Here is a 114,039-nt window from a genome sequence, read left to right on the forward strand (position 1 = left end):
GGATTTTGCAATGTCTTTGTTAACATCCCATCTTCCTGTATCCTGGCCCTTATCCCTGGCTCTGCTACAGTGAGCCTGTGGTCATGAATGAACAATGTTAAAAAAGCAAATGTTTACATCAGCAGCTTTTATTTTGCACTTATATGACTTCAGTGAGGGTAGATTTGTTTTAATTATGTCTTGCATTTTAGTAGTACACATGTTCTCATCAGACACTTTCGTCATCCATGATCAGAGTCTATGCTCTACATGAGTACACGTCCTCTTTGTACTCAGACTGAACAAGGATGAACGCAATATAAAACCCTACACAGAGCAGGAAGTTCAAAGATTATTTAATCCTACCATGACTCAACCACAGAGAAGCTGGCTGGTTTTATTCTCCTGTACCACCCAGTTCTGTCCAGATTCAGGACCAAAGGCTAAAACAGTCAGATTTGCATTCTTGTCAGCTAACACTGCAAAGTACTGACAGAGGCCCTAGAAGACTCTCAATGTCACGGCCCTCAAAACTTCTTTACCCACTGCATTATCACTCTTCTTGCCAGTCAGGAATTCAGAAATTATGCTTTACTTCCTTTGCATCTAATTTACATCTCAGACTGGCCTGTCATTCTAACACAAAAAAGAACAGCAAGGAAAAAAAAAGAATGGCTGCAAGAACACCACCAATAAACTATATACTGCTATTAAGATAGCTAGTTTTAAATACAGATAAATTCTTCTAAGTCTAGGACGAATCCCCCTCACAAAAACCACCTCCAAAAACAACCTTATGACCCTGTGCTGATTGTAGGAAGGATGACAACCCATCAGGAAACAACTCCGCAATGTGAAATTCAGTGTGTAATGAGGGATGCAGTTTCCTTCACCCTGTGCATACTTTGGTCAAGCTCATCACATGGCCCTGCTATGTCTAAAGTACCATTACCATTTTGGCAGTAATGAACACCTCTGTTCACAGAAGCCACAAGAAAGTGAAGAATACTTTGACAACATAGAATTCAGAATTGTGCTGCCATTTAACAATTTTTACATCTTATGATGATGGGGTAGAAATCTCTTATGTACTTTTCCATTTGCTATTCTTTGGTACCTTAAAAGACCTATGCAGCTGCAGTTTTTCCTCTCTTCCTTCCATGTCAAACTCTCCCCTGAAGCACACTGTAGCAGCACACCAGACCAGTGAATTCCATTCTTCCTCTTTAACTTCCCCATTGTTGTTTAAAACCAGAACAAGTACTGGCTTTGGCAATTGCCAGGGAAGGATTCCACAATGTCTTTAGACCAAATGAGATGATTTGGGTGTGCCTATAACTATTTGAAGACTGGAATTATATCAGGAAAATACACACAGGTAGATCGTAGCTCAGGAGGCAAGACACTAATTTTTTTGTGCAGCACATGAGATGTTAGGTCACAAACCATGTTCAGGGAGTCAAATTCTCATTTGGCAAGAATGGACTTCTAAGGCTGAACAGATTTATGTCAGTCAGGGATGATGTTCATTTCCAATTGCTCTAGCTTTGTATAATTCAGGACTCGATTCATTAATATTCAAGGCACTTTGCAAAGGCCATCTTTTCTGTGAGCGTTTGTGGCAGAGATAGATAGATACGTCCCAGTGGGTTTGTGATTCAGAGTTGTAAGGTGGGTTTGTTTTGGTATTAGCATAGTCAATGATTAAATGAATTGCATTTATTATATAAATTCTCTATCAAGTGTTACATTGTAAATAATGCGAGGTGGCTAGAACCTGCATAAGTGACAGAAAACAATCAAAATCTATGTCAAATATTAAGAAAGCTACATAGAATGCATATTCCTTCTTTCACTGACATTGGTGATTCTATTCTTTTTCTATCTCTTGACACTTTTTTCACTTTCATTTGGGTTCTAACTTATTTCATAATGGTACAGATGTTTAAAGTCATACAATATACAATGGGTCAATTTATTACAGTCACTTGTTCACAAGATATAATCTAGTGAAGAATAATGTTCTTTCACTAGAGTGCCTTTAAAGTCAGATTGTGTCATGCATTCATGGGTTAAGAAAAGCATTTAAAAGTTTATAATTTTAGAGTAAGGTTAGTAGGCAGCGAAGTCTATTAATAGTGTTAATGAATTCCCATCTCAGCAAGAAAGGAACTAACCACTCTTTCATTTCAGATTATGATTAGCCTGGGCTTCAGGCAACCACTTTGGTCATGGAAACAAATACCTATTTTCAAAAGCATTTAGAATTTAGAATAAGATCGCATTTAACTGTGTATCTTTTTGGTTCTTGATCAATTTAACTTTAAGAAAGAAAAAGAACAAAGGCAGATTCTGTTGACTTAAATTTGTTTTATCATGTAATTTGAAGAAAATAAAAACTATTGTCCATAGTTACAGATGAAAAACAGGGCAAAAGATTGCAATATCATGAATACATATCTACTAAAGGACAGTGTGATGCTGATTCAGCAACCTCCATCCTCCAGTCTCTTCCAAAATCAAAATAATGTCTACCATTTCCCTACCAGGCCTAGTCACAAAGTCTCCTATAAACTGTCCTGAATAAAGTGAAGGTACCACATCAATTGACCATGCCATTATGTGACCAAATGTGGTAGGTAGCTCATGTTGTCAGAATATGAGCAAGCACCGCGTCTCTCCATAGCTGAAGGTACATGGGCTTTCCAGTCATATTACCAACATATGAGTGCATCCATGCCATGAAAACCTTGATTTCAGTTGCCTTATGGAAGAGGATTGCAGGACTAGAGGATACTGGGAAGCAGGTCATGGGATGGATGAAACAGTAAGGTTTAATTCAGTCAATACATCATCAGGTGGCCAATCCTGAATTAAAAATGTTTCAATACATACAATACATCCCTGGATACTTACATGGTTGTCTACCTGAAGGAAATGGGAGATTTATATGATTTAAAATACATCAAGTTTCTTACACAATAAAACTCACAGTTAGTGACTTACAGGTCACACATTAAAGCTAAGAATATCTTTAATATTCTGTTACAGGCTATAGACTTATTCACCCTAGGCTCCCTTCAAAGTCAATAGAAATCTAGTTAAAAGTCAATGGACTCCAGTAATTCATTTCATCCTAAAGCAAACATTTAGAGTAGATCAGATGAATCATTCCTTCAATGCATATCTAAACACAGAAACTAACCTCACAGCCCCAGAGTCATAGGATTTACCTGGAATGTGGAGACCTGGGTTAAAGATTTTTAACCAAGGCAGAAATAACATGGTTTGATCCCAGAGCCTTTATATTAGTATCCTACCTGGAAAGCTACTGACTAGTCTGCCCTGTGGTCTACCATTTCCCTCTGCTTTTCATCAAAACCTGCACTGTGGATAAGAAAACCTTCTAAAAAAAGTTACATTCTTACTAAGAACCTCAGTTTGAAATAAACAGCATTTCCTAATAAGATTTTTGAAACATAAAAAATTAATCATCTAAAGATCAAGGTAGAGATCTGTTGTTACAGGATATTTCTTGAGCCACAGGCAGGGAAGTCTTATTTTAGCAGTCCCAGTGTTCTTATCAGTTGAAAACAACAGATATGTAAAGTTCAAGTATATTGTCACAGCATTCATTTTGCTGAACAAAAGCTGGCTTAAAAAAAAGAAAACTGTATTTACTGAAATGCAAAACAACCAACACCATACGCATTTACTTCCACTTTTCTAGTCCTTTGCCCAAAATAAACAATAGCACGCACACAAAAGAAAGGAAAAACCTGACAGCTTTTAAACCTCTTTTTGTTTTGAACAGAAAGGATTAACAATACATTTGCTCTTAAATTTTTGCCCAAAGTCATAAGATTTAGAAGTATTGGATATAATATAATTTGAACTCACTTTTCATCAAAATATTTAGCAATTTTTTAAGGCATTTCTAGCTTCAAATACAAAAATGACTGCTCTTCTGTCATACGCCCCCCTCAATGTATACTGTAAAGACAACACTCAAGTATTGTATTAGGAAAAATGTCAGAAGAGATCAAATAAGAAGTAGAAAAAGACAGTGAAGAAGCAGAAACCCAAAAGTAAGTTAATAGAATCCCATTATGTTGTTTAGGAAAAAAAAACCCAAAACTTTTTTTCCCCCACATTTTCCAACAGTCTTCTGACACCAAAATCCTGGACTTGCAGGTGATATATTGCCATTGATCACCATGAGATTTTATCCCATCTAAGCATGTAAGCTCTTCTTGGTAAATATCAGCCTCATTTTACGAGTTGCCTGGTACATGCATGGATACGTCATAAATAAATAATATTTTTATTAATAAATTATTATGGCAATAAATAAGTAATGTTTCAAATGATCCACTAGCAAAGCATAGTTACTGATTAACTTATTTTAAATTCAGACTTTTTAATTCACTCCTTGTTCCATGCTGCCACAATAATACTATACAGTTCCTATCTGCTATTTTCCAAAATGTAAAATTTATGTTAACTTTAACTGCCTCTCAAATTGCCTAGATTATGAAGTAATTTATGGAATGGACAACAAAAAAAACACCACAGAAAGAACAAGAAAAAAACCCAAACAACACCCACAGACAAATTTGTTGAAATTGAAACTGAAATTTTAAACAATATGTACAAAAAGTCAGTGGCTATATACATCTCACATCAGATATTATCCACACAATGCTAGAAATGAAACATTTCTGAATTAGAAGCAGGGATATATCATACGACACAAAAAATGGGAAAAATCATATGGAAAGTTTTAAATTATTACAAGGAACACTGTTTTGTCAACTAGGTCATTTGCTACATATTCCTGTTAATGCATTATTATGATAGACCCCCACTTACAGGTCACTTTTAATGCTCTAGAATGGACTAAGAATCCTCAGAGGTCTGTCTTTCTGAAAAGTACAGAAGCAGGCATTCATGCTAAAGCCAGCAATGAGCCCGCAAAAACCAATCTACACTTCTGTTTCAACGGATAATCCTCTTTTTGCTGAACACTGAGATAGTAATTCCTCTTAATATCAATATTCGTGGCACACATTGAGTCATCTCACTTGTAAAACAGCATTTTCCTGGAATCAGCCTGACTCTCTGGAGGTGGAAACATTTGGCCAAACTGAATGTTACATCATGGAATAGGTGGATGTTAGACTAAAGAAGAGTGAAGATGACTTTAAATGTCATCTAAATTGTGAAATTGTTCTCTAGAAGGATTTGTATCAAACCCAAAGTGGCTTGAGTTAGGATTTTGTACAGCTGCCTAAATCTGTACAGCGGCCCAGAATTGCTGAACTAGAATCAGACACATTACCCTCTTTCTCTCTTTCATCCTCAGCTTCACACAAAGTTGTTATTGAGAAATACTGACTCATCTCCTAGTCTTCCTGGCACAGGGAGAAAGGTAGGGAGCTCTGGAGCTATTAACAACTTATCCTGAAATGTTTTATGGGAAAAAAGAAAAGCATCATATAAAAGCAGAATATACCATTAACACTCATCAAAACTATTGTAACCATAAATAAGTTCCTCTTTGAGGAAAAGCAACCTCAAGGGAAGTAATGCCTCGGGAGGCAAAACTCGCTTATCTGCAAGAAAAAAAATGCTTAAGGGGCATGCTTATCCAGTCAAAATGATCTGATAGGCTGTGGGGATGAAGTGACCCAGGGGACAATCATCACAGGAAGTTTACTGTGGAAATATGCAGCTTAGTGTTTTTAATGCGATATAGTTATGCATATTGATCAATATGCAAATCACAGGCATGGTTTTCGCAATCTCTCTGAATTTTCAGACCTTCATCCTTAATAACCATGATGAAGTCTAACGTCACAATCCAGTAGCAACAGTTATATCTACTAAGAATGAGAAATGTTGCTCAGTGAGTCTGCTCCCATGCTGAAAGTCAAGCTTAAATGGAAGCCGCTGTTGGTTCAGCAACTAAAACCACATGTATTCTTCCCTCAAGTGACAGGCTGCTTAACAGTGAAGCAGTGCAAGGAAACAAGCACAGAGTACAAACAGGACTACGTAGCTGTATTGTCAGGTAGCAAGCACAGAACTTACCGAAAGAAATATTTCTTCACACAACACATAACTGCACTGCGAAAAATTGCATCTGTGCCGCAGGTGTTGCAAAGGCTAAAGTATAATTGTCTTCAAAAAGGTTTAGACAAATTCCTGAAGGATAGGTCTATCATTGGGTATTTGATATAATAGTTAGGGTATAACTTTTGACTTAGAAGTCCTTAAACTATTGATTGCCACAAGTTGCAAGAATATAAAATGACCCTTTCCTCAAAAGGTTCTTTCTATACTTTTTCTGTAAAAATCTGCTGCTGGACTAGATAGATCTTTGGTCTGACCTAGTGAAGTTTTTCTCATCTTACCCGTCTTCTGTGGGTAACACTAGAACATTACTGGGAGTCTTTGATCTGCCATCTGCCACAATAACTAATTTTTTTTAAGTACAATTGATGAGTGCACTTATGAAGTCACAAGGTATACGCGTGCTCATTTACAGTACAGAAGTAGCAGCTTTAAATTCCAATAAATAAATAATTTTTGATGAAATAACTTACTGAACAATGCAACTGTTTTACTGAATTGCTTACAGGCATACTATGCATAGACTGTTCTTGCTCAGAATCACAGAATCCTTTAGGTTGGAAAAGACCTTTAAGATCATCCAGTCCAACCATTAACCTAACATTACCAAGTCCACCACTAAACCAGTTAAGGGTAGAGTAGCAATTTTGTATTTCCTGGCTTGGTGGCTGGATTATTTTTTACTTCTATATTTTGATTTTTTTTATCCTAACATGCAAATTATATTTTTAATGCAACTTGCTTAATCCTGTAGAAAAGTATATTCATTGCATATTCACAGTTAGATTTTTTCAGGAGCTCATACACGACCTTTTATTGTTGCACATGACAATTTTTGATAATTTCCTTTAATAAAAAAAGACACAAAAACTATAGGTCTAGTTGGTATGAATCTTAACAAACATCATAGGGACCCAAAGAAAACTTATAGGAACAAATTGGATGGCATAAAAGTTAACCTGCTCCCAAATATGTCTAGACATAAAACATGTTGTTGACTGACATTCAGAAATTAACTATAGACAAAGTTCTGCACATTGTTCTGAAACATGTTTGCACATATCATTGCTTAATAACAAAGTTAACTACGTGAGGACACAAAAGAGAAAGCTGTCCTACACAATCAACTTGCTAGATGTGGAACTAAGTGAATAACACAGAGCTGCTTACAAATTTGTGAATTTTCTTCGGGTGGGGACTCAGAAAAGATTAATTCAGGGTGAGACTGCAGATTCTTGTTGTGGAGTTTTCACAGACCCAGATGCAGAGGTATTATGAGTCTAGCTGGCTCAGATCAACTTCATTAGCCAGGCAGGCTCACTTACAAAAGTTAAGGAATATTCTCAACTCTCAAAGAAAACAGTAAGAGTTGAGGGCATGTGAGCTTCCTACAAACTTTATTATGTGCATTTAAAAATTAAAAACACTGCACATCTAGCAAAATCTCATCTAGCAAAACATATTTGTATGTTCTGGCCAAGCACTAGATTTTGTAGTGAATGTGAATATAATATTATATAATATTACATTGCACAAATATTATATTTGCAATTCAAGTTAAAATAGAAATATACAATGAATATTTTCATATATTCTGGTAAAGGATATTTGATTTTTTTTTTTTTTAAGCATTGTGTCTTCAAGTTTTTCTTCTTCTTTATGTTTTTGTTAAAGATAAGAGTTCCTCCAGCTATGACTGGATATTTCCCCAAGTCAGGAAAATAATAATTTCAACAGTACTGTGTCCATACAAAGATTAAGAATTCAAATGTAATTTTCAAACCATGAAGCTATGACACTGGGGCTAGGTGCAGTATAATCCTGACAATGGTTAATGTGAAGGAAATCCATAACCCTGAATTCCCAGTTCTGGACTGAACAGACGTATCTATTGCTCTACTGACTGACACTGGACAGAGCAGTCCCAAAAGAGACCACACTAGGGTACCACACTCTTTACCACATTGACTTGTTATATCTAAATTATGCAAATCAAAAATTAAATGAGAAGTGCCATCTTATTTAGAATGTCATCAATTTGACTATGCAAGTTAATAAATGAGAAATACTATTTCTGCCTTCCTTTCATACCAGCATTAAATATTAACAAGAAAAGAGATTCTTCACTGAAAAACAGTTCAATGCTAAGAAACACACTGGCATAAATCACATCAGGAAAAACAACTATAAATGTATAAATGTTTTGCATTGGCAAAATCCTAGTTTACTTATGAAACTGCAGGAAAACAGTTTTGGGATTAATCTGGCCAAGGTTGCCGAAGCAGAACAGAGTCTGTATTTCTGGGGACTTTGGTTCCATAAAAAAAACCCCAAAACATGTAACTATTTCTCTCACCATGTCCTCCTTTAAGTACCACAAGACCTTGTATATCTAGAATTTGTAAGGAAATGTCCCTTCCTCATGAAATTTTGACTTTTCAGCAAAATATCTATTCATCTCCAGTACTGAGCATTGGAAAAATATTTATTAGAGCATCACCATCAGTGTATTACAGGTACTGTGAGCATGCCTAACCAAATATGAACGGGCACCTCCAGATAGATTCTACCTCCCACAATACACCACTTTGCCTTCTAATAAAGGGAATCAATGACTGGGTCTCTGATCATACTGAATCCTAAAAAAATAAAATCTACCGTGGATGTAAAAAAAAAAAAAACAAACCCAACCTACAATTTCAATATGTTAGAGCAGCAGTCAGACAAAATCCAAATGGAGTTCAGGTTTCATTATAAGCAAAATTTAAAAAGCCTCTACATTTTGAAAGTTTACTTCCAGCACATAGTGAAATTTACCTAAAAATACAAAATAATAAAACCCCATTCTTCCATTAAGACCAATTTAAAAGGAAATCTTCCAAATACTCCAAACTTCTTCCTTATTAGCAACATTAAAGCATCTAACACAAAAATATATGGCAACAATCTGCCAGTGAAATACTAGTCAAGTCATTCCAATGTCTTTCATATATATATATATATATATATATATATATATATATAAGGGAAGACAAAGGCTGAAATAAAATTCCACTTCTGACTTAGATGTGTGGCTGTACCATGCATAACAATCTTTATCCACCTCTACTTTCTGAGCTGCTGAAGTCATCATACACCACTGCAAAAATTGATTGCTACCTTTTGCATCCAGTTCCTTCAATGTGAATGTCGCTGTACATTCAAAGACTTGATTTAGAGTACAAAGGTTTTAGTCTTGTGTAATCCTGTTAGGAAAAAGTTTTCAGCTAGCCCTTTAAGTGAGCTTCCCATTGTACACAGATGTACTTGAGGACAGAAAGCAAAACAGAAAGACATCTATTTTGACAGGGAAAATATTGCACTTATACCATGTAGACACAGTGGAGTTAGTATAGCATTATGAAAAAAAGTGCTAAATTAATTTCCTATTTATTTTGTATTCTGAAAACTGGTAGCAAAATATTAGAATCTGGAAATGAAATTTTAGTTCTTAAGCACAATGACTTGATATTATTTCTATTACACAGGTGATAACTGGGAATGGGGCTGGGGGGCAAAGTAGCCCTTTATTTCAAATGAGCATAAATACAGTATAAGAGGAATCTTTGTATCCTACATATATAACCCTGGTCTCCTTATTTGAACAGTATTAATGTAAGATAAGCTGTCTGCAAATAACATGTAGACATCACACATGTGATATAGCTTAACTGCCTTCTCAAAACCTCTGGCCTTGACACTTCAAATGCAAGGAACTGACATGAAATGAATACTGTCAGTATCTTTCCATTTTGTTTTGTTTTGGGTTTTTTTCCTGCATGTTTTGGGCTTTCTGATTTATATTTACTACAAGCTTAACTGGGCAAACATTTCAGGAGTCAACACTGGCTTAGTACACTGCATAGCTATTTCCATAGCTGGTGTCTGATCTCAGACAAAGATACCCTTCCACTGATCAAGCTTATTAAAGTGTTTGTTGATTGCCTGGATCTGCCAGATATATGAATGCTTCATGTGGGAGCCTAATACAAAGCAATCACTAGGTAGCAATGAATCAGATATGTTAAATGTAAATGAAGTAAATCAGAAAAATACAGCACCAATTAAGGATATTTGAACAAAATATTTTTCTTAACCAATCTATTTTGAGCCAATGGGCTGTGCTCCCAGGACTTTTAGGGCACAAGCATGGCACTAACCCCCTAAAGCATCATCTGCAGTGCTAACACCATCCAGATGCTAAAATAGCAGAAGCAGACTCAACAATGAATGTGACTAATAATACGGGAATTGCACTGAGCATAGATAACGCCCCTCTGTAGTACCCACCTACAGACCTTGCACAAAACAGGCATAATAGCTAAGCACCACTCTTCAGCTTTAAACACTCCTTACCCTGGGGCTCTTCTTAGTGTTTCTTTTCTCCACTATCAATAAACATTATAGAAATAGCATGCTGAACAAGAACAGAGCTCCATTTTTGCATGCTAAAACACCAGTTGAAAGCATAAATACATTTTGTTAAGAACATGTATCCAAGGATTCCTTACATGGTTTATAGGTTAGTATAGAAAAAACAATGACATCAGCAGAGGAATGTAAAATTTGACCTTCAGCTAGACAGTGATTGGCATTGACTGTAGTTCTTCATGAGATTTCACATAATCAACATGCTGATGCATGTGGGGAGAGTACATAATCAGTTGCTCTTGATCAGAGACCACTTTGCATGAGAAAACAATCCAGCATTGTCATTCAGAAGTGTAAGGTCTGTGAGAATTGTAACTGGAAACTGACATTATGGGAAAAATATCAAATGGATGTTCGAAAATTATTTTATTTGAATTTGAATAAAATAATACAATCACACAAGTTTTACACACTTCAGACTGAGAAGGGATTATTGATTTCATCAGCTGGTTTAGTCTATGTTAGTTGCAAATTCACTGATTAGATTTTTTTTATCTTTGACTTCTACCACCATCTCAGACAGATGCATATATACAAGGTTGTCTCTTCCTTAATGACTGTCTTTGTTTTATTCAGCAGTTATTGGGGACCCTACAAATATGATGTAAGAGCTAAAGACAGACATCTGTTCCAGATGGTACAAGTCAGACTGGGAAGCAGACCAGCACAGTTCCTTCTACATCAGCCATTTAAAAAAAGTATATCCCAATTAAGAAGATATCTACTTACTAACCCTCTTTGAGAAGGATTTTACATCCTTGTAATTATATAATCGGTTATTCTGCATTAGAAGCGTATACTCTTTGCTATGATGCATATCACCAACAAAAGTTAGCTACATTACCAAAACTTGAGTATTACCTAACTGTACAATTGCACATTTAAATTCAGTGATTGCACATAAGCAGTCAATAATTGACTTAGAACAGGTGATTTTCTGATATTCATGTGCACTCGCAATTGCACAGGCAAACACAGGTACACAAAATAGAATGAAACCTGGGCCTCATTAAAAATATGGCAGTCATTACAATTAAATAGAAGTTTTAGGACCAAAGAACAAGAAGTGTCTCCAGATTGAGTCAATTCCCACTACAAACAACAATGCCTTGTACCTTTTCTCTGAACTAACAAAGTTCCAGTGTTGACAGATAAGGGGAAACAGTTGGTATTTTTTTTTTCAGTGCTGATCAGTTACAATTAGACTTTCCCCTTCAATAGGTCAGAGTTTCAGGACTTTCTAGAAGGAAAAGTAATAATGCCTCAGCAAAGGAAAAAAGCCTGTGGTTCTTCAAGTTGTATAAACAAACTTCCACCTTAGTAGCTCTCAATTTCAAGAAGACTAAAGATGTTATGCCACACACTTCAATACCCACAGGTGCAAGCTCAGGATCAGAAATATGAAAGCTTTGCAATGATATACTAAAGTTTGTGACTACATTAAATATAGAAGTCAGCTGAGCCCAAGGTTCAATACAAATTGTTGACAAACCCCACCTCAGAAGTTGTATAAATCAAAGTAACACTCCTCAGTAACAATATATTCTTTAGGAAATGTTTGATATGAAAAAAAGAAAAGATTAAAATGCCTTCCTCACCACACCTGCAACGTGCATGGGGTTTGTAAAACAGTTAATCAGGTCATCAAAAAACATGAAGAGTAGTTCTTTACACAGCAGTTAAACCATAAAGGAAGGCAACTGTCAATTCAAATTCAAATGGATTTTATCTTTATCTGGTCAACAAACAGGAGTTGTCAATCAATACGCTGTTGTGCTCATAACAGCTTCAACGTCTATACAACTTATACACTACTCTGATCATGCATGTGCATATGTGCATTTTAATAAAAACCCCATTCGGTTTCCCTGTTTCCCCTCTAGTATAAAAGAAATATAACTTGCCTCATGTTAAAAGGACTCCTAACCAAATAAACTTTCTCAAAGAAAAAAAGTATAAAATTCAACAGGAACTTCCACCTTATCAGCTCCCAGTTTATAATTCAGTATAAACTTACAGTGAACCCTTTTCCAGCCCTGAGCCATAATACCCTCATGTTCCCCAAGTGGAACTCCAAAAAGATGATTGGAAAGGAGACATATCTCTTCAGTTGATTTGCAGACCAAATACAGTGACAGTGTTCTGGTCCTGGCTCTCCCCATACAGAGTAGCATTCACAGCAGGCGCATTTGTACAAGTCCCTAAATATGCATTCTGGGCTTATAGCTAAAATATAGATATACCTATATGAATATAACAGTTTGGATAAGAATTTCTGTGCTGAATATGTAAACAGAAGCAACTTAGAAAATATTGTGGAATTGTGCACCTTTGCAAGGAAAAATAACATTCTATCTTTCTTGGTTATATGCACACACGTGTATAAATACCGCGAAGAAGGTCATTTCAGCTGGCCTCTTTTTAAATTATTCATTGTTGCACACGTAGATTTTTAGTACTATAAAAGGTCAGTCCTATTCTGATTCTGCAACAGTTTCTTGTGGAGTAGAGAAGTGTCCCATGAATATGCAGACGCACATCCCCGTAACACTTCAGTCACTGTGCATTAATGTGTGTTCTCTGTATATTTCAAAGTCAAACAAATAATACCTGTCATGAACATGAATTTCTAATATCTTCTATATTTCATTTTAAATGAAATGTCAAAATGATGGAAAATATTTTCCAGAAAGTTTGCAAAGGGCAGTGTCTAGTAAAAAGCTGCAATATGTAATTCTGCACTGGTGCAAAACATCATTAAAGGGACACTGCCACAGCTTAAATCATATTTTTAAAATCATTATTTTACTTACCTTTGTCAATCCTTACACAGTGTAAACTGAGAACAGAAATCTGTTTGTAATCCTGATTTGTCTCTCTCCAATTACAATAGCCAGTGAGATTTCCCTGCAGCTGAGAAAATGGATGCCAGTATATTCTTTTTCCTTTGTTATGCAGTATCATGTTGACATAATATTTACAAAACACACTGAGCTGGAAGCCAAGTTTGGATGGGTGGTGTTTGCAAAAGACTGATTTTCCCGGTTCTGTCACCTGGCATATATAAAAGTGCTTTTATACATTCACCAACACTGGTTCAACTTATTAAGCACCAAGGAAGTCTTAATCATTTTATGTGAGTATTCCAGTCACTCATATTCAAAACATAAGCTGCCTTTTACATCAACAAGCCAGGCCCAGCAGCTCTCCTCAGCTCCTTGACTTGACATCTGTCTCCTGTCCTTAGCAATCCTCCCTTCCTCATAGCACCCAGGTTGTATTTCTTTGTAGTCACTCAACAACCTGCTTTTGTTTTTCTTCCCTGTCACATAGTTAGCAGCTTCTGATGCTCGAGGAGGCCATTGTTTGGCTATCCTGTATGCCCAAGTCCTTACCGAACATGCCAGAAGCTGTTCTTACCCATTCCTCTCTCAGGCCACACGCAGTTCTGTGTTCCCATCCTCTACTTCTCTCTCCCCAAACTGTCCAGCCTCATCTCCCTACCAACAGGAACATCAGTACTTAAGTCCACTCAGCTCCACCCTGGATTTCTTATCTGTCACTTCCCACAAACCCAGGTTACAGTCAGTCTACCTTCCCCTCAGAAGCAGAGCTTCTCAGGACTCACCCCTAGATGTGTCATGATGAGAGACTGCACACACGATTCTTTCTGGCCAATATGAAAATGTTTAGCCTGAACAACCACCAAAAAGGTAGACAGTGCTACAGTGCTTTTCTAATTCTCTTTATAGTAATGCAACAGTCAGTAAGTAGTTATGCCTGCCTTTAATATGCTGCAGGTACAAGTTATTTCTCTTACTCAGCCCTTCAAGGCCAAGTACAGGTACAGTCTCTCCATTTTAACTGATAGAGTCTCTCCGCCCTCGAAGGAGTAGTTCCCGCTTGAAAACTTTACTTGGACTTTCAGGTCCAACTGGACTTGAACTTTAGCAGGTAAAATTTACAGCAACACCACTAATTCAAAAGACCTATGTTGATTTATGCCTGCAAAGGTTGTTAACAAATCCCTAGCTAATAAATACTGCCATACCTGATTAGAAGCATCAAAATCATTCCTTTTTGGAATGAATTTGGTAGAGTGAGTCAGATTTCCTTCTCTTTATTTTTATAAACATTTTGCCTTAACTACCAAAGCCTTCTTCATGCAACCCTTTTGATCTTCAAGCATTTATGAAAGGTTCGGGTCTCAAAGATTGCTTCAACTAGAATTATATGATCAGCTGTTGGATGTTGCTCCTGTTTACTAAAAGAGTGTAAACAGATTTTGTGTTCCTGAACACACTATGAACCAAACAGCAATATAATTTCTTTAGTCATTGTTTTAGCATTCACACCCATATGGTTCCTCTTTCAGCTCACGCACTGTGTGTTTGGTTTGCGTGCTGTGCTGATGAATCTTTGTTAACCCAATAAATTCATCTTTCACTCGATTAGCTATGTTCATAAAAAGAAAGTAAGTTATTAAGGCAAGTGATATAATTTTATCATTAGCTAAGGAATACAGGAGAGTGGGGTTTGGTGGGTTGGGGGTGGTGGTGTTGGGTTTTTTTGATGTTGGCACAGTCTCAATTTCTTTCAACATTAATATTTCAGGACTTGTGATCCATCCAAACATAGTTCAAACAGATGAAAAGATGAATCTTACCAAAAAGAGAAAGCATTGATTTTCAGGCAGCAAATGAATCTCTAATGTCCATACTACCTGCACTGTGATCTCTAGCAGATAAATTATTAATGCAAGTATATGAACATCATTTTGTTGTGATTAGATTTCACTTAAATTTTAATTTAAAAAAAGTCACAGGGGATCGAAGAAGCAGTCACATAAGATAAGCAAGTCAGTCAAAGTTTTATTTTTCATGTTTGTGTGCTGGGATTATCTGGAATCTTATCATTCATGCAGCAAATTACCAAGAACTACATTAAAAATGTGTATAGCCATTTTCATTTTTGAAAGATTCAAGACTATAAATAATTAAATGGGCGAGACATCTGTTATTTATGAGCTGAAATGACAGTTATAATTTAGTTCTTCGTTTAGCTGAGCCTGACGTATTGAGACTAAGTAAAAGAAAACATAGGAAATATTTTAAAATGACATCCACAGAGCTTAGACCTTCCAAGGGTGCAAATCAAACACTGGGGGTTTTTTGTTTGGTTTGTTTTCCTTCAAGACCCATCAGAAAACACTCTTCATTCATGACCTAGTATTATATGTCCATGTGGATTCTAATGACAAGGTAGAGCAACCACAGTGGCTTCACAAAATGAATCAGCCATATTACTTCTTTACAGACATTCCAAAGAGAAATATTGTTTATTTAGCATATGGATACTAGTCAGACATGTTGCCCAAACCACAGTGCTATTATGAAGCAGATATTTCCCATCCTTTTCCCATTTCTTTTCTCTCTACAACTGTACTCCTGCACTTCTCTAAAACATTACACCAACCTTTTTCAGTGAACGTGTGAAATTCATCAACTTACTTTCTCCAAGGGCAAACAGAAACTTGGTTTATTAACACATAAAAGGGAACATATGCAATGATACATATACCAGTCCTGATGCAAGTCGTATTGTTGTGAAAGGAAATATTCCCTGTGAGAAAATAAGGGACTCCAAAACCTATGTAACAAGGTTTTCATAGAGCTGGCTGAGTCAAATAAAAATGAAAGGTGCCCATCTTCACCTTGCCAACTTGCATGCTGAAACTTGTGCTTTGGTTTGAGGAGGAGAGGTTGGCTTTTTCTAAAATTATTGCTTTTCCCTCCCTCTCTCTCTCTCTCTTTTTTTTTTAAAAAGAAAAAGTCTATGTGCCATAAAATGATCCCTTAGGAACAGGCCTTTAAAGCTTCTCCTTCATCATTGATTGTTGAAACTACTTAATATCTCATATGTCTGCTAACTTCGAAGGAAAAGGGATTGTGCCTAGATTACAGATTTACTAATCAAAGGACTTTTGCAGACTTCAGTAAATAAAAAAAAAAGTGACTAGAATGTAAAAACAATTTTTTGAAGTAAAAAAAAAAAAATTGTGATCCCAGTTATTTGTGTATATATCCCAGCTTCAAAAAGCATATGGCCTTCAAAGCCTGAGGACCCAGAAGTCAGAACTCCTCAACAAAAAAAAAAAAGATGCAATTATTTGTATAAATCTATTATTACAATTCATTTCAGATCAAGTTTACCTTGCAATTGACTGTCCCCATTCTCTATTTGAGAAAGCCAGATTCATAGCTTGAGGGCACCACAGGTGGCATGCAGCAGAGGGTGGGGGTGTCCTCTAAGATGGAAGCTTTCCAATGGAGAGGAATGTCATAATTCTCACTGAGGAGAATCAGGTCTGGACTCCCAAGTGATCAGTCTGGGACAGAACTGCTTTTCAGAGGTGATGGGCTTTCACTGAAATCAATGGTAGTCATCATTGCTCTTTCTCTTGAAAACACTGCTGTGAGAGAAACGGTTGATGAGATGTTGAATCCAGTGATAAAAGAGGGTGGCAGGAAAAAAGACTGGAAAAAGGCCTAAGTCCAGAGACGTAAGCTTTGTAGTAAAAAGCTATCTTTTATTAGATCAGTTATAAGAGGCAGACAGAAAAGGAAAATATTCTAGCTGGTCTCATAAAAGACTTTATCTGTCCCTAGGAACACTGCATTTCTTAAATCCTAGGCCATCATTGACACAACAACATTACTACCATGTCTAGAACCTGCAGAAACTTTCTTTCGATATCTTCTATTTTCACAGAGAACCAACTACATATTCAGAATCTCTGCGTAGTATAACCCTCCCAATGTTACACAACTGTAATGTTTATTTTTGCTGAAGCATGGAAGAATACCAATGTCTCAGGTTTTTGTTTCTTCACCCACTGCAATACAAGGAAAAAGGCATTTCAAAAACCTGTATGTTTTACATCTTTTCTCTTAAAGAAGAAAAGGCAACACAAGTAATACTGACATTGCCTTCCTGCAGAAGAAAGTAAGAGTCTTTCTCCTCATTTTTCATTGGTCATTACCCATTTATTTGATAGTTGACAGTTGGGGTTTTTTTCACCTCTACACAGGAAAAAAAAAACCAACAGTGAAAATGAGAAAAAAAAATAGAATCTATTCTTTTTATCTATTCTTTTTTTCACTGGAAGATTAGCTTGACTAAAAGAAAAAAAAAATCACAACAACTTTTCACATAATATGTAAACAACTACCTTTCTCCTGCCCCAAATGTAGCAGTTGAGATACCTATTAAAAGGGAATCTAGAAGAAGGCAGCAGGTGGTGAGGAGCATTCAGGCCAAAGACACCTGCTGTAGATGTCAAGAATACCGAAAAAGATTAGGGACTTACTAGAGGACAAACACAGGTGAAAGTTAGAAAAGTAACAGGGTGTCAGGAGAAAAATTAAACAGTACTAATCACACACATGAAATTAAAAGTTTGTAGATAAGCAGTGCTGAGATGCCCACTCCGCGAGTATAATCATTTGTAGCCACAGAACTAAGCTTCCGAAGTTGTAGCCAGATGTAAATTTGGTCACGTACATCCTATAACTTTACGAACGTGCATGAGCTCATTTCAAATCCATCACTTTATTTTCTTTTTGTCAGAGGAAACTAATATATGTCCTGAAAATAGCTAATAAGAGATAAGAACATGAGCAGGAATGCACAAAATAGACTGTTATAAGGTAGTATTTTAGAGCATCTGGAAATCAGATGTCAACCGGGTGGCTTTGAGTGAAGAGAGAAACACCTGCTCCAGTCCCAGCATGTGGGAGCTATTTCAGCAGTGGAGCTGTGGACTGCCTGATCTACAGAAATATACTGCATCTGGAAAACATTCTGTTTAGCTCTACTTGAAATGCAGATTCATTTGAAGGTCATAGATCATTAAGACATATTTTTAAATGTATTAATGAAGTACAATTTTATTTTTGCGAGTCAAATTTCATTAGGAAATGCTAGAAGATGTATAGAGCAGAAATTACGTATGAAACTACCAACAGCATTGCTTCTCATAGTCCTGAAGCAAAAGAAGAAACACATGCAAAAGCTCTGAGCCAACAGAAGTAATTATTATTTATATGAGCTGAAGCTCAAAGACTAGCAGTGAGAAGGTATTAGCGCTCTTTTAAATGAAAAGGAGGCCAACTCTATGCATTTGTTTTCTGGACATGGCTCAGTGCTTTTCTGTAACAGGCAGAGAAACATTTCACAGGTTGATGGACACCTTGAGAAAGTTTGCCTTGCCAGTTAACAACACAGTGGCCTTTGGTTCACTCAGGGCTGCCGCAGCACTGAGGGAGGCAGAACAGTGCTACCTCAAGCCTCACAGCTATGAATCTACACATGGTTAATACTGACTGCTTTTGCCACTTGGCAGATTTCTTCGGCAAGTCACGGAAAAGCACTGCTGGCACCAATTAAAAGACAGATAGGTAATATTTGCTGTCACTTAACAGCCCAAGAACAGCAACTGATTAAAACAGTTTTCATACTGAGTCTACGGCACTGAAAATTTAATATAAAACCATGGTCAGATTAGTAAAAAAATGTTGCCATTACAGAAGATACAGATTGACCATGACATAAAGCAAAGAAAAAGGCAGCGAGGTCCTGAAATGGGGAAAGATCTGCTCTGTAAACAGGTTTAGCATTCAGTGTCTGAAGAAGGTACTCTCAGCTTATCACTATACTCTAGTTGATGTGATTTCATGACAAAAAATACATTCAATTGGCAATGGAATACTGCTTCAAATGAAATTCAAACATAAGTGCTTTTTTGTATCCACTGATAAAGTATCCTCAAGAGTTAAAATCATAAATAGATATAGTCTGTTGGGTAAACAGCTGAGTGCCTTTTAATCCACCCATACAACAGAAAGAACAAACCATTCGCCATCCTATAACAATGCTTCTAAAATGTGGGAGAAATAAGTTGATAGCATTTTAGGTTAGTTTAGTTTTTAATTATTACGATAGGAAGAAAGAAAATCCAACTCTAAGCTTTGAAAGGATGAACAGCTCTGCATGTGCAAATCGTGTTTCACCACAGTTTAAATACATATGTAACTATTTTCAAGCTATTATGTGCAAAACAAAAGTAATGGAAGTTCTGTATTCTCCTCCCACTTGCATAATAGCTGACTGCATTTAATTGAAACCTCCCTCAAAACTTTTGAGCTGAGACTAATGATGGCAGTTTTGAGACAGCAGAATTTTACAAAAATGTAGTTGGTGGGGATAAAAAGAGGGCTATAATGAAAGTCTGTTTGCAACATTAACTAGAGTGTTTACTGGTGCAGAAATACCAGAAATTATCAACATACATCTTTGCTCAGGTAGGTTGCAGATAAAACTTGTATGGCAAAAAGGGGAATTCTTCACTGCATTTCCACAAGTACAAGGTATATTATCCCAAAAGCTTAGTGTGAAAGAGAAAAAATACTAACTTTGATTTCTACAAGCCCCTTGCTTGAGTTCCCCAAAGCAGAGAAAACTGCTTGTAGATGTACAACAAAAAGTCAAGGGCAAATCTTGAACAAGTAAGAACTATGTTAGCATTTCTCATGTGAGTTGCCCCAGTCATTGTTCAGACATGAAATAAAGGTTTTGTTGATCAGAGTAACAAGCAGTGATACTTCAGTATAGTGTACCAGGAACAAAAATTTCTATACCACTGATCAGTTTACACAGATATTTACAGTCATATCTGGGAAAAAAATAGATATTTGCTGTAAAGATGACCTATCTCTGAAATAATTGAGTAGTCTCTAAGCTAACGTAAAAGGTACTGAAATTTAAGAAATTGTAGCATGTCCCAGTGCATATAAATTTACTGCTTATAGGAGATGGAGGGCTAGATGTTGTAAAGAACACAAGCTCAGAAGCCAGATTTTGACTTAGTATATGACGCTATAATAGCCTAACAGCCTTCCTGTTTTACTTAATGTCTTCTATGCCAATGTCAGGACATGTGGGACACCCAGATGCTTGCCTCCTGCCTAGAATCCTTCTGAAACACAGAAATGAAGCATCCCTCTGTCTTAGGGAGCCACCAAATGAACAATTTTTAAAAGTTAGGGCTCTGTTTCTATGAAGGTTTAATGATGCATTTTTGACAGAAGCATGATCTGAGTGTACATGTTATCCAGCTGTACATACAGCACAGGCTAGTACTTGCAAACTTAAATGTTGCATTCCTGGGTGGGTTCTCAGATAGACCCAAGAAAAGCTAGATCATGAGCTCTGTTGCCTGGTGTAAAAAACAGAGCCAACAGACAGAAGAGGATGAACAACTTTAATGCAAAACCAGTACTAGCCAGCATGCTGCAGGGGATGATGTAGGTCTCGGAAACATAAAAGGTGGCACCAAAGGAAAACAGGCATTTTCCCCACTTTCCCTACACCCAGCTCCTTACACTGATTCTGTTCCATCTTAAATAAGTCTTCCTGACTGTAACATCTAAAGGTGGATAACAATGAATAAAAATAGCCAGGCTTTCCTTAGCTATTTAAGAAAAAAACCAAGAACAACAAAAAACCCAAACAAGAAAACAACCCCCAAAAACCCCAACCAACCTTTCATTGTCTACAAATAAAACACACACAGAAATATTTGTTATTGTCAAGCTCCTTCCCTTGGATTTCTTGCACTGAGAATCCAACTCAGAGGTATATTTCTGTAGTGCAATGATGCTTCATTCACCTATTAAGTTAATCAGTGGTATTTATTCCCTCTGGATATGTTTTCAAAAAATTCTTTTAATCCAAACTTTCTTTTCAGGATGGCAGTCAAGACTGGAGGCAAAACAAAATTAACTCTGTACCAAGCTGCATGACTCAGCACTACAGACACTAAAAATTCAGCTGTGGAAAGGCACAAAGTGCTCACAAATACCTGACAAGGCCTGCTTTTCTTACTTGCCAAGCTGAGTGTCTGAGAAACTTCTTAATGGACTTGTAGCAGTGAGGAACAGGAAGCTAAGGATATGTTTGTATGGGACGGACAGCCATTCTTGAGCTTATCCAAGCAGTACTTCTACATAGCATAGCGCAGTGCCGCTCTGCAAGAGAATATTAGTGCAGTACTGCACTCAAGCTAACAGGTCCTGCCGAGCTCTGCAAGTTTGCATCACCTGCACAGCTTCCCACTGCAAAAGGAGCCTGCTTGACATAGCTCAGGGATATCTATCTAGCTTAGTTAAAGAGTGTAAAAAAGACAGCCAAAATTGTTGGCCCCTGGCATAATGGGATATGGTAAAATACGGCACCATCCAGAATTTCTATCACAATACCTCCTTCCACTTTCAGGCACACCTGGCCACACAGGACTTAGCCTGGTTCCTTAGATGTATCCTCAGAACAGCACAGAGAAAACTGTAACTGCAGTAGCCTGCCATAGCTATATAGTGGGCACATTGATTATACGCAGCTGGCAACAGACTGGGTTATGTCATTTAGGGGAAGAGCACCTACAATGTCAACGTGTAATTCTATCCAGTTAGTAAACTCTTTAAAGCTAATCAGTTGAGTTTTGCTTTGTGTTTATACAAAATTTCGCACATTGGATCCCTGATATTCATTTAAGCCTTGCAGTGCTACTGTAGTAAGGACCAGTAATAACAGTTAAAGACACATCAGCTTTAAAGTGTCTAAACAAATGCTGTCTTGAGGATGTTTAACCTTTCCTGCCTTTCATGAAAAAAGAAGGAAAAAAAACCAGCCTAAGACTGTTGATCTCACACCGTGTGACTAGCAAGGGAAGAAGCATGCAAAGGACATGGAAGTGTGGAAAGGATGTGTGTGCTGCGATTCTTTAAAAAAACCGAAGTCATAGCTTCGATCCAGGTCACAAACCTGCCTAGGCAGAGGTGGGGATGTACTGCATGCACTCTGATAACTCCAAGAAGTAGCTTCCCACATTTAAAATCTTCCAGTAACATGGACATGTATCACAACTGAGTTTCTGGAGCAGTATTCCCCTACAGGTCTGTGCAGCTATGACATGTGAGAAGAAACAGCAAAGTGTTTCCACGGAGAGGCCAAACTCCGTGCTGCATAGGTCAGCCTGCTCTAGTCCCAAGATCCATGACCTTACACAGCTTCTGTGGTATGCAAGGCTGCAAATCATTACAGCTTAATAGAGCTCTAACAGAAGGACCAGCTCTCTGCTTTGCTCTATGCATCTCTGGAGAGAGTGAACTGACATCCAATAGAATGGTAATCAATACATACCTGACAAAAGTGATGTACATAAATTATAGATGAAGGATCATTTAAATACATTCAAACAGCACAGTTAGCCCTTCAGATGCACTTGAAATGTAGATCTTGTTATATGAAAATTGGTTTGTGGTACATAATTGTATCGGGAACATTTTTCAACAGTAGCAGGTCATTTTACAAACTCTGGTGTAGGCAAAAGACCAGCTGCTTCAGAGAGACAATACCATCAGACTAAGAACACAGTAAACTGCCAGGCATTTCCTGCTTTCCCAAGGTCCAGCTCCTTTATATTAACTGTAATTTACCTTAAGGTAGTGATTGCCTTCACCAAAGTGTTTTTTGCTTAGTGATTCTACCCCATTCATTGCCTGCTTCTTACTTCCACTTTTCTGCTTTTTTGATCACTTTGATTGTCCTTCAAGCCAAGGAGTGCTGAAGGCACTACTAACAACATTATTAGTCTGTTGGCCATCCCTTTGCTCAAGGACCTGAGCTAAATAAAGGCACACATTATCATTTTCATCTTGCTTACACCACACTTGCACCAGAATAATTCCTCCTGGAGCAGTTCCTCAGCCAGGTCTCCTGTCTTCAGCAGCACTATACTGATTTACACTAGTTAAGCATCCAGCCTAGGTACTCTACACAAGCACAAGAGAAAATTCAAGGCCACAGGAGACCTGTTCTTTCTGTGGTGCTAGTGAGAAATGATCTGAAGCACTGACATAACTAGTCCATGCATTTGTCATGAGCAAACTTCTCATTTTTCATCTTCTTTATTCATCTCTCTCTCGCAGTTTTACCTCCACTTATCACTTGTTTCTCCTCTATTCTTTAAGCACTGAGGAACATGAGAAAGAGCAATCCAATTCGACTCAGAGATATTCCCCCCTCAGCTAAACAAGGAGTGGGCACCCTCAAAAATAGGAAACTATAGAAGTCTATTTTGCAATAATGTCCAGGGAGTAAGTTATTACTGCAGAGACAATTCTACCCAAATCACAATAGCTGGCTACTTCAAAGGTACATTAGATTAGTCTATCTTTATCTTGTCATATGCAAGGTGTGGACAATTTGGCATGGTAATTAGTGCATTAGACAACTGATTAGATCTAATTTGCTAACTAATCAAAAGTGTTAGGTCAGTGACGGAAACACCAAAAAACCACCCCAGTTTCTCTTAATGTTAAATTTATCTGAAATCTCCTTCCTTCTATCTCATGTATGATATACTCACAGCTTCTGAGCCTAGTATGAAGAAACTGTAGAAACAGACTATGTGCGGAGGTAATCCAGCACAAACAAGAAGAGAAAACTTGCAAGAGTAACTGATACAGAAAGTTTTGCACCAGCAAACACATTTTTATCACTGAGATCATGCCTAGCTTTTCTCTTCATTAACTTAATTCTTTTCTTGAGGTATACAACTTAGCCTGTTGCTAACATAGCTCTTACAGTCAAAATTACTTTGTTCATTGATACTGGCGTTATCATCTCCTGAGAATCCCCAATATAAGGGACAAATTTTCTCAATATGGCACTCACAAGAATCATAGAATGCTTTGGGTTGGACTGTAATACCTCCCAGATTTTAATATCTATTCAGCTATATGCAAGAGTGAAACATCCCATTAAAATTTTGACCAAGCAATTCTATTGAAAAACTTACCTTTACCTTACTGCAAAATCTTTTTCTAGTTTGAATTTAAACTAAGGAAAGTTGCTCTGCTCACAGCAGCAACAAAAGCCCATGAGCACAAGATTCAGTTTGGTTCCAAGAGTTTTACCCTACACAAGATGGCAAAAAGCTGCTACACATGTGCTCAACCCCCTCAACCCTGAGCATTCCTGTAGCACAGAGGAAATCCCTGGCTGGCATAGAGCTAATTTTACAGCCAGCACAAGTAATAACCTGGTAGATACCTACAGCTCAGTTTCTGCAACAGTCAAGTGCCTGAGTACAAGTGTAGAATTGGTGCAAGAAAATGGACTAATAAACTGGTTAAATAGCATGTAGCCTGCCTTGAGCTCTGTACTGCCACATATTTAATTAATACAAGTTGCAGTCACCACAGCTGTATGCATACCAAAATAGATTACTTTGATTCCAAGTACCCACAAATGCCTAAAATCAGACCAGAAGCTGTTTATTATAGATCCAGATTAGCATATGGCATAAGTCCTTTCCAGCCCATATGCAGTGCTGCCTAGAATCACTTGGCACACAAGAGCAGAGGATGACGTCTGAATAAAATAACATGGACTTCACGAGGTCCTCTAGCCCAGCATGACCTTACTGCTTTCACCCAGGCCATGCTCCCAGAGGGAGCAGGGGAGTATCTGTTCTAGCCAAGGGCAGTCCACAAAATGCCTTCTCTTACACCCAACTGCCAGCCTAGGGTGCTGGTGTGGCAGCCCCTTCTGTCCAGCCACATCAGCCACAGGAACCATTTGTATTTCCCCATTCTGCAGCCCTCCGCTTCACTTTCCCACTGGGAGAGCAGGAATGAGAGATTAGTAGAGGGAAAAACTGTTGCTGGGATTATGAACAGAATTACTACATAATGTGTGTTTTTAAAAGGAGGTGCCTGTGGGTGCATTTCATTGCTGTAGTATGTGAAATCATTTACATAACAGTTACTCAAATAGAAGGGAAGGCACAAAGCATTAATAAAGCACATTGAAGTTCACTTGAATTGAGGTGATAGGATTGCACTGCCAATTGGCAGTCGGGCAGTCCAGCAATGTCAGAGATCTTTGTGTCTCCTGATAAGAGAGAAAGCAAGGGCTAAATCTAACCTATTTGGAGTGGTATGTGATGTGAATGGTGGACATTTGGTTAAGTGTTCATTATGCCTTTTTAGGCAAGACTTCAAAACGCAAATGCCAGGTACCGTAACTCACAGCAGATCAAGGTGGAAAGTATCTCTCTCCATGTATTAAACAGCCAAAAAACCTAAGAATATTCTAGGTCAAACTACAATACAGATTTAGATGTACAGACAAAGTACACAAAATCTGACATCACATATAGATACAAACTAGAAAAAAACTGCCAGAGTTTAATTGGTCAATGGTCAGTTTGACTCTAGGCAGAAATACCTGCAAATTGTACTATATTGTGCAAGAAACAAAAGCAGCAAAACCAAAGGTACAAAAGCAGACTTGCAAAATGAAAGTACAGCAACATTCCCAGCTGCAACTGTAAATCTGGTTACAGTAATTTATTAGTAACACTAGAGAAATTAACTAAATGGTAATAATTGTAATAACAGCAGTTATGACAGTGGACTGGAAGTTCAGAAGAAACCAGGTAATGCCTGACAAAGAATATCAAAACCTTACCATGACCTCAGTATTTTTCACTCCCACAGGACACTAGGGTAAGAAAATGGCAATGCTATCACACCTTTACACAGAACTACTTCCTGTCATGCATGCCACCATATCCAGTACAGCCAGATGAAGCAGGATTTTATTTTAGGTTTAAGGAAGCTGTGCTGTAGTGGAAAAGAGGGAGAGAGAACATGAGATCAAATTATGAGCTCAGCAAGCCCTGGCAGGAGTAACTGGGCTTAAATAAAAGCTTAGAGGTCAGAGAAGAAAAGAAAAGAAAGAGTTCAGAAAGACAGGCCTATCTATCTTTTTTGAGTATTACCAAGGTATTCAGGCTACTTCCACTTCCTGGCAATGCTACCAAATATTTAAGGCAGCAAGTAAGCATGCTAAAAAGTACTGAATGCACATAGCATCTCCCCTTTACTTCCTGCCTTTCCTGCTGTTTTTTTTTCCTAGAATGATTGCATTTGACTCTTTTCTCCTTTTATTTCACTTTCCCTTTCAATTTACAGTAGTGCGGACTGGTCCTAAAGGGAACTGCCTTGCCAAAGACGCATTTAGGCCAAGCTTAACTCTGCATGAGTCTACCCTCTTGCTGAACAGGCTGAGTGAAATCAGAAAAAAAAAAAAAAAAACCAAAACCTCACTGCACAAAAGAAGAAAGTCACTGGTTAACCCAGGTTCAAGTCAATCCAAACTGTTCATGAATGGAGCAAATATTTTTGGCCAAAAGAGGAAAAAAAATTCTGCATGGCCTAAGAATGAAAATACTATGTCAAATATTTAAATTGATCTAGAATTTTAAGCAGGGTTCCAAAGGTTAATTAAATGAAACAAAACATTGTTGTTGACTAAAGCAATTTTGTATCTTTCATTTTTGTACTCGCCCACTAACAAAAACTCTACTACTCACAATTGAGCATTGGAAACCAATGTTGCAGCACAGAACACAGAACCCAAAAAGCTGTACAACTTTTTTTATGGATAATATGAACTGCCCACATATTGAGGATGATACTGTCATTATAATTCAGTCAGCTAGTTCACTACATAAAACAAGATAGTTCTTTCTGAAATAAGTTGGTAAATACTACCAAAAATTCAAAGAGAAAGGGATTTTGCTATTGTACACATCCTCTAGCTGACCTTTTGATGTTTCTGGTCTGGTGCTACACTAAAATAAATTCTTATGTTTCCCCATCTTTTCCTCATCTTATTACAAGTTGGATTTACACATAATTTCTACCTAAATATTGTTTCTATTGTTGAGACTAATAACCAATATTTCCTACAATTACCTCAGTAACATCTATTTAGACATGTTACTTCAATGGTTGAAGATCTGGGTCTGGCCAACAGAATCTACAAGCTAATATCTAACTACTTCCAGTGAAAAGAAATGCAGCCCAAAGAACTACATGCCTCTACTTATACCTACACATAGTCTTAACGTTGCTCCTGTTTGACAAAGGGTGTCACAGCAGCTTTCCCTGCATGAAGAGTTGAGTGATCCATGCATGACAGGTGTTGTGGTTTAACCTGGTAGGCAGCTAAACACTACACAGCCATTTGCTCACTCCCTTCCCTCCCCAGTGGGATGGGGGAGAGAATCAGGGAGGAAAAAAAAAATTAAAATTTGTGCATTGAGATAAAGACAGTTTAATAGGACAGAAAAGGAAGGGAATATAATAATAATAATAAAAGAATATACAAAATAAGTGATGCATAATGCAGTTGCTCACCACCTGCCGACCGATGCCCAGCCAGTCCCCGAGCAGCGGTTCTCTGCGCTCTGGCCAACTCCCCCCAGTTTCTATACTGAGCATGACGCCATATGGTATGGAATAGCCATGGTCAGTTTGGGTCAGCTGTCCTGGCTGTGCCCCCTCCCAGCTTCTTGTGCACCTGGCAGAGCATGGGAAGCTGAAAAGTCCTTGACTGGTATAAGCAGTACTTAGCAGCAACTAAAACATCAGCCTGTTATCAACATTATTCTTATGCTAAATCCAAAACACAGCCCTATACCACCTACTAGGAAGAAAATTAACTCTATCCCAGCCAAAACAAGGACAACAGGACAATGCAAAGAGGACTTGAGCATAACAAGCAATGTCCAACAGGACAACACAAGCTAAAACGAAGCATAATGAGCTATGGTAGGATTTCTGGGTTAACAAGTGAAAGGAGAATACCTGAAATTGCTGGAATGTTGTACCATTGATACTAGCATGGGCTAATTTGATCAGCAGCCTGTACCAACACCTGGATATTAAAAAAAAAAAAAGGTAGAAGGAAGGGTACAGAGCTGGTATGCATACATCTGTCACGATGTAGAAGCAGAGCATGCAAGGTAAAACCATTATAGATTGGCACTGAGCCACCACAACCTTACACTGAGATGAGTCAGAGCAAGTGTCCAGTCCCGCAGGCTTGACAGCACCTACTTGCTGGAGTGATAATTAGGGCAGGTCTCAGTTAACTCTGTGCATGCATGCTTAAATCTTCTTAAAGCTTCTTAAAGACATAGTCTATCCCTCATTTGTTCCACTTACTAAATAGAGCTCAACAGTGTCATGTTGTTTAGTGTGCCTTTTCCCATGGGGAAAGCAGAAGGCCAAAGGACTCTCCACACTGAGATAGGTGGTTTAGCCAAGGCATCCTGCTGCTGCCTCATCGGCATTGCTGACAGCTCTCCAAAGGAGTAAACTGTCAACCTCATTGCTGCTGAATGAGGACCACTGTGAACTACACAACTCAGCAGAGACACTTGGCTGGTAGATGCTCTTGCATTTTTGCTCATAAGACTACCAAGAAATCAAAGTGGAGAAACACTTTAATATTCTTAGACTGCTAAAACACAAGCACTTAAAACTTCACAGACAGCTTTCAGCAAATAATCTTACATTTGCAAATGCCACTGCAGATGTCACAGTGATGAATTCACCAATGTAAAAACACACTATTTGTCAACCCATTTGCTAACCACTGAACCAAACCAGCTCATCATGAAATATTCATAATAAAGCAAGAAATCAGGCAAGTTGGCCCATTTTTACATTTTGCAATAAGCTTACGACTCGGGTCATGGTAGGCTAAGTCTTCTCATGCTTCAGGTCTGTTGTGAAATGAACCACAGCAGAATTACAGCTTTGTAGTACCATCACAAGCAAGAGGCCATTTCACATGATTTCAGTGGAGCACATGTGAAGAGCTGGTTACGAGTTTCACTCAATTCTGGCTATAGAGGTAGATGTGTGAGCAGGTAAAATCAATTAAACTAAATGTTGCTAAAGCAAATCCATGCTCATTACTGCGGAAACCAGCCTTTAAAAGGGGGGGGGGGCGGGAAGAGAGAATGCTTGGTCTCTAAAAAGCAAGCACATCACTTTACAGCCATCTAAATCACTGAGAAAGCCACTCCATCCCAAACTCCACAAGACTTCTAAGGAAAAAAGCCTTCGTAAACACTGCTCAAATATTTCAGAAAAACTCCAGAAACTTGCCAATAAAGACTTAAATTCACAATATTCAATGATACATCTTCTTCTTTGAGAAAGGAACAGACAACCGGTACTTCTGCAAATTAAAAAGCTGCCTAGGCATACACAGACATCTCGGTCTTCATACTGCCCAAAGTTTCATCATATTGCAGATACTAACAGCCTAAATTTCTGCCTTCTGAAAATCAGGATTATTGTTGAAGTCTCACATTATAGTTTCTTCCTAGTTTGTTTGTGTGTAGCAAATGCCAACTCACTAGGGAAACTATTATCCAGGAAAATATTTCTGAGACACTTAGAAGCATGATCTGCTAGGTGTATTCTGAGAATCTATCTTGAGATAAGCCTCAAAAGGCCCAGATGATGGAATGCCACCAGGCTCAGAAGTTAGGCACCAGACTGCTTTGCTTTATCAAGAACGCTGAACCAAAAACATGACCAAGGGTGCCTAAGAAACATTAATGAGAAAAATTGAATTCCTCTGGGCTTCTGTGCTTCAAGCTTGGAAAGCAAATGAGGTTTTTTTTAAGGACTGCAATTTTTGACCAGGCTCTTAAATCCTTTTATGTATCCAGCTTTTTATCTTACTTTGCTCAGTCCCTGTCCCCAATACCATTTGGTTATGAAAGTTTTCAGTCTGTCCTTTCACAGAGATCCAATACCTGCTCAGTGCTACTATACCCAGTGTCAGCTAATGCAGGCTATATCCCTGCAAAGGCTTAGAATTATCACTGTCCTTTTCTATACATCATTGCTTCTACTAACAGAGCTGCAGTAAATTCTTATTGCAATAAATTAAATTTCCAATTCTTGCTCTGTGAGTTAAAGAATTACCTAAACAACTGTTATATGCAAATTCTGTGTAGAAGGGAGGCAGCAGGATATATTGCCATCTCATATGAACAAGCAAGTTCATCTCATATAAACAAGAGCCTTACTGTAGAGCTACAGTCCCCCTCCCCCAGATCCTAAAAGCAAAATACCTGCCATATTCATAAATCCCAGATAGCCTGTGAAGTCCCAAGAGCTACTCTGAAATGAGTTTCCATCTTCACAGGAACTACATTATTCAAAGGACCTTGCACTTCTAATTTGTCATTGTAATGTGTTCTTCAATACCTTGCACTGACATTGTGTAATTTGACAGTGTTACACGAATTGGTCTCTGAGGACACGTTATCCAGTAATATTCCCAGTGCCATTAGTTTCACTGCTGAACATAGCCACTTTCACAAGAAGGACAGAGGATGTTGTTATTGCAGAATAATTATTTCCATATTGGTTAATTTTGTTACAGAGTAAAAGTGGCCTCACTAAAGCTTACACAACCTCCACCACCCTCTCTCCCTCTGACAGTCTCTTAAAACAAAGCTGAAACTGCTGAGACAGCAGTGATCAAAATTTTTCATGTTCTGCAACAAAAAGTTCTATTGCTTAAGTCTTTGGGGATGACACTGCTCTGTTTCGTAAAATAGCACCTAAAAGACTTTGTACAGTAGCTTCACAGACTAAAATACATACTTCAAACCATGCACTGCCAACAAATCTCTAACCATCAGCAGCACTCAGCACATGGCTAAAGTGTTTTACTGAGCAAGGGGCAAGGAAGAGAACAGATTTGGGGCCAGTAAAGGAAGAACAGTGATGACAAAACATATATACCAAGTTTGGCACATCAAGGGATTCGCTCTTTATCCAGAGCATACTGTCCTCTTCATTCACATTTCTCTTCAAATAACACACTGTTCTAACAAAGAGTATTCTCTCTTTTTTCTTTTTTTTTTTTTTACAGCTGTTATCCATAGATTACTCTGATAATGACTAGACAAACAATGTTATCACACATATGTCCCTTAAAGCATATTTTACCATAGTTTAATTAAGAATTAAGGAAGAGCTATCACTGCAATCAGTGAAAAGTGCAATTCATTAGACCAGACTATTATGGACATGGAAAAACACCCCTATAAAACAGGCACTTAGCTATTTGATTATGTTTTAAAAATACCAAAACAATGATTATATAAAAATTACTGGCAACAAATTTGGCAGAAAGTTATATTCACATTTCAAAAGACATCAGTCAGAGCAAATAAGTATGTCTTCTAAGCAAAGTAATAGGAATTTTCAGCTTTGCATATAGCTTTGCTAAACTAGGGGTTGCAAAATCATAGCTCAGTTCCCAATAATTCAGTATATTTCTCCCTCTGCTGGAAAATCCATCCTACTACACAATCAAAAAATGCATAAAGATTAAGTATAATTATAACATACTTCTCTGACTCCTCCTGCTGGGAGAGGTCAAGACTTTAACCTAAATACAGCTCAGTGCTTTTATAATGAATGCTGCATTGCCTCAATAATTTATTAAATTTCACTTTGGGTAGCAGTTTCATTTTTGTGAGCGACTTGCAATCTGAAGTCATGGGATTATAACATTTACTAGTTAAACTCCTAGTTGGTGACAACTTTGAAAATAATCATGCTTGAATTTTCATGATTAATGTACACATTGTCTCGTTCCAGGCACTTTTTTCAGAAGGAGGGAAGGAATGATGTATTTGAACAAAATTCTAGAAGTGCATTGTTTCTGAAAGTGGAGGAAAAATGAGTCAGTATGCATTTATTTTATAAGAACTTCCACACATAGGTATATACAAAATAAACTAATTTTAGCTTCTAGAGATGCTGAAATTAATGTTTAGGTGCAAACTGATGGTTGGAACCAGTGACAGTGTAGAAAGTAACCAAGCTACTTTGGAGAAAACTGTTCAGTAAGATGAAGAACTGGTAGAATTAGTCACTCTGTAGAAATATTTCACAACTAGCATAACTCATGCCACTGTAACATTGCAAAGAGGTTTCCCTAACATATTGGAGTATGGAGGTTCTGGGGTAAGCATGTGCAAGCAAACCTCTATACAGAGGAAATACATATGCAGACGTTAATTTTTTGAGACACATCCATGCTGCTGGAAGTATCTGCTGCCCAAATACACTTGACAGACAGTGATGAATTTGGGTTGGATACCAATCCAGATGCAAACCACTCCAATGTTTCCAAGAACCAATTACCAAAATTCCACTCAAGCTGTCAGAAGAATAATCAGAAAAGGAACAAACACATCAAGAAGCAATTTCTTAAATGTGGCATTTATTTTGTTTAATAGCTACATTATACACTTTAGGATTACAGTCTTCACCTTAGTTATCTAAATTGCATCACGATTGAACCCATTTTCTGAAAAGAACAAACTGTAATGAGTTTTGCAAAACAGTAGCCTACTTGCAAGTCAAAAAAATAAGATCTTATTAAATGGAAAAGTAGTACCCCATGAAATCCTGAGAATTGCTTTCAATCATCAAGGCCTGATTCAGACACCCTCCTGTGTTGTGTCTCCTTTTGTGAAAAGAATTATGTATTATCCTTCCAGCTCTACAGCACGTTAAATTCTTTGGTTTGCACCCATGTGTAGCCGGTATGCAGCCAGCTGAGATAAAGGGCACCATCTGTCAGATTTGTTGCTGGGAGGTTAAAAGGGCAGAAAGACATTGCTACAACTCTTTTGTTCTTAAGAGACAAACACTTCCAAGTATGATGCAAAAATTTTTATCTTTCCCTAGTCTCAATATTGTCTACTTCTCACCAAAAAAAAAAAAAAAAAAAAAAAAAAAAGCCAGACACAAATTCAAGCTGGATTAACATAACTCTTGTGACAATCCCAAGTCTCTGGACTGGGGATACACCTGAAAAGCTTTTGGTGCATTTGGATGGTCAGATGCAAAATTGTCCCATGTCTGTTGACATCAAAACCACCTCATCCATTAGCAGAATTAGAATGCAAAAGGATTTTGCACAGTTGTCCATTTAGGATAAGGTTTCATCTAGAGATGATCTATATATATATATTCATCTATTGCTTTACAATATTATTGTAATGCAACCATTTATAATACCAGCAAAACTGTCATACTTTGGATTGTATCTTTCTGTGTCCCTCAGCTATTATTCAGTCTATAAGACTAGTCTATAAGACTAGCATATAAAAAGGCCTGTACTCTTCAGCATGGCACAGCCTGCATTCATACAGCCAAGCTTTATCAGTGGTGCCTATTGGGAATAGCACCTACCTGTGCTATCCCTGTGAACACAGGGTGAGTGCCAGCTGGCATGAACCATGGCAGCAAGCATGCTAACAGCTAAACAGCATGGACTATCTCATGTCAATGTGTCAGCCCATGTTGACACATTGACAGTTTTCTATTACAGACTACTATGACCCTTCAGATGAATGCCAACCAGTATTTAGCATAGCAATCCTGTTCAATGGAAACTAGCTAAAATACTTCACCTCTGCACCAGAAGGCTTAAAAGGAAAAAGCAATAACCATTAAACACTACAAAATTACTTTTTAAAACCTGTCTGAATCACCAGTTTTCCCTTGCGAGTGGCTGATCCACACAAGGCACACACGGTAAGCAGTGCTGAAGACTACCTTCTGACAAACAAGTTCCACACAGAACTTATAAGCAATAGCAGAAGTCATCCCTGTGAACATTGAAGACTGTTAGGATCTTTGGAATTATTACTTTTTCAGTCCGGGCAAAGGTTCTTAAGAATGAGTTTCAAACTGATGAATTTTGGACATACGATGAGTGACTGGAAACAAGAAAAAACAACAAATGAAAAGGTATTCACAGACTCATTCAACTTAGAAGAAACAGGTAGGGGAACATAAAAAATAATGCAGAAGATCTGAAAGTTGAGATAACATCATCAGAAATATGTAAAGAAAACCAAACCAGAGAGGAACAGGAAACAAATTACCCTGCACGTTTCACACACAGCTGCACAATCAATGATACAAACCTCTGAGTAGGGGATACTTCTGCAGAGCTGTTTCAGAGCGAATCCCAGCTGGCTAATTTCTCTGCAGCACTTTGGGGGTTAGAATTTTACAGTTTTAATTTAAAGAATACAAGAGAATCCAGTATTTTCTGCCACTTTAAAATGTGATCACGATGTATTGCTATAGCTGCTCTTCAGGGCAGTCTCCTTTTTCAAATGAAATCACCACAGTTTTGTTCAAGTAAGGTATTGGACTGGGAATCAAAACTCATTAAAGTTTTAAGTGCTTTGGCAGCATGCATTAAACTGCCATACATCTTTTACCAAAATGCAAATAAACCCAAGAACAAAAAGGATACTTATAACAGTACCTGGGAAACACAACTGGTCTAATCATTGCCTACATTTCCCAATAAGTCACTACGCTGACTACATCTGTCAGCTACACTGACCTAACAATTTTCACAAGGGGGGGCGGGGGGCAGGGAAGTAACCTCTTCAAATGAACAGGACTGATAACTGCCATTTCTTTGTCATTCCTCAGCAAGGAAATGATCACCTAAATGTCTGAAGACAGAGTGCAGGCATTGGTGAGGAGGGGAATGGAAAAGGAGCATCAAGAATGACTGGGATCCTGTACCATCCAGATCTTTTGGGTTATGCTGGACTGGAAGTAACAATCCAGCAGCTTTCATATTTGTCCTACCCTATGTCGCAAGCTTCTCTTGAGATTGTCAAAAATGTTAAGAACCTATTCGTTGCTGTGCTGTCTTACTACAGCAAGAACCGAACACAAAAGAACTTTCATCGACCTTTTTCTTCACGGGATATCTACTGAGCCTACCAATGATGTACAACACTGTAAAAAAGGGTAAAATAAAATAAAAATCAAGTCAATGCTCCCTTACTTCAGATTTCCTTTTTCCAATAATTTGCTCCCAATGTATTGCTCCAAAGTTTCGCCATTTAAAAAAAAATAAAAATCAATTTTCTGTATCTTTTCCTTCAAACTAATTTTTTTCAGATTGCATAAATAGCACAGATCTACTCCCAAGTAATCTGAACATTTTCTGTAGATGACCTATTCTTAAAGGGTTTTACCTTAAAGCAAAGCCAGGGGACCACCAAATGAAAAGAGATAATCCCCTTTGACTTGGGCTCTTTTTTCCAAGGATTCATTTTTTGAGGACATAAAATAGCCATCAGTTATCAGCTGTTTAATCCATTTAGCAAACCATATAAGCATTCTATTTATTACAAGTATGTTCTTTTCAAGGGAATGTTATAGTGGCAGCCCTTCCATTCAAATAAGTAATACTTAATTCAAATACTGTATTTCAGTTACAGCTTTCGTAAAACAGTATTTTTAGAGCTTTTAATAATTTCTGGGGTGACACCAGAAATTAAAGTCTAAAAGACACAGTCCTATCAAATGACTAATCAATCTTTTTTTATTTAAATAGGCTTTAGACCAAGCTCCAATATAAAAAAAGTTGCTGAGCTTTTTCCTAATACCATTGTAAAATATATTAGAATGTGCCATAAAATATGTCACATTAATGGATTTTGTCCTATCAATAAGTGCTTTTCAACAGTTTCGGTAAATATTTTAAAATACTATAGAAATAAGACAGATTGTTTGCTGAATCTATGTTATTTAACAGCAGAATATTTATAAATGTTACCTTTATTGCAAGTGCCATCATTTTGCTTCCTATGCTGTGTTTTCAAACTTGGAAATATTTTTCTCCATAAAAGTACCTGTGCACTCAGTTCCCACTCCCATGCTGGGTAAATCTCTGACTATGCACCTATCTAAATCTCAGGAGGGGTGAGGTTCATATCACGCACAGAAGAAACTCAGAACCAGCAGCAGGGCTCATTGTATAATTATTCACTCCAGCAGGAGATTGTGTATGCATGAACAGTTTTGGAATTTTTTGGTTTTGTTTTTTTAAGGACTACTTCGCCTCTAAATTCTGAGGTTGACTTTTATTTTTAATTTTATCACAGGCATATTTAGTTTGAATTTACTGTTGTATTTTGTAAATGCTAATATTTCTTTAAAAATATATATAAACCTGTAATTTTGCAACTTATCATGCTGATTCATTTTGAGAAATATGTATTAAATGTAAAGAAATACTTCAGCAGTCTCTGGCAACAACTGTTATGTTTGGAAACAGTTTCTATTCATGTGAAATTAGAGCTACTACTATTTGTAATAAATAAATACTTTGTTAAATTTAGCCCATTCTTCTTTTCCTGAATTTTTCATGTTGAATATTATTAATTTGAGCAACTATGAACTGTGAATGATAAATGTATATTTGCATGAATACATGTGAGCCAACAGGTTGATCAAAAATCGTGCGCTTTCATTCTTCCCCTTTTACTATGGTGTAATTGTTAACTAACTTGCCCATTGATAGTATGATTTACTCTTCTGAATTCAGAGGGATAATAAGAAAAATAGTTTCAAATAAAAGGTAACCAATCCACATTCCATGCACATATGTGTTTCTTCTTCTTACAATAAGGACTGGGAAATCCTGTGTCCAAAGGTAGAAATAACAAATGTAAATGTCCTATTCAAGACAAACCAAACAGCTGTTTAGAATTCAAGTGAACTTGAAAATCGTGTGTTGTATTGGCTCCAACCCATCAAAATGACTCCCTCCATCCCATTTACATACCACATTTCTCATACACATAATTTTTTGAAACATATACCCTGGGACTGAAATTTTTCAGGCATTCTCTCTACCCAAAAAAAAAGAGTTTGGAGGGGGAAAAAAAAAAAACCAACCCACATCACACTGCCTCAGCCATGTCCCTTATCTGTCTGTAAACACTCCGGAACAGAAAGATACAACTGCTTGAAAATTGGATCCTTGGTACCAACTTCATCATCTCTGATGGCTGGTGCATACGTCCGATTTGTACACCAAAAAAATAACAAGACTCAAAAACTACATTCTGAGTGTTCGTTAGTTAAGACTTAAAATTTTGGTAGAGTCTAAAAAATTCTTGAAATAACCCACAACCTCCTTATAAAAAGTTATTCAGACCATGCTACTCAGATGTGTTTCTGTTTTAAAGAGAAAGTGGCTGTTGCAGAGGTGCTGTTGAAGATGCCTACTACTCCTAGTAGTTCTTCCTCTTCACACTGTTGTTCTTGTATTTCTTACCATTGGCTTCTGTGAGTGCAGATTCAGTCTTCTGAAGTCTGTTATCCACTTTCCATTCTTCCAAATAGCTGAACCCAGCCAAGAATTTTAAGTACATCTCCTCAGCTGCAGGTTTTTTATGCAAAAGCAGAAGAAATTCCCTTGCCAGTTTATTGAAATTTTTATCAGTCATGATTTGAGAAAAGAAATGCTCTTATTTGGAGAGATTAAAATCCGATTTAAACTTACAAAGTACACACACAATCAGCCAGAGCAAACCATGTCATTTCATTAATGGTGATAACTCTATGCTACCTGAACTGATAGCTGTGCTCCAGTCCAAACTCTGCCTTGCATCTATACTCTCTTGGTACAAACCTGTACTCAATCACTGGATAAGGCAAAACCATTTAAGCCCACAAAACTGGTGGGCCTCCACATATCCATATGCTCTTCTGGTGATGTCAAGTGAACAACAGTAGGCAGATACTTCATTTAGAAAGTCCTTCCTTGAAAGACCTGTCACTAAACCAGATGGGATTTGTAGACAACCAGAACACAGACTGTCTTTGTAACACTGAGAAATGTTACGCTGAGCAACAAAAGTCATATAGCTATCACCATGAAGCATCGCTGCTTCATCTTGCTGAGGTGTGCAGGCATATTGTTACACTTCTTCTCTCACTTGATCATCTTCCATTCACTTATCTCTTGCCTTTAAACAGGCTCCCACACAGCACCATCTTGTCCACTAAAATTCCTGTTGTGTATAGGAGTCCTCACGTTTATAAGCTAAAGGCTAGTAGCCTAAAGCCATGCCTATGTGAAAGAAATATGCCTCATCACAACTATGTTAACATTGTCACACTGGAACACATATACACCATACACATGCTGCAGCTTCACAAGTTCAGCTGATACCAGCTTGACTTTATCTGGCAGCAAAACAAAATACATTGTGCAACTACACCAGGAAGAACTGCTAAAACACAGAATAGGCTTAAGATAATGAGTTTTTAGAGATTCAAAGCTGACTGCCTGTGACTGTCTATCAAGCTTCATAGCCTAACTGAATACATGCTCAGTACTTTAAATGTAAAAGGGAGTTAAATAACTCAGTGTCCCTCAGAATATTCTTAATTCCAGTCTCCTCAACAAGGCTGCCTCCCAGTATTGATAACATGATGAGACATATCAGACATCACAAAGAACTATGTTATAATTTTAATTTTGTATTGCTAAGTTTAGTTAATAAGAACAGATGCTGTTGCTTCCCTCTGTACATATTTCCCTTTGTGTTGTTTAGAAAGTACAGGCTCTGTTTACCGCTTTTTAAGTAACTATGAATCTGACACCTTTTTTCCCAGCATTATTTTTCTTATTCCATCTTGACTGCCACTGTCAGAGCACAGCAATCTGCAGAGCAATCTCCATGCTCATGATTAAATAGCTCCTCATGGTATTATTCATTTCTCTGGGAGATATGATAAATATATTCTGTAGTTAAAGGCATGCATCTGAAAAAAACCCATGATATTTGAATATTTCAGCTCAAGTCCTGATGAAGTAAGACAGATATAAGAAAATCAGCCCCACATTGGTCTCATTTCGATTTCATGGATTCTTCTCTGCAATCATAAAGCAGAGTACCAGCCAATCTGAATGGAAATATTACCTGTTCTAAATTGATCAATATCACACAGAAATGGACAGTAAGGGCTATAGAGACCACATGCTCAAGAGAGAAACTTTGAGGGCTGAGTAACTATTTTCAGGTTTATGGTCAGTTCATTTTGCTGCTCATTCCAAGACTCTACATCAGCCCCTTTAAAACAGCAGCATCTCTTTTTGAAACAGATGCTGAAAAAGTGTAGCCGTGCCCCCTCAGATTACCCTTAGCATCTTCTGAAATGGGACTAGCACACTGTCAGGCAAGAAACATGCAGATGTTTCACTTGAATAAACAAAGACAATAAAAGTTTGGAACAAATTAATACAAAGGCAATGACACTGAAATAACGTCGTAAGTCATCCTAGCTAAGCTTTCCTTCTAAAATGGAGATAAAAGAAACTGCTGGGTTTTCCATGAATGATGCCTGCATTTGAAGGAAGTCTTACAGTCTTCCCTAACAGCAGTAGGATTTTATCCTGATTAAAATCAATGCCAACAGGCTTCCTCCTCCACAAAGCCTTTTTTTTTTTTTTTTTCCTTCTCCTTTCTATCAGTGAAAGATTCATTTTCCTTTCTCAGTGAGAGAGAGAAGCTACAGTTTAGGTCCACTAATTCAAGCACCTGCTTACTGGACTGGCCTGGCTCCCATAATAAAATACTGTCAATAGACTTTAGTATATTTATTCTCAAAAACAGGGAAACACTGATATCACCATTTTACAGATGAAGACCAGACATATTAAGAACTATACAACTTGCCCAAGTATGTGTACAAGTAAGGAATTGAACCCAAATCTTCTTCATGAAGCTTAAAGTTTATATCATCTCCTAGCTGTACTGAGATAGGTTCATAAGCTAAGTTTCTACATGCATTATCATAGAATCATAGAATGCTTTGGGCAACCTGTTCCAGTGCTTCACATTACGTTAGATTACCTTCCCACCACCCTCCTTCTCAACTCAACTTTTCCTTTCTTCCTCCAACTTTCTAAAGCCCAGAAGGGTACTATACTAGTAAGAGCATATCACATTTGTGTCACTGAGGTATGAAGTCTTGCTGTCAGGCCCTTTCATATCCTCTGCTGGAATCACTACTCTTGGGACCATCCGTATTTAGGAGATTTATTTCCAAGTCTGAGTTTTTAGACAAATGCTCAGACATCTTGCTTCAGGTTGAACAAAAAAAATTAATCCTAAGTAACTTAGTAGGACAAAACTCTCACTGACTTCAGCAGCAGGTTTTGCTTGCGACTAAGGCAACAGTTGACACAGTAAAAAGATAAATAGTTTATGATGCATAATTTCAAAACACCTTGCAACATTAATCAATTATTAAATGTATTTGCAAAACAACAAATCAAGTCCTAGCAAAACAAGCTAGGTACAAAAAGGGAATGACAGTAGTGTAAAATAGTAAACCCAGCTTTCTGTACAGAATTACCTAAGCCATCGCAGAAGAGAAGAATAAATCACATTAATACAGTGTACTATTTTAAAATGTGAAATAAAGAGGGGAGGTAGAGAAGAGAAAGAAAGAAGAAGGAAAAGGAGTGCATTCCTTACAGCACAAGAAAAGCACTTTCCCCACTGTTATTAAGCCTGTCATGAAGTGAGAACCATTTCAAAACAAGTTTGAAGTGCTTTTTTTCTTCATTCCCTTTACTTAAGCTTATTCAAATTTGTGAGCCTAAATTACAGGCAGAATATATACCTGACAAAGGCACATGGACTTCACTTTTTCCATGGGTTCTCTGAGCTCCACTTCTTATGAGGAAAAAAGGCTTAGAATAAATTTTGTAATATGTATTAGTCCATAACCGAATATAACCACTGGGTGTCGCTAATGTTCTATTAAAAAAAAGGCACCAAGTTACTGCATTTTACGTGTATTTTCAGGTGGAAATATTTCAGTATGCTTTGGCAAACCCCAAGTCTTCATAAAATACCCACATATTTAGGACCACCATTAAATTTAAACAGATGAATAAATGGGAGTACAGAAGCTCAGGAGCTCTGTGTGTTTTTCCAGGAATCAATACTATCTCTGCCTCAACTCTAACTGAATAGGATTCAATTTAGCAAGCAACAAAATCCTGCCATAGAATAACAATACATGAAAGCAACTGTCTCTACACAGTCGTTCTGAGAACAGACCAACCTAATTACTTGGTGTCAAATAGAACAAAAGCACCAATACACTCTTACAGTAAAAATCAACAGATCCTTTCTTACCATTTTTTATCAGCTGATACTAAAATCCAGGACTGACAAGAACTTTTCAGTGTGCTTTGTATGTCTGTGTGGTTGATGTGTAAGTGAGGTTTAGAGGTGAGATTCTATAAACTAGTCCTTTTTTTTCTGCCAGTAGATTAACTTTCCACAAGCAATGCTCTATTTCACCCTGAATAAAGCATATGAATTAAAAGGATTTTCTTTCATCAGGTTTAGGGAAGGGGTTTGTCAAGTGTCACGCTGTCAGCCTTCTAATCACTTGTCAACAAAAGATGTACAAAAAATAAATCATTGAAGACAAAAGCTACCTTTTAAAAGTGTTTTCACTATAAAATAAGATACAGTTTCTGCCAGAGTAGAACAATATTCAATATTCAGTTTTCTAAGTACAATATCCAAATAGTTCTTTTGATTTTGTATTGGAAGAATCAGCTGTGAAAACATCACTTTAAATCTAAAACTACTGAGATCAAGTTTATCCTTGCAGTTTAAGCACTTTCTTTTCTTATTAGTAATTCTAATTTTTATTCTCTTTGATATTTTAGTCATTAAAAAGCAGAGCATTACCCATTCCCTTGATTCTTGAAAATTGATTATAATTCAAAAAGAATAAATTTTCTACTTAGTTTTCACAATCTTGCTAGAATACATGAAGTGTAAGGAATACAGAAATGTTATGCTGGTAACAGTACGCCTCCATATAAAGTTTATACCATCACCAATTGTTCCATTTCTTTCATACATCATTCCAAACTCATCATGTCCTTCCTACTTAATAAAAGCTTCCCCCCTTTGTGAAAACTGCATGCTGACTGACAGAGGATAGAATGATTGTTTCCCTTTCCTCCACTATTCTGTGATTTAATTTTAACATCAGATATCATCTAACATGAAACTCTATAGGGTCATATGTAGGTAATACATATGTAATGTATATGTACACAATATATGTATGTTACTCCTTCCCTTGCCTCAGTGCTATGCAACTTCAACATTCAGCATGTATCACTCACTCCAAGAAACCTGGCAAGGTGACATAAACAGAAGCAGTCTGGTCAACATAAAGCACGGAAAAGCTAGCAAAGTTATCTTGCAATTTTTCTCCATACTTTTATTTTTTTCATTAGATATTAAAATATGTATTTTATGTTTTTATTAAGGAAGAGAGATATATGTAAGGGGGAGGGGTAGATTTGGATGACATTTTAATGAGATGGAGGATGATCCTGAAATTATATAAGCAGATAAAGGTCTGTTAAAGACAGCAAAGCAGTGCTGCCTTACATTAACTAAGGTCCAAAATATCTCTTTGGCACAGGCTCTTTCTAAATACACTTTTCTTGACTACAGTATCAAGAAAGATATTCTGGGATCAGAAAAATTATTTCATAACTGAAGGTTCTCTGGTGTCTGTCAATTCCACAATAGCAAAACCCACACACTTCTGGAAAAAAACAGAGCTAAAAGCCTGACTTGAACCAATAGAGAAATCTGAGGATCTTGTCTCTCTCTTGAGACCGAGGAAGGCAGAATTCTTCCATAATCAATTCTTGACATAGGAAACCCTATTCCTAAATAGGTGATTCTGACCATGTAAATTGCAGTAGCCTTGGATATTCCATGGTTTTTGTACTCGTTCAGTTTTACAAGTGGGAGCTGGTTTGCAACCATCTATGTCCCTAGAGATATTTTCTTTAACTTATAAAAGCTTATAAAAAGTCTGAAAGGCTTCTGTTGTGTCTCTCTAGACATCCATTCTGTCAATATATGTCCTTCCTGGAACATAACATGTTAATGTGATGTTGCCTCTGAGGATGCTTAGTCATTTTTCCAAGGCAGCTACCAGAGTATTCCTTGGGAAATTATTCTGATCTATTTCACATATTGCTACTTACTAATTACTAGAAAAGAGGGACTGATTTGAACTTTGGGACACTAAATTAGAAACTGAATAGTAAATGTTTGAGAACAGCACAACGGAGAACAAAGCTAAACAAAGGTATATTTGTTTGGCTAGCATAGATCATCGGAACACCACCTTGCAGATACTATCCCCAAAGAGTTATTTGAAGAAAAGAATCCAGCATTGTCCCAGCCTCCCCTCACCCCTTCTTTTTGGTTCTTCTACTAGATTTCCCATTCCTGGGCTAATCTGCTTACTGCTTGTTCCAAAATGGGGATGAGAGAATTTAATGAAAGTGAAAACTCATTTCTCCTTTATCAGTTAGGGTAAGCACAAGGTAAAGGAACATTTAGCAAATAATTTTCATATTTTTGAGTAGATATTTCACGTTTTTGAAATAGCGAATTTCAGGTCTGCTGAACCCCGAGAAGGATCTACAAGCAAAACCAATTTACAACTGTATCTCATTGGGCAAAGCAACCAGGCTGAAAAGTACTGTCATGAGAAGATTCCTTTACATCCAGCATCACATCTGGTGAGACCAATGGTGGTTTCTACCATTGACTGGACCAATGAGTCTGAAGCTCCTCAGTTGCCATGACAAACATTTTACCAAATGAATCACAGAACTTTCTCACAGCTAACACCACCTGGCAGAGTTCTGAAACACTGGTGGTCATATTACCTTAGGGATGCAACCCTTTCTAAATATAGCAGCACAGACTATTTCCCTTCCCACTACCTCCATGTAGCAACTGAAGAATTTTTTGACACATGGACAAACAACACTCAAAACATACTTGTATATTTTTGCTGCCTTTTCCACAGTAAGTGCACTGTTGTGCCCCCCCCCCCCCCCCCAAAAAAACCCAAAACCCAAAACTGAAACAAAACAAACCCCCCAAAACACAACAAATTAATCACACTGTCTGTGCTGGCTTGTCATTTTTTTCTCCTACTCCCATCTGTTCAGTTTCTCTCAGCTGGAAACAAGAGAAGAAGCCAGCAACATTCAACCACTCTCTAAGTTGGAGCAGTCAAGAGATGAAAGTTTAGAAATGGACCCATACTGTAGACATGTTTTTTTCAAATGCATTGGCAATTTATGTATATTGTATATATGTCTTATCTGCATATATGTGCAGATAACAGGGTAATTCCCTTAGGCCTTTGGGCTCTATATAGCAAAACACATAAACCCTCTCACCTCTTTTCCCCATTAAAAAAATTATTAGAGTCTCTTTCAGTCTCTGTAGTTGGAACTGGAAAGGATTCCTGGTGCTTTTACAGCATCAGCTCCCAGGTTTCCCAAGTTATCCACCTTAGGTGGTGGTGGTAAGGAAATCACGCTTCAAGCAGCTCAGTGTCTGATACTCCCAAATACTTGAAAGAATTATTACTTCAACATTTCTTTATTTGAGTTTTTTAATTCCTGCTTCATAGTTGTTCTGGTTTATATTTTTTGGGTAAAATGTTTCAGAGTTTTCTACAGAACAGGGATTCTGGTCAACAGCCAGCTCCATAAATTAGATCTGAGTTCTTTACTTCATTAGGACAACTGGACACTTAAAACTGGTGCTAGAGGTCTAAGCACCCAAGCATCAAATTAAGCTGTATAAACCATAATAAATTACTATATAGCTAGATCACAAAGTAGCTGATTTGTATCTACTACATTTCTTGGTCATGGCAGGACCAAATAATCCAGTCATTTGCAATGCTGAAACATCTCTCCTTTTCAATGTTTTATTTATTTATGTATTTATTTAGGGCCATGACAATAATTAATCTTTGTGCTGGCACTGAGCCCATTTTGAGAACCAAATGGAGAGCACTTGGCTGCTCTTGAGCCTGCCATCATTACTTTGGCTCTTCGATACAAAGCAGGCCAAATTCAAGACTGACCCAAGTCACTACCTGCAGCAACAGCCGAGGTGTACTCTGGTGCTACTGGTAAAAAGCAGCTGGAAAACACAGAAGTTCAGCCTGGATGTCTCCTCCTCCAGGGTTCTCCAGAGAGGAGAGGCAGAAGGTAAGAGGTAGCAACTACTGTTCTCATCACCAGCAAAACACTGACAGATTCTTTAGCTAAGTGAAAGCTGATGACTCCAGAACAGGTTAATGAGGCACAAAGACATGTGGGGATAGAGAAAACGAGACCATTTGAAAATCAGAATATACTGCTTACAGATCCCATATGCTGTACATCAGATCTTTTAGTACAGTTCAGTAATACAGCACAGCTGGTGTCCAAACAGCTGTTTGCAGATGGGAAAATAGTCAAAGATGCTGAAAGGTCCTATTCATACTTGCTATTATACAGCTGGCCCTCTTAATAAAAACTTGTATTTAAGACCAGCTGACATTACCTTTACAATATAGTATCTGATACTAAAGGCTGGTAGTCTGAGACCCTATACAAACAGAACACCCCACAACCTTGGTTGGGCTGCACAGTCAGTACTAAAAATAAAACTGTTTTAAATAGGTTATTTGGCCAAGAATAATGGGAAACATCCATCAGGAACAAATGTGGCAGCAATTGTGATTTTTTCTATTTGATCTGCTTAACTCTAAAAATCAAAATATAGACTGATAAGTATGAATACAAGGTCATTGTGAAATGATCCCTTTTGGGTACATTATCAATAAGATATAAAAAAATGCCATATAAGCCAAATAACAGACTGCTTGTCTTGCTACCTTAATTACTGGGTTTACATATTTGCTGGAATAGCAAAGTAAAACAAAAAAACAAACAAACAAAAAAATCAATGCTGATCAGATACATAAGAAAATATTATTTACGTAACTAAGGCTCCTTTACTTAAATTTATAACATCTGTGGAAATTTCAGAATATTAAGAATAAAGAGACTTGACCCAAATTCAGAGAAAAGAAATATCCAGAGAAAAAAAAAACAAAAGCAAGTTTTTCCACAAGCTTTAGCATAAGGAAAATTATACAATTTTCTGCTCCTCTCAATGCAGCAAACCTTTGTGAACAGATGGTAGCAGATCCATGTGATGCAGTGGGCAGCATTTCCATATCACGCTGCTGGCAAATATCACTCATTTACTCCTGTGCACACCCTCAGAACACACGTACGCATTGCTGACCTGTCAGAGGTGTTCGGCACATACCACTCACTCAAACTCAATGGTAACGAGTGCTCGATACTAGCTTCTCCTTATATTGTACACAATGAACATCTAGTTTTTTCATTACTCCTTCAACAACTGCAAAAGTAACATTTCCCTCTGTTTCTCAGGCAAAAGCAGATAACCCCAATTCACCCATTCCAATTTAGCCAAAAGAAACTGAAGCCAAGCCAGGTCAAGAAACCAGCTGCCACATGTATTTGGCTGGTAGCACTAAAGGACCCCTTTTTTGTGAGATGAGTTGTTACACGAGCAGTGGATCAAATGAAGCCTGCCTGTGGGCTGCCACCTCCTCAGTCCCCTTCTTACTGCCCTGCCATGTCCCTTGAGACATCAACATGCTCTTTAACACCATCATGTCCTTCCTCTAACCAAAGGTACCGCCATCCATTTTCCTCCTGTGCCAATCAAGACAGAACTGTCGGCCTCTCACTGCAGCTTTTCCATCAGTGGGGGCCTAATTAAAGCCTCCTTCCTTTACCCTGTCAAGAATTTCCATAATATGTACAAGGGACTTCATCATTTGATTAAACCAAGTTAGGGAATTCAAGAGTTTGGGGAGATGGAGGGGGGAAAAAAAATGACAGGAAAAGGAAAACAGAGGATGGGGGGGGGGGGGGGGGGGAAGATGAACACAAGCTAAGAAAGCATAAAAACACTCCCAAGAAATACACACAAATTAAAGAAAACCTGAAACACTCTTCCCACCAACCAAGTCACTGGAAAAAACTATTAATTTATTTAGGCCCAAATTTCACCTTTTATCTTGATTTAATTTAAGGTATATGACTGGATAGCCAGAGTGCACTTTCAGTGAATTTGTTGCATAGCATAATTAATCATGGCTAGCATTCAGTTCATTTCTAATATCCTGTTTGTAGTTATCGGAACCAAGAGGATGTTTTTCATAAGCATACATCTTTCTTACAATCTCAGAATTGTCTGCAAGATCAGAACACACAGTTCACATCCCAAAATAATCCTAGAAATTCTCAATGCTATGTAATATAAGAAATGAAGCAAATTTCACTTTAACACATACTGCAGCTAAAATCCACATGTTCCTCACCAATATGTTGACTCAACATGAATCAACAATCCTTAACTGTCTGCACTGAGAATCGCCATAGTTAGAAACCCGTACAGACCTCTCACATTCTTTGGAGAGAAGGTACAAAGAATTTGGTTATTCTTTGTACCTTCTGGTACCTTCGTATAATCTTCTGGGAAATATATTTAGTTTATTATCAACAGTAACTGGCTTTTTACTATTATGAGTAATACAAATCCCACAAAAGACCAAGTCAGTCACCAGTTCAAAACTATGAAGTCCATAGAGCTTCACAGATCACGTGTCATCCTTAAACCTACTGCTAACTCTGAGAAACCTTACATGATGCATGATTTATTTTAGCAACTGAATACAAAGATAGCACTTTCCTCTTGAAATTTGTTCCTTAGATGCCACTTCCAGAATTTACACATATATAGTACATATACCTTAAATATTAATGCTCTTTATGTATTACTGCAAGAAATTTTCAAAGGCTTTTCTGTAGACACAAATTATGAGCAGGTGTTAAACCAAGAAATCTCTGCTGAATTTCAGTGAACTCCATGGCAGTTATGGCTCACTAAATCCCCCAAGAAAAGATGAGAAACTTCTGCCTTCATGGAAAATAAATTAGGATAGCAACAGTTCTAGATAAAATACCCTATGACTAAACGGGTTCAGTGAGAAAGGGTATCTGGAGGTCTCAGTTGCAGGGCTTTTTAGTACTTTGAAAAAATAAACAAACCATAGAAACAATATAAATCAAGACATCAACTTCAATTACAAGTTCCCCAGGACATATATTAAAGATCTTACATGTTCACTGTCAAAAGAGCAGAGACAAGTAAAATCCCAGACTATTTTTCCTGACTAAGTCTCTAGGTGCTCCAAGTAAACTGCCCACTTGCCACTTCAGCTGCTAGCATTTATACAGAAGTAGCATCTAGAAGTCCCATTCATCAAAAGTCATTGAGTAAAACATCAAACAAATATATCAGTCCCTTTCCTAATCAGGTAATTCACAACTGACACTGAACATAGGACTCAATGCCTCAAAAATGTTTTTTTAATCTAAAAAAATACTAAAAATCATAGTTTGACATTTATTTCATTAAGAAAATGCCAGTAACTCAAAGCTAACTCACTGAGAGACTGCTCATTGGTGTTACTGTTGCTTACTACCTCCTAAAGTTTACTTCACTAAGACTGTTTTAAAATGGATAAAAAACAGCTGAATAATATTCAGTGGAACTGATTCCAATTAATTTAGTTTTCAGCCAGAGAAGCATATCAGTTCTTTGCTTCCTAGGGCTGCAAGACAGCCAAATTGGAGGTATTTGGGAAAAAAAAAAAAAATTAGAAAATCCTTAAAAATAATTGTTTGTTTGGTTGTTTTTTTTAATTTTCCCTTTCACAGGAGATTTTGTACTTTCAACTTTTTACTCTGATTGATGGGGCGGGGGGGAGGGAGAATATCAGACTCTCATGCAGTCCCACTTATTACTAAATATGTGCTCTGTTCTATATCCCCAGCTTTTTAAAAGACAATTAGACATGAGAACCTCCCTCAAGTTTTAAAAATAAATTTCATCACTAAGCAGAGTTGGTGAGAGATGCCTCAGAGTTATGTTAGTAAGAAGGAATATTGATAACTATTTTACTTAATTTCAGATTATTCGTATCTGTCCTGAGAGGCTCACTGGAAATGTATAAAGCAAATTAAATACTCATGGTCCCAAAATTACTCACACTAAACATATTCGTACTGCCTAAGCCACAGCCCATATAGATACATTGCACTGTTATTCTCAATACTAGAAAATGCCATTGGGTTAAGTAGCAATGGTTCAGCTCGAGTGTCAACAAGGCCATGAAGTTTACGCTATAGACATTAGTACTTCAGAGTTAATGATTAGATGCTCAAAAAATTTCTAAACCAAATTAAACCCCAGCAATTGGCATATAGTACATCAATTACACTGAACTGTGACATGTTTCACAAGAGGCAAATTCAGAGTCTTATTTTACACACCTCTTTCCATAATGTATCCCTGTATAGTAAGAAACTAGTAAGATGTTCCAGAGGGCAGTCTGAAACACCTAGCTAGGTACTCTACATGAGCTGTTGCTCACATATGTTCTTCAGACGCTCTGCTGAGCATATACAGAACAAAAATTAAACAGCACAGATACAGTTTTCACACCTCTTCCTCACCCAATGCAAGTATACCTTTAGATTGAAACGTAGTGTTTACTGGTTTTTAATATTGCAAACAGAAGAAAGTAAGACTTTCATAGTGACTTTCAACAGCTAAATCCATAAACGATTGCATATTTTATTTGAATCTGCAGTTCAAAGGAAGCAAAAGTAACAGCTATAATGTTAGGAGCTTGGTTGGTTTTACTTACAACTTAAAAACCCATACTACAATCTTTTGAAGCACAGATAATATTGCAACACGCTAGTTAATGTCTTGCCAAAAGCCAGTGAGTCTTAAGAGTATGTTGGGTTAGGATACATTCAAGTACCTGTAGAAAATAAGTTAGGCAAAATGGCACAGCATGTAACATGCAGATGCACGTGTTGTTTTAAAAACTCTACATAAGTGCCAGTAAAATTCAAGAAGGGTACCACGTGGAAGCAAAATGAAAATAACACAACAGGGAAAATTATTCCCTTACAGATTCTCTTTCTTATTAGAAGAATAATAGCTATCTTAGAAAGTTAGGATGTATTAGTGACAAAGCACCTTGAAGAAATACACAGTACAAGGTCTACTGAGAAAGCAACACAAACCTAAACTGATGACAACCTTTTCAAATGTCAGTCCAAAATATTTTGGCTTAAGTTCCCCGGAAGGGCTTTTAATTCAAGTCTTCCTCAGCTTTCACTGCAGAATTGTTCCTGTGGTGCTTATAAAACAGTTGGTGTTGAAGATCTGGTCTGCGCCTGAAAACTCTGTCATCAGAAGTTCATAACAGGAATCTTGTTCTGGTGTCCTCCAGTTCCTGGATATGAGCATGTGCTATAAATAATCCCATGCAACACCTTTCATTACCTCCTTAAGGACAGAAATGTCTGCCTTTCAGAGATGCAGAATTGAAATCTTTGCTGCAGCACAATATGACTCAGTATGCATCTGAGATTTGGTTTGTTTTTTTCTCAATAGAAGATGACTGGGGGAAATTGTCAGAACACCCTTCATATATGCCTAGTGCCATCAGAACACTCAGTGTGATACAGAATGCTTCTTGTTCCTCACAGTCCAGGAGGAAGCAGTTAACGACCTGCTACACCACCTGGACACTCACAACTCTATCGGGCTGGACGGGATCCACCCGAGAGTATTGAGGGAGCTGGCAAAGGAGCTTGCCAAGCCACTTTCCATCATCTATCAGCAGTCCTGGTTAACAGGGGAGGTCCCTGATGACTGGAGGCTTGCCAATGTGACGCCCATCACAAGAAGGGCCGGAAGGAGGACCCGGGGAACTACAAGCCTGTCAGCCTGACCTCGGTGCCAGGGAAGATTATGGAGAGGTTCATACTGAGTGAACTCAACAAGCATGTGCAGGTCAACCAGGGGATCAGGCCCAGCCAGCATGGGTTCATGAAAGGCAGGTCCTGCTTGACCAACCTGATCTCCTTCTATGGCCTGGTAACCTGCCTAGTGGATGAAGGAAACACTGTGGGTGTCATCTACCTGGACTTCAGCAAAGCCTTTGACACAGTCTCCCATAGCATTCTCCTAAGGAAGCTGGCAGCTCATGGCTTGGACGGGCGTACTCTTCACTGGGTAAAAAACTGGTTGGGTGGCCAAGCCCAGAGAATAGTGGTGAATCAAGTTAAGTCCAGTTGGCGGCTGGTCACGAGCCACGTTCCCCAGGGCTCCGTTTTGGGGCCAGCCTTGTTTAATATCCTTATCAATGATCTGGATGATGAAGGGATTGAGCGCACCCTCAGTAAGTCTGCAGATGACACCAAGTTGGGTGGGAGTGTCGATCTGCTGGAGGGTAGGATGGCACTGCAGAGGGACCTGGACAGGCTGGACTGAGGGGCCAAGGCCAACTGTGTGAGGTTTAACAAGGCCAAGTGTCGAGTCCTGCACTTCAGTCACAACAACCCCATGCAACGCTACAGGCTTGGGGAAGAGTGGCTGGAAAGCTGCCTGGCTGAAAAGGACCTGGGGGTGCTGGTTGACAGCCAGCTGAACATGAGCCAGCAGTGTGCCCAGGTGGCCAAGAAGGCCAACAGCATCCTGGCTTGTGTAAGGAATAGTGTGGCCAGCAGGAGCAGGGAGGTGACTGTCCCACTGTAGTCAGCACTGGTGAGGCCACACCTGGAATACTGTGTCCAGTTTTGGGCCCCTCAATACAAGAGAGACATTGAGGTGCTGCAGCATGTTCAGAGAAGGGCAACGAAGTTGGGGAAGGGTCTGGAGCACAAGCCCTATGAGGAGCGGCTGAGAGAACTGGGGTTGTTTAGTCTGGAGAAGAGGAGGCTGAGGGGAGACCTTATCACTGTCTACAACTACCTGAAAGGAGGGTGTAGTGAGGCAGGTGTTGGTCTCTTCTCCCAAGTAGTTAGCAATAGGACAAGAGGAAATGGGCTCAAGCTGTGCCAGGGGAGGTTTAGATTGGATATTAGGAAAAATTTCTTCACGGAAAGGGTAGTCAAGCATTGGAACAGGCTGCCCAGAGAGGTGGTGGAGTCACCATCCCTGGAAGCATTCAAAAAACAGGTAGACGTGGCACTTTGGGACATAGTTTAGTGGGCATGGTGGTGTTGGGTTGATGATTGGACTGATGAGGTCCTTTCCAACCTTAATGATTCCTAGTTTTTACTTTCATTAAAAATAACCGAGCCACCAAGCCAGGAAACATGAAATTGCTACTCTAGTCTTAATTGGTTTAGTGGTGGACTTGGTCATGTTAGGTTAATGGTTGGACTGGATGATCTTAAAGGTCTGTTCCAACCTAAACGATTCTATGATTCTATTGTTCTGTCAGGAAAGTTATCCGTATGCAATTGACAACAAAAATCATCTGTCATTCTACTAAATCTTCATTTAGAGTGAAGTTAAAGATCATGTACTTAGAATTAATTGCACATGGTCATTTGTGACTTCACAGGAACAATTCCATTTTCCAGATGCTTGAAAGACACATAGAAAGGCAAGATACACAGATGATCAGACCTGCAGGAGCACAAAGTATTAATTCTTCCATGTGAACAAAAATACTTCTACTGAAACAACAGTGCCTCCTACTGTATATTAGGATCCAGAGACTAAGAAAATTTAGTGAACAAACATGATTAGAATAGAGACTCACTAAATTTCTGTATAGCATAAGTATTTAGCAGAGAGCACACACAATAAATTCAGCCAATGAAACTAGTTAATACTTAATACTAAGTCATTGAAGTCCAATGTCATACCACATACCACTACTAGGAGTGTCTCTGCTTTCTTAGCATCTAAGTACTTATAACTGAGCAATCATGAAACAACTCAGTCATTCCTTAAAAAGAAATCCTATCCTACTCCCCCAGAAAACTCTACCAGTGTGGAACTGCCATCGTGATTAGACAGACTGGCAAGAAAACAAAAGCCTTAAAGCTTCTGAAGAGAATTAAGAGACAGCACTCCTAGACATAGCCTTCTCCTTAGCCATGGAAAAAGTCAGCACCTTCAAATAGGTGCCTCAACTCCTCTGTGCTGTTTAAACCATTGGTCCTTTTCCCTACCCCACCATTTAATGGATTAGCATTTTAATCATTAATTCTCTCCTCCACAAGTACCCGATTGTGGTTTAAAAGAATTCTTGAAAGTTTCATTTTCATTGCAATTTTTAATGATATTGGGTTTTATTTTTTTATTCTTTAAAATTGGAAGTGTAGGTGATTACTCTACAGGACAGTAAGGGTCCAGACAGGGGGAGATGTTTAGACACCTATGCACTGCGAAAATTGTTCAGGATTTAGATACCCCTGGGGAAACAAGACTGTCAGTTTCCATGAACATGATCTTTTAAAAATATCCAAGCAAATATTGTGCTGTAGCAAGATCTTTTCAGGAGTACAGAAGAACCGACCATCTTTCACAGGTGAATGCTTTTAAGGTCTTCTAGAGGAATACACAATGAAGAACAGTTTACAAATTAAGATCCTTATGGGGGCAATCTTGTTCTATCAGTAATAACAAAGGTAGAACAAAAGAAAACCCACATTACAGTTCAGAAATTAATAGCAGAACACAGATGTTACATCTTATGGATTGAAGCACATGATTTTCTCCAAGCTAAGTAACAGCTGAATTTGAGATCTAGAGAAAAACAGGCAAGTAGCTTTTCTTCACAGAAAAATACAATTTATTCAAGAACGCAGTCAAAATTTGAGACAATTATCATGAATCACGAGGAAAGTATTCACAGAATTATAAAAGCGTTTGCGCTCAGCAGCTCTCTGTTTCTTGTGGAAAGGTAAAGGCCTTCAGGAGCACAGAAAACTGACAGAGTGGTCAAGACAGGGTGTGTTCTTCAGGTTTCAAGATACCAAGGCTGAAGTGCAACATTTCACCTCTGAAATAAAAGGCAGTCCAGCATAGGTATTTAGCTTGCATGATGCCTCTTAAGAGTCTTGCTTTCTTTCCCTAGGCTGTTTGCAGCACATTTCTTTTGCACGTGCTTTAGGATTTCTTCCCTATGCAAATTTCATGGTATAGTCTTTTGAATTTTCTCCCCTCCCATAAAATACTCCACCTTTTGCCAAAAGGCAAAAATTCTCCTGTCTTTTACCGCTACACAAAACCAGAAAAAAATTAGTTAGAATTTTGTATTTAATCATGGTTTTCATATCAAAACATGGTAACCCCTTCTGATTATTTTATATAATACCACCTCCTTTTGCGAAGTGAAAGTACTTCTTCCTACAGCAAATGGAACCAAGTTATTTCTCCATAGCACCTGCATAGTTCAGTGCCTGTTTTCATTTGGACCTCTTTCCTTTGCCTCCATCTCTTTTTGGAAGGAGCAGCAAAGAAGATGAAAGTCTCAACCTTTTAATACCTATAGATTATTCTTTTATCCTTTCCCTGTAGCTGGAGAAGCAGAAGGCACACCCGTACAGTCATCCTCACACATGATGCAGACAAGGTCTTGAGATGTCATCTAATCCATCCTGCTAGACTGAGCCAAGAGCAAACTACCCTCAGCATTCCCAACACATTCTTAAAACTCCACCTAAGGCAGCTCCAACTGCAGCTTATTAGCATAAATTAAATAGACCTTTTGGTTCTATACAGCAGCCACTCTCCTGAGGTAATAGGACTTTCCCTCCCACAACACCAACTAACTTCAAGCCATAACAGGGAATTCCTGGGCAACCAGACTCCAGCAGAGGTACTGCAAGTACTTTTTCTTAGTGTTAAAAAGAAAGGGAAGTAATTGAACAAAGCAACAAGATAGCCAGGAATGAAAGGAAAAAGTGAAGTGAATTAAGGCCCCTTAGATTTTTTTTTTTATATATTATGAGACAGAGATTGCTTCATGCTCTTGGGCATAGAAATCACTGTTACATGAACAGAAAATTACTTATGTGAGGTATTTAAGTCACTAATAAGGAAGAATCAATTAAGGTAAACAAAACAATCTGTCAACAAAACTCAGGTGAAAATACTCATTTTCAGGAATAATGTGAAGGCCTTACATGCAGATACTTGCAGAATGAGTCTTCCTCAAAGCACTATGCACGAGCTGACCCGCATCTATAGGTTTCCATAGCCACAAATAGAGGATTTTACTATTAAGCCTGTAATTTGGCACTATCTTTACTTTAGAGGAACTTTACCTGCTTCAGGATAACATGTATTCTCTGTCTCACAGCAAAGTCTCAGTGGAATTAGAGCACCATACAAGTCAAACAGCATGAAAAGTTTCTTACCAACCCAAGCGATACGATGGAAGTCTTTCTCGCAGTTGGCATGCCCAAGAGTTACTGGCAGTCTTACTCTGATTAGGTAAAAGGAAACAGGGCTGAAAACAAAAACTCTCCCTCATCATGTCTGTTACCCAGGAAGATCCTGCAGGTACTCTGCTTTCTCTCAAGACTTTTCGCCAAAGCCAGATAGCTTTACCAGACCCAAGAAAGGATAATGCTTTCCTTTAGATCATACTGTTCTCCTATCACCATACTTAAAATTATGACTACCTGTGCCAATTCAAGAGCCAGCTGTCTTTTCAGACATTAGTTGGACTTTGTTCCACTGATTTTTTAAAATAAAAAAACCACACACACCACAAAACAACAAACAAAAACACACACTGCTTTTGCCACTAAGTCTTGTTGCATAGATTTAAAAAAGAAATCACATCCAAAATAAAAATCAGTTGTAAGTTAGCACACATTTTATGTGGAAGAGCCTTCAATCAGAAAAGTTACGGAATAGTAAATATCAGTGGAAGCATATGAACATTACATAGTGATTTCATATGTAACCAGGTCAACTGAAGATCAAAATGTTTTTTTCCCCTTTCACCCCAGCTAGACATACTGTTCCCTTTAAAGGGAGATTGCCTTTAACAAGCATGGGAGTAGATAAAATCTTAAGCATTATGATAACAATGTTTTTTCCATTCAAAGGTAACTTGATTACATCTTCATTTACTTCTACATTCTGAGTAAACTCGTTTATTCAGTAACAGATGTACACTTTCAAGAAGCAGTATAAGGCAAGATAAGTTTTGCAGTCCTGACTCAGGTAAAACCACCATAAACTTTAAAGGAGATTGAGCTTTGCAGCTTCAATCATTATCACCAGTAGTACAACTGCAAGACTACTGTATTGACCTAGTACAAGAAAATGGAGAAGTTTCCTTGTGTCATCACACACTGTATACAGAGTATTTTTTTTCCCTTCAGAGTTTAGAATCCCTTCCAACCAATTTTCAGGATCCAGCCTTCTTCACACCTCTGAGACAGAAAAGAATAAGCATATTTAAAGGCTTTCGTTTTCAACAGCATTTGGCAGTTATTACAAATAAAGTGGCAAAAGCCTCACCATATTTTCTGTGAGGTCACACAATGTGCATAAAATGAAACCAAACACCTTCATGAAACAAGGCGTCCCCCACCTCCTGATATTGTTCTTTTAGTATCAAGTATTGGTAATTTTCTCACTAATGTCCTGTAAATGGATATTTACAACGACCCTGAAACATCGTCTCTTTCTCACTGACACAAAGCAGTTCTGACTTGTGATGTCGGCCCCATTCTTGAGTCAATAACTAGGTATAACCACTCAAGGATCAAATATGCACTGCACAGCCAGCACACTGGTCAGCAGCTGCTGGTAGGCTTCGTGTACCCGCTGTAGGTAGTATCACCGGCAGCTGGAGGGACGCTCACGGATTCCCAAGAGCTTCATAAGCTCTTTGAGATATGACCAAACGTGAGGATCCTTAATAAAAAATAAACAGATAAAAAAACCCAAACAAACAAACACACACAAACCATCCTCAGAAGCACTGTCTATAACTAGCAAAAGGCCGAAGAGCGAGACCGGCAGCACGCTGCCCGCACCTGCGGCGCACCGAGCACCTGGCCAGCTGAGGACACCGCCTCGCAGCCCACTGTGCTGCCGCGGCTCGGCGGTGCAGCTGCGGACTTCCAGCCAGCGAGGTACTGCCCAGCCTCCCCTCTGACGGGAGCCACTTCCCCCTCAGCAGACTTACCGCTCCTGATTCGGGGGACACGCCTCCCCAGCCCGCCTCACGGCCGGAACGCTGCGGCAGCACATAAACGCCCCCCCCGCCCGCTCCTCTTTCTCCTCCCTCTCGCCCCCGTGAGGCGCCCAGCCACCGTCTCACCTCGAGGCGTCAGCCAAGCGCACCGCATCCCCGGCTCCTTAGCCGTCCCTCCCTTTTCTCTTTTAAACCTAGCGCTCTCCTCTTCCCCCGCTACGCCGCCCGCCCCAGGCTGCCCGCCGCGGGGAGCTGCCGGCTCGACCCCCTGACGGCGGGCCTGGCTCCGCCGGGCTGGGCTCTGCCCCCCTCCCCCGGCCCCCGCCTCCTTTAACAGCCTCGCGGGCGCGCGCACAACGGCCGCTGCTCGCGCAGAGGCCGTGCCTGCCCGCGCCTCACCTGACTCAGGCGCCGCCCGGCGCATGCGCCGCTCCCCCTCCCCCCTCCCGCCGCGGTTCCTTCTCTGGAGCGCGCTCGCGGCGGCAGCGGGCAGAGCCTGGGCCCGCGAGGCGGGCGGGAGCGCGGAGCCATCCGGGTCTCGTCCGCTCGTTGCCGGCGGAGGTGGCGGCCGCGCCGCTGCCGTCCCCAGGAGAGCGGGGCGGGGGGCCCGCGATGCATCTCCACCAGGTGCTCACCGGTGCCGTCAACCCCGGCGACAACTGCTACTCGGTGGGCAGCGTCGAGGACATCCCCTTCACGGTAATGGTGGCGATGCGAGGGGAGAGGCGGCGGCGCGCGGGCTGAGGCGGGTGGGGGAAGGGGGAGGGCGCTTTGCAGGCCCGAGGAGAGCGGTGGGAGGGGCTGGAGGGGATTAACCTGCCGGGGCGGGGGGCACGGGCACGGTGATTTGCGGGCCCTTGCAGCGGCGTGAGGAGTAGCGGGGTGGTTACGGCGGGGATTACGAGCGGGAGCCGCGGTGCGGTGGAGGCGCGTGGGTGGGAGCCGGGACGTTTCTGGGGGGGGGCGGGCATCGGGGCGCTCCCGGCCAGCACGGGCCGGGCGAAGACGGGCGTGACCCCGCCGCCGAGCGTCGCCGCCTTCTGCGCCCTGCGGGAGGGGTCTCGCTGCTCGCTCTTCCCGGGGTGCAGCTGCAGATGGAGGCTGGGATCCGCGGGTGCACCCGTCACCTCAGCATCGGCTGAATTCGAGTAGGGAGCTAGGGAAACCCCCAGATTGTGCGCCCCCACATTTTGCTGGGTGCTTTTTGTGTGCGTGTGTGTGGTCCTCCTGCAAAGAGAAAATGGTCTGTTGCACTAGGCTTCTTAAGAAGCCTGTCCACTATTGATGAGCGTTTGGCTTCCGTTGCCGCGGTTAATAAAACACAAATTTGTCAAATGCACCTTCTAAAATAAAGAAGAAGAGAAATGGAAAGAGAAGCACTAAGTATGTTTCAAAAGCCCATATAATACAATCTGTTTATCATCCACAGGCTATTTTTGTCAATTCTAATGTCAATTTCCACTTTTTTAGCTTATGATATGCTTTTCTGATTTTAATGAGTGATCAGCTTCTGCAGTGTTTTGCATACTGTCATCTAATCAGTATGTTATTATTTGGGAATAAATTGTCTCATTCGATTTTGTATTAATGTTTACAAGATTATATTCCAGGCACAAACCAATTCCAAGCTAATTGATACAGAGCATCATTTTTAGTCTAAGATAACTGTCAGCAGACTGGTCAAACAGTTAAAGCTTACTTTACATTATCACAGATGCCTAATTTCAATAATGACTTCTTGAAAGTCATAAGAAATAAAAGGTGCCATGTCTGTCTGTATTTTCCTTGTCCTGCTGCTATGCAGCCATACTGCTATTAAAGGGACCTCTGTTACTATTGGTATTTATGTAAGAAGTCATTTACTCATATCCATATTCTAATGTGTTTCTTTTTACTGTGACAGTTTGAAAAGCCAATCAACTGGTATTATGAAAGACAACTTTATGCTAATTCTCATAATAGTTTTGATAATCTCAAAAATTAATAATAATATATATTATGATTTATACAAGAATTTTCTAAGAACAAAAGTCACATTTTACAAAACATGTAGAAGCATTTGGTAGCAAGTTAATTATGGAACCACATATAACAGACCTCACTGTCTTCTCTGGCTGCTGCATTCAATTTTTTATAATACAGTAAAGAAGGAATTGAAAGGATAAGTATGTCTTAATAAATGTATCTTCTGGACTTCCACAGCTGTAGCTTTCTTCTTCCCTTTTTCTCTTTTCTTGGTATTTGTTGTATTATTTCCTGCTGTTCAAGGCCTTGATCCTGTAGTAAACTGTATGGTTAAAAACATCCACTTGCAAATCGTTTGGGGTCTTATATCCAGATTCTTAGGAAATTAGTCACCTGTGTGACTCCCAGTAGCATCATAGCCTACCATCCACTGCAGGTGTCACTTTCGTTAGTGCCTAACCTTAAATTCCTGATGTTGGTCAACATCAGTAATGCTGCATTGATATAGCTTTGTCCCCCCAAACCATTAAGCTGTTTGGAGTCATAACTTTAACTCAGATCCTGAAGCAGGATTTGCAGTTTAGGCAAGAGATCATCTGTATTGGTGACAGAGCCTGACTCTACAGACACGCTCTTAAGACCCAATACCTGTCAGCCTCTAGAACACAGCAGCAGCAGAGCAGTAAAAGGCAAGAGGTTAAGGGAGATCTACACAGTATGTGCTGTAGTATATGAATCCATATGAAGTTAGGCTGTGGCAGAGGAGCCACTGTTTGTGTGCACATGTGCTTGCTTATGTTTTGGTTGATATTAGGGCATTTGTTTAAAACGTGTGAGAGTTAGTTCAAAATTGCTACAACTGATTCATCACAGGGACTTGAAAATACAGGGGGGTTTTTGTGCAGAAATAAATCGCTCATGTTAAAGTTACTCCGCTTAACAGTAGAATAAAGGCTTGGGTACATGTATATATAGTTAATAGTTTTGGAGCTATTACCTTTTTTTTTTTTGAGGAGGAGGAGAAATGTCCTCTTAAGATGAACTTGCTTTAGATGCCTAATTGGAGTAATCTTAGGATTCTGAGAGAAGGAATACATTTTCTTCTGACCTGATTAGGGACACTGCAATTCTCAGGTTCTTCTTCATCCTTCCTTTCCTCTATGCTTTGCTTTTGGCTTGTTTACTAGATTCCTTGCTGGGGATAAAGGTAAGCTTTTAATTTCCAAGTCAGTGTAGCTAGAGCTAAGATGATGACATGCTCTGCCTTAACTTTTTTAACCTCATAGTCTAACTGGCAGCTAGTAAGTTTTTAAAGGTAGTAAACTGCATTTTTTCAAACCATGGTTGATTTCACTTAGCTTTTCGTGTTAAACAGCCATTTTACATTGAGCAAATTTCAGTCACTGACCCTAACTCTGAGTAGGATGTATGTTACCAACCTGACTTTCTGTGATGTGGAGTAAGGTGGTTTCAGATAAAGAAGACGAGCTGTTCTGATTCTGTTTATGTGACTTCTGCCCTCTGTCCAAGCTCTGGGTTGTTTTTTTCCCTCTGAAACTCTGAACAGATTGTAGCTGTTCCTAAGGTCAGTTTAGGCTTAAAAAAAAAAAAAAAAATCCATAGGTAGGTCAGTTACCTAAGGGCTAGGTTCTATAAGTATAAAAATTCCAAGCTCTGCCTAGTGTCCCACGAACAGAAGATAATGAATATTTATTAACTTGTAAGAGGAACCACTAAATGCACAAAATACAGAACTCTGACCATTATGAATGAAAAATCAGAATATCAAATTTTAGGGGTATCTGTACATGAGACCTTTTCTGATAAAGTGAAAAAAAATTATTTTATTATTTGTCATTTTTGAAAAGGACAAGCTTCTTGGCATCTTTGATGCCAGTACTGACACTTGGCCTGGAACTGTGTGTAGTGAATTTCAGAAGCTGTTGCAGATGAAAGTCTCCCACACCCATGTAAACTTTTTTACCTTATTGAAAACAGCAAAATCTTCATCCACTCCATTATGTCCACAGGATACAGCAACTGAGAATAGGTTTTCTCTGCTGTGTAGGGTTCTCCTCTACTTCATCCTTCTTGAAAAATTACTTATTAAAACCTTTATTAGCAAATCCCTCTCATTTATTACTACTTACATATATCTGTATGCTCTCCACTGTGCCATGTTTATGTGAACTGGGTTACAGACACTTAACATCTGAATCCTTACTACGTTCTTTTTTCTCTGAAGCTCTGTGTGTGAGCATATTGTAAAGTATTTAATGATGAATTTGTCTCAAATGTCAATTTAGGAAAGCCTGTTCTACAGGCCACAGGCTAGTAGTGGCTTGGGAGTTTTTTTCAGTTATTTTGCTAGTTTGCTTTAAGTGTATGTAAGTTTACTAGTACTTAGCCAGGGGTGGGGGGGAGTATAAATGTTGTGTCCATTGACGACAGTTTGGAAATGTTTCAGAATTCAGGTGTCTTCATTGCTAATAGGAAGGTGGAGGAATTTCATTTCATATAAACATTTATATGTTTACTATCCATAGCCAGAAACTTAAGGATAAGTGTTGTTACACTGGAGGAGTACTATAAGGCCAACAGACACTTTAATTCAGGTTTTAATACAGATTTTTATTAATTTATGTAATTTCAGATGTTTATGAAGTTCTTTTTTTTTAATACTACTGTGGGCTGATTCTGTTTCTTCCACATCATTTACCACCTTGAAATCATAGAATCATAGAATTGTTTAGGTTGGAAAAGACCTTTAAGATTATCCAGTCCAACCATTAACCTAACATTACCAAGTCCATCACTAAAACAATTAAGGGTAGAGTAGACTAAACCATGTCCCAAAGTGCCACATCTACATGTTTTTTGAACACCTCCAGGGATGGTGACTCCTCCACCTCTCTGGGCAGCCTGTTCCAATGCTTGACTACCCTTTCCGTGAAGAAATTTTTCCTAATATCCAATCTAAACCTCCCCTGGTGCAGCTTGAGCCCATTTCCTCTCATCCTATTGCTAGCTAACTTGGGAGAAGAGACCAACACCCACCTCACTACACCCTCCTTTCAGGGAGTTGTAGAGAGTGATAAGGTCTCCCCTCAGCCTCCTCTTCTCCAGACTAAACAACCCCAGTTCCCTCAGCCGCTCCTCATAAGGCCTGTGCTCCAGACCCTTCACCAGCTTCATTGCCCTTCTCTGGACACGCTCCAGCACCTCAATGTCTTTCTTGTATTGAGGGGCCCAAAACTGGACACAGTATTCCAGGTGCGGCCTCACCAGTGCTGACTACAGTGGGACGATCACCTTCCTGCTCCTGCTGGCCACAAGCCAGGATGCTGTTGGCCTTCTTGGCCACCTGGGCACACTGCTGGCTCATGTTCAGCTGGCTGTCAACCAGCACCCCCAGGTCCTTTTCTGCCAGGCAGCTTTCCAGCCACTGTTCCCCAAGCCTGTAGCATTGCATGGGGTTGTTGTGACCCAAGTGCAGGACCCGGCACTTGGCCTTGTTGAACCTCATACAGTTGGCCTCGGCCCATGCCTCTGTACCTAATAGTACACACTGGAGCTTGAGGACTTATTTCACTTACACCAAATTTGTAAAGAGTTGCAGGTTACAGAAGGAGAAGAATCTTTTTTTTTTATAGAGAGAAAAATATTTATATGAAGAAAAAACAAGATGAGAATGTGAAGGAGTAATTGTTTCCCTGTCTGTTAGTTCCAGCGTTCAACATTAAAATTGGAGAACCAAACCAGAAAACACGGGCCACTGAAAGAGAGATACACATGCTGCTTTTGTATTGTTGAGGATATAGCATAAACTCTTACAGTAGGACACACTGTCCTACTTCTGTCCGGTGCTCCTGCGTTCCATTAGAGCTTTGTCATTGTTCATTTCAGTGGTCCCAGATCTTGACATTCAGAGCAGACGTTGGCAAACTATAGCTTATTAGTTGCTTATGGATCCTGCAAGTCATCCTTGCGTTCTGGTTTTGCAACTCCATTTAATTTTCTCTTTGAAGTTATCAGTGACGTTAGAAATGGAGGTTGGCAGATACTCCATGTGGGTGGTTTTTACTGCACTTGTTTCATTCAGTGACTGCTTATAATTCTGTTTATCTAAGACCTCTGTGCTGCTCTCATCCATTACAGTATCTCAGCATCTTATTTTCCATCTTTCCTTTTTATATGGCTTACCAGTTTTCCATTCCTTTTATCAGGTGATGCAGATTGTTAGTCTGTTGCCACAAATATTGTGGCCACTGTTATTCTGGCAGGAGACACCTATGGTGGCATGAATGATCTCCCTGAAGATGTTGTCAGCTGAACCCTTAGGAAGGAACTACTGATGTTAAATATTACGCCACTTCCCTATTCTTTGCCAACATAGGGTGCTCCTACTGCGTTACCAGCTGAAGGAGTGAAAGGACAAAATGGAAAGAGGATTTAATAGAAATGTGTTCTGTTCAAGAATAAACATGCTAATACATTGAGTATATTAGAAGAGCCTTATAAAATTAATCAAATGTAAAACCTGTATTTAGATGTATAATGTGAAATATGGAAATATCTTTCAGTACAGGGAAGTATATTGTCCTTTTCTGTTTTGAGAAATTTGGAGACTATAAACGTGAGAAAGTGAACACATTTTAAAATGAGGGGACACCTTTTCTCAAAGGTGGGGTTATAATAAATGTACTTCTTAAAGAAAATTTAAGATTTATAGTAAATATACTTTAATATGCTTTCAAGAAATGAGAGACATTCTCAGAATAAATATCTACACTGAGAAAATTACCCCAGAACCAAGAGACAGGACTTGCTCAAATTGCCTAGAGCTGAAGGCTGATACCCTTGCTGTTGGGAATGTGTTCCGACTAAGGTCTCTAATGGACCAGATCCTCTCTGTTGGCATAGGACACTTAGGTGTGCTGAGTCACTTGTTGGTGCAGTGCCAAACACAGGCAAAGAGTAGGAACAATATGAGTGACAGTAATAAGATTTCACTTAGGAAAGAGATCTCTACATCTTCATGATTCTTTAAGAAAGAAAAAAAATTGCACTGTAAACGACAGTTTTAATTCACAACCACCTTTTTACTTAAATTTGTAAAAAATATGCTAAATAGTATAATTAGCCAGAAAAATACTGCTTTGTTGCTATAATAAGAAGTGCAGATAGGGGCCAGGAGAGAAGAGAAACTAAAACATTTAAAAGGAAGATACGAAATCCTTTTGCTTCGCAGAGTCAACAGACATACCCAAGTATAAAATATTTTCTGTTTCATGCGTTATCGGCTATACATGCACATACAAACATGCATGTTTAAGAACAATAAGCATAAATAAATTAAAGTTGAGAAGTCTTTTGCTTTCCCTATATCATTTCTGAGACACACATCCATATCTCCTGCTAACAGGATTGCAACTAGTGATAAATTATGTTTAATTTAGTTTGAAATTTGCAAACCAAGTTATCAGTACCAACAATGAGAGAATAGGGTGTCTGAAAGGTTTAAGTCCTTGTTTGAAGTGGATCAGTACCTTTTTTACTGTACTAGATAACAATTTAAATCATGTCTTTTAGTAGGTTTGTATTAGTAGTTATGAAGCAGACTGTTGAAAAGAAGGTGAGTCTTTCAATTCTTTGCTGTTTTAATTGCTCACCCTTTGAAGTAAATAGTAGGAGAATCAATTGTTTGTGAACATTAGAATTCTTAACAAATTATTGGAACAAGAGGACCTAGTTTTATTTTCCTGTCTACTTATGGGCATTCACATCCTGGTCTCCATCTTCTTCCTTCCTACTTGTGAACATTTGCTGGCCTGTCCAGCATTCCACACCCCTGGTGGCATTTGTTTTGCAACAAATTCCAATACAAAAAAATATGAAAACAACAAAATGAAAACACTTTCTGTTCAATGCCAGAACTTATCCGAGAATCTTATCTTTCTGGAAATAATCTTATTCCATTTTAATAATAACTGATTTCCTTCCGGACTGGGTCTAGTAATTGCATAGCCTAGTCATCAAGGAGCTAGGATATTCTGTTACACAGATAATCTCCCTCTAACAACCTTGTAGCAGTTGGTTTTTTCCCTCTCCTGCTTACATTGTGAATAACTCCAGTATCAGTTCCTCAGAGCTTCCCAAAACAACGGTTGTGGGCTCGAGGACTCAGACAACACTGTTGTCACTTTATTTTTGTGAGATGGCCTTGGAAATCTTTTAGACAATCTATGTTTTGTATGCAGTTTTCATTTTTGTATGTGCAATTGTATGGTGTGTTAATTTCTGAGGCCTGAGTTTCTGCTTTGCTGCTTGTATTGCTGTTACTTTCTTGGTTTTAGCAGTGACTGTACTTTCAGTAAATCAAGCCTTTTTCTTCAGACTTTCTCACTTGTTGCTCCTTCTCAGGAGGATCAGAAGTAAACACAGAAAGAAGGTCATGAGACCTAAATTGTCTGTCCTAGTTCAGTGGTTATCTTGCACCATTATCTTAGTGTGCCCATCAATGGGCATTGATCCTGTAAATCTGTAGAAATCCTCACAACTTATCATACACTTCTCAATAATACAGGTAGCCTTTAAACTGATTGACCTCAAAGGAGGGGGCTAGGACTCAGAAATTGTTGTGAAAGGGACAAGTTAAAATGATGAAGTAGTTTTGTATCATCTGAAATTGACTGTTGGGGACTTGCACTCTCTGCTTAATTCAGCTGTTGTAAAATTTCTGCCTACCCTATTGGAATCAGTGGAAAACTTACTGTAAGGAAAGAGACTTCTAGCTATAACTGTTTTCTTTAGAAAGACTTATTGGTAGATCCATGCTAGGGAGGGATTTCTATGCCTGAATCTGGGAGTTCAGTGGAACAGATCATCTGGAGTGATTAAACTTTTCAGAATATTCTGGCACACTAGGACAGGTAAAATGTTGGCAGACAGGTGTGTATTTATCCTGACAATAAAAAGTGCTGCAAGCTATCATTTTTCTATAATTTACTTTTAAACAAATTATTTAGACTGTAGTATGTATTGCACAAGATACAATATAGCCAAGACAAATCTTTGTTGTTTTACAGTCTTACAGTAATGTGCACTGTTTAAAACTCAGAAAAGCCCAGAAATTGGATTCTTATAGAAAAGAGTCACTTAATATTCTTAAAAAAAGAAAAAAAAAAAAAAATAGGCGGGGGGGAACGACACACACATATTTAAGAAATGTAAATGCAAATTCAATAATAAGTTCACCTGAATAGTAAACTATTGGCTGCCTTGCTCTAAGAGGCAACAAGAATTGGAGGAGGAAAAAAAAAAAACCAACTAAAACCTAAAACAACTTCACAAAACAAACAAAAACGAAAGTACACACAGAGCTTAAGTTCTAGAATAAGTTGGGGGGGCAGGGGTGTTTGTTTGGGGTTTTTTTTTACTGTTTCTGTTTGCTGTGATTTAAACCCTGGAAGATTTAAGGTCTCCTTTGCTACTTTGTTTTTACTTGTTGCTTGTTCTGCTGGTGCTCTGAATTGGCGAGGAATAAACCCACTACATAGTAACAGCTTGTTTCAATGGAGGTTTTTCACAGATCTCTCAAAAACATGTCATCTAATAAGAACTCAGTTTTTTATATACATTTTTCATTGTATTTCCTTTAAAAAATATTTCAGGCATATGGCTCTGGTTGTGACATTGTTATTCTGGCAAATGACTTTGAATGTGTGCAAATTATTCCCGGTGCTAAACATGGAAACATCCAGGTCAGTTGTGTGGAGTGCTCCCAACGACAAGGCAGGGTAAGGATTTTAATAAATTTGTATAGTATTTAAAAAAAAAAAAAAGAATACTCTAAATAATTAAATAGCAACATAATACATTAATGGTATTAATGATATAATTTCATGACAAAGATCAGTTTTTACTGATCTGTAACTTTCTGAGTAACACCTCTTGTGTTACTCAGAGAATTGTTTCAACTTAATAGTAATTTGGGGGGGGGGGGGGGGGGGGGGACACGACACGACACATCTTGTAACAATGGGTTTTATTCCTTTCCAGGACCTGCAATAACAGGTCTCACAAAATGTAGAAATATACAGTATAGTATCAGAACTGGAATGGTACTAAAATTATTGTTATTGTCTCCATTATTGACTACTTTCATCTACCTAAAGAAGAGGTGGATAAATCATTTATGTATACACATATATACACATGTATGTGTGTGTGTTTGTGTGTCCTACAAGTAATGAATTGGAAATACTTTATTTTTCAGAAAAGCTTAGGCATGTTTAATGTGTTTAAAAGTCCTGCAGTATGAGGTGTCATAACTGCATGGCCCCTTGACTGGCTATGTGGTTTTATTTTTAATCCTTAAACAATGCTAAAGAGACAGTTTAGATTGCTGAGAAAAAACTACTTTCTATGAGCTATGGTAGTGCACTGAGCAAATTTTGTTTGTCAGTTGTCACTGCCTACTAATATTAGCTAGTTAAAAATTGGTTGCAGTATTGAGAAAGCCCTAGTTAGGATTTGGGCAGCTTTAGCTGGCAAGGCCCCTGCGCTGCAGCAGTGCAGTCCCAGTAGGACTAAAAGAGAGATTCCAGCTGCACAGGTGGCCCCTGCAAGATGACCATGATCCCCTGGGTGGTTCTGCATTCAGGACTCTGAACTCACAGTCTGTTCTTTTCTTTGGGAGTGTGTTGTTGCAACCTTCTCCCCCACTCCCTTCCTCCCAAAGAAGAAATAAGATTTCATAATAAATGTCGTGAAACTGTTACATCATTTCCGTATTGAGGAAACCAGATCCTGAATGGGAAGAACTTAAACAGTTTTTCTTTTAAAAATCTTTTAAGGAAGAAAAAGGAATTTTAAAGATAGTCAAAAGTACTCATAAGCATATGAGTATTAGGAACATGACCATATAAATTCCTAATAAAGACCATTTTGAGTATGGAGGTTTCTGTGAAACAAGTGGGTGAAAGAAATTGAGGGGTTCAGTGGTATAAGAACTTCAGTTTTTCCATTTACCATTTTTCTCCCCTCAAAATGTGTTTAACTGTTCAAAATAGAATTACATTTCCTCCTGTTTCTCGTAATAATTACTTAGTGGTACAGAACAGAATCTGGGAACACATGAGACCCAGACACTAATAATTAATTTATTAGTTAGCTGTGAAGTACACAGAACATGAGCAGAAGTAGTGAAGGCATCAGCGTTCCCTGATGCATTAACAGTAGTTATCATAGAATAATATATTAGATCTGATTGACAGTGTTTATCCCACTGAACAAGATTTCTTCCCTTCTCAGCTTCCTTAAGAAAGTATACCTGTAACACACTTAATGACATTTGTATTAATTTCACTTTTCTTGAACAACAGCACATAGAAGAGGTACTAGAAATTCCTTAGCTATTTTGGAATACTAAGGAGCAGTTACACTTGCCTCCTAACCTTACATTTTGAGTCTTTAATTTTTCTCTTTTTTCCCAGATTGCAGCATCATATGGAAATGCTGTTTGCATTTTTGAACCGCTTGGTATAAATTATCATAAAAGAAATTGTGTAAGTATGTATTTCATGATTGTAATTTGGTTTAGGCTCTTAGAAGAGGCAAAAGTCTGTCTGCCAGTTATTATTATTACATTACATTGGCACACAAAAGACTAACGGATAAACGTTTTCCACCATCCATAATTCCACTGCATGAATCGAACTGGGGACTGCACTCTTCCTAAGTTCACAACAACTTCTTGTTCTTGAATTTCATACTAGAATGACATGGTGACAAGTTGGTGTTTTTTTAGCTTGAATAGGTCACCAGATCTGTGGTACAGAAATATGACTTAGACTTGTATGCATGTACCCAGGCTTGTTTTAACAGCACAGCCATGGCTGTGCACTCACGTATTAAGTATGTTCTCAAGCAGGTTTCACAATCTTTGTTGCATCTATACTGCCATCCCTTATGTTGTTATAACTGTATGAGCTAACTAGTTTAAAGTAATCTGCAGATATATTTGTATGTGTGACAGGTCCAGATCTGGTTCACAGGGCACTCTGTGATGCATTTAAATTTTTATAAAACAATTAAAGAACTAGATTCAGCAATCTACCACGGGGTCCTGAATGTTTTTGCAACAGGCTTAGTAGCAATTTCGGAGAGAAAGAAAGAAATACCAGTACCTTTGTATTTTGCTGTTGATGTGAGAATTAATCTTTTACTGTTTTTAAACTACAGCAACTTAAGTGTCAGTGGCTTAAAACTGGGCAATTCTTCCTCAGTTCTATGACTTACAACTTGGCATGGGATCCTCAAGGTAACATGAAGTTTGTGAAGTATTTGTTCAACATTTGTAGTTAGGAGAACTTGAACACAAATTATTTCTATTGTAATAAAGTGAGCGCATGAATATGGAAATTTTAGGTTATCTGTTCTCAGGCAGTGTTGTGTAAAATGTGAGGCTACAGTTAGCATTTGTGAAGGTGCTGTGCCGAGTGTTTGAGTCTCTTATGCAAGGTCTTAGTTTGGCAATCACAGTGTTAAGTTGCTAATTGACTTAAATTACCACTAATAATCATTTAAATAGAATTTTATCACAATTAAAGTCAGCAGTGTACCCAGGCACAGATATTTATAAGATGTCTAACAGTGTGTATTTATTTGAGATGCGAATGGTTATTTAGCATCTGCAACATTCATTATTAAATACGATTTATCATTTGAAGTAGTCAACCTTTATGTTCTTTCTTTAAAAAGTATTATAAATTCACAATTTTTAAATAAAAACAGCTGTATAATATGATTAAATACCCTATCATGTTTTAAATGAACTTTATAGTTAAGTTTTCAACCTGTTTTGAATAATTCTCAACAAAATATGATGACAGGCTTAATCTCTCAATATACATGCATCATCTTGGTTTCAGAGCTTTGATATTACTCACTTTCAGGTAACAGGCTGCTGACAGCAACTGACTTTTTGCAATTGTGGGCCCCTCCATCTAGTGGCATTCTAGAAGAAGACGAAGATGATGATCCTGACAATCAGATCAAAGATGATAAAGTTCTCCCAGTTCTAAATGACTGGAAATGTGTCTGGCAGTGCAAGTGAGTGAGATAATTTTTATTTTAAGACAAATTGCAATGCCACCTCAAGTATCAACCCTGTCTTCTCTCCAAAACCTTATTTTAAAATGTGCTTTTAAATCAGCTTAAAATACCATAGAAGTAAAACAATGTTAGGTTACTCCAAATAAAAATTCCTCACTTTTTCAAGTGACCTATCACCAGGTAACCTAGTCAAAGGCTTACCCAAACTGGCAATGTATCAAAATTGTCCCCATTTTCTCATCTTTGAAAGTAGTGCTGAGATACTGGATGAGGCTGAACAGAGGAGCAGTAGCAGGCAGATATGCTACGCTGATAAGGATGAGAGCTGCTTCCTGAGTCTTAGGAAGAGGGTCCTGAAACTCATTCTACCCAGTTCTATTTAAGATCCATGTCATGGAAGTACTTCATGATCAGCCTTTTCTATATATATGCAGACTTGGGAAGCAGCTACCTATCAACCTGTTTTCTCTTTACTTTTTTGAAGCCATTTTAGATTTTGTGCCCACAAAGCACTGTATAGGCTGCTTTCCTCTTTCAGACAGCTGACCCATAAGCTGTAGTCACAGACAAATAGTATCACAAATTATCTAAAAGATCTTTACTTCCGTTTGTTCCTACTATTTGTCTTGGCTTCACTGGGAGTAGCGGAGCAGGTGGGACAGACTTCACTTCTGTGATCTCATTGGATCTAGCCTAGACTTGCTGTACTTAAAACAATTTATTTTACGGGCTGTTTTTCTGTAAAACTGTGAAAATACCAAATACTTTGTTTCATTGTAGCAAAATACTTTTTATGCTTCTGCTGTTTCTAAAGAATGCTTAAAGCAACAACTATAAAATACTAATGTATTTTATTGAAATAATCAACAGTAATACTGAATTAACTGAATACACATGGAATAATACTATAGAATAAATAGACTACTTACAACTTAAAACTTTACTCCCGTGTTCTTTAGGACTGCAGTATCGGTACATTTGATGGCATGGTCTCCTGATGGTGAATACTTTGCAACAGCTGGGAAGGTAAGGACAAAAAAAGAATCCTTAAATAAGTGTTTGCAATGTTTTGCATTTGTTTGACAAGAGTAAATAAGTAATATATAATAGTCCTGGACCATACACTCTATTGTAGTCTGAGCTAAGTTAAATTATCATTTCGTGTGTAATGCTGTATTTTCGTGTAATTCCATGAATTTCAGTAACAAGAAAGTGGATTTCAAGTACTCTTGCTGCATACTTGAGAATCAACCTGAAAATACAGTAACAGTGATCCAGACTTGTATATATATATTTTAGATAAAGTATACTTAGATGAACTTTCAGATATGCATAAAAATATTTTTCTACTTCTGTTGGAAATAATGAGGACAAATATTAGGTCATTATGATAGAACACATAAGCATTTAAACTGGTATAATACGCACACCTCAGTGGATAAAATAGAAAATATTTTCTATTTAGTGAATTCTGGGTTCAATTATCAGTTCTTAACTTCTGTTTCAGTTTGGCATATTTTTTGCCAAATTGCTATTCAAGCTAAGTTTTCAATTAATTCTCTGTATTCAAATTCAAATTATTCAAATAATTCTCTTTAATGTCACCCTCTCATTTGAGTGATTCCCTTTGGTTTTCAAGTCTGGATAGGTAAGAAGTTATTGTTTGCGCTTAATGTTGGAATATGAGTTGAATTTTAGGAATCTTTGTTTTCTTACACTTACTAAAGAGGACAACTAAATCGTGAACTGCATTGTTTTATGTCTAAAAACGTACTTAAAACACCTTAATAAATAACACATTTAGAATCATTGTGGTTAGAAAATTATAAAAGATTTGCTTCATTCCCTATTTCTATTTCTCATGAATATACTTTTATATAGCTAAGAATTTGACTAAGCAGATGAGGCAGATGGTTCCAGAAGCCATTTTCTGTCTGTAGGACAGCTCTATATTAGTTGTTTCATGAGATACACAGCTTTGATCATAATTCTTAACAGGGCTGCCTGTCAGACTTCCTTCTTGCAGAATCTGTGGTCAGATACTGTACTTTTTGATGCTTGTCAGGAAATACTATCTTTTATCTACATTCTCAGAGGTTTGTAATTTATTCTTTTATTTACTTTATTCTGTATCTCCACTGCAGCAGCAAGTCCTGAAATCCAGGGATGTGGCAGACAGATGTGTACAACGTACTGTTGTCATACTAGTAATGTTGTCCTTAGCTCATATCAGTATAGTCATACTCCAGTCTCACTTATCAGCATTTGTAGTGTTGCTGTGTCAATGTTTGAGTTTTGTTTCAATTAATTACATCACTGGTGCCCAACCGTTCAAACCAGAAAGGTAGCGTAGGTTGTGCTGGTGGAGGGAAGGTTGTAATATGCATCTGCTCCTCTATTGTGTGCCTATGCTCAGTAGGCACAGCGCTTTCTGTGAAAGTCAGGCTTCCTGTGCATGGGAACCAACAGGGACTCACAGCATGAATTGTCTCAGTGGAGAAGCTGACTGTTAATGACTGTGAGTGGCAGCCTATTTCTGGCTTCTATCTTTGCAGGGAAATGGACATGGGATTTAAGCATGCATATGTGCTATGCAGAAAATGCATAGAGAGCCAAGAGGAAAGTAGGGGCCTAACTGGACTGGATGAAAAATTCCTTATGGGAGTGGAGTGTTGCCAGCAGAATATTTCTTCAGTCCTGTAACTCATTCCAGGATGACCGTCAATGAAATAAGTGGTCTCAGAAATGGGTTGTCTGAAAAACTGCAAATAGTTCTGGGCCACAGATCAAGTTTTCATGAAAGATACGAGAACAGCAGTTTCCTTACTATTTCGGATTTTATTTCTGGGACATTTTTAATTATAGCTAGCTAGCTAACCCCATGGTTTTTTATTGCTTTACCTAGGATGACTGCCTCTTAAAGGTTTGGTATCCTATGACTGGTTGGAAGTCATCTCTTCTGCCCCAAGAGAATGAAGAAAAGAAAAAATGCTCAGGGGTTGTTCACTTCTCATTTGTTTATTTGGCGCATCCTCGAGCAGTGACAGGATTTTCATGGCGTAACATTAGCAAGTACATGCCCAGGTTCGAAAGTTTTCTTTTTTAAAAAAAACCAAGCAAGCCTTTGACCAGGTATTTTTTAACACTCTGTTTAAAGTTTGGCCATCAAGAACATGATTAGATTTCTCTGCTTATACTTGGAAGAAATGAAACATATCAGCATCTTCTCCTAAGCTTCTGTATTACCTAGTACAATAGTGATAGTCACGTCAACAGTGATAGTCACGTCAACAAGTGAGATTTATTCTAAAATATGGTCTAACCTCCAGAGCCTTCCCAAGTTATGCCAGGAAGCATGGATGTAAGGCTTTGTCTTCACCACATAGTGCTATGACATTGGAAATAAGTACTTGTTTAAATGATTAGCATTTAGTAAGCTACTTTCTGAGCCTTGTTGTATATACTGGTGTTTAATTAGTTGTTCAATTTCACTTTTCATTGTTTAGTAAAATTTATGCATTCTTCAGAAAGTCCAGCAAGTCAGATAATTTAGGTAGTTTCATAACTGCAGTTTTATAATAACTGTTGCATTTATCAAATAATAACTGTTCCGTGTTCACATGCACTTTTGCCAATAATCTATGGGTTTATCAGCATACCAAAAATCACTACTGATAAAAAACCCTTTAGTTAGGGGAGAGGCAGAAATTTGGATGGAAGAATAAATACTAAATACTTGTATACTCCCCTAATTTCTGCTGTGTCCATATAGCTAATTTAATTACACTGGGTAGTAACCTTGATATGTCTGTCATTAGGGGTTTGGTCTGTAATGTGTTACTCACATCATGTCTTGACGGCATCTGTCGGCTGTGGGCCGAGACATTGTTACCAGAAGATACTCTTCTCGGTGAGCAGATTTGTGAAACTAGCACTTCCAGCATTAGCAGCACCATCTCTCAATCTGGAAAGCAAAAGGACAAAATACAGCATGCACTAGAGGTACAAGTACATACTTATTTTGTCAATTTTTTATTTCAAGATTCTTAAAACAAATATTCAAAGGATGTAGAACTCAAAGAATGTGTATTGGCCAGTTCTTATAAGGGTAACAGAATAGTCTGAATTATTTCATATCAGTTTTTGAAGTCTGTTACTAAGCACTGAAGAAGTCATAGACTTTGCAACTCTGCACCCACGCTCCATGTTCTCAAAACTCAATCTACTTTTTCTATAGCTAACTAATAGCAATGGGAAGAGACAATGTTTAATATGGAATAGTAAGTGATGGTTTCATTCTGATTGGGCCTGAAAGTCTGTAATTATAAAAACAGTGGAAGCAGTAAATAAACTCTTTTAATATTTAGTTATCTGATTTGATAATTGCATTTCCAAAAGGAGGTATTATGGGGCTCTAAATTTCAGTGGCAATCGTATCAAGTCTATTAAGTTTACAGCAAGAGAAAACCTATCAACATAAAAACAAGAAAACAAAACAAAAAAGCCCCAACCATCCCACCAGTCATTTGTAGACTATTACAATCAGACCAAGTTTTTACTTCTTACATATCATGACCATCAACAAATAGGGAGAGTGGAACCAAGTATGCTTTGGGCTGTTGAATCAGTTGTGCTCTCCGCGTGCTGTTAGCAATTTTCAGTTACACAGAAATAATTAATTACAAAATTATGTTGCAAAGGTTACTCCTTTTAGATTGCTGTAATCTTGTTTATGAATGTTACACAAAATAGCGTGTATTTTTGTGGTGGTATTGGAGCAGATGTTAAAGGAACTTTCAGAAGACTGTAAGAAGAGCTTTACCTTTGGCCAGAACTGATGTACAGAAGTGTTACAAATCTCTGTTGAAATCTATTTAAAATAATCCTTTTGAAATTAGTCTTCACTTTTTGGGTAGAAGGAAGTTAAAAAACTTTAGGCTTTATGTAAGTGTGAATTTTTACCTTACAGTTTTGTAGTATTTCTTAATTTATTTTTTATAACTTTCTTTCTTTATTTTTTATAACTATACCAGACAATTCACCATTTGAAAAATATGAGAAAAGGACAAAGGAGATCTTCAGTTCTTGTTACCCACACAGATGTATTGCCCGACCAACAGGGTACTCATGAAGTCCAGCGTCACATTTCACATCATGCAAATGCACTTGGTCACTTCCATATAGCAGCAAGCATCAACCCTAATACAGGTGAAATACAACCATTTATTAAACTGTAATAATATATTTGCACAAAATGAAAAAAATAAATAAAGGGGGCTGAGATGCACATTCTTTGCTTTGCCTAATTGAATACAGGGAATTTTTAGGAAGACTGTTATTTCACAAGTCTGTTACTTGGCGTAGAGTTTTGTAAGACAAACAAGGCTGAATTTATTCTGAATACCTTCAGCACTTTTAAAAGCCAATTAAATTCATCTTTGCACATCAGAAAGCAAAATAAACCAAAATTTAAAGTCTGCCTGGCGTTTGATTGTTGGGTTTGGGGAGGCAATGGTATATGATGAATAGAGTATTTGCATCCTACAGAACATATGATGAATAAAAAAAATAAAAGCTATACCAGATTTTTTGGCAGGAAACCAGCTGCTTTTTATAGAATAATGCAGAATATTTTAAACAAGGAAAAGATTGAAGAGAAATCATGTGCCTTACCTAAATTCTGTATATGAAATGACAACACTGCAACGTATGAAACTGAACAATTAGAACTGTTGAGAATCATTTACCATTCACATAAGAATCATTTTTCATGTAAAATTATTGATGTTAAAATATCTTTACTTTTTTTTATTACAATTACATGTAGAAACTTGATCTGCATCATACCTTTTCTAATCTTACAGGCACAAATTATGTTCTACCTAAAATAAGTTAAATGTCTTAATTAAGAAATCTGTGTGTATATGTGTGTGTGTACATATATCTATATATATAAAAAGATGAGCAGTTTAATATATAGCTTTTTTATTTATTTAAAAATGTCCACAGATATTCCATCAGTCTTGGCTGGAACAGCTTTTAATACAGATGAAGGAAATGGAGGCTTCGTTGTTCACTGGTTGAATAATAAAGAATTTAATTTTACATCCTCAATTGAAGTATTTATGCAGCATCTAAGAAAAATTTCTGAACAACAACTAGAACAAGATTTTGATGTTGAGGTTGAAGAGGAAGAAGTGGAAGAAAAAGAGAAAGGTTTACATATGAAATTAGATCATGGTTAGTAATACCGAGATATGTAGCACAAGAATTATTTTGAAGCACGTTACTGCAATAATTAATGCAATTATTTAGCACAAGAATTATAAGTGCTAACATTTTATCACTAATCTAAAATAAATAGACATTTACAACTTAAATTTTGGCTGCTGTAATTGTAGGCATGAAAAATTCAATTACGTACTCTCTGTTGGAATGCAGCAGCAATATACACAGTGAAAAAAAAAAAGTAGCTTTGGTCTTTCATTTCCATTGTGGATATATTCCCACTGAGCTATGAAATTATGACTAAGACCTGCTCTCTAGTTACCTTACAATCTGATTGTCAGTAATGACATACCAATTTATGGCAAGCTTTAAGAAGGGTTGGACATAGCTCCATTTTAATGCAACTGCACTCTTTCCAGTACTGGTAAGATTTACATCTTAAATCTTAGATCACCCGATGATCCCAGCTGTAGCTGTTCACAGAGGAACGGAGAGACATATTTTGAAATTAATGATTGAAAACATATCATACCAGAAATACTTCACATTGCTGTGGGAGGGTCACTTGGCCAGTAAGAATGTGTAAAAGTAAAAATCTGTCTATAGAAACCAGTAAGACCAATTAGTTACAGTAAACTGATGATACATTGTGTCATTTATAATGCTTAGGTTCTTAAAATGTAGATTACCAATGCAGTAGTTAAGTGTGTGATAATTCTTACTGAACGTGCAATACATACTACTTCATAAATAATCACATACCATATATTTCATTATTACCTTCTAAATAATAAAAAAAAAAAAAAAAACCAAAGCATTAATTTGGAACCAGCATTTGTATAAAATTTGTGGTTTTATACAGTTGACCAGAATAATCTTAGGCAGGGCATTACTCTAAGTATCTGGATTTTTACTGTTATATTTATTATTAGTTGTATTGCATAGTGAAGTAATAGCCAAAGGCCAGAGCCTCATATTTTTGTACAGACAGACCAAAGAAAGATGTTTCTACCCTCAATGTGCATGAATGTTCTTGTCCGATAGTACTATTAGCAGTTTAAAAAATACTGTGTTTTTTTGAATAGAAACTGACAGGGAAATCTTTGCAATGGGTAAAATGGCACATTTCTTCTCTGTTGCAGACTTGTCTATAGATAGAGAATCAGAGACAGGGACTGGTACAGGCTCTTCAGAACACGAAGATGGAGAAAGAGAGGGAAGCCCCAAAACATCTCTACTAGCAGGCCCCCGCATGCCTCTTCCAACAGTTTTGTTAGATCGGAAAATTGAGTTGCTCCTAACTGAATGGAACAGAAATCCAGATATGCTTTTTACTATCCATCCTATTGATGGTACCTTTTTGGTGTGGCATGTGAAATATTTAGATGAATACACTCCAGGCATCTTTCGACAAGTTCAGGTATTGTATATTTGAAATTGTTTTATTATTTATGATCTTAATAAACAATTGTTGTGTCCTTTCTTTGATATCTGAACATCAATATGAATTTAATTTTAAGTACTTCCTGTGAAACAGCTAACATTTATTCAGTCTTAAGCTGGGTTGTTATATTCTAATTTTTTTTTTTTTTTTTTCAGGTTTCATTTTCTTCTAGGATTCCTGTTGCATTTCCATCAGGAGATGCTAGTTCCCTTAGCAAAAATATTATGATGTATGCTTGCCCTGTCTTTGTAAAAGATAACAGTAATGCTGTACATCAGAAGACAATGGACTTCCCAGATAAGACTCTAGCAAATAAAGGACCAAGCTTTGCTCAGGACAGTGCAAATGTGAATATAATTTCTCCCATAGTAATGATGATTTCCAAACATATAGATGGCTCTCTAAATCAGTGGGCAGTTACTTTTGCTGATAAATCAGCTTTCACTACTGTGCTAACTGTATCACATAAATTTAGGTACTGTGGTCACCGTTTTCATCTCAATGATCTAGCTTGCCATTCTGTTTTACCATTACTGCTAACATCTTCTCATCATAATGCTCTATTAACTCCTGAATCGGACAGTTCATGGGACTCTGACAGGATAAACAGAATAATGGATCCTGTTAAACATGTGAAAGGTTCTTCTAGGCAGCAACTTAAAAATGCAGCAACCCGTACATTCCATGACCCAAATGCAATCTATAGTGAGCTGATTTTGTGGCGTGTAGACCCTATAGGGCCTTTATCGTACACTGGAGGAGTATCTGAATTGGCTCGAATTAACTCTCTTCATACCTCCGCTTTCTCTAATGTAGCCTGGCTTCCAACACTTATTCCCAGCTATTGCCTTGGTGAGTATACTTAGCATGTTTCCATATAGAGTTAACACTGTGAGTCATAGAATTAATTTGTTAAAATAAATTACTATTGTATTTGGAGTGTATGTAGATTAACTTTTCAGCAATTTCCTTGTATTATGCAAATTAAGCATTTTTGTTTCATTTGAAGCTAAGCTACTTCAAAATGTCATCTGGTCTGAGTGTAGTTACTGTGGATCAGCTGATGTTCAGTAACTTCTTTGTGTGAGTAACCAATCATCACTCAGAAAACAAGATGATCCCTTATCTCAGTGCTTTAGGCAGTTTCACTGGGTGTTCTCTGCCTTGACATGGTATTAATAATGCAGATGTTCTGGTGACTTAGGCATCTGAGTTGTTGGCCACATACAGCTGCAGGAGGCAGCGGATTGAACAGAACTAGCATTTGGATGACTTGTATGTCTGAAATATTGGGAAAGATTTTCAGCCAAAATTTACAGCATCAAAATCTTTTAACATGCTGGCTAACAACTCTGCTTAGAAGATCCTGAAACAATACCGAAATTCTTCAGGCTGTCAGTGGTTAAAAAAAATGCAGTTAGAACACATAATGTTTTTAAAGAAATAGGCTACATTAACTTTACAGAACTGCAAACAATACTTTTTCAGAGGTCAGGCAGTACAACTTCTGATGTGTAATGCCTGAGGACAATTCTGGTTTTGTATTCAGTTTTAGGGCTTTCTCTTGCAGTTAGGAAAATTGTCTTTACAAATATTACTCTATTCAGCCACTCGGATACTTATTTTTGAATTATCATAAAGATGCTGTTGTAGTAGTTGTCATCTTTGTATACAGTACTAAAAATGTCATCATTTGTGCTGTGGATGTAACATTAACTTTTACACTAATAATGCCAGGTTATTTTATTATGCTAAGTCCAGTCTGACCTTTGCAATGATTAAATGGGTGTCAAAGATGTTGTACAATCTCAAGAGTCCTAAATATGCTTAATAAAAGCATAAAAATTCTTTGATTTAAAATAAAATCCATTTTCTCTGCTCACATAGTAACATTCTGTGCTCTAAACGCAAAATGTCTTCTAAACGCAAATAACTAGCTGCTTCCCTATTAGAATGTAAGAGGGAAAACGTATATAATAGAAAACCTTGTGTCAAGCCTGTTCTATATACTGTAGAGAAGCAAAAAAGACACTCCGTTACAGTTTTTTGTATATTATTCCCTACTGCAGATATATTTCTCCCTGCACTTTTGTATCTCCACTTCTAACTGAAGGGTAGAAAGGAATATTCATAGAGATTAACTTTCATCCAAGAGACAGTAAACAAGGAAAAAAGCTATAGCTAATACAGATTTTCTGAACAGTTTACCTTTGACTCCTACTCTAAATGGTCTCTGACAACCTACAGAAGCTAGAATTAGCCCTTCCAAGCACCTCCTTAGAGGTGACAGTGAAGAGAACATAACCAGTTTAAGGAATGGCAGCGTTCCCTTAGGTGTACTACATACTGGTTTTTGCATGTGTGAACAATGTTTGTAAACATATATGAGTTCTGCTTAGATTATTCAACTGTTATGAGGAGTTTCAGTTACGTAAATGAACAGAAAGGGAGTTATTTCAAAGTGCAAATAATGGTGGTTTAATGCACAAATTTGCTTAGGGTTTTTGCTTCAGTACTTTATGAAAATGGTTAGACACTTATTCAGACATTGTGAAGTGGATTGTAGTAGACTACCTGATGCCATTGGACTGCAATTTTTTTCTTTAACTATGAAGTTTTTGTGTTTTCTATTAGGTACATACTGCAACTCTGCTAGTGCTTGCTTTGTTGCATCTGATGGCAAAAACTTGAGACTCTATCAAGCCGTTGTAGATGCACGAAAACTTCTAGATGAATTATCTGACCCTGAATCATCTGTAAGTTTTATGTAGCAATGGTTTGAAAAGTATTAAAATAAAACTAATTAAAGTAACTTTTTTTTTCCCCCTCCAGTGGCTTGTTTTCACTTAGTTCTGTATAATTTTTGTGCTATTCTGTGTATAGGATCTTTGCATTATACCTTGCATAATTACATGTTTTGCAGCTGTCTGTAAACATTAGCAGACAGAAATGCAGCTATTACTACTGAAAGTGGCCGGACTGAAACAAAATTTCCCTGACAAGTTTCCCCAACCTGTAGCAGGTGGGGAAAGGAAAAATAGGATTTCTTTCTTTGTCCTCTCAAAAGAGGGGAGTCGAGAGCAAGTGGGAAGGTGAAGACAGAAGAGCAAGACTTAGGTGTATCCGCCTAAGTTACATCTATATATGAGGAAGGGCAGAGATGATGGGATAGGAGGGAATTGGCAGGTTATTGCTAAGGGTAATACTAGCTGTTATTTTTTCTGTAGTAAAGCAATTGTTTTCATCCTTTTTTATGTTTCATTTCTGTGATTGTGGGCAAAGTAAAGCCTGACCTTGTACTGTTAATGTATAAAGAAGCACATAATTCCTTTTTTTCCCATTCTTCTGTTATTTTATAAGCTATCCTGCAAGACAGAGCCTGTTGGTATTCAAATCGGTCTGAGGAATCTGTTGTAGGAGCAATGATTGTGAACATTCCAGCCAAAATCAATAGAACCTTCAGTTTACATATAAAGCTGTATTGAATTTTTTTTTTTTACACATTGTCACAAAAACGGAAGCTTTAAACAAAAGTGAAGCAGTATATTTGAGTTTCTCATGGCACAGATACTGTTATGTTACAGAAGGATAAATCTTTAAATAAACAACATTTCGTTTCCATAAAAACTGGTGTGCTATCCCCATAAACAGCTGCAGACTCACAACAGTGCAAATGTCTTGATAAATGCATTATTCGTAAGTGCCAAAATGACAAAAGGAAGAAGTCTGTTATGGTTTATGCCAACAAGGAAAATTAAAGCAGCACTTTATTGTAGATGACTGCAATTTCCTTCTGTCTGAAGGAAAAATATACTAACTTTTCTCATTTTGCTGTTTCAGAAACTTATCGGGGAGGTGTTTAACATTGTGAGCCAACAATCTACTGCTCGACCAGGATGCATTATTGAACTCGATGCAATAACTAACAAAGTAAATAAATGGTTAACTCTTTAAGGGTATCGCATAAAGGTGTTTAATAGCTTTGTCTGTTAGTTAACCTAATCTGTTGAAAAGAGGTAAAAGAGATTACATTTCTCTGTGGTTATAACGACTGTCTTAAATTTTTGTGAATGTTGAGATACCTTGAACATTTTAGTCAAACAACTTTCTTCTAGCTGCTAAGAGCTCAAAGCCCTTTGTTAGAGTGTAACAATATTTTCTAAGCATAAATCTTGATGAAAACAAAACTCAGCTAAAGACTGGTTTACAAACCATCATATTTTAAAGGAAAAAAAATAACAATTCACCCCCAAACCCAAACAAACAAAAAGATGAACAACATTAAAAAAAACCCCGAACTGAAAAACTAGACCAAACTATTCCATAAATGTAGGAGTCGTAACCATGTATGACTTCTATTTTTTTGTCTGTCTTGTAAGACAAATTTTTATCTGTTAACTAATACAGCTATACATTTCAAACAATGAGGAGGTAGTATTATTACATCTTGTTCTTGCTCATAGTTACTTTGATCATACATGTTCCAGTGCTGTTTTCTGTTAGGAAGCAGCCTGTGAAAAGCGTGTTCTACCATTTCCTAATTAGATGTCTAGATGTTTTTGATAATATATAAAGAAGTATTTCTCTATTTGTCAGTAAATTTCCATGTCATGTAAGTATTAATTGCATAGGATCTTCCAGGTTAAGTTCAGATTTACCGAATATTTTTCTAGATTTTTTTTTTAGAGATGAGTACAGGGAATACTCTTTTTCCATGTTTCTCTGGAAAAAGAGGGTGTTTTGCAACACGAAAACTTTGCCTTTACTGTCTTTGGGGGACATATTTTCCTTGCCTGCAGGAAAGGATTTCACTGCCAGCAGCCGCCTTTGTAGAGAGGTAGAGGTACTGCAAAGAAATCTGTTACTGTCAGGAAGGACACCTGTTGAGATATCGGAGAGAAGAAAAACCTGCAATTCATTCCCTTTTTTAGATTTCCCAAGCAATTCACTGCAGAGGTGTCTTCCCACTGAAGAGGGATAAAAGTATAAGAGTTTTTGCCACTGCCATTTATTCAACACCTAAAGAAATAGAAACCAATCAGATACTAATTAATCTGTCAATAACTGCAGCAAAAATGTTATTAGAGAATTTGTCTAGCGTGGTAGATCTCAGTGAAATTATTTGAATGCACAAACGATAGGTTCTAGAATGCTGTTCTCAAACTAAACATTTTCCTCATATTTTCTGATGCATTAAAATAATTTTCAACATTATAAAAGAAAGTGATCATCATTGCTAACTAGACTGCATGGAAGAAATAATTGCATTAGTACAAAATGTTGCTATACTATTCTGGAAGCATAACTATTGCTTAATATTTCAGTGTGGCTCAAACACACAATTGCTTCATGTCTTTCAAGAAGACTTCATTTTGGGATACAAACCACATAAGGAAGATGTGGAAGGAAAGGAAACTGAGATATTTTTCCAGCCATCACAAGGTATAGTATAAAAATAACTAATATGAATGAAGAAGGTACCAAAAATGTTCTTAAAGAATAATGAAATCTAGCCAGCATATGCTAGTTTCCTTTTTAATGAGAATCTGTAGAATTCAGTAAAACGGCTGGTTTCATGGTGCTTATATGAATTGTTGTTTACATGGTAACGGTATTAAGCAAAGGCACTTTAATTTGCTTAGAGTGAAACATTTTAACTTATATGACAAAGTCCATTTTTCAAAATGCTGTATGTTATATATAAAAAGGTGTACAAAATAGAACAGAAGTGTATTTTCTGCATCGATATGTAGTTCCAGCTGATAAGATGAATATATCTGACTTCCAAGCTAATACAATAGAAGGTAACTGGGGAGTTGGTAGTAGACTTAAAACTTTAAAAGAAGAAGGAAGAAAGCAGGCAGGTGGAAAAGAGTCTTTAAAATCTAGCAAAATAGTTCAAACTGACAGGGAAGGCAAATACATGTCTAATCAATTAGATTTGCCACTAATACTCAGGTTGTCTGTAAGTCTGTCTGTCTATTTTCATAATTCTTCTGTAGCCATGAGCAAACAAAGTGTCAATTAAAAAATGAAATTTAACAAGAGCAAGTGCCAGATTCTCCTCCTGGGACAGGGTAATCCTGGTCATATGTACAAATTGGGGGATGAGAGGCTGGAGAGCAGCCCAGCAGAAAGAGGTCTAGGGGTTTGGGTTGATGGCAAGTTGAACATGAGTCAGCAGTGTGCCCTGGCAGCCAGAAGGGCTAACCATGTCCTGGGGTGCATCAAGCACAGCATGGCTAGCCGGTCGAGGGAGGTGATTGTCCCACTCTACACTGCACTGGTGCGGCCCCACCTCGAGTACTGTGTGCAATTTTGGGCACCTCAATATAAGAAGGACATCGAACTATTAGAGTGTGTTCAGAGGAGGGCTACCAAGATGATGAAAGGCCTCGATGGCAAGGCTTACGAGGAGCAGCTGAAGTCACTTGGTTTATTTAGCTTGGAGAAGAGAAGGCTGAGGGGTGAATTCATCACAGTCTGCAACTTCCTCAAGGGGGGCAGTGGAGAGGAAGGTGCTGATCTCCTCTCTGGTGACCAGTGATAGGACACGAGGAAATGGAATGAGGCTGCGGCAGGGGAAGTTCAGATTGGACATTAGGAAAGGGTTCTTCACTGAGAGGGTGGTCAGTCACTGGAACAGGCTCCTCAGGGAAGCATTCACCAAGCCTGTCAGAGTTCAAGGAGCATCTGGACAATGCTCTTAGTCGTATGATCTAGTTTTAGCTGGTCCTGCAAGGAGCAAGGAGTTGGACTCTTATGATCCATACGGGTCCCTTCCAACTTGAGATATTCTGTGATTCTGTGTTATTAATCATACTGTTTGAACTTTTTGTTTTATAATCAAGCAAATTATTTCAAAGAGGAAAACGGGTTTTAGTATCAATAATTTTTAGAGAGTCTTCTGTTATTGAAAATTGTTTATGTTGAATGTAAACTTTATGATAGTGATAATGTGTTTAAATTACAGGGTATCGTCCACCACCTTTCTCAGAAAAGTTCTACCTAGTAGTAATTGAAAAAGATAGTAATGGTTGCTCTGTTCTTCAGATGTGGCATCTTCATCTCAAATCTGTGCAAGCCTGTTTAGGTGAGTGACTGACTGTAATTTTCTTAGAGACAGACATTTATTTTAAATAATATGAAAGAAAACTTAAAGCTTGGTGGTTTATTTTAAAACAAATTGTGTCACCTCTGTCAAGCAGAGGCCTCAAAGTCAGTAATCTTTGGAATAATTTATCAACGCAATAGAAGCAGTAAGATTCCTTACAAACATTGGTTGTATTCTATACCAATCACAATATAAAAAATTGTCGATAGGGTGAGTAACATTCTTAATCACTGGATTCTTTATTTTAAACTATCAGTATTTCAGAATGTTATGGGTACCTTAAAACAAATAGTCATAGCATGCAATAAAATTAACATAGCCTGTACAAGTCATATAATTATTTTTTGCGTAACTTAAGCACTGCTAAGAAAAATAGATCTGATTGTAGGATATTCTGCTTTGTCCTTACTTGTAAACAATTTTTTAACACTGCTGGCAATTTTTTTTTATATAGCAAAACCAACTGAAGCTACTTCATCAGAGAATAAGCTTAGTGTACCTGAGCAAAAGACTGTGAATTCTTCTCCAGATATATCACCTGGCATAAGTCCCATTCCACGATCTTCATCAATTGCTAATCTTCAGACCGCTAGTAAACTCATTCTGAGCTCCAGACTTGTGTATAGCCAACCTCTGGATCTTCCTGTTGGTGTAGAAGTAATAAGAGCAACTCCATCAGCAGGTAAATTTAACATTTCTTCTATCCAGTTGGTCCACTAATTTACCTCCTAGTTTATAGGATTGTAGATAGATCTCCTCAGATAGATACATAGATCTTTTCAGCCTATCGCATTCTGATTTATTGATACAGGGAACACAGAACTAAAAAGGCTCTCTCAAATCATTGTGTCCTTGTCATGTTACCCTTTCATAAAATATAGAAAGTCCCCACAGGAAAGCTGTTCCTAAAACTTACTGCTCTAACAGCTGGAAACTTAACTTCTAGTCTTAATTTATTCATGAACAATTTATACCTGCTTGTTCATCTGCCAGCATTAATGTGTTGGGTATATACTAGTTTTTTTACCCGATGCATTTACCCCTTCTTCTGTTTGTCTGTCTTTCTGTGTCTCTCCTTTTTTTTTCCTTCCCTCTTACATTCATTTTGGTAGGCTACAGGAACCTAATCTTAACTGCCTTAATCTCATCTGATTAAGGCTTTGTATTCCCCTCATTATTCTAACAACTCTTCTCTGAATTACTTCAGTTCCAGCTTATATTCTTTGAATGGTGACCAGAACTGCAGATGATTAGTAATGTTCAAGCTGCAAGATGGTTACCAGCCTTAATACGTTTGCCCTTACCCAACTCCAAATTAGAAAAATAATACCAGGTTGTAAAGTTCTCTATCAGTAGTGTGTATCAGTATTAGTGTTGTGTCTGCCTTATTAATATAGGCATTCTACTTTATATATACTATATTACTAAAAGTAAATATGTTTGTTCTAACTTCAGGTCACCTGAGTTCTTCATCAATATACCCAGTCTGCCTTGCACCTTATTTAATAGTAACATCGTGTTCAGACAACAGAGTGCGGTTCTGGAGATGTACTGTGGAGACAGACCTAAACAGCAAAAATGAAGAGAGGGAAACATATCATTGGAGGAAATGGCCTTTAATGAATGATGAAGGGGAAGACAACAGCAGTACAGTGAGCATAGTAGGAAGGCCAGTTGCCGTTAGCTGTTCTTACACAGGACGTCTTGCAGTAGCATACAAACAACCCATACAGCATAACGGTTTTGTTTCCAAAGAATTTTCCATGCATGTTTGTATACTTGAATGTGAGTCTACAGGAGGATCAGAATGGGTTTTGGAACAGACAATTCATCTGGATGATTTAGTTAAGGTTGGAAGTGTACTTGATTCAAGGGTCAGTGTAGATAGTAATTTATTTGTTTACAGTAAATCGGATGCTTTTTTGAATAAAGACAAATACCTGGTGCCCAGTATCAAGCATTTGGTGCATTTGGACTGGGTATCAAAAGAAGATGGTTCACATATATTGACAGTTGGAGTTGGTGCTAACATCTTCATGTACGGAAGACTTTCGGGAATTGTAACAGATCAAACTAGCAGCAAAGAGGGAGTAGCTGTCATTACTTTACCACTAGGTGGTAGCATAAAACAAGGTATAAAGTCAAAGTGGGTGTTGCTTAGATCAATTGATTTGGTATCATCTGTAGATGGCACTCCTTCATTGCCTGTTTCTCTGTCCTGGGTGAGAGATGGTATACTGGTCGTGGGAATGGACTGTGAAATGCATGTTTATGCCCAGTGGAAACACGCTATCAAGTTTGGTGATGGAGAAAGTGATGTTTTTACTACTGAAGACTCAACAACACAAGATACACTCAGAACAAGCTTGATAGCGAAGAAGACCAGTGTAATTGATGGGGCAGGTATTGTGGATGATGTTTTTGGCACTCCAACTGTAATTCAGGATGGTGGCCTTTTTGAAGCTGCTCATGTTCTTTCACCTACTCTACCCCAGTATCATCCAACGCAGTTATTAGAACTTATGGATCTGGGTAAAGTTCGCCGAGCCAAAGCCATTCTATCGCATTTAGTTAAATGTATTGCAGGAGAAGTTGCAATAGTTAAAGACACAGAAGCTGGAGAAGGAACTGGTCCTAAACGCCATCTTTCTCGCACCATTAGTGTAAGTGGTAGTACTGCAAAGGATACCATCACAGCTGGAAAAGATGGTACTCGAGACTACACAGAGATAGACTCAATTCCCCCACTGCCACTGTATGCGCTGCTTGCTGCAGATCAAGATGCTACTTATGTTTCTGAAGAAACTTCTAAAATACCTCAGGGCTCTGAAGATCATGCTAAGAGAAAAACAGAGGATCAGTACTCGGATCTGTTCCAGATTCAGCCTGTTACAACTGAAGACTTTATTGATTTTGAGCCTGAAAAGAGGGAGAGTAAATCCAAAGTTATTAATCTTTCACAGTACGGTCCTACTTACTTTGGCCGAGAGCATGCTAGTGTCCTTTCAAGCCACCTGATGCACTCAAGTCTGCCAGGCCTCACTCGACTGGAGCAGATGTTTCTTGTAGCTTTGGCAGACACTGTGGCCACAACAAGCACTGAACTAGATGAGAACAGAGATAAGAATTACTCAGGTTAGTAACTGACATATTGAATTAACATTCTTGTTCTTCTCAGCAAAGGTAAACTTAGTCCTTAGGTATTTTGGGGTGACAAAGCTGAAAGCTATCATCAGTTATTCAGATTAGATACGTAAGAAAGAAAAACACTTAAATATAAATTCCTACTTATTTCATACGTAATAAATAGTTTGTAGTTCAGGTTCTCAGCAAGTTTAGAAACATACATTCCTCACACAGTGCATATGATAAGTTGTATATATGCCTCTTGTAGTCACCTACATGTTGAAAAGTCAGTATTTTATATTTCACAGGAAGAGATACCTTAGACGAATGTGGCTTACGATATTTGTTGGCTATGCGCTTGCACACCTGCCTTCTGACATCACTCCCACCTCTGTATCGAGTTCAGCTGCTTCATCAAGGTAATTCTTAGAGCGAAGTATTGCACTCATTTGATCCACTTGAGCTGACAGGATCTGGTTGTGTTTGATTTATAATATTATGATATTTCTATTATCTGCGTACTCATTTTAGATCATATCTATTCCATTAAGGTCCTTTTCTTGCAAAGGCTTAGTATAGGCTTCCCCTATGTGCACTGTGAATAGCAAAAAAAAAAAAAAAAGTGTAGCTCTAGAACAGAAGATTCTGCCCCATTCAGTTTGAGGCATGAATAAGTTCCCCAGCCAGATAACATACAGATTGTATATATATTTCACTGTTTCTGCTGGAGCAATGAAGATACTGCTTTACATGAGCATGGCTTTATCTTACCTTAAAGTTTATTTTATTATTTTCATCACAGCAGGTTTTTTTCCCTTGCTCAATCTGAGTAAATGCTGTTGTGAAATAGAGGAAAGAAAAGCAGTTACCACCTAACCAGCAGACAGAAAGGTTTCTGGCCCAGAATGGGTCTGCCTCTGCAATAACAAAATATTTTTCCTTCAGTCTTTCACCATGTAACTTTAGTACATTCTGGAAGAAGCACTGAGGAAAGGACATCCCTAGTGAGCAAAAAGATATTTCAGCTGTTCCTTTAGCAGCTCTACTTCCTCTTGAGGGAAAGTCTCTCTCAGACCTACCTAACGCCTGGGTTGGAGATACCACTTTGCATCTCCAACATATTCCATTTGCTTATTAACAACTCTTAATCTTCTGAATTTTATTATCTTATGTTATTGTTTAGGCCTATCTACTTGCCATTTTGCATGGGCTTTTCATTCTGAGGCTGAAGAGGAGTTGATCAATATGATTCCTGCTATCCAGAAGGGAGACCCACAGTGGTCTGAATTAAGAGCTATGGGTATTGGTTGGTGGGTCAGGAATATCAACACACTACGAAGATGCATCGAGAAGGTACTTTTTATTGCTTACAAATTATAGTTACATGCTGTTAGGTATGCCTTAAGAGATACACACGTTGACTTGTATATAGCAGATTCCTTTGTACTCTAGCCCAGCCAGGAGACTGTGCAACTAGCTTTTTCTATACCAACTGATGTTGGCAGTCCTGGCTTACAAATTTTGTTATTCAATAGTAAGATATAATACAAGTGATCTAGGGAAAAGCCATTTCTGAAGCACCTAATTTCTCCCCCCCACATGTTTTACGGTATGTTAAAGATCATATTAAGTACTCTATTTTAAGAAGAATCTTGTTTTCAGATATATGAGACAGTATATATCTGTAGATTAAACGGGGAATTATGCTTTGAGTTCAGTAGTGGGTTTTATTTAAGAAATAAATATAAAAATATTAGGTAATAAAAACTATATAAGGGGTCTTTTTTCAAATTTTGTATTTTTTATAATGGAGTACTATAGAGCATAAAAGATCTGAACTGCAAATAAATGCAATTTTACTCTTCTGAGGAGTCGCAAAATTACTGCTTTATAGAAATATGCACCTGTATTATGTAAAACCAAACCAACACCAAATCTCATTTGCATGCGGAGTTTTCTTATGGGAGGTCTAATAATGGATAAAATGCAATAAATTTTTGAGATAATATCTAAAACTGTGTTTCCTACAGCTACCAATGAGATTTAAATCCTTGCTTTAATAAGAGTTTCAGCTTTCTTGTAACTTGAAGTTTGATGGATTTGAATAATTATTAGCTTTTGCTTTGAATTACAACAAATAATGCAATCGCTGAAATGTCTGTGGAACAGAAGTACTTACTAGTTTACTAAATTTCCAAGTCATCTGTTGTAAAAACACATTCTAAAAAGTTACAGGATACTCAAAGAATCCAGGAGTAAAACTTAATTATCCTAGTACTCCAAATCAAATGTAACTACATCTCTGAGTGCCATACAAAAAACAGTGTTGATTAAAGAAATACTTGTATTAACTTAAGTAGATGTAAATAATGGATTGCACGAGGAATTTCACCCACTAGTATGAGTTACCGCAACACTTTTCTTTAAAAGATTTTTATTTGCACATTTGTAACGTCCCACTGTGGTTGAGAGGGGTTAATATCTGCAGTAGCGCTGGTTTTCTGACTCTTAAGAACATTTATAGCGTAGTGAGAGCTGTCACATATGAATAAAACATTCTGACAGAAATTACTGTTGCTTTATAGAAATAATACAGTCACCTAGACCATCATCCCTGACAGAGAACATATGTTATTTAGCTAAAAGCAGCCTTTATATTTTCAGTAATAATAGTAGGTTTTGTTTACTTCAGGTTGCAAAAGCCTCATTCCAGAGGAACAATGATGCCTTAGATGCTGCACTTTTTTACCTTGCTATGAAGAAAAAGGCAGTGGTGTGGGGTCTGTTTAGGTGAGTTCTGCTAACTGTAAGTTTGATTAAATCTTAATTGAACTAGGAATGCAAAGCAGAACTCATTCAAGGTTATAGTTTAGTTTAAAGTGATATTGTTCAAGTGATTGTATGCTAAGGTTATGTAATAAGTAGTTTTATACATTGCATTTCTTTATGCAGGTCCCAGCATGATGAAAAGATGACTGCCTTTTTCAGCCACAACTTCAGTGAAGATAGATGGCGCAAAGCTGCTTTAAAAAACGCTTTTGCTTTGTTGGGAAAACAACGCTTTGAACAATCAGCTGCATTTTTCTTGCTAGCAGGTTCACTGAAAGATGCTATAGAGGTATCCACTTTTGAGAAATTAAGTTTTAGTTTCTAATCTGACCTATGTAACTGCATCCTTACAAGCTGTTCTCTGCTGACGTTTTCACAAATTGCGGCAGCACAAATGGTATGGTATGTCCACACGTGACCCCCCTGTGCCCTGCAGACATACTATTTACTCCACAATACTGCGAAAACCAGCCTGGAAGCTGATCCAAAGGCCAGAATAATTGTTCAGGTACATCAGTCCTCAGTGTGGAAGCACTCTTGGGAATACCAGTCATGACCCTTCTGGCAAAACTTTCTGTTTGATCAGCACAGTTAAGTTGTAGCACTCCGTTCAGCTTCCAGCTATTCTGCATGACCTATTGTTACAACATTAAGTAAAAAAAGAAGTCAGAGTTCTCTTCTGAAGCAGCTCTAGGATCCCATTTTAGTGGAGCTGTAATGTTGCCTGCCACAAGGGAGGTGAGAGCTGTAAGCACGATCATAACCTAAGCAGTACCTCTCAGGAGAGAATGGGAATTAAAGAACCTTTAGTTATCCTGCCTATTTATATGCATTATGTTTGTCTTTACCTGAGAACGTAACGAATTTTCCTCCAAGATATAATTCTGCAGATGAAACAGTGTGAAGAATATCTTACAAGTGATGTATTAACATTAAAGTTGGAAGTTATGTTTATTCTACTAGTTAGAATAAACATAAACACCTCTATCTTTATTTCTGCCATGTTAATTTTTGGCATGTTTATATACTGCTACACATACCGTAATTCCTGAAATAGAAGAAAGTACACCTCTTTCCAAACACGGAAGAAAATATGTTACTTAGATATAGGTCACTTACCACATTTTTGACACAAAGATGAATATATAGTTTAAAGAACAGATGTGATGAGAAAAAAATTATCTGTTCTGTAAACATATATTGCTATTCACGTCATTGTTATTTTAAAGAACTACCTTTCCCTCATAAAGCAACCTTTTCCCCACTTCTTACTGTAGGTGTGCCTTGAGAAAATGGAAGACATCCAGTTGGCTATGGTTATTGCTCGTTTATATGAATCAGAGTTTGAAACCTCTGTCACATACACCTCCATTCTTTATGAAAAGATCTTGGGTTGCCATAAGGATGGAGCTGGGTTCAGCTGTACTAAATTGCATTCTGATCCATTTCTGAGAAGCATTGCATACTGGATAGTAAAAGATTACACTAGAGCACTGGACACGTTATTGGAACAAACACCTAAAGATGATGATGAAAACCCAGGTAAGGGAAAAACATTAGTCTGATGGGACAAACTTACTAACGCAAAGTAGAGAAGGAGAAATACTTTCTCTGTATGTATGCAGTCCCTTCCCCTGAGATGCCGTTATGCTGAAATCATGAATTGGCTTACGTACTGGCCTGCTCAATTTCTACTTCTTAACAAACAAACAAACAAAAAACACCCCACCAAAACACAACTTTTTCCAATTTCTTCCAACGACTTGTCTCCAACCCCCCAATACCAAACTTAGTTCTGCTGTCAGATAAGCTCAGGAAGGCCGCCTTTATTTGGTACGCCCCTACAATATCTCTCTACTACTGAATGCTGGCTAGTCTTTATTCCAGTGGACTTAAATTCTCATTCTTGCTTCTAGGAATTAGCAGCGTTCTAGCAGATTTCCTATCCTGTCTCTTCTGAGATTAATGTTAAGTGACAGGTGGCTACATAGGTTTCTGTGGGTTATTCTCTCCTTTGGTGAAATCTCTACCTGGCTGATCATCTCAGCTTTTTTTAGATTTAGCTGAATGGAATGTAACAGTGAGGCACATAAGAGAATTTAGTATCTTTCTACTCATCCAGCTCATACCTTTAATCTTTTTGTGGGGAAAAAGTAATTCTTTCATTTTGTTTTGGCAACTAGACCCAAAATTGTCTTTGTGTGTTTTGACAAATCTCTGTAATGCAGGAAATACTGCAAAACAGAAGTAATACCATTTTAAAGCCGTTTTCAATAGGTGTCATATCTGTTTAATTCCTTAGTTATCGTCAAGTCGTGCAACCCTGTGGTATTCAGTTTTTACAATTATCTTCGGACCCACCCTTTGCTCATCCGAAGATACTTCAGCTCACCAGAAGGGACTCTGGCCACCTTAGGTCTAAAAACTGAGAAAAGCTTTGTTGATAAAATTAATCTTATAGAAAGAAAATTATTCTTCACTACTGCAAATGCTCATTTTAAAGTGGGGTGCCCTGTACTAGCTCTTGAAGTCCTTTCCAAAATTCCAAAAGTAAGAAAAAAGTCTACTGTAGCTGCAGAGAAAGATTCATCTAGTCCTCCTGTAGAGGCTGGTGTTTCAGATTCCAAAGCCCTAAGGGATGGTGCTGGAAGTGGTGATACAGACTGGTCAAAACCAATTTCAGGTTCCTTTGCTTTGGAGAATACTGTTGAATCTTCAGCACAATTTGACTGGAGTCAGCCAGCAGTAAAATTTGATGATGAGCCCCTTACTCTTGATTGGGGTGAAGACAAAAATGGGTCAGATGAAGAGGACAAGGATGTTGGTATAATGATGAAAAACTCAAAATCTGATTCTAAGAATGGAGAAGATGATGAGAGAAACTCGGACACCAACATCCCACAAACACCACATGGGGAGATTTCCGATGTAGGAGACACTGAGGTTGATGTTATTGCTGAACAACTGAAGTTTAGAGCCTGTTTGAAGATCCTTATGACTGAACTGAGGACTTTGGCTACAGGTTATGAAGTAGATGGAGGGAAGCTCAGATTTCAGCTGTACAACTGGCTTGAAAAAGAAATTGCTGCTATGCATGAAATATGCAACCATGACGCAGGGGGCAAAGACTATTGTAAAACGTATACCAAAGTAAATGGGGATCTACTTGATCACGATGATATTATGGATAAGCCAGACATTGGTTCATATGAACGGCACCAGATAGAAAGACGTAGGTTACAAGCAAAACGAGAACATGCTGAAAGACGAAAATGGTGGCTGCAGAAGAACCAAGCTCTTCTAAGAGTTTTTCTAAGTTATTGTAGTCTTCATGGGGCACAAGGTGGTGGTTTAGCATCTGTAAGAATGGAGCTGAAGTTCTTGCTGCAAGAGTCACAGCAGGTAAAACAAATTCAACTCATTACTGTTCACAAGTGTGAACAATTCTGGACTGTCACTTTTGTCAAATGCTTCAGTTTGTGCTTAGATAGATGCTTCTTATGTTCCGCAAGCCTAATGGGCAAGATGATTTTAATGTTCTTGGAGAAGGAACTTGGTATTTAAGTGTGCTGCTTTTCCACATCCTGATTATTTGGTTCTTGAGCATCTGTTACATGGCATTGAGGATTAGGCTACCTCTAATTATGGAATATAAATGTTGCTGTTTATAATATAGCTGCAGCATTATATGTGTTCCAATGAAATTAATTTTGATCACAATATTCTGGGTACCTATATAATAAATTAAATTCACAGTTGCTGAAATATGACAAAATTTCATTCCCTACACCTCTGCAAATCATGCAAGGGAACTACAAGGAATGGGATCTTAGCTGAAAGGATCAACAGATAATACCAAGTCAGACAGCGTAGTGTTCCTTTTTACTATATTATGCCATTTTCTACATTTATTTCATACAAAAAGAGGTATTTCCAGCAAATGTTAATGACAAATCCGAGCTACAGCAGATAATCTGGTACTGGGCAAGTCATTTAACATGCTCCAGTCCTAGATTTCTCACATTTCAAATAGGAGCAGTAGGCAACTGTTTTGGTGGTACTAGGCTTAGCACATACTTTCAAGAATTAAAAAAAAAAATTCTGTTGACTTCCACTCGAGAAACTCAGATTAGTGCAAATTTGACTTTTGTTGTTAAACTCGGATCAGTGAGTATTACGTCAACATATGCTACTGCAAGTGCATTTTTAGTTAGTGTTTCTTAATAGACAATCCCAACACTTCCTAATGAACTACGTAAAAATACTCTTCCTGCACTAAATCAAAAAGTGTTCCCACAAACTTCGCTATCAGGTCTGATCCATGTTATTATAGTAAATAAGAACTTACTTTTGACATCAGTAACAGTAAGATCTTGTCTGTATTGAGTAGACAGCAGTGGAAGAGGATAAATAACCCTGGAAAAACATTTAAGATGTAAAATCATCTTTTTTTTTTTTTTTTACTTTCTCAAAGCAATAATTTTAAATATAATCTTTTCTTTTAAACAGGAAACTACTGTAAAACAACTTCAGTCTCCACTTCCATTACCCACAACACTACCGTTGCTTTCTGCAAGCATAGCATCCACAAAAACTGTGATAGCTAATCCTGTGCTGTATTTAAACAACCACATCCACGATATTCTTTACACTATTGTGCAGATGAAATCACCACCACATCCTAATATTGAAGATGTCAAGGTAATGAAAAGCTTTCAGGAAATGCTAAATGATTTTTTATAAAATGGGGAGTGAGCATGTGAAAAATAAAATGTGGTGTTTGAGTTAACTTTTCAAAACTTACCCTTTCACAATACTGACCTTCTCCCTTAAGTCTGGCGAACTGAAAATGCTAGTTAACCACTTGCTTTCTGACATCTTAATCCAGTTACTTCCCTTTCATCCAGATTCTGGCCATTCTCAGGAAGCTATTCCAAATGTGAATGTTCACTAAAACACTGAGTTATTGGCTCTTAAAACAATATGATTATGTAAGTTAACTAATTATTATCATTTTGGTCAAGTCCTGTAGGGAGATTAATGAAAGTAGACATGGGAGACTGTAAGTTACATTATAACCTTCTATTAATATAGATATTATAAACCTTACTCTAGCACAAATTTCTTCAAGTGTACTGGTTTTTAAGGAATTGTGGTGAATTACTTTATCTGACTCCATACTTGGGTGTGAATAAATTCTGTTCAGTTTCGGTAAATAGAAGGGGGTGGGGGAGCCAAAGAGCCCAAGACTATGACACAGTTAATTGGTAAGAAGCTAAATCATTGTTTTGTACATTTAGATCACTATTGATATTCATTAAATTAATTTGAAATTCTATTGACTAAATGAAAGTAGGGAAAAATTAGGAAACTAAATGGATTATCCCACTGCAAGGCAGTTAAGTGTCTAAAACTGTAACCCAAGCTCATTTTCTCTCTTAGAATCATAGAATCGTTTAGGTTGGAACAGACCTTTAAGATCATCCAGTCCAACCATTAACCTACACTACCAAGTCCACACTAAACCAGTCAAGGGTAGACTAGACTAAACCATGTCCCGAAGTGCCACATCTACCCGTTTTTTGAACACGTCCAGGGATGGTGACTCCACCACCTTTCTGGGCAGCGTGTTCCAATGCTTGACCACCCTTTCCTCTTGTATCAGGTGACTCCTTTTCCATCCTGCATTATGCTGCAGCAAACATCGTTCTTAGTCTAAAAACTCATACTTCACACACATTTTCTTTTAAAAGACAAGTCAGAAAGAAGAGCTGACACTTCCTAACTGCAAAACAACTATTTAGATAAGTCATAGCTTTAATCTAAGGTCTAGCATTTGATTAAATGGAAAGATGGTAGGAAGAGATGCAAATGAACACAGGGTAGGTTTAAAAAACTTTACATTTTTAACAGTTTGACAGTACCATGTTCTTCACACTGTGGATTTCATCAGACTTTCCAAGAAATCCTTGCATTTCTTCTGTTTAAGAACTGGAGTGTTTCTGTTTTCATTATCATAACAGGACATACTTAATCACTCTTTCAGTATACTCATTCATTGTGGAAATTCTATATTAGAATAGAGCTAATTATCGTAACATGGTACTAGAAGGTTTTCACTGCAATCAAATGGTCTTGAACAAGCAGTTGTGATTTTCGAAGCACTGTATTGTAAACTTAAAAGTAACATTCAGTTACTATTTTCTGCACTTGGTTTAAAACTAGGACATACATGCATAACATTTCCAATGCTGTTTTGAAAGAATTGTAGTTTACTCACCTTTTATATATAAATTATGTATAGCTTATTGGCTGTTTTTATTTTAGGTGTACACACTTCACTCTTTAGCAGCTTCACTTTCCGCATCCATTTATCAAGCACTGTGTGACAGCCACAGCTACAGGTAAAAACGGAAGTTTTCTTACAGTCCTGCATTTGGAGTATACTTTGTGTATCCAAAATGGAAATTCTTCATGCATGTGTCTAAAAAAGGGGATTAAATATCTGTGCATGGATATAGATACTTATACAGTTTACACATTGCTTGCTTTGATATGCTAGATCAGTTTTACACAGATACAATAACACCAATCATTCAGATTTTTTTCCAATAAATAATAAGAAAATCTGGTGTCACTCTCACTAGGAATGCTTCTGAAAAATATTTGAATGCTGTTTTCCACAGCACGTTCATTGCTGAGTAGGGATGCAGGGGAAGGATTTGATCCTACCTGAAGTCAGGTTTTAGGCAGTTTATATTTCAAACTGGAACTGGAAGAGAATGCTGCAAAAACATAAAAAAAATTCTTCAGAACAAATATATTATGAAAAAGGCTTTTTCAAAAATTATAATATCTGGAGCTATGCACATAACATATTAAAATTGATAATGCCACATGGAAACATTTCAAGTTTTAATAAAAAATGTATTTTGTATACTGTGAAATTATAAAATTCTTGACTTAATCCTATAGAATTTTAAACATTGCATTTTCTGATTAAAATGAGAAGCATGTATATGTACTACACTTTATTACAAAAGTGTTCTAAAATCATTTCTCATCAGAAAAAAATTAATTTGTATTTAGCAGTCAAACAGAAGCAAATCAGTTTACAGGGATGGTTTATCAAGGACTGCTTTTGAGTGATAGACGCAGACTGAGGACAGAAAGTATTGAAGAGCACGCAACTCCAAACTCATCTCCTGCTCAGTGGCCAGGTAAGACAAAAATAAGGTTACTTTTAGCACCACTAGAACAGCTCCATATTTCAAAATTATCTCACTGTCCTGTAATACAATGGATGAAATGATGGATGATCAATGATGGATAAGTGTTTCTGATTTAGTTCTCAAATTAATAACAGCCTTTAACTTTTTCACGTATCAAAACAAATAAAAATAAACTTTTTATTTGGCAAACATCTTGCTTGAAGAAGAGACCACAATCTTTATCATAAACTCAATAAGCTGATAATTTGTCACCCTAAAATGTTTTCTTCCAGTCTGCTTCTCCCCCTAGCAAAGCTATTTCTGTTAGCTGTTTCTACAGTACTGTCTTACACCTATGCTTTACTTGGTATAGCTATCAAAACAACTACTCCCAACATATGAGCATAAATTTAGTATTTTGAGGTCAGCTGTGGAAACAGTGCAGGAATTTCACAGGCAAGCTGAACTGCCCGTAGTATTTGCAGAGAGGTGCAACACGGAAGTCCCAGACCCAAGAAGGCTTTTTTTAATTTTGATCTTTATGATTTTAGCAAAAATATTAATAGTGTGTTTCATCTGAATAAAAGTATCATGTGGCTATTAGTATATGTTTAACATAAAATGTAGAGATGAAACATTTCCTTTTTTCCATTTGTATTCCCACTTATTTAATGTAGAACTCTTCCTCTTTGCAGGTGTGAGTTCACTTATAAATCTCTTAAGTTCAGCTCAAGATGAAGATCAACCAAAGTTAAACATACTACTTTGTGAAGCTGTTGTAGCTGTCTACCTGAGTCTCCTTATACACGCCCTTGCAACCAATTCATGTAATGAATTATTTCGACTAGCAGCCCATCCTTTGAACAGTCGAATGTGGGCTGCTGTTTTTGGCGGAGGAGTGAAACTTCTTGTAAAACCTCGAAGGCAGTCAGAAAATATTCCAGGTACTTTGTTCTCTAAAGGTCATACTAATGATTTGCATTTTATACCTTTTAGTAACCTAGTAGGAGAGATTTCCTTCCTTTTAAAGATGAAAATCAAGCAAGCAGAATTTAAGCATCTACTGGCAAGAAAACTGTTATATTGATTAAAAAGCAGAAAAAGTATTAGTCTTACAGTTGTCCTTTGTAATGGCACCCAGCACATTCTGAATTATACAATTTTACAATTATTATATTGCTAATATTACTATTAGATGCTTACTTATAATACTTTTCAGGTCTTTCAGTCATTATTTTTTAGTGAAAAAACAGATGGTATAAATCAGTGTTAATACCTACAGTTTCCTGTATGTAAGAGATGAGTGTTATTGTTTAACAACTGCAGTAACTTGGAAACAGTATTTCTGAAACCAATTTCTATTGCAAGATATGATTTCACCTTGCACAAGACCACGGAGAAGAAATACCAACTTCATCTGTCAGAAAAATAGTTCATGCATATGTAAGCTCTAACTAAAACCAGGAATTTTGCAAAGACAGATGAGCATGTCTTAATTTACTGCATAAGAAAAGGCAAAAATGGAGATTGAATTCAGGCTCTGGAGACAAAGGCAAATAAAACCATTTTTCATAGACTTCACACTGCAACAATACTGAAAATCATGTCACAGACTTTCAAAACAACAATAGGCTTGAAACTTATGCAAAAATTAGATGTTCCATACCTGAAATATAAAACAAAACAGTAATAAGGCAATGCACCATTATAAGTATGCACAACAGATATTTGTCATTCGTGGAATAATTTAAACTCATTTAGGGCAGCTATTTTCACAAGATGTTAATATGAATAGCTTATATAAGGTCCCGTCTTCAATTTGAGATGTGTTCTGTTTTCCTTTAACCTACAAGCTGCTACAGCTTCTGATGTTTCAGAGAATGGTAATGAAGGTTTGTAAAAACTTGCAATGTAGAGGAATGTTAGTAGTGGCTTTATTTTTTTTTTAAAAAAAAGTTTTAAAACATCTAGCTCCTTTGTAATAAAGTAAGTGTGATCTTCAATGTTACGTGGCCAATAACACTTTGAAAAACAAAATCCACATTAATATTTTGATAACTATTAAGACATTTTAAATCACAACACTTTAAAATAGACTTCAGTTGTCAAAAAGTCTGTCTCTATGCAAATTTTCTTTGCTGTCTTAAGAGTTCTTTGGTTTACATTTTAAATAACTACTGCTACTTGTGCAGTTTATGGATTAGTGACATTTTATGTATTACTTTCATTTCTCAACAAAATTTCTTAATTTCTTTAAGAATTTTTTCAGTTAAAAGCTTTTTACTTAAAAGGTACATCTCCTGAGAACTTAATCCAGATAATAAAATGTATTTCTCATGATATATCCAATGTATAAATGCCACGGTTATTGAACTTTTTGTATGATTACACTTACTTTATTTAGGCTGGCTTTGATTTCTGAATCAGTAGAAATTAGTACCAATAACAGTGGTTTTAGTTGCTTCAATTATAAAATACAGCCATGTCTAAAGATGCAATATTAATATCAGCTTTTCAAATTACCTGAACTTAGCACCACCTCTTCCATCAGAAGAAATGGATAAACATCGCCGTCGATTTAATATGAGAATGCTAGTGCCAGGAAGACCAGTAAAAGATAGCACTGTACCACCACCTGTACCTGCAGAAAGACCCTCTTACAAAGAAAAGTTTATCCCTCCAGAACTCAGCATGTGGGACTATTTTATGGCAAAGGTAATTTAAAATGGAAAATATAGGTTACAGTTTATAAAAGCATGTTCCTTCTCTGTTAAGTTTTAAAGGACAAAAATAGTGTGAAAATTTTGAGTGGTCTTCATAGTAAACTGCAGAATATTATCCTCATAATAAAAGATGAAGGGCCTACAAGTCTATTACTTAACTTTCAAAACATGTCTGTTGCCAATAACAAAGATTAACACTTTTGCCCTTGCTACTTTTAGGGAAACTTATATATAGGTTAAGTTGTTGTCACTTAAACTCTATGACAGTGATAATATTCAACTCTTATTTTAGTTAAGACATCAGAAAATTGCTTTTATAGCAGACTTTTTTTTTTTTTCCCCCCCCTTGCATTGTAGCCATTTCTTCCTTTATCAGACAGCGGTGTTATATATGATTCTGATGAAAGCATTCACAGTGATGAGGAAGAGGATGATGCTTTCCTCTCTGATGTACAGATCCAGGAACACAAAGATGCCAATTCTTACAGGTTAGCAGAAATTGCCACTATTTTAGAACAATTACGTTGTGTGCTTACCTTTGCTTCCAAATTAAAGAAAATACAGGTTCTCTGCACTGTCCAGTTTAAGTCAAATAACTTTAGTACTGTGTGGATAGACTTATCTGTGGCAATGGGATTACAAGACAAATGCTCATCACAGTAATAGTTCCCTATCGACTTGCCTTAAAAAAACAGGAAGTCAAAGCTGTGTGGTTTGCATTTTTTGGGGAGGGGGAAAAAACAAATAAAAAAAAACCCCATCTTCATTTTTAAGGCACAAAGAACATAAGCTACCACAATGCCAGCTCTAGAATGATGTTTTAGACTAGTGATTCAAGCATGTTCTTTAGTTTTTGAGGGGCAGATTAAATAGAACACTTAGAAAATGCTGCAAGATAAAATGAAATGAAGTGGATGATCTCAGCATTATAATGATGGAGAAAAATGATGGCTCTTTTATGTGTTTCTTCAAGTCTCTCATTAGTTCTTACAGCTATACAGTATAGGATTTGTATCTTTAATATCTGTGAGACTCTTTCAGTGTGAAAGCTTCTGCCATGAATGCCAGACTCAAGTAATGTCTTGTCTGTATTTGTCGTGATTTCACAGAGAATTTCAGGAGGTGTTTCAGGGGGCTTGTAGTTAATTCTTAGTCTTGCAGAGGCTCACACATGCACACTCTTTTACCTGGGGGAAGAGTACAATAATCTGGGATTTGTAAAAGAGAGAAGGGGGTACTATCTGTTGCAGTGCTGGGCCCTCAGAGGCACCCTTATGTTGCATAGTTGATATATAAGTAGCTTTCTCTGTGTGTCTGGTAAACCTCAGTGAACCATCTACACTGTTTTTCTAATCTGTGCATTTGGTAGAAGGAGAAAAATATTCTGCAGATAACTGTGTTAATGTTGTTTTAACACAAACACTAAATCTGTTCTTATACAGCTGGGCACTTCTGCATCTGACAATGGTAAAATTAGTTCTGCACAATGTTAAGAACTTCTTTCCCATTGCTGGTCTGGAATTCACTGGTACGTTAAATTCTGCTTTACATTTTAGTTTCTGTATAAGTGGCTTTCCGTCAGACTGCTTTTTAATTTTTAAATTTAAATAGTTTAATACATTATATTTTACAATAGCCAACAAGTACATTTCCTTTCAAGATTTTTTTTTTTGTTGTATTATTCTGGTTTTTTATACACACTGTGACTTAAATGATTTTTTTTTCCTCTAATCTAAGCCTTTATTAATATTTCTGTTTAGATCTGCCTGTAACATCACCATTGGGCATTGCTGTAATAAAAAATTTGGAACAGTGGGAACAGATTCTTCAAGATAGAATGGACCAGTTTGAAGGCCCACCACCAAACTACATCAATACTTATCCTAGTGATCTTGGTGTAGGTGCAGGACCAGCTATTCTCTGCAATAAAGCAATGATTGAACCTGAAAACACACCGTTCAAGTAAGCATTTTTTTCCTAGCAAAACATTTTTTTGATCATGGAATTACTGGAGTATTTCCACCTAAACAGCCAAATGAAGGTTGGCTAGATCTTAGTTCTAGCCAATGCTTTACAGAAACCACTTTCCCATGTCCCTTCGTTCCTTCTTATGCAGCTGTCTCTTGCAGCAGCCTTTACTTATTCTGCTGCACCTTTCACAACTGCAGCAAGAAAGGAAAATAAGTAGGAAAGAGTGGAGCTTGGAGGACTGCAAATCAAGGGCAATGGCGGCTGCTGCTGAGAAGACCCTATTCAACCTCTTTTACTATTCCTCCAGTAGCAGCTGTCTCCCGCCTTACCTCAGCAACAGAAGAGTTATATAATACCTGCAGATGTCAGGATGAGGAGGGAAAGAAAGTTGTAGTATGGTCCTTGTAAAGCCAATCTTCCTGCGTTTAGACCAATGTCATGCTTGCAGGTATCTCTAAATGCAGATAGCAAACTATGTTTTCAACTCAAAAATACCTTGCTTTTCTCAATATACCAACATACAACTTTAGGTTTGTTCATTGTATGTGACTTTGGATTTGCATGGTTGATACTGCTCTGGGATTTTATTAAAATATTCTTACAAACATGCACTGCTGCTTTAGAAATATTTGTCCTCAAATGTGAGGCAATGAATTTTATTTGGCTCATATATGAGCTAAACAGTTGTCAATTCTTTTGAATTCTGAAAGAAATACATAAGGAAATTCTGTAGGGCCAGCATAATTCCAATATAAAAGCAGTTTTAGTAGACTGCAACTATAGACATAAATGGAAGTCAGCAGATTAAACTGTAGTACTTGGAAGTTAGTAACATAATGTTGATTTAAAAAAAAAAAAGCAAGAAAAAAGTATCTCTTGATATTTGCACCTTGAACAAATTAGGGCTTAAATTTTGGCTGGTTTTTTTTTTTTCGTTCAAATTGGATTTTCATCTAAAGTCATTCAGAGTCTTTCTTTAGATTTATTTTTTTGTCCACCTTTAATTACATTGAAGCTTTTTCTCCCCACCACCACCGCCGCCGCCTTCTGTTTTGTTCAGATCAAAGGATTATTCAGCTCTTCCAGCAAAAAGGCTCTGGCATTTTCTTGTGAAGCAAGAACTTCTTCAAGAGACTTTCATAAGATATATATTCACAAAGAAAAGAAAGCAAAGTGAGGTAAACAAAGGATGTAACTTTTTTTTAAAAGAAAACTCAATTATAACTGTTCCTCAGTCTCCTCAGTATTTCTTTTAATTTTTCTTTCCATTTTCTCGTTGGCATTTCAATTTCCTTTCTTTCATTTAACAGTGTTTTTTAAAATCAACATGACTGTCATGTTGTTTACTGAAATATCAACTGAGCCGAATATTTTTAGACAAGACATATCTCATCTTACCTTTATATATTTGAATACTGTCCTAATACAGAAACAGAACATTTGCGATAACGGTAATAAGTAAATACATTTGAGTATTCATATAATACTTTTTGTGTGTCATATTGAAAAAGAAATTTAAATGAGCTATTACTTTATGTATATATGCATGAGTGATATATACATATAAAAGTAATACTATATAGTAATATATAATATGGGGCTTTACGAATTGTACCAGTTACAACTGTAATGAGTTCTAACTGAAAATTTAAACCAACACATAAGTACCATGGGAAATAAGTATACTATTTAATAACTTTAAGAATTCCTGTAAGTATGGAGTTTGTGTGTGTATTACTCCTCCATTTATTTACAATATCATACATTTTGTGTTCATCTAGGAGGCATTACATTTTAAGTGAGTTTGTTTAGATTCCTGTCTTAGTTTCTGTGCCTTTTATAAGAAGTTAAAAATACATTTGTCATCATTTACTGACAGAGTGGCCTTTAAAATCTAGTTTGGAATGTTTCATTCTTTTTTTATATTTGTTTGTGCATGTGTTTTGTGTTTGTGACTGTGTGATGTTATGTAGTCTGTAGAAGATCGTGTGGAGCAGGTCAAACAAAACTGCGTAGCAGAAGATCACAAAAACAAGGTAGTATCCCTTCTCCCAAACCTCTAGCACATTCTTAAAAGTTCTGTGGAACTGGCTTTTCTTTCTCTAATGTGACTAACAGAAGCTATATGTTCTGTGTAGTCTGTGTGGCAGGCTTTTAATCAGTGAATTAACTTTGGATGTCCTGATAATTGGGATGCGTGAACACCTTGGAAATAGTGTTGCACACACAACTTTGTGTTTCTTACAGTCAAATATAACTTTTGGCTTCTAGAACACCAAAGAGTACGAGAAGTCTAAAGTTTAGCTTCCTAAACAATGCTGAGGCCACTGAACTTTTCTTGCATGAATTTTGTATAGATTTTTGCAGTCTGAATGTACCACTACAAAATGGATTTTCATGCTATTTGAAATTTCTTGTGAATGTTTTTTAGGTTGAAGCAGATCTCGGCTACCCTGGAGGAAAAGCAAAAATCATTCACAAAGAGTCAGATATGATAATGGCATTTGCAGTTAATAAGGTAAGCCTCAAATACTACAGTAAGTGTAATAAAAAGATCTTAATTATAGTTAGTATATATTTTCTATTTGTGCTGCACAGGCAAACAGCAATGAGATTGTTTTGGCGTCTACACATGATGTTCAAGAACTTGATATTTCGGCTCTACTGGCTGCTCAGTCATTTATATGGATTGGGGAAGAATATGACAGAGAGTCTAAAAGGTAGGATTGTTTCTTTGTGGTTATGTTAAAGAGTATTGGTTTACTGTGAGGCTACATATATAATACTGGTGTAAGCGCAAGTGGATCATACAAAAAAAAAGTTAACTACTCTTCTTCAGTAGGTTTCAGATTGCTGAAAGGAGTGAGGGAAGGCAAAAGAATAAATTACTGTCTTTGTTTTACACATGGAGAAACTAAGGTTTTGAGGGGTTTGAGTATTTTGGGCATGTCTCCACTGCACAGTGAAGTAAAATCCTACAGTCCATAAGCTATTAAAGGAAGTGCTACCTTAGAAACACTGCAGTTGCATCATTGCAGTGTTGAGGCCAGTTGTGCTAGCTGATACTAGTTGTATGACGCAACAGCCTGAATTACTGTTTCTTCCATTATTGTGCTGAGAACTGAATGTATCAGCTGCAGCAAGCACTTACATGTACCACACTCCATTGGACAGAATAGACATACATATAGACATGCAGGTCAGGAATATTCCAACAATATTCTTCTCAAGAGAGTTTACACTCTCAAGATCTATCTACCACACTTAGGATCATCTGTTGAGGTTAAACACTGATAGCTTTGGAGCACGTGGAAAGTGTTTGTACAATGTAAGTGCAGGAATTATCCATTTATAGTCTCATTATAATCACTTTCTCTACCCACTGCCATTAGGCTCTTTACAAGGAGGTAGGCAAACAGCATTGGTAGCAAAGACATTTGTTTAAAGCAGGACACTGCTGTTCTTTTACAGTTCTGATGATATTGATTTTCGTGGTTCTACCACAACACTAACTCAGTCAACTACACCGTCTTTTGGAGTGAATCAGATACAACCATCTTCGTCTATGCCATGGTTAGGCAGTGGTCAAACTAGCACTGGAGCTGGTGTGGTAAGTACTTTTGTTGTGTGCAGCTCAGGACAGTGTTACTTTTCTTGGTGTATTATTTGGTAGAGAGACCTAGTGTGCATTAGTCATCATACTGTTAATTCAGTGTTGAAGTAAAAGGCCTACAATGACCAAGACTGGGCCAAAAAAGAAGGCCAAACTAAGCATTTTCTTTTACATTGTGGCACAGAATTATTGTGGCATAGAAAATAATGGGATAATCAGGTTTTTCTCTTTCTTATGGGACCTTTGAGGTAGGACCTGGAGTTTCTGGGGACAAAACAAAACGAACAAAAAAAGCCAACCAAAACCAGAACAATCCCAAACTTTAAATTCTTGCATTGGGACTAATATCAAAAGCATACACATCAGCAAGTGCTTAAGTTCTTTGTATAATAGAAGATAATATTAATACTATTTGAACTTCCATGTCTAAAAAAGCTGTCATAAACAGGCTTTAATTACTATAGTGCAACTAAACAAAATTAGATGCAAATAATGTTAGCTTAACAGGCTTTTTCTAACTGGGTGACACTCACCATGTAGTACTATAAACAAAACTGAAGAGTGTGTTTGTGTCTTTTTCAAAATTATTTTAATTTTTATTTGTTTTATATGAAGCTTATTAAAAGAAATCTGAATAACGTCAAGAGAATGGCTTCACATCCAGTCCATCAGTATTGTAAGTGAATCACACTAACTAGTACAGAGTAGATAATTTTCTATAAAATACTGTTGTATTAATGAACATCTATCTTTTAATCTTAGATCTTACAGGAGCACAAGATGGTAGTGTTCGAATGTTTGAGTGGACAAGGCCACAGCAATTGGTATGCTTCCGGCAGGCTGGGAATGCCAGGGTTACAAGAATGTATTTCAATTCCCAGGGCAATAAGGTAAGTACAGCATTTAGGAGTTTTCCATTTGGGTTTGGTTTTTTTTTTTTTTTTTTAATTATTATTCGTAAGGAAACATTTGGTTGTACTATGATCTCTAAAACAGATTTAACTGGTGACACACAAAACTGTTAAGATGTCCTAGAATGATGGCATAAGCAGTATCATATCATTCATTTTGGCTGCATATGGAAGCTTTGTAATAAATGCTGACCCTTACTCTCCTTTCTGTTCTGTCAGCTTCACACTGCTATCCCATTTACCTCATTTTCAGACTTGTTCTCGCTGTTCTGAAACATGTGTTCCCATGTGGTGACCTTTTTAAATTAAACATTTACAAAAAAAATTGAGCTTACTTATTTTGTAGAAGCAAACTTGTGTCGATCTAGGCATGGGTCTTCAAGAAGTACTTCACATTTTGCATTCTGGAGCAGGTAAAGTTTTGACAGAATGCATTACCCTAGATAATATACATATAACACAGCCTATTTGTTGAAGAATGTAAGTATACTCCAGTACAGTGGAGAGCAGAAAAAGAGTACAAAGGAGCCACATGCTTTGGCCAGAAATGACTCTGTGAGGTATATGAGATGCAGAAAACAGAGTGGACAAAGAAAGAAACTGGGAGGAATACCCACCTCTTCAGTTTTTCATGTTGCCCATTCTGTTATTTTAGCAGGTCTTGTCTGCATTTTACTGACAAACTATTTAACTTCATTATAGTTAAAAGCCATAAAAAGTGAATTAAAGGAGATCGGGGCATGACTGTAAGATAGGTATAAAACAGCAAAGGTCAACATTTAGAAATAGCTGGAAATACAATGTATCTCCCAGGGTACCTATTTTCAGGTAGCATAAAATCTCATTTAAACTTTTTTTTAAAAATCAGTGTTTTGATTATATTTTGAGATACTGCAATCTTAACATCACAGGGGATTCAATATTAAGTAAGAAATGAAGACGTACTAGTTGTCCCCCCTGCTTCACATGGAGGTCACTCAGGCTGGACTCATGAAACCTGACTAAAAGGAGAAAATAAAAAAAAAAAACTCTAAATATTTCTAAAAACATTTTGTACAATACTTGCACGTATAGAATATACAGTGTTAATTGTTATGCATTTTGGTTAACAAAAATAAACTCAGTCATTTTACCACTCATGATATAGTACAGTCCTTCCATAATTGTTCTTATCATGCTTTTATGGCATACTGTCATGCATCTTACTTTACTGAGCATTTTCAAGTAGAGTCATGGAGTAATGATGCCTCTGTGAGCTTTAGCATTTAACTTTAGGATTTGAAAGATAAGCTTCCACATTTAAAAAGCCTCCATTTCCAGAAAAGAGTTAGATATGTAGGAGAGCATCAGTCATTGAATAATCATTAAACAATCAGCACTGAACTCACTTGGCTTCTAAAATACTTCAGTGTACCTGACAATCATTGTTGTTGATATTTAATGTGCAGGCAGTGGTTTGGTGTTTTAGATGGGTTCTTTCCTGAAGTCATCCGTTTACTGTCATGAAGTAAGCATCCAGTAACCAGTACGTTATGCTAATAAATGCAGTTTGTTCCTTGCAGTGTGGTGTTGCTGATGGTGAAGGATTTCTAAGTATTTGGCAAGTAAACCAAACCACTTCAAATCCTAAACCCTATCTGGTAAGTAAACGATTTTTTTTTTCTCTTTTTATAGAGGAAAGTTAAGTCTTTGAGACTTCAGACAGGCCAAGAACTTAACAGTTTCACTGAGACATTTTTCATTTTGCTGCTTTTTAATTGGCGTACTTTATCAAAACAACTGTAGAGTTTCAATGATAGATCTTTGGAAAACTAATTGTACCATAACCATAAGCTGCAATATAATTACAAATACTACTTCAGCATTACCCTTGATTAAATTAAAAATCAGAGCTGACAGCAATGACTTTACAACCCCAAGACTTGGTAAAAATATACTCTTACATTCTTTTCACTGCTTCTGTAACAGTACATGAAGACCATGCTTAATTTGAAATTCAGGCTATAGTGATGCACTATATTGTGGATTTGTTATAGTTCACTTATTTTAGTATCTTTTTATTTTATATTGGATTTTTAATCCATTGCTCCATTCTCTGAGGTTTCAAACTGCATTGCCTGTCAGTTTTTAAACTTTGTTCAAAACACTGTGTTATGCTATCAGTGACATCAGACTGATAGTAACTTTTGATGCAGAGTACAACTGGTAAGATTGCATCTTTTTTGTTTGTTTTGTTTTTAATAGAGTTGGCAGTGCCACAGTAAAACCACAAGTGACTTTGCATTTATAACCTCTTCAAGTCTAGTTGCTACATCGGGACAGTCCAATGATAACAGGTGGGTTTAAAGAAACAATGAGGAATTTCACCAAAGCTATCTATTAATCTCCATTCGCTTGCTAGCTCTTGTGCGTTAATGTGTGGCTGAGATTTTAAGGCTCAGTGTTGTAAGCTTTGTTACAGCTTGAACTTGCCAGATAATTTCTTGGAACATCAAGTTCCAAGTCACTTGTTTCATCCTTCAGTCACTTGTTTCCCAAATTTAGTTTTTGTGAGGAGTGGTCAACAGTTAATCATTTTTTTCAAGGTGTATTCCAAATGCAACTAGTTTGACGGCATGCTGTTGCTGGGGGGCGAAATATGTTCAGCAGAGGCAAGATAATTCTTTTTCTTTGAAAAGAACAACTTTATAATTTCTTGGTGCAACATAGGATTAGTACACATCTTAAAGGTAGAAAGTGTAGTTCCGTTAAGAAGCATAAAAGAGCATAGAAAGAATTAAAGTTCTTAACTCTTTGCATATGCTCTCCAATGACTGCAGAGAGTCAAGGGCTCCTTGTTCAGTTCTACCGTCTAGGCTTTGACATAAAACATGAACACTTTCTGAGTCATGTCACCCCATGAATCATTTAGCAACAGGCCATAACGACTTTTTTCCCCTCCCCCCCTCAGAAATGTGTGCCTCTGGGACACTTTGGTTTCATCTGGTAACAGTCTTATACATGGTAAGTACTGCAGAGAAAATTAAACCTGTTTCTTATGGACTAAGGAAATGCAGCATGTATGTGCATTTGGGGCAAGGGGAAAAATTTGCAGCAGGGAACCAGTCTAAATATGTGTTGCACACTAATGCATGCACCAGAACTGGTCTCTAGCATGATGTTAATCTGCTCTATATAGAAAAGTATGAAGAAAGAAGGTCATACACAAAGCTGATTTTGTGACAGTATTAATAAAGTCTGAAGTATCTGAATACGGTCCTGAAAAAAAATTTAACAGCTGACTAATTAAGGCTGCATTATTGAACTCGTGTGTGCAGGCTTTCACTTAAGCTGGCACTTAATATATCCAGTATTCTGTTGAAGCACAGAGGAAAAGACAACTGGAGGTAATAGTAGGAACAACTCCTTCTGTCTACTGTCCTTGTCTTTCAATGCTTGGACTGGATTCTTAAAAAGACATTTGTGTCTATTTGACCAAGTTCAATAATTTTATCTTTATGTAATGAACTAAAGCAAAATTCTATCACGTTGCGCTATGAAAGAACACACATACAAATCCAAATATAATATCATGGGCTTTTAAAAGAGCGAATTTGACCATCATAAGCATCTGCAAACATCTGCATTACTTGAATAAACAAAAGGTGCAATCTGAGATTCATATTTTAAAACTAGCAGATTGCACAGAAGTTCAGCCTCATTTTAAAGAAATTGAGTCAGGGCTCCTATGAAAAATAGATTAGGAAATTAGAATATAATAATACATATCTATAAGGTAATTAATATTTACTTTAATTTTTTAGTCCAGCTATACTATTTTTTTTAACTCAGGAATTTAATTGAACTTAATATGGTGCATTTTATATTTTCTCATTTTTTTTAAATTCAGGTATGTGCCTGTATTCTAAAATAAATTAGACTGCGTATCATGCTTTCCTGTGCATTAGATCTATAAAGCTCTTATGAGAGCAAAAAGCTGTCAGCTGCTATGACATTACACATATGAAGGAATGTATCTGTCAAGTTAGAAAATATTCAGATAAAAACTTATAGCATAAATGCATTTTAAGATCGAAAGCTACTTACAGTTTCAAATCTATTAAAGTCTGACATCTTCCTTCTTCAGCCTTCACTTGTCATGATCATGGTGCCACAGTACTTCAGTATGCACCTAAACATCAGCTTCTAATTTCTGGAGGTAGGAAGGGATATATCTGCATCTTTGACATCAGACAGAGGCAAATCCTTTACACCTTCCAAGCACATGAATCAGCTGTTAAGGCCCTCGCACTGGATCCTTCTGAGGACTATTTTGTTACAGGCTCAGCAGAAGGTAACATGAAGGTAAGGTATCAGAGGAGCTGAAGTAGTTGTATTGACATAAGTTGATCAGCATGCTGTAAATAGCCAGATGAATGCAGTAACAAAACAAAAACAAACCCAAAAAATCCAAACCTGTATTTGATATACAGGATGCTTGCCTTAAACTTAAATATACTAATATCCTTCTAAAAGCAAGTAGGTTTTGTTCTCTGCTAAAGAAGATTAAACAGTCTTTTTAAAGTTGTGTGACTGAATTTTAAGTCGATAAAGCAAAGTATATTATTCTGAAAGCTTTATTTTTCTCTCTTAAAAATGTTCTGGTTTTGCCTTTGGATATTTCTCTTTGTCTTACAGGGGGTGCTCAGTAACTTCAACATTGTGTAAAGTTTCTGTAACACCAAGTTCAGTTTTTTTTTTTTCTTTTGATGCTGTAGCCCCAGACAGCTACTGAGATGTCATAGTAGTAAGAAACAAACAATAACAAAAAAAAACCCAAACAGAAATACAGTCCCTGTTCTAAAGGGCTTATTATTTCCTGAATACTAAAGGAAGACAATACAAGAACATGGTAAAGAGAAGGAGAACACAGTTTCTTTCCTTTTAGCTGGACCACGTACTGTGTAATAGGTGCTTTCTGTGCCTCCACACGCTTTGTGGCCTGGTCTTGATGAGGGCTTCTGCAAGTTAGGACGCAACAGACAGCTCGGACAGCTGTGCTACCACTCTGCATGCTTATTAATTGTGCAACTTATGCTCTGCAGCATTCCTTAGCAGAAAACTGCTGGAAAGCTGACAATGGTCACCTTAGGTAAAAATGCAACCTGTCGATTTCTGCAGCTTTCATGGGGGGGAAGCTGGGAGGGGCACTACTGATCAGGTAACACAGGGCAGTGTTCACCTTCACCCTGCTGAATAACCTGGTCCACATTAAGGTATCCTTATGCTGTCTTGCCTTATGCTTCATCAGGAGCCTCTCAAGACTCTTGGACTTGTTGTAATTGTTGCTAATAGACAACATAAAATACCCTTTATCTTTGCTGAGTAGGGTTTAGAACAGCCAGGAATCTGAAACATTAGGGAAAAAATACAAATCCTAATTTTAATCTCCTCTTGTCATTTGTCATTCTTTTGATACAGGTGTGGAGACTGACTGGCTATAATTTAATTCATTCATTTAAAAATGAACATGCTAAGCAGTCCATTTTCAGAAATATTGGTGCTGGTGTCACCCAGATTGAAACTGTGCAAGGCAATCGTATCTTCTCCTGTGGAGCAGATGGCACGCTGAAAATGAGGGTTCTTCCCAATGCTTTCAATGTACCTTCAGGCATTTTTGACATTCTGTAGCGTTATGTGAGCTAATCCTGTTTTTATATAATGTCCCTTTAAGTAGCTAAAAACACAGTGATATGCACTGTGGGGAAAAGAAATAGTCTGTTTCCTTTCAAAGCAGTTACTACATTAAGTATCACAGGGAAAAAGATTAAAAAAAAAAAAAAAAGTTTTACAACAGGTATGTTTTGAGTATGCCCATAAGGATCACTGGGGTGGAAATGCATGTACTGTATTGTAAAAGCAAAGAATTAAATGCAGTACAGTCAGTCGTAGGTGGGGTTATTGCTCAGTAACCCACAAGCTGCATTTAGTAAGTGTATTGTAAAGATTCTGACAACTGTCAGTCACTTAACAAGCACTCTGGCTCTACAAGTCAGTAAGCAGTCTGATGTGATTCTGATTATTTTTATTCCAGTTTTTCCCGCTAATTGACGCATGTATACAACTTCTCATTGTAAAATAGTTTAGTTTTAATTAAGGGTACTCAGTGTATTTGATTTTTTGCAAGAAAGTGTAATGGATGCAAATGCCGTGGAACATGTGCAATCAAGAACGTACTGTGAGACGTATTATTTTATGCGGAGATTTTTTTTCCCAGTTAGTATTAATACACAGCTGATACTGTAACTTGCACATCAACACATTTTTAAATGCGATGTTTTTTAATTTGCACACT

At 37.4% G+C, this 114,039-nt stretch overlaps 1 protein-coding gene across 7 annotated transcripts; it reads left to right on the top strand.

Annotated features, from left to right (window-relative positions):
- Positions 1-58,064: 58,064 nt before the first annotated feature.
- On the top strand, positions 58,065-113,472 carry DMXL2 (Dmx like 2). 7 transcript variants are annotated; one of them, XM_075714619.1, is made up of 45 exons: positions 58,065-58,151; positions 67,091-67,216; positions 68,915-68,986; positions 69,663-69,741; positions 70,376-70,532; positions 71,495-71,561; positions 73,441-73,619; positions 74,354-74,537; positions 75,569-75,743; positions 76,545-76,775; positions 77,906-78,183; positions 78,363-79,059; positions 80,842-80,963; positions 82,048-82,137; positions 83,532-83,649; positions 85,181-85,300; positions 85,776-86,003; positions 86,777-88,456; positions 88,756-88,866; positions 89,631-89,800; positions 91,140-91,237; positions 91,400-91,565; positions 92,554-92,818; positions 93,579-93,959; positions 93,996-94,678; positions 95,786-95,977; positions 97,604-97,680; positions 98,366-98,496; positions 99,183-99,431; positions 101,021-101,202; positions 101,568-101,698; positions 102,653-102,738; positions 102,971-103,172; positions 104,242-104,359; positions 105,155-105,217; positions 105,613-105,699; positions 105,780-105,901; positions 106,653-106,791; positions 107,410-107,470; positions 107,557-107,684; positions 109,268-109,345; positions 109,950-110,041; positions 110,656-110,708; positions 111,832-112,049; positions 113,166-113,472. In XM_075714619.1, exons 1-45 carry the CDS (start codon positions 58,065-58,067, stop codon positions 113,373-113,375), a joined length of 9,183 nt encoding a protein of 3,060 aa, XP_075570734.1. In that variant the 3' UTR covers positions 113,376-113,472. The 7 variants fall into 7 exon arrangements, with proteins under 7 accessions (XP_075570734.1, XP_075570735.1, XP_075570736.1 ...); XM_075714620.1 differs by having other exon boundaries at positions 98,369-98,496; XM_075714621.1 differs by lacking the exon at positions 105,155-105,217.
- The last annotated feature ends 567 nt before the right edge of the window (positions 113,473-114,039 follow it).

The sequence above is a fragment of the Pelecanus crispus genome, chromosome 7 (assembly GCF_030463565.1).
Source record: "Pelecanus crispus isolate bPelCri1 chromosome 7, bPelCri1.pri, whole genome shotgun sequence".
NCBI lineage: Eukaryota > Metazoa > Chordata > Aves > Pelecaniformes > Pelecanidae > Pelecanus > Pelecanus crispus.

Bases quoted from the DNA above. Each gene is read 5' to 3' on its own strand.
- DMXL2 (XM_075714619.1), top strand. From the start codon at position 58,065: ATGCATCTCCACCAGGTGCTCACCGGTGCCGTCAACCCCGGCGACAAC. The intron at 98,497-99,182 runs GTAAGACAAAAA...TCCTCTTTGCAG, and splicing joins ATCTCCTGCTCAGTGGCCAG to GTGTGAGTTCACTTATAAAT. The intron at 103,173-104,241 runs GTAAGCATTTTT...TGTTTTGTTCAG, and splicing joins CCTGAAAACACACCGTTCAA to ATCAAAGGATTATTCAGCTC.